This window comes from Rhododendron vialii, chromosome 9a (genome assembly GCF_030253575.1).
Source record: "Rhododendron vialii isolate Sample 1 chromosome 9a, ASM3025357v1".
Classification (NCBI taxonomy): Eukaryota; Viridiplantae; Streptophyta; class Magnoliopsida; order Ericales; family Ericaceae; genus Rhododendron; species Rhododendron vialii.
In genome coordinates, this window is record NC_080565.1 from 71984 (window position 1) to 193879 (window position 121896).

Below are 121896 nucleotides of genomic sequence, written 5' to 3' on the forward strand. Positions count from 1 at the left end.
ACCGTAACCCTTAAGTGAACCAGATAAACCTCAGCTCCACCATATTCAACCCCACCGACCATATTACCTCAACCATCAACCCAAGCCCAGTTGTACCCTTTCCCTCCGAACCAAGCATTAACATGATGGCGGCCGGTTGGGCCATGGAGGACAAAGCCAAGGAGTGGGAAGAGCTTTGCAGTGATTGGACTGAACAGTATAACATGGGATTCCCCGCGCACCCTCAGGTCAATCAAATATGGCTAGACCAGTGGCAGGTAGAATGGAACGCGGCGCAGGCTGACCCTCTGGATGGTCTCTCTTTGTTCGCGCTCTTTTACCAGCCCGAATCAAACCAAATCGAAGTGGAAGCCGAGGAATACGTGTGGGATCCACAGCCTGATGAATGGCAATTGGGTCGGGGTCTCGAGACCGATGTGAACCAAAACGACTTCAGTGAGAAGTACTGGGACCAATTCCAAGAAGGGGAGATTGTGCCCGATATCCGTCGCCCACTAGGCGCCATGTTACCCTTGGTGAATTCAATTGCCGACACGGTCGACCGTCGCATCCATGAGTTTGATCCTACTCTCGACGTTGTCTCTGTGGAACAGCCTCGTCCTATCATTATGGCCCCCGGAGACGACTGCTAAATCATGGTCCTGGAGGCGCCTCCAGCCAATCTTTGGGGATGCGGAAGAAGCCGTTACGACCCCACCGCCTGCTGATATTTGGGACATCAACAACATTGTTGACCTAAACATGGGGAGCGAAGTGTGGACCGTCAATGCTGCTCTCGTCGATGGAGGATTTTGGGACGTTCCGTTCGTCACTAACCCGGGGGAACCATTTGAGGAAGAGGCTGCACAGGATCCTGCCTTTTGGGAAGGTCTAGTGATGGAGGACTTGGAATGGGACACCACTCTGGGGACAGACTCGTCTGCAGCGGTGGCATCAACGGACAAAGGGAAGCGCAAGCTGGAAGAAGTACCGGCCGATCTGTGGGATTCTATTGACTCATCTTCTTAGTGGGATGTGGCCAACGTCACTAGGAGCGGCCGAGTGTTTCAGCCATCCAACCTCTAGGCTGGAAGCTCGTTCAATCCGCCCGGTCAGAAAGCCACTGCTCCCGCTGCTCAAAGGACCGATCCGCTCTTTCCGAATGGGGTTCCGGAAGAAGACGCCATTTTGAAACAACTCGAACGGATTCCGGCCGCTGTCTCTATCTGGGGTTTGATATCGTCATCAAAGGAGCATCGTGAAAAGCTGTCCTCCGCGTTGGCCCGGCTCACAGTACCGATCGACATCACTCCCGAGGCCATGATTGCCCTCATGCTGCCACTTCTCTCTAAGCACTCTGTCACATTCACCGAAAGGGATCTGCCCGTCGAAGGAACCGCTCACAACCGCCCACTACACATCACCGTCAAGTGCCGGGGACATTGGGTGCCAACCGTGCTAATTGACAACGGCTCGGCCATCAACGTTTGCCCAATGAGGGTTGCCTATCGTTTGGGGTTCTCAAAGAGCGACCTAACGCCCTCCAATCTGGCCGTCAAGGCATACGACAGCACTCGCCGCATGGTGGAAGGAACTCTGATGCTGAAACTGGATGCTGAGGGCTTCGAAATGGACGTAGAGTTCCACGTGGTCGACGTCCCTGCCACCTTTAACCTGTTGCTGGGCAGGCCTTGGCTTCATAGGGCCGACATCATGGCCGTACCTTCAACCCTGCACCAGAAAGTCATGCTGGGGTTGCCTACCGGAACTTTAACAATCTGCGCGGACTCTGGGATCCGCCCGCTCACAGATGACGACACACCTGTCTTGGGCATTATGCACGGGGAAGAAGACTCAGACTTCAGAGGATTCTCTTTCGACACATCTGGCTCAGTCCTCGCCATCGCCATGGATGATGACTTCACCATAAGCTCAACTGTCCTCGAAATAATGAGGAAGATGTCATTCATGCCGGGCCTAGGACTCGGGGTCAACCAACAAGGGATCGCTGAGTTCCCTGTCTTTCCTTCCACCAAAGGTCGCTTTGGTCTTGGTTACGCTTCGCCGGCCAAAGACGCCGAAAAGAGGAAAGACACGGGAAAACCTCGGACCCTTTTTGGTAACCCCGACAGCTACTTTGTGCGAGCAGGGGGAGGCTCTGCTTATTCAGGACAGATAGAGCCGTTTTGGGATCCGGAGACTTCCACTTGGCTGCCGGGATTTGAAATCTTTGCTGCGGACACCTGGTCCGATGAGGAGACGGCCGAAGAAAAACTGGCCAAAAGGGAGTTCGAGAAACGGCTGGGTCAGACCAAGGGAGAGTTTGACTGGCTGAAGGCTTTTGATCAAGGGGGTCTGGAGATGCTGTTCTCCCAAGTAGGTTTGGTTGGCAAGGGCGAAGAAGCTGAAGTGCTGATGCTCGGGCCCGACTCCTCAAATGCTCTCGAGGATCCTACCTCTCTCATCGTGAAGGCACAGGGAAGTCTCAATAACTGCATTTTCACTCCACGTCTAACATGCATTGACAATGAGTCTGAATCTGACACAGAGTCTGTCAAGTCTAAGTCTAGCTCAGAGTCGGAGTTTGTGCCTCTTGGCCCTCCACGTCGTAGCTTTTACTTCGAGTTCGAGTCTGTTGTACTTGGCAACCCTGTGGGGTTTTATGAAATGCATGACCCTACTTCTGACTACTTTGCTAGCTTCTATATAAACTGTGTCGACCCTGACGATGAAGGAACAGACTTCGACGGGGACATCCCGGCTGAGTTGCGTTCCCTCATCGAAAAGGAAGACGAAAGGCGTGCTCAACCTCTAAAAGAAGAAGTAATTTTTGTAAATTTGAAAGACGACGATGACCCCCGCATGATGCAAATCGGTGCAAATCTATCCCCGAAAAATCATGCCGGAACAATCAAGCTTCTCAAGGAATTTCCCGAGGTTTTCGCGTGGTCTCACAAGGATATGCCCGGCATCGATCCTGAAATAGTGCAGCATCGGATCCCGTTGGAGCCTGGGGCTGTCCCCGTCAAACAAAAACTCCGCAGGATGAGGCCGGATTGGGTTCAGAAGATCAAGGAGGAAGTTACGAAGCAGATCGATGCGGGATTCATACGGGTTGTAGAATACCCCAAGTGGGTGGCCAACATCGTGCCTGTCCCTAAGAAGGATGGAAAGATCCGAGTCTGCGTCGACTTCAGGGACTTAAACAAGGCAAGCCCCAAAGATAGTTTTCCCTTGCCACACATTGACGTGCTTGTGGACAACACGGCGGGGCATGCCTTGCTCTCTTTTGTCGACGGATTCTCCGGATACAACCGGATCTCTGTGGCACCCGAGGACCAAGAGAAAACGACGTTTGTCACCGAATGGGGCACTTACTGCTATGTGAAGATGCCTTTTGGGTTGAAGAACGCCGGGTGCACTTTCCAACGGGCTCAAACGACTTTGTTTCACGATTTTATCCATAAGACCGTCGAGATCTACGTCGATGACATGATCGTGAAGGCAAAGGAGGAAAAGAACTATCTTCCGTCACTCAGGCAATTTCTCGAAAGGCTCCGCAAGTACAATGTGCGCCTGAACCCACAAAAGTGCACGTTTGGGGTCACGTCAGGCAAAATGTTGGGGTTTCTGATTACTGCGAGGGGAATTGAAGTGGATCCTTCCAAAATCAAAGCGATTCTTGAGATGGAGCCGCCCAAGTCTGAAAAAGGTGTGCAAAGTTTTCTAGGGAAAGTCCAGTTCATCAGCAGGTTCATCTCCAAGTTGACTCTAACCTGCGGGCCGTTATTCCATTTGCTCAAAAAGGGGGTCCCATTCGAATGGACAGAGAAATGCCAGGCCGCTTTCGAGTCTATTCAGAGGTATTTGCAGAACCCACCGGTACTGATGCCGCCAACGCCGGGTCGACCTTTGATTCTCTATCTGTCCGTTTCTTCAACAGCCATGGGATGTCTGCTAGCACAGGAAGGAAGCAATGGGGTCGAGAAGGCTGTGTACTATCTGAGCAAGAAGATGGTGGGATCTGAAGAGCGCTATACCCCTCTGGAAAAGACGTGTTGGGCGCTAGTTTGGGCTACTAGAAAGCTTAGACACTACATGCTAGCCTATTCGGTGAGACTGATTTCTCGGATGGACCCTATCAAGTATCTATTCGAGAAGCCTGCGCTCACCCATAAGCTAGCACGTTGGTTGCTTCTGCTAGCTGAGTTCGAACTCCAACATGTCACGAGGAAGTCTGTAAAAGGGCGAGCTGTGGCCGAATTTCTAGCCGATCACCCGATCGACGGCCCGGAAGACGTGGACTTCACTTTCCCCGACATGGAGGTTCTAACAGTGGTCGAGGAAGTATGGACGCTCTACTTTGATGGGGCTGCTAACCAGAGGGGATTTGGGATTGGAGTATTTCTAATCACGCCCGCCGGCGCTCACATTCCGCTCGCTTTCAAGCTGAATTTCGATGTCACCAACAATCAAGCCGAGTACGAGGCCTGCATCGTCGGAATGGAAGCAGCCATTGCTCTAGGGGTCGAGAAGTTGGAAGTAATTGGCGATTCGAACTTGGTGGTTTCTCAAGCCAATGGAGATTGGAAAGTTCGTGAGGAAAAGCTGAAGCCTTATCACCAAGATTTGGAAGAGCTGATTCCTCGCTTCAATAAGGTGACTTTCACCCATGTCCCCCGCTTGAAGAATCAGTTCACCGATGCCTTGGCGACTTTGGCTTCAATGATCGAACTTCCAATAGGTGTTAAGTTGCGGCCGATCGTGATTGAACAGAGGGACTTGCCTGCTTACGAGTATGTCAACGCCATTGATGATGTCGATGATGGCCTACCCTGGTACCATGACATTTGGAACTTTGTGGAGCGTGGGGAGTTTCCTACTGAGGCCACGAAAAAAGATCGGATTGTTTTGCAAAGGCTAGCTTCTCAGTACATCATCTGTGGGGGGAAGCTGTATCGAAGGTCGCACTGCGGGATGCACAAGCTCTGTGTCAACGGCGTCGAAGCGACAAGGATAATGGAAGAGGTTCATGAGGGAGTCTGCGGGCCTCACATGAGCGACGTCATGCTCGCTAGGAAAATCCTCAGGCAGGGTTATTACTGGTCTACAATGGAGACGCAGTGCATCGACTACGTACGGCGCTGTTACAAGTGTTAAATCCACGCGAACCTGCAACATGTCCCTCCGACTAAGTTGTATGGCATGACTTCACCAGGGCCGTTCTCTGTTTGGGGCATCGACGTTATTCGGATGATCAGACCGTCTGCTTCAAACGGCCATAAGTTCATACTAGTGGCGATAGACTACTTCACCAAGTGGGTCGAAGCCGAGTCCTACAAGACGCTGACAACGGTTCAGGTTGCTCAGTTCATTCGAAAGAACATCATTTACCGGTACGGAGTTCCTCAGGCATTCGTATCCGATAACGGAAGTCATTTCAAAGGAAGGGTTCTGGAGCTCTTCGAGGAATTCGGTATCGAGATCCACCATTCAACGACCTATCGCCCACAGACAAATGGAGCGGTCGAAGCTGCAAACAAGAATGTCGAGATGATCATCAAGAAAACTGCCGAATCTGCAAGGGATTGGCATGAGCAGCTGCCTCTAGCCCTTTGGGGGTACCGAACGTCTATCCGCACTTCAATTGGTGCAACTCCTTTCTCCTTAGTCTATGGGATGGAGGCAGTACTTCCCATCGAGCTTGAGGTACCGTCGCTGAGAATCATGGTCGAAAGCGGTCTCGAAGAAACTGAGTGGTTGAGCGGGAGGTTTGTCGAACTGATGTTGTTTGATGAGAGAAGGCTCCGAGCCTTGTATCACGTTCAGGGGTATCAGCGTCGAATTGCCCGTGCATTCAACAAAAAGGTGAAGTCCAGGGGCATGGTCAAAGGAGACATGGTCACAAAGGAAATTCGCGCCCCAGTGTTTGATCCCCGCGGGAAGTTCAGACCGAGGCGATCCGGGCCGTACATCGTCAAGACCATCCTATCCGGGGGTGCTGCTAAGCTCATCGACCTCGACGGCAACGAATTCAACACCCTAGTTAACCTGGATCAGCTCAAGCGTTACTATCCCTGAGAGATGCTCGTTGGGTCGAAAACCACAAGGGTGGGCGATTCCAAGCAAAAGTTAGAGCAGCCTGCTAGACCGAAAACCTAAGGAGGCAGTTCTAGGCAAAAATAAATAGGCAAAAGTCGAAAGCTCGCTAGGCCGAAAACCTGAAAAGGCGGTGCTAGGCAAAAGTTAGAGCGTAAAAGGAGAGGTAAAATACACGAGCGAACCTTAGCCTGAACTACCTGATTCCCTGAAAAGGGATACGTAGGCAATCTCACCTTGAGATTCGGTCACATTCCATCAAGACTTCGATCCAGGTTCGACATTTTTGGGTCGATATCGCAGTTTGAGGAGGTCGAGCACAAGTCAAAGGCTGCACTGAAGCGAATCAGAAAGGGGAAACCTGTTGTCTTTCAACTTTATTGCAAATTACTACTTCTGATACATAAGCTGAGCATAAAAGCCTTAAAAACAGTTGAAGCATGAAAAACAGAACAAAATGCTTAAGAAGCCTAACGGCTCGCAGTTTATTCTAAGCATAGCAGAGTGGCCCGGAGTCAGTCAATATTTTCCCTTGCATTCACCTCGGCTCTCAGCCGCTGCCTGTAGCGACTCCTTAGCCCTGTTGCAAAATCCGGCATCTCAGCCTGAAGGGCTCTCAGGCCCCAGCGCCTCTGGTAACCGTTGAGTGTTTGAGCGTTGAAATTCGGGACACGGAAGTCCCCAATGCTGATGCGGTGGTTCTCTTGAGAAGCGCCCAGCTGTCGGAGAGCACGGCCAGGAATGTAGAAAGTAAAGCTCGACAGTCCCGCGATCACCACCCTGTCGAACCCATCGGAGTGAATGGCCATGTCCGGGAGGTCCAGCCAAGGGCACCTCCAGGCAATCTCGTCAGGCTGCATTTGCCGCATGAACTCGTACCAGCCTTCTGTGTCCATGTCAAGGTAGCGCATCTCCCTTTGATGAATCCTCTTCGGAAAGAGATTCCAACTCGCCACCGGGGGGTGCAGTAGATTCAATTTGTCCGACAGCCACAACTGCATGAGAGGAAAAGACAAGTAAGAAGTTAGATAAAACCTGAGCGAAAAGACAAGTAAGGAGCTAGGGAGCAGCCTAAGCCGAGCGTCGAGGTAAAATGAGAACGTGTGAAAAACCGGAAAAAGGTGAGCTGAGTGAGATTACTTGAAGCAAAAGCGGGTTGCCACTGAAAACGGCCGACTGGCCCGTATACACCAAATCCAAACCCAGGAAAGTTTCCGCCAGGACCAAAGGAACCACATTCCTCCGTGCCCCCATCTGTGCAGCAACGCTCACAAGAGAAGGGCTGACCTGCCCGTGGGCCGGCACGAGCAGATAGGCGGCAAGCAGGCAAATTACCAAGGCAAAACGGCGGCGCGCTTGGGCTTCGTCGCTGTCTAAATCGCCGTCTGGACTGTACACCTCGATCAGCCGCATGGTATTCATTTGGCCACCTTCAAGGATAGCGTTTGCCAAACCCCGGGAAATGTTGAGCGAGTTAGCCAGCAGTTTACGCATGCTTGCTTGATAAGGCAGGACTACAAGCGTAGGGGACGAGAAGGTCCGAAGGTACGCCTGGAATTCCTCGACAGTCGGGCACATCTCGTCGTCGCCAAAGCGAAAGGCATGGACGTCAGGATCCCAGAATCTGAGGGCAGCCTGCAGGAGCGCTGGGCGGAGTGGCACATGTCGAAGAAAGCGGAACGAGGCAAGGCCGTGATATTGGAAGTTAAGCCAGTCGACACTTAGAAATTGTGCTAGCCAGGGCCGGAGCAAGGTTGGAAGGGGGTTGTCCATAGAGAATGTTGAGATGTACTGGGGAAAAGGGGAAGCAATGCAGTCCTGGAGACTACGATACCTATGCCTCTGCTTTATAGGCCTTGGCCTTTCCATTCCACCACCAATAAGCCATCAAAGCATCATGCTAGCTTCCAAACCTCTCCTCTGCAAAGGACACTGCCCCCTGAGAACTCAGAAACCGCGTGCAAACCGTGTGGGAGTAAAAAACAAAGTGGCCCCTGGAAAAGGACAGTTGGTCAGTCAAGTGGATCTGGCGTTCAGGAACCTGGCGTACGCCAGTTTATAACTGGCGTGTCCGTGTCCCCCACTTACTGGCGTACGGGCCTCAACTTCTGGCGTACGCCAGTAGGTTTCACCAGAAACCAGTTTGCAGCAGCTACTGCCTCCGCATGTTCGTTTTCAATTCCAGGGCTGGCTTTGGCCGTTTTGATGGTTCCTACAAGTCTTAAACATCATTTGAGGCTATGGCAAGGCATCGGATTCCAAAAGCCACGCTCGATGAAGATTTTGGACCCCCGGTGGCCCGTTTCAAGCTAAAATCAAGAATACGGGAGGTCAAAACTCGTTTCAGGGACTTTTGCCAAGTATTGTCATACCGTACATGTTACATAGGCCTTATGTGACTGTGTGGGGGTGTCAGTTTCGGTCCGGGACCACATCAAGTCATCTTTGGCGTCTTATGTCCATTTTGTGACATTTTTAGCTTTTCATCGGTTTTTCCTCGCGCCGGGGCAATTCTGCCGGTTTTGATGGTTTGCGCAGGTCTCTCTAAACCTATGTCGCCTTTTACAAGGGTCAGTTTCTTTCCCCGGGGAGAATCTTGGAGTTCGGCCTACCGGCGCCCAAAACTCCCGTATCCCCCGCGTGTCTGGGATACGTGTCGTATCCTAGGACTTTTCTGTCCATCGTTTCTTCGAGCCAAGTCGATTATGTGCATATACAAGTGTCTATCGTCGATTCAGAGCATTCATCAATGCATGTTGGATATTAGTGGATGTTTTGTTCTTTTCTTTTACTAAGTCTCTTCAAAGTAAAAGGAAAACGACAAAACAGAAAATGCATATGTTATATACTACTGTGTCCAAGTGTAACGGTGGAAATGTGTCAAGTATCCAACGGCACAACGGCCCGGGTAGAACTAAAAGTATCAGGGCACACTCGCCCACGAAATCAGGAGGCACGCAGGCCCCGTCCAAAGCACCAAGTATCAAAGTATCTACTCAAAACGTCGAAGTATCTGGCAAAATAAACTAAGGCTCGGTGATAGCCCTCAGTCATCAAAAAGGTCCTCCTCGTCGTCGTCCTCCTCGCTGTCCTCCACCTCTCGAGGGTCTATTCGGAACTTGGGATCGCTCGCCGAGTCAGAGCCGCTGCTGAGGGACGTCCCCTCCTCTTCTTCTTCCTCCGCTTCTTCCTCTTCTCTCCTTTTCTTCTGCGAGGGTCCCTCGGCAAGCTTCTTCTCTGCAGGCCTCTTCCTCAGCTCCCGACGGAACTGGAGCTCCTCGCTGGCCGGAGCGATTTGCACTCCCCGTTCCACCCTTGCCGCTGGCCGGGAGGAGCTCGAAGCTGCCTTCTTTGCTGGAGGGGGCCGTACGCTTTTCCTCCTAGGAGCCGCCCTAGCATGTCCCTACATAGTCATTCAATTCAGTTAGCATACATTGTGCATATTGTATATATTGAAATGCTGAGTGCAAAAAACGTCGAAAGCAAATTCTAGTCAAAAGTAAAGGGGAAAAGTTATACCTGAGGCTGCTCAACGGGAGCCGGAACTGGAGGTGGGTAGTGCAACTGTAAGGAGGCACCGCCAGCTATCTTATGGAACTCTTTCTCCATGGCTTTTATCAGTCGAGCCGCCTCCCGCACCCATTCCATCGAAGCCTGTGGGACGATTTTGGGGCAAAATCAGAATTCAAGCCAAGTATGCATGCTGAAAGTAAAGTATAGAAGCTACAAAGGAATAAAGGAATGTCTTACCGGCCCTGTGATCTCTGCCGGGTCTGTCCTGGCAGGCTCGAACTGAACTATGGCCTCCTCTCCTTTGGCGTCCCGCACTGCTAGGGTCCAAGAAAGCCGAGGCAGCCCGGTTGCGGTGGCATAGTCACTCCTCTCTCTCGGGCGAGCTGCCCTGCTCTCCCGACTCCGCCTTTCCTCGCCAGCTTCAAGTGCCTCACTTTGCACGGCGACATGTTCCAACACTCCAAGCGGCCTAGCCAAGCGCTGCCTCCGGTAGACGGCGTAGTCACGCCCAGGCCTCAGAAAGACAGCAAGCCCGGCCGGAACAGTGAAACGCCTCAGCTCGGCCAGCGTGTACTTGTCCGTGTGAGAAGCGTGAGAAGGCAGTGGCCCAGGCACCTGGTACTCGAGAGAGCCCAGTGACTGCCGTGTCACCCTATCACCCAGGTACCACCGCCACCCGAAGGCCGACTCCAACAGCACCCGGCTCGCCGTCACCACCCTGCTCCGTGCTAGGTACTCGGGCTCAGGCTCTGCATTGCTCCACGGGTTCCACTCTACCTGCGAAGACAGTTGCACAGATTCAAAGGCATCAGCGACAGCATTAAAGCAATTCTAAAAGGCAGAATGATCAGTTTGACGTGTTACATACCTGAGTACCCGACAGCTCGTCCAGGTATGACCGGAAGGCTAGAAGGCTCCCCCTCGACTTCTTCTTGCCGCTGTACATGGGACCCCAGATCATGGCACGAGGGAGCATCCTCAGGTTCGGGCACTTATTCTCCGGCGGGTACATCTTCAGCACCTCATAGGCCCACAGCTGCAAATGGTCAGGCAATCAAAGCATCAGAATACAGTTCATATGCAAATCAAATACGAGTGCAAGAAATGGAAAAGCAGGAAGTAAATGACAAGCCTTGCTTCTTACCTCCCACACCCTCCAGTAGCCGGCCATCGCCTTCTTTCCGCGTGAGAACGCCCCCATGAAGCCGTAGCAGGTGCCCAGCGCTGCTCCTCCCCAATCAAACTTCGACGCTGTGCTCAAGTCATAGAGGGCCGGCAAGTAAGACAGGTGCACCGTAGATCGCTTGTTCGGATACAGGGTAGCCCCGAACAAGTACAACAAGTAGGCCCTCGCCATCTGTTCCGCCTCCAAGTCTAACTCCGGCTCCCTCCCATGCAAATACCGCTTGAATTGGTCATAATGGACGGTCTCCGCCTCACCCGCCGGCGCCTGCCCCAAAAACCATGCCAGAGCCTCAGGATCCTTGTGAATCTCTGAGTCGAGCGGGATAGGCTCTCCCCCTACCCTCAGGCCAGTGAGCGCTGCAAAGTCAGACGGAGTCACCGTCATCTCCCCAATCGGCAAGTGAAAGGTGTTCGAAGAATCCCACCACCTTTCGGCCAGTGCTGTCAACAGAGCGTGGTCGCTCTTCACGGGCGTCAGCGTGAGGATAAATGGCCGAAACCCTGCGGCGTCAACCAAGGCCCTGACTCGCTCGGGCAAGCTCCGGTACAACTCAAGTGAACTCGCTGGACCTCCATGGCCCCGAGTGCTGGCTGCTCCCCTCTGCATGACAAAGACAGACGACAAAAGGAGTTTCATCAGTAATTGTAACTCAAGCAGTTAGTCGAATTCAGAATCTCGAAAAGTAACTCCACAGTCGAAACAGGTATCATAAAGGTCGAACAAAGCTACCGGGCACTTGTATTATCCTATCCAGTTCTGCTATCAGTCGAATCAATCCAAAGGTATTTTTCAGACAAGTTGTGGGCTCCAAGGCCTTATTTCTCTCGAGGTGCATCTCTCAGTCGATTTCACAAGTGTTCTACTCATCAATATGGTCGATTCAAAACTATTGGACACACTGTCCGGGCGTTCAACGTGTCATGGCAATCTACATAGTCGAATTCAAGTTCAAAGGACAGTCTTATTGATCAAGGCAGCTTATGGTTCATTCAAGTTAGGCACCAACGATTTTGTCGAAATCATGGGCATTCTACGAGTCGATTCAACTATTTCAAGTGTTCTACCATTCAAGTTAAGTTTCAAAAGTCGAGGCACGCTATTCAAAGTTCTACTTTCTCGGTCAAGTTACAGTTCAAGGTTCTGGCCTTCGTACGTTACAAGCTGCGATAGTTTCGAAACTACATATTGATTCAAATAACAAGGCGTGCAAAGGAATACCTGCGCCCAATCCACGGACAGGTGTCTCTGTGGGTCTCTCAGTATAAGTTCCGCGTCGTAGCTCTCCCTCAAAGGTGCAAGGCTCTCGACCCCAGACAGAATGAACAAATGTGGCTCGGGCAAAGCATAGGTGGCCGCATCGAACCTAGCACGGGGGGCCAGCCGTATGGACTCTGCAAGCGTCACTGCCCGCTCGAAAGACCACACCTCCCCCTGAGCCTCCTCGGCTGCCTCGGTCTCACTCGCAAAAGCCTCCTCTTCGGCCCTGGCCCTCTCGGCCTCCTCTCTCAAACGCTCCTCCTCCCGAGCCCTCTCAACCTCCCGAAGCCTGTCCTCTCGCGCTGCCAGTACTGTAGCTACAACCCCCGGATTCTCCCGGAGCAAACGGTCGAGTTCCTCCTCCGACACAAATTCGGCAAAATCCCCCAGAGAGATGGGGACATGCGCCGAAGACCCTACTGCCGGCCTGAACTCAACCTCTCCCACGGGTACCTCTCCAGATACACCCTCCTCAACCACAGGACCTTTGCCCCTTGCCAGATCTCTCTCCGGTGCCTCCGGCTGGCCTCCGTCATCACCACCGTCATCACCACCACCACGGCCATCACCCCTGACCCCAGCCGAGCCCAGGCCTGTCACCACCAAGCCTTCTACACTGATCCTAGCATCCAACCGACGAACCCGTGGGCCCACTATCACAACAGAACTTGGCGTACGCCGTATCCCTCTTGGCGTACGCCCCTCGCCGTCGCCACCCACCTCTGCTGCATGATCATCACCGTCGCCGCCGCTGCTTGCAACCACTGCACTGACACTCGACGAGGGTTCGCCCGTCGTCTGATCGTCGATTCGAGACTCTGAAGTCTCAATACTACCCCGTGGCCGATTTCCCTCTTCGCCGGCATTACCATTGCCGCCTCCACCACTGGGTTCTGCCATAGAAGAGTAAAGAAGCGTGGATTTTGAGAAAGATGAGAGATTGAGAGAGAGTTTAATGAGTTCTGAGAGAGTTTTTGGGATTTGGAGTTCGAAACTGAACAAATGGCGGTTTTTGCACTGGTTCGGCAACTCATACGACGTAAGAGAGCGATTGGGCCGGATCTGGGCCGGGTTTGGGCTTGGATCTGTGTAGAAAGTGGCGCACGCCAGTATTACTCTACCGTACGCCAGTAAGTCCTGGGCCTCAGGCCCAATTCACGCTTTGTACTAGAATTCATCCTCAAATGAAAAGCCCAACTCATTCTGGAGAGTTTTGGACTCATCCCCAAGCAGAGGCCTGTCCAATCTCAAATCAACGACGATCCACTCGCCCAATTTCAAATCAACGGCGATCCACTCGCCCAATTTCAAATCAACGGCGATCCACTCGCTCAGTTTCGAATCAACGGCGATCTATCCGTCCAATATCAAATCAACGGCGATTCGCTCGCTCAGTTTCGAATCAACAGCGATCTATCCGTCCAATATCAAATCAACGGTGATTCGCTCGCTCAGTTTCGAATCAACGGCGATCTATCCGTCCAATATCAAATCAACGGCGATTCGCTCGCCCAGTTTCAAATCAACGGCGATCTATCCGTCCAATATCAAATCAACGGCGATCCCCTCGCCCAATTTCAAATCAATGGCGATCCACTCGCCCAATTTCAACTCAACGGCAATCCACTCGCCCAAATTCCAATCAACGGCGATCTACTCGCCCAGGTTCAAATCAGCGACGGTCCGCCCGTCCAAATTCTAACTCAAACTCGATCTATCCGTCCCACAGTCTTCTTTCCCCAACAGAGTCGATGATGTTGCAAAAAAGGATCATTCCCTAGGAGGGTCCACATTCTGTGATCTGTCCGTCAAAAACAACAAAGCAGCGGTCTGTCCGCCCCAAATCAAACAGGTCTTTTAAAATTCACGTATTCTGAATAGCCTCGAAGAGGGTGTCTAGAAAACCTTTGACGTTACTTGTCTCCAGTCGATGGTGCTTCAAGTGCCGTCAAAGGGGGGCTTCTGTAGACACCCCATTCTGGACTGTCCAGATAACGTAGTTGTCGATCTTTTATTCCCCCAATGATGATTATGGTTGAAAACAGTCTAAGGACGAGGGTGTGTTTGAGCTTTGAGCGTCCCAAACCCCTTTCAAACCCTTCAAACCAGAGCCAAACAGCCCCAACGAAACCCAACTGGCCTACGCCATTGCCTTGGAGGCGTACGCCAGTTATCTGCCACGTGTCAGTCATCGACCGTTGACCCAGTTAACAGTGGCGCACGCCAGTAAATGTGTGGCGCACGCCAGTCAAACCCAGTCAAATCAACTTTATTCAGCCACATGGACGAGACTTTTGTGCCACCCTGACGTCGGCCACAGTAGCCCCTGATGATTATATCGGCCAAGCCCGCTCCCCCTCTCTCCTACACCCCCCATCAACTAGTCCCATGCATTTAATGCATGGGAAGGCTCCCTTCTTGACCCAAGCCAGCCAAACAAGCCTTTAAACCAGACTGATCTCAGTCACTCCCCCTCTATAAATACCCCCCTCGCATTCATTTGCAAGGGGTTAGCCTCATTAAGAAGAAAAAGCTCTCTTCTTCCCTCTTTTTTGCTCTCCATCTCTTTTCTTCCATTGAAAGAGAAAGGAAAACAACCCACTTCCACACACCCTACTGATATCCAGTCACCATCTAAGCTTCCATCTCCAAGTTTTAAGTTCAATACCACCTTTAATCCTCAAACAAAAAGGTATACCACCTTTGTGTCCCTTTCTGTTTTTAGCCCCTGAGGGAAACCAGTAAGGCCAAGGCTAGTAAGTAATACTAGTCCTGGCCTCAAACTGGTAAAATACGACAAACGTATGAGATGGACCTTGGTGCACGCCAGTATATATATGCCGTACGCCAGTCATGGCAGTACGAGCACTGCTGGCGTGGGGATCATGGATCCTCATTTCTGTTATCTCTCATTTCAGTCGATCACCTTAGCATGCTAAATAACCAGTTTACTGCTTTCTGTATATTTAGAACTGTTTAGATGTGGTAGTTATTGCCCACTCTTTGTCTATTCAAAAGGCCTCTGGGATCCTTCTGGTCATGTTCCAGAGCCCAGATGATGCAAAAGCCAAGCACTGGATTAGGGTCAAACGTGCGTACGGCAGTCCATGACTGGCATACGGCAGTTAAAACTAGGATCCAGTGACTGGCCCTTGCATCTTAGCTTAATCTTGGCCCCTTTTATATCCCCACACTGTTTTTGGGGTATTATGCTACTTTTCTTGGCTTGAAGCCATCTCTCTTGTCTGTAAATGTATATGTTATGTTCTATTAAACTGCATGGTTTGTCCTGGGTGTGCGCTGGTCTTTTTCCAGAGCCCAGAGGGCTGCAAACAAAGACTGTGAAACCAGATAAGTGGAGTACGCCAGTCTTGCTGTGGCGTGCGCAAGTCTAACCAACATGCAGTGGCTCGACTAGTGCATGCTGGTAGAACTTGCTCATCCCCCTGCGGGGCAGCGTACTGCAATTTGTCCAGTTTGCTCAGTGCTTGTTCTCAATCTATATTTAGCATTGCAATCAAGTCATCCATAAACATTTTGCCACATAAATCACAACTTGTTATAGTTTTAACCCCCGTTAACTGTTCCCCCGCCGTAACTGGCTAAAAAATGATCAAATGAGAGAAAAATGCAAACGTTTTATAAAATGCCCGAGTAGAGACCGATCTCCGGATTGGGCGAGAGGGGTGCCATAAAATCCTTCCCCTCTCGTAATTTGGCTCCCGAACTTCAGATATCGAAGGTGATGACGGACCAGTCTACAAGCCTTTTTCAAAATCAAACAAACGTGGCAAACGTTCTCGAGTTCGGTTCCTTGGGTGTTTTCACCGCTAAAACCCGAGTGGCGACTCTGAATCGAGGCGTTTCGCCGCGCTTTTTCCAAACACAAAAGGGCCGCACCCAATTTCACAAGCAAAATTTCCGGGGTGGCGTGCCCACAGATATGGCCGCAAACATTGGCATGTCGTGTTCATCATTTTGCTTTTTAACTTAAAACTCCCACTGTAGACTTTTTCATCATGGCCGCATTTTTTTGACACCATGGCCACAAACTTTTGCATCATAGTCGCAAACTTTTGCAAAATCGTGTTCATCATTTACTCTTTTACACTAAAAAAAACTCCCGGCCGCAAACTCTTCCATCCAATTAATAACCTCATGGCCTCAAACTTTGTGATTGTCCTTAGTTGACACTACTGAAAAATACAGACCTAATTGATGCAACTTGGAAACAAATATGACCATTAGTATAATTAAAGACCTATAGACCAAATTTCCCCACGCCTCTCGAGATTTTATCAAAGTAATCCTTTTTTTAGAACTATTGGCCGGAATACTCTCATTTTCAAACTATTTTTAAAACTAATCGGTAGAGTCACTTCAACAAGCGCTACCTGAGTAGCGCCATTACAATTGGCACTCTGCCATGTGCTACGTTGGTTATATGACATGGACTAACGCCATTTGAAGTAGCTCTACCTAATCAGGTAATGCCACTTGAAGTAACTCTACCTAATCAAGTAACACCATCTCAAGTGGCTCTTCCTAATCAAGTAGCGCCATTTCAACTAGCTCTACCTTATAAATAACATCCCCGCTCTCTCATTAATTTGATCACTTGTCTTGTGAATATGGGAATGGAACGTGATTAAAAACAACGAAAGTAAAATCGTTAAAAAAAATTGCGAACCACGTTTGTAATGTAAAATATTTGGCCGTTACAACGTGAATAGCGGAAACTATTGTATTCTGATTAAGAAAATATAGATTGACAATAACTACTTTGCTTAAAATTTAAAAAAAAATGATTGTCCAAAATATAACTAATATATACAAAAATGTTGATGCACTTTAGGAATGGCCTAGGGTTTTATTAACTTCATTGAAAACAATTGTATTTATAATTCATACACTCATTTTCAGCTTTATTAAATTCGTTCATAATTTTTCACCTTTACTCAATTACTTCAGTCTGTTTCAACCTTAGAAGTTGAAAGATAATTTGAAACAGCCTTAGAAGTTGAAAGATAATTTATAGAAGGGTGAAAAAGGCTGCAATATTGAATATGGCTGAAACAAGCTGAAGTAATTGAGTAAAAGTGAAACAACATGAACGAATTTAATAAAGCTGAAAATGGGTGTATGAATTATAAATACAATTTTTTTCAATGAAATTAATAAAACCCTAACGCATTCCTAAAGTGCATCAACATTTTTGTTTATCTATTAGTTATATTTTGGACAATCATTTTTTTTTCAATTTTAAGCAAAGTAGTTATTGTCAATCTATCTTTTTGAAAAAAACCAAGATCGGATCACCTCACGATTTACTATTACGGTGAACAAATTAAATTAATCAACTAATTTAATAAAACTCTAATCACATGCCTGCTAGACCGAAAACCTATAAAGACGGTCTAGGCAAAAATGAATTGGCAAAAAGTCGAAAGCTCGCTCGATCGGTCTAGCGAGCTTTCGACTTTTCGGTCTAGCGAGCTTTCGACTTTTTGCCAATTCATTTTTGCCTAGACCGTCTTTATAGGTTTTCGGTCTAGCAAGCTGCTCTAACTTTTGCTTGGAATCGCCCACCCTTGTGGTTTTCGATCCAACGAACATCTCTCAGGGATAATAACGCTTGAGTTGATCTGGGTTGACCAAGGTATTAAATTTGTTGTCGTCGAGGTCGATGATCTTTGATTGTAGCCCCAGATAGAATGGGTTTGATAGTGAAAAGGGTCCTGACTGCTACAATTGGAAATGCCTCGTTGCAGGCCACTTTTGCATCCTTTTAATGTGTGCTTGATGGAACACTGCTGTTACTGTTTTGAACATGTTACGAGGCCTGGAGCCTTCTAAGCTTCTGCTTTCTGGCTTGGCATCCGGCGGCGGGGGATTTGATACTTCTTTATCCCATGATCAACGCCAAGCGTGTCTTTGTGAGACCATACCAAGATATTGTTGAATTCTATGAACAAGTCTAAACGGGCGCAATACTCTTATGGGGACAGCGCTGAGCCAATTTGAACCATCCGGGGGTCTACCCCATCTTTCAAGTTTATTTGAAATTACTTCTTCTTTTTAGAGGCTGAGCATGCCTTTCGTCTTCCCTTTCGGCGAGGGAACACATTTCCTTGGGGATGATCCCATCGAAATCTATCCCTTCGTCGTCAGGGTCGACACAGTTTATTCAAAAGCAAACAAAGTACTTAAAAGCAGGATAATGCATATCATAAGAACCCTCGGGGTTGCCAAGTACAGCAAAAAGACTCAAATTGAGAACAAAAGCTACGACATGGAGGGCCAAGAGGCACAAACTCCGACTCAGAGCTAGACTTAGACGACTTGATAGACACTGTGTCAGACTCGGACTCGAAAGTGTCAATGCAAAATAGACGCGATTTGAAAATGCAACTTTTATAGTTACCCTTAACTTCCTCGCAGAGAGGTAGGAGCTAGAGGACAACAGGCTCAAGCAATAGCACTTCGACTTCTTCAGCTTCTTCGTCCAAACCCACTTGAGAGAACTCCTTGAACAACAGCCCTAAATTCTCATGATTGAAGGATCTCAGCCAGTCCATTTTCTCCTTTAATTGATTAAGCTTCCTCTTGAATTCTTCCTTTGTAGGCTTCCAGGTATCGGCGGTAAGGACCCTGACTGCACTTATGGCCATCAGGTTAACCTCGGGTTCGGATGGGAGAGACAAAATTGGCTTGGTTTGATTTTCTGGGATGATGAAAAGGGTTGGGTTGAATATGGTGGAGCTAGGTTTGATGTGAATGGAGCTTGAGTTGATTTGAGTGGAGCTGATGGATATCTGGCTAACACATGGGTTGGAACCGTGTTGAGGCATGAAGTTGGATATGACATTAGGCTTTGATGGGAGTGGAGCTTGAATGGTGCCATTATCAATGAGATTTTGAATTTCATGTCGAAGGCGGAAGCAGGCATCGGTGGGATGGCCAGGCATTTGATGGAAAGCACAATAGGCATTTTGACTGCAAGATGCCGGGAATGTTCGAGGCGAAGGAGTTGGAAGGAGTGGCTTGAGGAAACCAGCTTTGAGGAGCTTCTCATAAACCGAGGACAAAGGTGTGGAGAAGCGGGAAAAGGTCCTTGGTGGGTTTCGGCGATTGGATTGGGGGTTCAAGGTGGAACCTTTGCTTGGTTTGTAGCTGCATAACATTGTACCTTCCACTGGATGCACTCTTTTGCCTTTGGGATTAATTTCTTTGTCGTGCATATCCTCCCTTCCAGCGTTGGCTTTGAACAAGGATTCAACATTCTCCTTCGGGTGAGTCCCGGCTTCATGAAACTCAGCCAGGTCTTTGAACATGTCTCTCGAACACAGCTTGGTTCCGACCGCGGGAGTGTGGCGGGTTTGAAGAGGTTCTTTAATTAGCCCCAGATTTGGCTTTGACATGACAGAGGTAAAAAGGTCAACCAGCCCCTGAACCATAACCATTTGTTTGTCCATTTCTGGTTCATTTTTTGTACAGCCCTCTTTGTAGACACCCCATTCTGGACTGTCCAGATAACGTTATTTGCCGATCATTTATTTCTCCAATGATGATTATAGTCGAAAACAGTCTGAGGATAATGTTGTGTTTGAGCTTTGAGCGTCCCTAACTTCTCTCAAACCCCTTTCAAACCCTTCAAACCAGAGCCAAACAGCCCCAGCAAAACCCAACTGGCATACGCAAGTGTATTGGAGGCGTACGCTAGTTAGCTGCCACGTGTCAGTCATCGACCGTTGACTCAGCTATTACTGGCGCACACCGGTCCATATGTGGCGCACGCCAGTCAAACCCAGTCAAATCAACTTTATTCAGCCACATGGACGAGACTTTTGTGCCACCCTGACGTCGGCCACAGTAGCCCCTGATGATTATATCGGCCAGGCCCGCTCCCCCTCTCTCCTACACCCCCCATCAACTAGTCCCATGCATTTAATGCATGGGAAGGCTCTCTTCTTGACCCAAGCCAGCCAAACAGGCCTTAGCACCAGACTGATCTCAGTCTCTCTCCCCTATAAATACCCCCCTTGAATTCATTTGCAAGGGGTTAGCCTCATTAAGAAGCAAAAAGCTTTCTTCTCCTCTCTTCTTGCTCTCTATTCTCTTCTTCCATTGAAAGAGAAAGGAAAGCAGCCCACCTCCATACATCATGCCGACATACAGCCACCTTCTAAGCCTCCATCTTCAACCCATAAGCTCAATACCTCATTCAAACCTCAATACAAAAAGGTATACCACCTTTACGTTCTTTTCTGTTTTCGACCCCTGAGGGGAACCAGTAAAGCCTAGGCTGGTAAACAATACTAGTCCTGGCCTTAAAATGGTAAAATATAACAATCGTATGAGATGGAACATGGCGCACGCCAGTACTCCTATGCCGTACGCCAGTAATGGCAGAACGAGCACTACTGGCGTGGGGATCATGGATCACCATTCCTGTCATTTTATCTTTCTGTCAATCACCCTTGCATGCTAAATAACCAATTTGCTGCTTTTTGTATGTTTAGAACTGTTTAGATATAGTGGTTATTGCTTATTCTTTATCTGTTTAGAGGGCCTCTGGGATCCTTCTGGTCATGTTCCAGAGCCCAGATGAATGCAAAGCCATGCACTGGATAATGGTCACACATGCGTACGGCATCGTCTGACTGGCGTACGGCAGTTGTCCCACGACCCAGTGGCTGGCCCTTGCATCTTAGTGTGATTTTGGCCTGCTTCATGTCCCCACTCTGTTTAGGGGGTTTTCTGTCTATTTTTATGGCTTCAAGCCATTTCATCTGTCTGTAAATATATATATCCTGCTTATTTAACTGCATGGTTTGTCCTGGGTGTGCGCTGGTCCTTTTCCAGAGCCCAGAAGGTTGCAAACAAAGACTGTGAAACCAGATAAGTGGAGTACGCCAGTTTTATTGTGGCGTGCGCAGGTCCAACCAACATGCAGTGGCTCGACCAGTGCATGCTGGTAGAACTTGCTCATGCCCCTGCGGGGCAGCGTACTGCAATTTGTCCAGTTTGCTCAGTGCTTGTTCTCAATCTATGTTTAGCATAGCAATCAAATCATCCATAAACATTTTGTCACATGACTGCAACTTGTCACAGTTTTAATCCCCATTAACTGCTCCCCCGCCCTAACTGGCTAAAAGATGATTAATGAGAGAAAAATGCAAACGTTTTTACAAAATGCCCGAGTAGAGACCGATCTTCGGATTGGTCGAGAGGGGGTGCCATAAAACCCTTCCCTTCTCGTAACCTGGCTCCCGAACCTCAGATATCGAAGGTGACGACGGACCAGTCTACAAGCCTTTTCGAAATCAAACAAACGTGGCAAGCGTTTTCGAGTTCGGTTCCTTGGGTGTTTTCACCGTTAAAACCCGAGTGGCGACTCTAAATCGAGGCGTTTCGCCGTGCCTTTTCGAAAAAAGGCCACACCCGATTTTTACCAAATCGAGCATTTTCGGGTAGCGTGCCCACAGTGGCGACTCTGCTGGGGAACAATTGCGTTGGTTGATATTTGGCGATTAATACATAATTGAACAATTTTCAAAAGCTTGTCAAAACAGTACGCTTCGCGCTGCTGAAGAACGGAATGGTAACGTAACAGGATCTCAGCATCCGACCAATTCGAACTGGGGCTTTTACTATTGTTCTCTTGTGTAGTTTTCTCCAAGTATCAATTAACCAAAAGTGAGTCAAGCTTCAAAAGGCATGTGTTTTCAAAAGCGTTGCATTTTTCTCTCGTTAAATCATTCTTCGGCATTCTCCGTTCGTATTGATGGTTGGTCAGCCCCGTTGAGGTGTTTTGGGTAACCGGCACAGTTTACTGGAGCCCAGGGTCCTCGAACGCCCAACAACCTTGGACGATGATGAGTCGTACTACCGTTCGACCATTGCTTTGCTCCACGCGTTGCAATGGGAGGTATATCGCGGCTCTAGTCAGAGGAACCCCTTTAAGCCAAAACCGGCCTCTACAGCGTTTACAAAGCACTAGAACCTTTCAACCTAAGACAGGAACCCGCAGGGTAGGATTACTTGCTTCTAACCCCATATCCTGTCTATGTGTTACCGCTTTCCATATCGCATGCTTGTACATACATTCATGACCGTTTTTGCGTAGGAGCATGCTAGGGCGGCTTTTAGGATATCTTTCGTCGAGTCTCTCTTGCGCCCGTTCGGCGTTGCCTTGGACCGATGACGAGTCGTGCATCTCGATGTTGCACGTTACCAAAATCTTCAAGTCCTTAATCAATGAGACTTCGGGAAATCGATACTTTCTAAAGTCCTTGTCTAAAACCCCATCGAGGTTTCAAACCAAAAACTAGGAGCAACGAAGAGAACGGCATGATGCAAACACTGCTCCGGTTAAAAGTGCTAATCACTTACACCAGGCTCCGGCACAGTGCTGCTTACGCCATTTCGGTTACGGTATCATGCCATCTACACCGAGTTGTTCCAAAATCAAACTTTGAAACTTCGAGAAGGGAGGAAGTCAAAAACTTAGGCTGTTTTGGCATCTCTTAGTAACATTTGATTCAATCAAGGATGCACCGTCGAAAAGAAAATCCGAGGATTCCATGGCAACTATCCGAGTGTCGTGAAGCAGACTCCCCCTAGTTCTAGAGTCTAAGAGGACACCGACGACGTTGGCATGATCATTTTTTTTTCATTCTTGTCGTTTCTTTCAAATAAAATGATTGCAGGCTGTCACTGAGCTCTTATACCTTGCTGTCTAGCCACGCCAATGCCAAAGCAGAATTCCGAAATCAAGAGCCAAACCTACTTGGGACCGTCCGTCGAGTCTGTTTGAGGATTTGATTTGGGGTTTGTCTCTCAGTCGACCGCAACGGAAGCTCTGGCCTGCACTGTGTCACGGGAGGATTCACCACCGACTACTCCACACGAGTCTCCTCCGTCTACTCTGTCTCCACCAGCATCTCCTAAGCTTGTTAAAACAGAAGTACTAGCCATGGCAGACGTCACACCTCCGAATCTTGCAACCGTGTTAGCTGATCTGTAGCGCAACCTGGCTATCATGCAACAAAGGGCCGACCAGGCCGACGCCTCTATGGCCAACCTTCAAACCCTAATCGAGGAGCGACTTCCCCTTGTAGCAGGAGGGGAAGGCGGTGAGAGGCGTGAACAAGGAGCCGTTGCCGAAGAGGAGCCGCTAGTTGAGAATCCCGCTCCAAGCCCAGAAATGGCAGCCTTAGTCGCCAAAATGGCCAACTTGGAAGAAGCCGTTGCCAAATCCGAAAGAAAAGGGTCGGGAGTACTAGACATGGACCGCCTCTGCCCATTTCCGAATGCCAGGTTGCCCGATCGGTTCAAAATGCCCGACTTTGCAAAGTTCGACGGTACTGGAGACCCAAAAACTCACCTGTTGGCCTATCATGGAGCCATGAAGCTACACGGCGTCGGGGAGGATGCCATGGCTCAGCTGTTTCCGCAAACTCTTGCCGGTCCCGCCTTCCAGTGGTTCCTGTCGCTCGACATCTCCAAGAGGCGGACATGGGAGGACATCGGCACGGCCTTCAATGCTCAGTACAGCTACAACGCCCAACTCAAAATGACCACTCGGGAGTTGGAATCCACCAAGATGACTGCAAAGGAGTCCTTTGCAGACTTTATCCAAAGATGGAGAGCCAAGGCCGCTCTCATGCCGACCGCCCAAGCGAGAAGGATCAGATCCGCATCATCTCCCGTAATCTGCAGCCCGACTTCGCCAAAAACCTCGTGTTGGTTCAGGGCACAAACTTCGAAACCTTCTATGACTTCGAGCTGGCCATCGAAGAAGCCCTTCAAACCGGCGTTCTGCCTAGGAGCGACAATTCCTCCTCCACCTCAGCCTCAAAATCAAAGCCCCGTGCATACACCGGGAACAACACTGCTCTGTTCGGTGGCAATAGCTACGCCAACGCGAACTCTGCCAACAACCCCTCGGCCCAAAGCTCTAACCACATTGCCGACATCAACCAAGTTCAAACCCCTCAAAGACCCCGAAACCGCAACCAACCCCGTAACTTCGCCAACTTCGAGGCACCTCTCTCCTCGGTGTTGGAGAAGCTAATCAAAACCGGACACCTCAGGCCTCTAGCCCCAACTCCGCTTCCTCAAAATCCACCCCCTAGCCATAACCCCGGCGCTTTCTGTGCGTATCACCAAATGCCCGGCCATTACACCGACTCCTGCTATCGCCTCCGCCATGCGATACAGGATTTGGTGGACAATGGCACCCTTCCGACTCCACCCACAAAGCCCAATGTCATCTCCAATTCCTTGCCCAAACATGACCCTAACCCTCAAGTGAACCAGATAAACCTCAGCTCCACCATATTCAACCCCACCGACCATATTACCTCAACCATCAACCCAAGACCAGTTGTACCCTTTCCCTCCGAACCGAGCATTAACATGATGGCGGCCGGTTGGGCCATGGAGGACAAAGCCAAGGAGTGGGAAGAGCTTTGCAAAGATTGGACCGAACAGTATAACATGGGGTTTCCCGCGCACCCTCGGGTCAATCAAATATGGCTAGACCAGTGGGAGGGAGAATGGAACGCGGCGCAGGCTGACCCTCTGGATGGTCTCTCTTTGTTCGCGCTCTTTTACCAGCCCGAATTAAACCAAGTCGAAGTGGAAGCCGAGGAATACGTGTGGGATCCACAACCTGATGAATGGCAATTGGGTCGGGGTCTCGAGACCGATGTGAACCAAAACGACATCAGTGAGGAGTACTGGAACCAATTCCAAGAAGGGGAGATTGTGCCCGATATCCGTCGCCCACTAGGCGCCATGTTACCTGTGGTGAATTCTATTGCTGACATGGTCGACCGTCGCATCCATGAGTTTGATCCTACTCTCGACATTGTCTCTGTGGAACAGCCTCGCCCTGTTGTTTCTGCTCCCGGAGATGACTGCTCAATCATGGTCCTGGATGCGCCTCCGGCCGACCTCTGAGATGCAGAAGAAACCATTAAGACTCCACCGCCTGCTGATATTTGGGACGTCGACAACATTGTTGACCTGAACATGGGGAACGAAGTATGGACCGTCAATGCTGCTCTCGTCGATGGAGGATTTTGGGACGTTCCGTTCGTCACTAACCCAGGGGTGCCATTTGAGGAAGAGGCTGCATAGGATCCTGCCTTTTGGGAAGGTCTAGTGATGGAGGACTTGGAATGAAACACCGCTCTGGGGACAGACTCGTCTGCAACGGTGGCATCAACGGACAAAGGAAAGCGCAAGTTGGAAGAAGTACCGGCCGATCTGTGGGATTCTATTGACTCGTCTTCTGGGTGGGATGTGGCCAACGTCACTAGGAGCGGCCGAGTGTTTCAGCCATCCAACCTCCAAGCTGGAAGCTCGTCCAATCCGCCCGGTCAGAAAGCCACTGCTCCCGCTGCTCAGAGGACTGATCCGCTCTTTCCGAATGGGGTTCCAGAAGAAGACGCCATTTTGAAACAGTTCGAACGGATTTCGGCCACTGTCTCTATCTGGGGTTTGATATCGTCATCAAAGGAGCATCGTGAAAAGCTGTCCTCCGCGTTGGCCCGGCTCACAGTGCCCATTGACATTACTCCCGAGGCCATGATTGCCCTCGTGCTGCCACTTCTCTCTAAGCACTCCGTCACTTTCACCGAGAGGGATCTACCCGTCGAAGGAACTGCTCACAACCGCCCGCTGCACATCACCGTCAAATGCCGAGGTCATTGGGTGCCAACCGTGCTAATTGACAACGGCTCGGCCATCAACGTTTGCCCAATGAGGGTTGCCTATCGTTTGGAGTTGTCAAAGAGCGACCTAACGCCCTCCAATCTGGCCGTCAAGGCATACGACAGCACTCGCCGCATGGTATAAGAAACTCTGATGCTGAAACTGGATGCTGAAGGCTTTGAGATGGACGTAGAATTCCACGTGGTCGATGTCCCTGCCACCTTTAACCTGCTGCTGGGCAGGCCATGGCTTCATAGGGCTGACATCATGGCCGTACCTTCAACCATGCACCAGAAAGTCATGCTGAGGCTGCCTACCGAAACTTTAACAATCTGCGCGGACTCTAGGATCCGCCCGCTCACAGATGACGGTACACCTGTCTTGGGCATAATGCACGGGGAAGAAGACTCGGACTTCGGGGGTTTCTCTTTCGACACATCTGGCTCAGTCCTCGCCATCGCCATGGATGATGACTTCACCATAAGCTCAACTGTCCTCGAAATGATGAGGAAGATGTCATTCATGCCGGGCCTAGGACTCGGGGTCAACCAACAAGGGATCGCTGAGTTCCCTGTCTTTCCTTCCACCGAAGGCCGCTTTGGTCTTGGTTACACTCCGCCGGCCAAAGGCGCCCAAAAGAGGAAAGACACGGGAAAACCTCGAACCCTTTTTGGTAACCCCGACAGCTACTTTGTGCGAGAAAGAGGAGACTCTGCTTATTCAGGACAGATAGAGCCGTTTTGGGATCCGGAGACTTCCACTTGGCTGCCGGGATTCAAAATCTTTGCTGTGGACACCTGGTCCGATGAGGAGACGGCCGAAGAGAAGCTTGCCAAAAGGGAATTCGAGGAACGGCTGGGTCAGACCAAGGAAGAGTTTGATTGGCTGAAGGCTTTTGATCAAGGGGGTCTGGAGATGCTGTTCTCCCAAGTAGGTTTGGTTGGCGAAGGCGAAGAAGCTGAAGTGCTGATGCTCGGGCCCGACTCCTCAGATGCTCTCAAGGATCCTACCTCTCTCATCGTGAAGGCATAGGGAAGTCTCAATAACTGCATTTTCACTCCGCGTCTAACATGCATTGACGATGAGTCTGAATCTGACATAGAGTCTGTCAAGTCTAAGTCTAGCTCAGAGTCGGAGCTTGTGCCTCTTGGCCCTCCTCTCGCAGCTTTTACTTCGAGTTCGAGTCTGTTGTACTTGGCAACCCTTTGGGGTTTTATGAAATGCATGACCCTACTTCTGACTACTTTGCTAGCTTCTATATAAACTGTGTCGACCCTGACGATGAAGGAACAGACTTCGACGGGGACATCCCGGCTGAGTTGCGTTCCCTCATCGAAAAGGAAGACGAAAGGCGTGCTCAGCCTCTAAAAGAAGAAATAATTTTTGTAAATTTGAAAGACGAGGATGACCCCCGCATGATGCAAATTGGTGCAAACCTATCCCCGGAGAACCACGCTGGAACAATCGAGCTCCTCAAAGAATTTCCCGAGGTTTTCGCGTGGTCTCACAAGGATATGCCCGGCATCGATCCTGAAATAGTGCAGCATCGAATTCCGTTGGAGCCTAGGGCTGTCCCCGTCAAACAGAAGCTCCGCAGGATGAGGCCAGATTGAGTTCAGAAGATCAAGGAAGAGGTTACGAAGCAGATCGATGCGGGATTCATAAGGGTTGTAGAATACCCCAAGTGGGTGGCCAACATCGTACCTGTCCCTAAGAAAGATGAACAGATCCGAGTCTGCGTCGACTTCAGGGACTTAAACAAGGCAAGCCCCAAAGATAGTTTTCCTTTGCCGCACATTGACGTGCTTGTGGACAACACGGCGGGGCATGCCTTGCTCTCTTTCGTCGACGGATTCTCCGGATACAACCAGATCTCTGTGGCGCCCGAGGACCAAGAGAAAACGATGTTTGTCACCGAATGGGGCACTTACTACTATGTGAAGATGCCGTTTGGATTAAAGAACGCCGGGTGCACTTTCCAACAGGCTCAAACGACCCTGTTTCATGATTTTATCCATAAGACCGTCGAGATCTACGTCGATGATATGATTGTAAAGGCAAAGGAGGAAAAGGACTATCTTCCCTCGCTCAGGCAGTTTTTTGAAAGGCTTCGCAAATACAACGTGCGTCTGAACCCACAAAAGTGCACATTTGGGGTCACGTCAGGCAAGATGTTGGGATTTCTGATCACCGCGAGGGGAATTGAAGTGGATCCTTCCAAAATCAAAGCGATTCTCGAGATGGAGCCGCCCAAGTCTGAGAAAGGTGTGCAAAGTTTTCTAGGGAAAGTCCAGTTCATCAGCAGGTTCATCTCCAAAATAACTCTAACCTGCGGGCTGTTATTCCATTTGCTCAAAAAGGGGGTCCCATTCGAATGGACAGAGAAATGCCAGGCCGCTTTCGAGTCTATTCAAAGGTACTTGCAGAACCCACCGGTACTGATGCCGCCAACGCCGGGTCGACATTTGATTCTCTATTTATCCGTTTCTTCAATAGCCATGGGATGTCTGCTAGCACAGGAAGGAAGCAATGGGGTCGAGAAGGCTGTTTACTATCTGAGCAAGAAGATGGTGGGATCTGAAGAACGCTATACCCCTCTGGAAAAGACGTGTTGGGCGCTAGTTTGGGCTACCAGAAAGCTTAGACACTACATGCTAGCCTATTCGGTGAGATTGATTTCTCGGATGGACCCTATCAAGTATCTGTTCGAGAAGCCTGCACTCACCCATAAGCTAGCACGTTGGTTGCTTCTGCTAGCTGAGTTCGAACTCCAACATGTCACAAGGAAGTTTGTAAAGGGGCGAGCTGTGGCCGAATTTCTAGCCGATCACCCGATCGACGGCCCGGAAGACATGGATTTCACTTTCCCCGACGAGGAAGTTCTAACAGTGGTCGAGGAAGTATGGACGCTCTACTTTGATGGGGCTGCTAACCAGAAGGGATTTGGGATCGGGGTGTTGTTGATCACACCCGCCGGCACTCACATTCCGCTCGCCTTCAAGCTGAATTTCGATGTTACCAACAATCAAGCCGAGTACGAGGCCTGCATCGTCGGAATGGAAGCTGCTATCGCTTTAGGAGTCGAGAAGCTCGAAGTAATTGGGGATTCAAACTTGGTGGTTTCCCAAGCCAATGGAGATTGGAAGGTGCGTGAAGAAAAGCTGAAGCCTTATCACCAAGACTTGGAAGAACTGATTCCTCGCTTCAATAGGGTGACTTTCACCCATGTCCCACGCTTGAACAATCAGTCCGCCGATGCTTTGGCGACTTTGGCTTCAATGGTCGAACTTCCAATAGGTGTTAAGTTGCGGCCAATTGTGATTGAACAGAGGGACTTGCCTGCTTACGAGTATATCAACGCCATTGATGATGTCGATGATGGCCTACCCTGGTACCATGACATTTGGAACTTTGTGGAGCGTGGGGAGTTTCCTACCGAGGCCACGAAAAAGGATCGGATTGCTTTGCAAAGGCTAGCTTCCCAGTACATCATCTGTGGGGGGAAGCTGTATCGAAGGTCGCACTGCGGGATGCACAAGCTCTGCGTCAACGGCGTCGAAGCAACAAGGATAATGGAAGAGGTTCACAAAGGAGTCTGCGGGCCTCGCATGAGCGGTGTCATGCTCGCTAGGAAAATCCTCAGGCAGGGTTATTACTGGTCTACAATGGAATCTCAATGCATCGACTACGTACGGCGCTGTTACAAGTGTCAAATCCACGCGAACCTGCAACATGTCCCTCCGACTAAGTTGTATGGCATGACTTCACCATGGCCGTTCTCTGTTTGGGGCATCGATGTTATTGGTATGATCAGACCGTCTGCTTCAAATGGCCATAAGTTCATACTAGTGGCGATAGACTACTTCACCAAGTGGGTCGAAGCCGAATCCTACAAGACGCTGACAACGGTTCAGGTTGCTCAGTTCATCCGAAAGAACATCATCTATCGGTACGGGGTTCCTCAGGCGTTTGTGTCCGATAACGGAAGTCATTTCAAGGGAAGGGTTCTGGAACTCTTTGAGGAATTCGGTATCGAGATCCACCGTTCAACGACCTATCGCCCACAGACAAATGGAGCGGTCGAAGCTGCAAACAAGAATGTCGAGATGATCATCAAAAAGACTGCCGAGTCTACAAGGGATTGGCACGAGCAGCTGCCTCTCGCCCTTTAGGGGTACCGGACGTCTATCCGCACTTCAACTGGTGCAACTCCTTTCTCTTTAGTCTATGGGATGGAGGCAGTACTTCCCATCGAGCTTGAGGTACCGTCGCTGAGAATCATGGTCGAAAGCAGTCTTGAGGAATCTGACTGGTTAAGCGGAAGATTTATCGAGCTGATGTCGTTTGATGAGAGAAGGCTCCGGGCTTTGTATCATGTTCAGGGTTATCAGCGTCGAGTTGCTCGAGCATTCAACAAAAAGGTGAAGTCCAGGGGCTTAATCGAAGGAGACATGGTTACAAAGGAGATTCGGGCCCCAGTGTTCGATCCCGGCGGGAAGTTCAGACCAAAGCGATCCGGGCCTTACATCATTAAGACCATCCTATCTGGGGGCGCTGCTAAGCTCATCGACCTCGACGGCAATGAATTCAATACCCTGGTCAACCTGGATCAGCTCAAACGTTATTATCCCTGAGAGATGCTCGTTGGGTCGAAAACCACAAGGGTGGGCGATTCCAAGCAAAAGTTAGAGCAGCCTGCTAGACCGAAAAGCCTAAGGACGCGGTTCTAAGCAAAAATAAATAGGCAAAAGTCGAAAGCTCGCTAGGCCGAAAACTTGAAAAGGCGGTGCTAGGCAAAAGTTAGAGCGTAAAAGGAGAGGTAAAATACACGAGTGAACCTTAGCCTGAACTACGTTCTGACCTGATTCCCTGAAAAGGGATACGTAGGCAATCTCACCTTGAGATTCGGTCACGTTCCATCAAAACTTCGATCCAGGTTCGGCATTTTGGGTACACATCATAGTTTAGGAAGGTCGAGCACAAGTCAAAGGCTGCATTGAAGTGAATCAGAAAGGGGAAATCCGTTGTCGTTCAACTTTAATTGCAAATTACTATTTCTAATATATAAGCTGAGCATAAAAGCCTTAAAAACAGTTGAAGCATGAAAAACAGAACAAAATGCTTAAGAAGCCTAACGGCTCGCAGTTTATTCTAAGCATAGCAGAGTGGCCCGGAGTCAGTCAATATTTTCCCTTGCATTCACCTCTGCTCTCAGCCACTGTCTGTAGCGGCTCCTTAGCCCCGTTGCGAATTCCGCCATCTTTGCCTGGAGGTCTCTAAGGCCCCAGCGCCGCTGATAACCGTTGAGTGTTTGAGCGTTGAAATTCGGGACACGGAAGTCCCCAATGCTGATACGGTGGTTCTCTTGAGAAGCGCCCAGCTGTCGAAGAGCACGGCCGGGAATGTAGAAAGTAAAGCTCGACAGGCCCGCGATCACCACCATGTCGAACCCATCGGAGTGAATGGCCATGTCCGGGAGGTCCAGCCAGGGGCACCTCCAGGCAATCTCGTCAGGCTGCATTTGCCGCATGAACACGTACCAGCCTTCTGTGTCCATGTCAGGGTAGCGCATCTCCCTTTGATGAATCCTCTTCGGAAAGAGATTCCAGCCCGTCACCGGAGGGTGCAATAGATTCAACTTGTCCGACAGCCACAACTGCATGAGAGAAAAAGACAAGTAAGAAGTCAGATAAAACCTGAGCGAAAAGACAAGTAAGGAGCTAGGGAGCAGCCTAAGCCGAGCGTCGAGGTAAAATGAGAACGTGTGAAAAATCGGAAAAAGGTGAGCTGAGTGAGATTGCCTGAAGCAAAAGCGGGCTACCGCTGAAAACGGCCGACTGGCCCGTATACACCAAGTCCAAACCCGAGAGTGTCTCAGCCAGGACCAAAGGGATCACGTTCCTTCGTGCCCCCATCTGTGCAGCTACGCTCACCAGTGAAGGGCTGACCTGCCCATGGGCCGGCACGAGCAAATAAGCGGCAAGCAAGCAGATTACCAAGGCGAAGCGGCGGCGCGCCTGAGCGTCATCATTATCCAAATCGCCGTCCGAGCTGTACATCTCAATCAGCCGCATGATATTCGTTTGGCCACCCTCGAGGATAGTATGCGCCAGGCCCCGGGAAATGTTGAGCGAGCTGGCCAGCAGTTTAGGCATGCTTGCTTGATAAGGCAGAACTACAAGCGTAGGGGACGAGTAGGTCCGAAGGTACGCCTGGAATTCCTCGACAGTGGGGCACATCTCGTCGTCGCCAAACCGAAAGACATGGACGTCAGGATCCCAAAATCTGAGGGCAGCCCGCAGGAGCGTCGGGCGGAGCGGCACATGTCGAAGAAAACGAAACGAAGCCAGGCCGTGATATTGGAAATTGAGCCAGTCGACGCTTAGAAATTGCGCCAACCAAGGCCTAAGCAAAGTTGGGAGGGGGTTGTCCATGGAGAATGTGAAAAATACTGAGGAAAAGAGGAAATGCAGCCGTGAAAGGATCTCAATACCTATGCCTCTGCTTTATAGGCCTTGGCCTTTCCTTTCCATCACCGATGAATCATTCAAGCCTTATGCTAGCTTCCAAACCATGCACCTGCAAAGGACACTGCCTTCTGGGAGCTCAGAAACCGTGTGCAAACCGTGTGGGGGTAAAAACAAAGTGGCCCCTGAAAAAGGACAGTTGGTCAGTCAAGTGGATCTGGCGTTCATAAACCTGGCGTACGCCAGTTTATAACTGGCGTGTCCGTGTCCCCCACTTACTGGCGTACGGGTCTCAACTTCTGGCGTACACCAGTAGGTTTCACCAGAAACCTGTTTACAGCAGCTACTGCCTCCGCATGGTCATTTTCAATTCCGAGGCTGGCTTTGACCATTTGTTAGTTCCTACAAGTCACAAACATCATTTAAGACTATGGCAAGGCGACGGATTCTAAAAGCCATGCCCAATGGAGAATTTGGACCCTCGGTGGCCCATTTCAAGCGAAAATCAAGGATACAGGAGGTCAAAACTCATTTCCGGGGCTTTTGCCAAGTTTTGTCATACCATACATGTTACATAGGCCTTATGTGACTGTATGGGGGTGTCGGTTTCAGTCCGGGACCATATCAAGTCTTCTTTTGCGTCTTATGTCCATTTTTGCGGCATTTTTAGTTTTTTTTGGTATCTTCCTCGCACCGGGGCAATTCTGCAGGTTTTGATGGTTTGTGCAAGTCTCTATACACCTATGTCACCTTTTACAAGGGTCAGTTTCTTTCCCCGGGGAGAATCTCGGAGTTCGGCCTACCGGCGCCCAAAACTCCTGTATCCCCCGCGTGTCTGGGATACGTGTCGTGTCCTAGGACTTTTCTGTCCATCTTTCCTTCGAGCTAAGTCGATTATGTGCATATACAAGTGTCTATTGTCAATTCAGAGCATTCATCAATGCATGTTAGATATTAGCGGATGTTTTGTTCTTTTTCTTTACCAAGTCTCACCAAAGTAATGGGAAAACGATAAAACAGAAAATGCATATGTTATATACTACTGTGTCCAAATGTAAAAGGTGGAAATGTATCAAGTATCAAACGGCACAACGGCCCGGGTAGAACTAAAAGTGTCAGGGCACACTCGCCCACAGAATCAAGAGACACGCAGGCCCCGTCCAAAGTATCCGAAGTATCCAAAGTATCAAAATACCGGCAAAATAGACTAAGGCTCGGTGGTAGCCCTTAGTCGTCAAAAAGGTCCTCGTCGTCGTCGTCCTCCTCGCTCTCCTCCAACTCTCGAGGATCCATCCGGAACCTGGGGTCGCTCGCTGCGTCAGAGCCGCTGCTGAGGGACGTCCCCTCTTCCTCCTCTCTCCTTTTCTTCTGCGAGGGTCCCTCGGCAAGCTTTTTCTCTGCGGGCCTTTTCCTCAGCTCCCGACGGAACTGGAGCTCCTCGCTGGCCGGAGTGATTTGCACTCCCCGTTCCACCCTTGCCGCTGGCCAGGAGGAGCTCGAAGCTGCCTTCTTTGCTGGGGGAGGCCGCACGCTTTTCCTCCTAGGAGCCGCCCTAGCATGTCCCTGCATAGTCATTCAATTCAGTTAGCATACATTGTGCATATTGTATATATTGAAATGCTGAGCGCAGGAAACGTCAAAAGCAAGTTCTAGTCAAAAGTAAAGGGGAAAAGTTATACCTGAGGCTGCTCAACGGAAGCCGGAACTGGAGGTGGGTAGTGCAACTGTAAAGAGGCGCCGCCGGTAATCTTATGAAACTCCTTCTCCATGGCCTTCATCAGGCGAGCTGCCTCCCGTACCCACTCCATCGGGGCCTGTGTTACGATTTTGGGCAAAGTCAGAATGCAAGCCAAGTATACATGCCGAAAGTAAAGTACGGAAACTACAAAGGGAAGAAGGATGTCTTACCGGCCCTGTGATTTCTGCTAGGTCTGTCCTGGCGGGCTCGAACCGAACTATGGCCTCCTCTCCTTCCACGTCCCGCACGGCTAGGGTCCAAGTAAGCCGAGGAAGCCCAGTCGCTGTGGCATAGTCGCTCCTCTCTCTCGGCTGAGCTGCCCTGCTCTCCCGGCTCCGCCTCTCCTCGCCAGCTTCAAGTGCCTCGCTCTGCACAGCAACATGCTCCAACACTCCGAGCGGCCTAGCCAAGCGCTGCCTCCGGTAGACAGCATAGTCACGCCGAGGCCTCAGAAAGGCAGCAAGCCCGGGCGGAACAGTGAAACGCCTCAGCTCGGCCAGCGTGTACTTGTCCGTGTGAGAAGCGTGAGGAGGCAGTGGCCCAGGCACCTGGTACTCGAGAGAGCCCAGTGACTGCCGTGTCACCCGGTCACCCAGGTACCACCGCCACCCGAAGGCAGACTCCAACAGCTCGTCCAGGTACGACCGGAAGGCTAGGAGGCTCCCTCTCGACTTCTTCTTGCCGCTATCCATGGGACCCCAGATCATGGCACGAGGGAGCATCCTCAGGTTCGGGCACTTATTCTCCGGCGGGTACATCTTCAGCACCTCATAGGCCCACAGCTGCAAATGGTTAGGCAATCAAAGCATCAGAATACAGTTCATAGGCAAATTAAAGACAAGTGCAAGAAATGGAAAAGCGGGAAGTAAATGACAGGCTTTATTTCTTACCTCCCACACTCTCCAGTAGCCGGCCGTCGCCTTCTTCCCTCGTGAGAACTCTCCCATAAAGCCATAGCAGGTGCCCAGAGCTGCTCCTCCCCAGTCAAATCTCGAAGCTGTGCTCAAGTCATAGAGGGCCGGCAAGTAGGACAAATGCATCGTGGATCGCTTGTTCGGGTACAAGGTAGCCCCGAACAAGTACAACAAATAGGTCCTCGCCATCTGCTCCGCCTCCAACTCCGAGTCCGGCTCCCTCCCGTGCAAGTACCACTTGAACTGGTCATAATGGACGGTCTCCGCCTTACCTGCTGGCGCCTGCCCCAAAAACCACTCCAAAGCACTGGGATCCCTGTAGACCTCCGAGTCGAACGGGATAGGCTCTCCTCCTACCCTCAGGCCGGTAAGCGCTGCAAAGTCGGACGGAGTCACCGTCAACTCCCCAATTGGCAAGTGGAAGGTGTTCGAGGAATCCCACCACCTCTCGGCCAGCGCTGTCAGCAGAGCGTGGTCGCTCTTCACGGCCGTCAGCATGAGAATAAACGGCCGGAACCCTACAGCGTCAACCAAAGCCCTGACTCGCTCGGGCAGCCCTCGGTACAACTCAAGTGAGCTCGCTGGACCTCCATGGCCCCGAGTGCTGGCTGCTCCTCTCTGCATACAAAGGCAAAACAACAAAAGAGTTTCGTCAGCAGTTGCAATTCAAACAATTGGTAAAATTCAGAATTTCAAAAGTAATTCTACGGTCGAAACAGGCAACCTAAAGGTCGAACACAACTACCGGGCACTCGTATTACTCTATCCAGTTCTGTTACCAGTCGAATCAATTCAAAGGCATTTCTCAGACAAGCTCCGAGCCACAAGGCCTTACTTCTTTCGAGGTACACCTCTCAGTCGATTTCACAAGTGTTCTGCTTATCAATGTGGTCGATTCCAACTACGGGGCACGCCATTCGGGCGTCCAACATGTCATGGCAATCTACTTAGTCGAGTTCAAGTTCAAAAGATAATCTTATCAAGTCGAGGCCATTTATGATTGATTCGAGTTTGGCACTAACGGTCTTGTCGAAGTCATGGGCATTCTACGAAGTCGATTCAGCTACTTCAAGTGTTGCATCATTCAAGTCAAGTTTCAAAGTCGAGGCATGTTATTCAAGTCGAGCTACATTTCAAGGTTCTAGCCTACATGCATTACAAGCCAAGCTACGACGGTTTCAAAGCTACATGTTTATTCAAATGACAAGACATGCATATCAAAGGAAAGGTTCAAAAGGAATACCTGTGCCCAGTCCACGGACAGATGTCTCTGCGGGTCTCTTAGTACAAGCTCCGTGTCATAGCTCTCCCGCAAAGGTGCAAGGCTATCCACCCCAGATGGGATAAACAGGTGCATCTCGGGCAAAACGTATGTGGCCGCGTCAAACCTAGCACGAGGGGCCAGCCGTATGGACTCTGCAAGCGTCACTGCCCGCTCGAAAGACCACACCTCCCCCTGAGCCTCCTCGGCTGCCTCGGTCTCGCTCACAAAGGCCTCTTCCTCGGCCCTGGCCCTCTCGGCCTCCTCCCTCAAGCGCTCCTCCTTCTGCGCTCTCTCAACCTGTCGGGCCCTGTGGGCACGCGCCCCGGAAATTCTATTTGTGAAATCGGGCGCGGCCCCTTTTGGGTTTGGGAAAAGCACGGCGAAACGCCTCGATTCAGAGTCGCCACTCGGGTTTTAGCGGTGAGAGCACCCAAGGAACCGAACTCGAAAACGTTTGCCACGTTCGTTTGATTTTTTGAAAAGGCTTGTAGACTGGACCGTCGTCACCTTCGATATCTGAGGTTCGGGAGCCAGGTTACGAGAGGGGAAGGGTTTTATGGCACCCCTCTCGCCCAATCCGGAGATCGGTCTCTACTCGGGCATTTTTTAAAAGCGCTTGCATTTTTCTCTCATTTGATCATTTTTTTAGCCAGTTAGGGCGGGGGAACAGTTAATAGGGATTGAAGCATTATAACAAGTTGTGATTTATGTGACAAAATGTTTATGAATGGCTTGATCGCAATGCTAAATATAGATTGAGAACAAGCACTGAGCAAACTGGACGAATTGCAGTACGCTGCCCCGCAGGGGCGTGAGCAAGTTCTACCAGCATGCACTGGCCGAGCCACTGCATGTTGATTTGACTTGCGCACGCCACAGGGAGACTGGCGTACTCCACTCATCTAGTTTCACAGTCCTTGTTTGCAACCCTCTGGGCTCTGGAAAAGGACCAGCGCACACCCAGGACAAACCATGCAGTTTAAATAAGCAGGATATATATATTTACAGACAGATGAGATGGCTTGAAGCCATGAAAATAGACAAGGAAACCCCTAAACAGAGTGGGGACAGGAAGGAGGCCAAGACTAAACTAAGATGCAAAGGCCAGCCACTGGATCCTAGCTTTAACTGCCGTACGCCAGTCATAGACTGCCGTACGCACGTTTGACCCTAATCCAGTGCTTGGCTTTTACATCATCTGGGCTCTGGAACATGACCAGAAGGATCCCAGAGGCCTTTTAAGCAGATAAGAAGTGAGCATTAACTACTACATCTAAACAGTTCTAAATATACAGAAAGCGGTAAACTGGTTATTTAGCATGCAGGGGTGATTGACAGGAGGATAAAATGACAGAAATGGTGATCCATGATCCCCACGCCAGTAGTGCTCGTTCTACCATGACTGGCGTACGGCATGCGGTACTGGCGTGCGCCATGTGTCACCTCATACGTTTGTCGTATTTTGCCAGTTTGAGGCCAGGAATAGTATTACTTACTAGCCTGGGCCTCACTGGTTCCCCTCAGGGGCCAAAAACAGAAAGGGACACAAAGGTGGTATACCTTTTTGTTTGAGGAGTGAAGGTGGTGTTGAGCTTAAAGCTTGGAGATGGAAGCTTAGATGGTGACTGGATGTCAGTAGGGTGTGTGGAAGTGGGCTATTTTCCTTTCTCTTTCAATGGGAGAAAAAGAGATGGAGAGCAAGAAAGGAGGAAGAAGAGAGCTTTTTCTTCTTAATGAGGCCAACCCCTTGCAAATGAATGCAAGGGGGGTATTTATGGGGGGGGGGAGACTGAGATCAGTTAGGTGCTAAGGCCTGTTTGGCTGGTTGGAAGAGGAAGGGAGCCTTCCATGCATTAAATGCATGGGACTTGGCTTGATGGGGGGTGTAGGAGAGAGGGAACGTCTCTGCCGAGGGTAATCATCAGGGACGCTGTAGCCGACGTCAGGGTGGCAAAAAAGTCCCGCCCAAGTGGCTGGATAAAGTTGATTTGACTGGATTTGCCTGGTGTGCGCCACTATTAACTGGCGTGCGCCAGTAAAAGATGGGCCACTGGTCGATGACTGACACGTGGCAGATAACTGGCGTACGCCTTCAGGACACTGGCGTATGCCAGTTGGGTTTTGCTGGGGCTGTTTGGCTCTAGTTTGAAGGGTTTGAAAGGGGTTTGAGAGAGGTTCGGGACGCTCAAAGCTCAACCACACTTTTGTCCTTAAACTGTTTTCGACTAAGATCATCATTGGGGAAATAAAAGATCGACAAATAACGCTATCTGGACAGTCCAGAATGGGGTGTCTACAGGCCCTATCCTCCATTGCTGCCAGCACTGCAGCCACCACCCCCGGGTTCTCCCGGAGCAAACGGCCGAGTTCCTCCTCCGATACGAACTCTGCAAAGTCCCCCCGAGTAATGGGTACGTGCACCGAGGACCCCACGTCTGGCCGAAACTCAACCCCTTCCACGGGTGCCTCTCCGGATACACCCTCCTCAACCACGGGACCTTTGCCCCTTGCCGGATCCCTCGGTGGCGTCCCCGGTTGGCCACCATCATCACCACTGCCCCTACTGCTGCCGCCGGCTCCAGCCGAGCCCAAACCGGTAATCACCACACCCTCTACCCCACTGCTTGGATCCAATCGACGAACCTGTGGACCCACTATCACAACAGAACCCGGCGTACGCCGCAGCCCTCCTGGCGTACGCCCCTCATCGCCACCAGTCCCCACTACTGCATGGCCATCGCCGCCTCTGACACTGCCTGAAACGCCTGCACTGATCACCACCGGAGCATCGCCCACTAGCTGATCGTCGATTTGAGGGCCCTCGGCCTCCCCACTCAACCGGACCACGTCACCACCGACTCTACCACCGCCATTGCTGTCGCCTTCGCCGGACTCGGCCATAGGGGAACGTGGGTGAGTGGGTTAGTGAGAATGATGAAGGATTGAGGAGGAGATTTAAGGTTTGAGAGAGATTTGAGAGTCTGGAGTTCAAAACTGAAGCGAATGGCGATTTCCTGCACTGGTTCGGCAAATCATACGACGTATGGAATGTTTGGGCCGGGTCTGGGCTGGATCTGGGCCGGTTCGAGCAGCGTTTCTGGCGTACGCCAGTAGTTGGATGCCGTACGCCACTGTGGTTTGGGCCTTAGGCCCAACTCTCGTGCTAGATCCGGATTTTTCTCCAAACCAAGGCCCAAGGGTGGCCCAGTTTCACAGTGGATCACATAGGCCCATCCCCAAGCGAAGGCTTGTCCACAATCAAATCAACGACAATCTATCCGTCCAAATTCCAAATCAACGACGATCTATCCGTCCAAATTCCAAATCAACGACGATCTATCCGTCCAAATTCCAAATCAACGACGATCTATCCGTCCAGTTTCAAATCAACGACGATCTATCCGTCCAATTCCAAATCAACAACGATCTACCCGTCCAATTCCAAATCAACGACGATCTATCCGTCCAGTTTCAAATCAACGATGATTTATCCGTCCAGTTTCAAATCAACGACGATCCACTCGTCCAATTTCAAATCAACGACGATCTACTCGTCCAATTTCAAATCAACGACGATCCACTCGTCCACAATCAAACCAACGACGATCTATCCGTCCAATTTCAAATCAACGACGATTCACTCGTCCACAATCAAATCAACGACGATCTATCCGTCTAGTTTCAAATCAACGACGGTCCACCCGTCCCTCAGTCTTTTTCCCAAACAAGAGTCGATGCTATTGCAAAAAGGATCATTCCCCAGGAAAGTCCACATTGCGTGATCCGTCTATCAAAGACAACGAAGCGGCGATCTATCCGTCCAAACGTTGAATCAAACAGGTTCTTTAAATTTTTTTACGTATTCTAAATAGCCTCGAAGAGGGTGTCTAGAAAAACCTTTGACGTTACTTGTCTCCGGGAAATGGTGCTTCAAGTGCCGTCAAAGGGGGGCTTCTGTAGACACCCCATTTTGGACTGTCCAGATAACATTATTTGCCGATCATTTATTTCCCCAATGATGATTATAGTCGAAAACAGTCTAAGGATAATGTTGTGTTTGAGCTTTGAGCATCCCTAACTTCTCTCAAACCCCTTTCAAACCCTTCAAACCAGAGCCAAACAGCCCCAGCAAAACCCAACTGGCATACGCAAGTGTATTGGAGGCGTACGCCAGTTAGCTGCCACGTGTCAGTCATCGTCCGTTGACTCAGCTATTACTGGCGCACGCCGGTCCATATGTGGCGCACGCCAGTCAAACCCAGTCAAATCAACTTTATTCAGCCACATGGACGAGACTTTTGTGCCACCCTGACGTCGGCCACAGTAGCCCCTGATGATTATATCGGCCAGGCCCGCTCCCCCTCTCTCCTACACCCCCCATCAACTAGTCCCATGCATTTAATGCATGGGAAGGCTCTCTTCTTGACCCAAGCTAGCCAAACAGGCCTTAGCACCAGACTGATCTCAGTCTCTCTCCCCTATAAATACCCCCCTTGCATTCATTTGCAAGGGGTTAGCCTCATTAAGAAGCAAAAAGCTTTTTTCTCCTCTCTTCTTGCTCTCTATTTCTCTTCTTCCATTGAAAGAGAAAGGAAAGCAGCCCACCTCCATACATCCTGCCGACATACAACCACCTTCTAAGCCTCCATCTTCAACCCATAAGCTCAATACCTCATTCAAACCTCAATACAAAAAGGTATACCACCTTTACGTTCTTTTCTGTTTTCGACCCCTGAGGGGAACCAGTAAAGCCTAGGCTGGTAAACAATACTAGTCCTGGCCTTAAAATGGTAAAATATAACAATCGTATGAGATGGAACATGGCGCACGCCAGTACTCCTATGCCGTACGCCAGTAATGGTAGAACGAGCACTACTGGCGTGGGGATCATGGATCACCATTCCTGTCATTTTATCTTTCTGTCAATCACCCTTGCATGCTAAATAACCAGTTTGCTACTTTCTGTATGTTTAGAACTGTTTAGATATAGTGATTATTGCTTATTCTTTATCTGTTTAGAGGGCCTCTGGGATCCTTCTGGTCATGTTCCAGAGCCCAGATGAATGCAAAGCCATGCACTGGATAATGGTCACACCTGCGTACGGCATCGTATGACTGGCGTACAGCAGTTGTCCCACGACCCAGTGGCTGGCCCTTGCATCTTAGTGTGATTTTGGCCTGCTTCATGTCCCCACTCTGTTTAGGGGGTTTTCTGTCTATTTTTATGGCTTCAAGCCATTTCATCTGTCTGTAAATATATATATCCTGCTTATTTAACTGCATGGTTTGTCCTGAGTGTGCGCTGGTCCTTTTCTAGAGCCCAGAGGGTTGCAAACAAAGACTGTGAAACCAGATAAGTGGAGTACGCCAGTTTTACTGTGGCGTGCGCAGGTCCAACCAACATGCAGTGGCTCGACCAGTGCATAATGGTAGAACTTGCTCATGCCCCTGCGGGGTAGCGTACTGCAATTTGTCCAATTTGCTCAATGCTTGTTCTCAATCTATGTTTAGCATAACAATCAAATCATCCATAAACATTTTGTCACATGACTGCAACTTGTCACAGTTTTAATCCCCATTAACTGCTCCCCTGCCCTAACTGGCTAAAAGATGATTAAATGAGAGAAAAATGCAAACGTTTTTACAAAATACCCGAGTAGAGACCGATCTCCGGATTGGGCGAGAGGGGGTGCCATAAAACCCTTCCCTTCTCGTAACCTGGCTCCCGAACCTCAGATATCGAAGGTGACGACGGACCAGTCTACAAGCCTTTTCGAAATCAAACAAACGTGGCAAACGTTTTCGAGTTCGGTTCCTTGGGTGTTTTCACCACTAAAACCCGAGTGGCGACTCTGAATCGAGGCGTTTCGCCGTGCCTTTCCTAAAAAGGGCCGCACCCGATTTTTACCTAATCGAGCATTTTCAGGTAGCGTGCCCATACTCTTCAGCTCAGCCAGCTCTGTTTGTGCTGCCATTTTGGATTGATGATTGAGGAGGGCGATATGGCTTTGGAAGTGACAGTGAAATAGCCCTGGCAGACGCTCCTAAGTAGGTTTGGTTCTTTCCTTCGGTGAAATAGCCTAGAGCTTTGACAGCAAAGTAAATGAGAACTCAGTGGCATTCCTGCAGCAAACTTTTGAAAGAATTTGAAGAAATGCAATATGCATGTCATTGTCGTCGGTGTCCTTCTAGACTCTAAAACTAGAGAGAGACCGTCTTACGACATTCGGACGCTTGCCATAAAATCCTCGGATTTTCTTTTCGACGGTGTATCCTTGATTGAATCGACTGTCACTAAGAGATGCCAAAACAGCCTAAGCCTTTGACTTTTCCCTTCTCGAAGTTTTAAAGTTTTGAGCTCGAAATGACTCGGTATAGATGGCGTGATACTGTAACCAAAGTGGCATAAGCAGCACTGTGCTGGAGCCTGAGCGGTGTAAGCATCACGACATCCTCTCCGTTGTTCCTAGCTTTTCAGCTTGAAATCTCGACCGGGCGTTGGATAAAGACTTAAAAGGAATTGATTTTTCGAAGTCTCAATGATTTAGGACTTGAAATTTTTTGATAACGTGCAACATCGGGATGAACGACTCGTCATCGGTCCAAGGCAATGTCGAGTAGGCATAAGACGGACTCAACAAAAGCCGCCCTAGCATGCTCCTACGCAAGACGGTTATGAATGTATGTACAGGCATGCGATAGAGAAAACAGTAACACATAGACAGTAAATGGGGTTAGATGCAAATAATCCTACCCTACGGGTCCCTGTCCTATGTTGAAAGGTTCTAGTGCTTTGTACCCATGTAGAGGCCGGTTTTGGTTTAAGGGGTTCCTCTGACTAGAGCCGCGATATACCTTCCATTACAATGCGTAGAGCAAGGCAATGGTCAACCGGTAGTACGACTCATCATCGTCCAAGGTTGTTGGGCGTTCGAGGACCCCGGGCTCGAATAAATTGTGCCGGTTATCCAAAACACCTCAACGGGGCTGACCAACATCGATGCAAATGGAAGAATGCCAAAGGATGATCGAAGGAGAGAGAAACGCAATGTGTTGAAAAATGCCTTTTAAAGCTTGGCTCACTTTTATTGATTAACATTTGGAGAAAAACTACACTAATGAACAATAGTAAAAGCCCCAGTTCGGATTGGTTGGATGTTGAGATCCTGTTACGTTACCATTCCGTTCTTCAGCAGCGCAGAGCGTATTGTTTTCACAGACTTTTGGAAAATTATTCATTTATGTATTAATTGCCAAATGTTAATCGATGCAATGATTTCCCAGCAAAGTCGCCACTGTGGGCACATGCCCCAAAATTTTTGATTTTTGTTATTTTAAAATCGAGTGTGGCCCTCTTTGAAAAGTGCGGCGAAACGCTTCGATTCAGAGTCGCCACTCGGGTTTTAGCGGTGAAATACCCAAGGAACCGAACTTGAAACATTTTGCTACGTTGTTTGATTTTGAAAAGGCATAGACCAGTCCGTCGTCACCTTCGATATTTGAGGTTCGGGAGCCAGGTTACGAGAGGGGAAGGGTTTTATGGCACCCCTCTCACCCAATCCGGAGATTGGTCTTTATTCAGGCATTTTGTAAAAACTTTTGCATTTTTCTCTCATTAATCATTTTTCAGCCAATTAGGGCGGAGGAACAGTTAATGGGGATTAAAACTGTGACAAGTTGCAGTTATGTGACAAAAATGCTTATGGAGAAGATTTACTTGCAATGATGAATATAGATTGAGAACAAGCACTGAGAGCAGTCTGAATAGGTTGGAGTACGCTGCTCTGAAGGGACGTGAGCAGGTATCACACCAGTATGCATTGGTCGAGCCACTGTATGCTGATAAGACCTGCGCACGCCACTACATAACTGGCGTACTTCACTTATCTGGTCTCACAGTCTTTGTTTGCAACCCTCTGGGCTCTAAAAAGGACCAGCGCACACCCAGGATAAAACCACGCAGTTAATATCAGCATATATATACAAACCATAGATAGCAGGAATGGCTTGAAGCCATGAGAAGAAACAGAATACCCCATAAACAGTGTGGGGACATGAAAAGAGGCCAAGACTAAGCTAAATGCAAGGGCCAGCCACTGGATCCTGGTAACACTACCGTACGCCAGTCTTAAGAGACCGTACGCCAGTTTTACCATTTGGTCAGTGCTTGGCTTTGCATTATCTGGGTTCTGGAACATGACTAGAGAGATCCCAGAAGCCCTCCAAAGCAAATAAAAGCAAATATTGAATGCTACACCTAAACAGTTCTAGGATACGGAAAGCTGTAAAACTGGTTATTAGCATGCTAAGGTGATGACAGAAGTATAAGCAAGAAATATGGATGATCAATGATCCCCACGCCAGTAATGCACATACTGCCATGACCGGCGTACGTCATGATGGTACTGGCGTGCGCCATCGTTCATCTCACACAATTGTTATATTTTACCAGTTTAAGACCAGGACTAGTATTGATTACTAGCCTGGACCTTACTGGTTCCCCTCAAGGGTCGAAAACAGAAAAAACCACAAAGGTGGTATACCTTTGGTTGGGATGAATGGATGACTTGAGCTTTGGTTTGGGGAGGTAGAGATTGGATGATGACAATGTGAGGTGTATAGCAGTGGAGGGTGTGAGTGAAAACTCCTTTCCTTCTCTTTCAATGGAGGAGAAGAGAGAGAGAAAGGAGGAAAAGGGCTTTGGGCTCTTAAATGTTGTTAACCCCTTGCAAATGAATGCAAGGGGGGGTATTTATAGAGGGAATGAACTGAGGAGGAGGGGCTGATCAGTTGGGTTAGGAGGTTGGGTTAGGTTAGGAGAGAGCCTACCATGCATTAAATGCATGGGACATCACTTGATGGAAGGTGTAGGAGAAAGAGGGGAACGTCTCTGCCGAGTGTAATCATCAGGGGGAATGTAGCCCACGTCAGGGTGGCACAAAAGTCTCGTCCATGTGACTGAATAAAGTTGATTTGACTGGGCTTGACTGGCGTGCGCCGTGCTTGGGCCTGCGTGCGCCAATGATAACTGAGTCAATGGTCGATGACCGACACGTGGCAGTTCACTGGCGCACGCCAAGAGAACACTGGCGTAAGCAAGTAGGGTTTTGCTGGGGCCATCTGGCTCGAAGGGTTTGAGGATGGAATTCGAAAGGGTTTAAATGAGAAATGTCCAAAGCTCAAAGCTCAAGACCTGCCATCGACCTTGGAATGTTCTCGACCTTTAATCATCATTGGGGCAACAAAAAGACCGTAAGATAGGTTTATCCGGATAGTTCAGAATAGGGTGTCTACACGCAGTTGTTTTGTTCTAACTTTGTTTTGTAGGTTTTCCATTATTCCAGAAAATGATCGATGAAGATGGCGATTTTAATCTGTGATGATCCAGTCCGGTGGTGGTGGGGTGGATGTGGCTCCCATGGTTGCGATGCTTTGGTCGTCTTTTGTGTGCCGAAGTCCGGTCGGTGGTTGTCTGAGCTCTCAATCGGGCGTGGGGCTGGCATCCCGTCGTTCTGGGTGGTGATCTCGCTGATGAAAATTGTTTTGTTGTAGGGGTTTGTTCGATGTTTTGGCTGTTGGTGGTGGTGGTTGGCCCTCAGGCCCTTACTACCTTGGTTTTCACTATTGTAGGCCGGTTCCCGCCACTGGTCTCTACATCTTGGAGAGGCTGGCTCGGCTTAACTGCGAGTGTAGACACCCCAATCTGGTTTCCCAATTGTTTTACTTTATTTTTCGATTTCTTGTTTTCCCGATGATGAATCAGATCAAAAACAGTCTTGAGAGTGAAATGATTTGAGTTTGGAGTGAGTGGAGCCCGTCTTAAACCCAAAAACCCTAAATCAAAACCTTGACCTCAGGTTTGACCATCGCGCAATCTATTGGATTCCTTGCGCGATGATCCATCTGCCAGGTGTTGGTCAAAGTTAAAGCCTTGACTATTGACCATCGCGGGGCTAGTTTAACCATCGCGCCATGAAGTCACTTCATCGCGCAATGGTCAACGCCTGCCACTTTCACCTTTTTCAGCTGGATTTTGTGATCATTAGGGGGCCACTGTCCTGAGGAACCCCGTTTTCGTTGACTAAACAGTGTTTTGCAGGTGCATGGGTTGCACCGCCATCACAACCACTTCCATCACCTTGTTGGCCTCTTCCTCCACTAAGGGAAGATGGCTTGCCTTGTTGGCTGGTTGCTAAGCCAAGTTCTCCACCCACCATACACCTCCTCTTGCCCTATAAGTACCCCCCATGGTTCTTCTCCCAAAAGGTTACCAATTCTTAAAGCAAAAAAGACTCCACAAGCCCAAATACACCTCATATCTTTTCACTCTAACCACCTCCATATACTCATTTTCCAAGTTACACCACTTTGTTCAAACCATTTTCAAAACACCCAAGCAAAGGTATAATTCTTTACTATTTACTGTTTTGATCCTTAAGGGGGGCTGGCAGGGCCAAGGCTGGTAATCTATACCAGTCCTGGTCCTAAAGTCAGCAAGGCTACAAGAAATCGTGCACTGGTACTCCCACGCGCGATGGAACCAGTCACGCGTGGGACGGTTCCCGTCATCGCGCGATGGTCCTCGTGGGGATGGAATGCTAGTTTATTTTCTGTTTTATCAGTATTATGAATAACTGTGAAGCATGACTTAAATTGGTTCATTGCTTTGCATGATAAAATTCGTAATTTAACTTAGAACTCTTAGTCATTAGCTTGGGAATGCCCTTGGGTTGCTTTTGAACATGTCTCAGAGCCCAGGCATGCAAAGCAATTCTTGAAAATCTAGTCATGACCATCGCGCGATTAATTGGTTTCATCGCGCGATGGTCCGCCTGTTTCCAGCAGTTGCCTTTGCATGGGCAACTTGGTCTATGGCCTCTATTTTGTTACCCCCACTGTTTAGGGGTTGTATTTTATTATTGTTATCCCTGTTTGTAATAATTATTTATTTTCAGTATGTATAAACTGCTTGGTTTGATCTTGGGTGTGCACTGGTCCTTTCAGAGCCCAGAAGGAGATAAAACAGAACCTGTTGGAAGGATATAACCATCGCGCGATGGTATGAGTTGGTTGCGCGACGGTTGACTTGCATGCTGGCAGACCCATGCATGCAAGTTGGCCGCTGCTCGTACCAAATTCATATCAGCGCACGGTTTTGATATTCGATCACAGTGTTGGGTTTTATCTCGTTTATTTTCCAAACACGCCTTCCATCCATACTATTTTTTATCACATCCTGCAAGGTGTTACAGTTTTAATCCCCGATTAATTGTTCCCCTGCCCTAACTGGCTAAAAATTATTTAATAAAAGAAGAATCGCAAATATTAGATCTTCGGATTGGGCGACAGGGGTGCCTTAAAACCCCTCCCCTCTCGTAACCTGGCTCCCGAATCTAGATATGGTTATGACGGACTGGTTCCTTAACTTTTTCAAATCAAATAGCGCGGCAGGTATTTAGAAATACGGTTCCTTGGGTGTCGGACCTTCAAAACCCAAGTGGCGACTCTGTATTTTTGCGAGCGCACGCGCTCCCTCGATTCCGGGCTCTCGCGTTCGGAAATCCGGAAGTTTCCGAAGGGCATGCTGCCCACAATGAGACTGGGCTCCGGTGGTTTGTACGGCAGTGGCTGCCGATGTAGTTAGGGTTTGTGGGTTGGTTTGGATGGGCCGATCCAGGCTTGGGCTGGATTTGGGTTTTGGGCTTTCTTTGTTTAATTTGGGTGTTGGGTTGTTCTTTATTGTTTTTTTGCTGTGGACCCTGGTAGACTCTTGGGTGTTTTGGGCTATGCCCTTATGGTGTATTATCCAACTATTTGTTAGATCCCCTTTCTCTTTCCCCGTTTTTTTAATAAAATTCATCTTTTGCCGATCAAAAAAAAAACCCAAAGGGTCTCGGTTTGGTTACGGTTCAGCTGATAACCGATCTGTTTCCCGAACCAAACCGAAACAGTTTATTTACAAAAATACTCCTATATATATCTATTCTTACATATAAAGGGAAAAAAAAACGTAACACAATTATGAGGATATATTGGACATTTTAACACAAAAAACCACCAAACGAAACAGTTTTCTTCTCACTATGTACACAATTCACTCCATATTCAACAAACTGTACCACATCCACAAACGAAACAGTTGTCTTCTCCTTTCCACCATTGACAACACCCGAGTGGGAAAAAAAAACTTCAGATGCTCATGGTTTTGCTTTTAGGATGGACACTGTGATCTACTACAAAAGTTAATTCTATATTTTCGGTATGTTTCTTATCATCTATGTCGTTTTTCTCTAGCCTTTATCAAATTAATAATTTTTAACCCAACTTGAGCGTGTTGTTTGGGGCATCATTTTTAACTCTCTTTTTTGGTTAACACTAATGTAGTTTTCCTAGTTAATTTAACGCCAAACACATGGTTCACTGATGTCGTGACCGTACTCCCTTCGTTGTGGTTGGGCCAATCAAGGTTTTTGGAGGGCCGGGGACACTGTAACCGTACTTTGTCGTTCAAGGTTTTCCAAAGGCCGAAGACACTGTGACCGTACTCTACTGCGGGGAGTGGTGAATTAACTTTAACTTTTTACAAAGTGGTGAAGTCTCTACCCTTCTGCCCGATAGAGTACCACATTTCTACATTTAGAAAAATTAGATCCATGCCCATGCAAAACTGGACACTTTTTGTAATTGTGGGTGTCTGATTTTGAAGACAACTAGAGGCGGGGCACATACTATGCGTGTACAAGTCAAATTTTGACAAAATTTATGAAAAATTCACTAGAGACCAGGCACACATCAACTTGCACACACATCTTATTGAAGAGTATTTAGGTATTAGATCATGGCAAAATCATGTTTAGAAAAAACATGATTTTCGGTGGACAAACAAAAAGAGACATGGAATTCTCATAGTCGATATATTCAAAACACAGGTATTAACCATATTTCATTCTCTTCTATTGGGCCTCTTCTACCACTTCCACTCCCCAAACAATGCAGCCGTTAAAAGCACAAACACCATATTGTTTTACAACAGTAATCAATTATCTAAAAAACAGAGCCGAAAGATACAAATAGTTGATAATCACTTATAACTCCATGGCTCCATTCAGTTGCCAGGAATGTTGTACAGGAAAGTTATTCTCAGGAAAAGTCAAGTAAAGTGAAGTAAAGGAAAAAGAAATCTATTTTCCTGTGAGTGTTCATTTGATAAATTTTTTTTGCAGGAAAACTAAAGTTTTAGTGGTTCATTTGTCGGAAAAAGACACTTATGAAAAACTTTTTTATTTCCCATGGCTAAAAGTAACTTTGAGAACTAACACATACCAGAAAATGTATTTTATCTAATGCAAAGCATTAACATGAAGCTTAAAAAATAAGTAGATGATAACTAAATAAACAAATGTTAAATAACTTTGCTTGATTAGTTGCCGATACAAAAACTCATTGATAAACTGATGATTAGTAAGTACAAAACAAAACTGAAGACTAATGACAAGATAAATAAATACTTCCAAAAAAAAATCAATTACTAATTTTTTCTACAACAATTATCTTAGAAAGCATCACAATAGTCAAAATTGTTATTGCTCAAGTAAATTTCAAAGTGCCTTTCTAAGAACCTAATTCGTATTTTTTTTTGGTATTGGCGTCATTCGTTTTTTTTCTTGCCCTCCAATTATTTTGGCCCCACAATGCAGAAAACTTTCCCGCAAAATCCTATGCTTTTGGCCGGATCACTTTTGCAAGAAAGTAAATCTTGCAAAAATACTTAAGAACATTTTTCCCATTACTTTCCTGGCAACTAAACACTACAAAAGTTATGAGAAAGTTGATTTTCCCATCATTTCCTACACTTTCCTGACAACTGAACGGAGCCTAAGTGATTATCTACGGAATAAAGAAAGTGTTCAAATGTTAAAGAGCAGTAAGCTGAAAGCAACTTTGGCTATTCACTCCCGCTTTCAATCTTCCATATGCGCCGCGCTCTTGATGTTCGCTCTTGCAATTTTAGAAAGAAAATGCACAAACACTTGCATGCTAAAAAATCAATCGAATTATTAGTAACAATTTGATTGATTTTTTTAGAATTAAATTGTTGTTTATCTATCACAATAGGTTAATACTAAAGGCTGGGGCACACGCGATGCATGTTTAAGTCGGATTTTCACAACATTTGTGAAAATTTGATTGAACAAAAAGTGGAAAATATTTTTACAAAAATGTTGTGACAGTCTGACTTGCACACCCCGGTCTCTAGTATATACTTAGGCCCCGTTTGGCTAAGTAAGTCAAGTGGTTTTTTTTTTTTTCTTATTCAAATTTTTTTCATATTTGTTAGTTTTTCGTTAATTTTTTGGAGATTATTGCATCTCTATGACGAGAGGAATCTAAAAAATAAAAAATTATGATCGAAATCTAATTTTTTTGAATAAAAATGAAAAAATTGGCTTATTGACTTATTTTTTTCTTTATTCAAAAAATTTAAGTTTTGATCGTAATTTTTTACTTTTTAAATTTCTTATTATAACGATGCAATAATCTCTTAAAACTTGATGAAAAATTAATAAATATTAAAAAATAATTAAATAAAAAAAAAATAAACCGCTTTACTTATTTAGCCAAACATACCTTACTAACCATTTAGCCGAACGATACCTTACTGGTTAGGGATTTCTCGCAACCTCAAGTCATTTCCCCACTTCTCCACGTCAGGATACACCAGAAGACGAGAGCGGCGATCGTGAGTCCGTGAGATCTCTCTCTCTCTCTCTCTCTCTCTCATCGTTAACTCTGTTTTTGCGCGGTTTCTCTCATGGTCTGTCTCTGTAACTCCGCAGTCGACGCTCTTCGGTGCTCATTTGAACCAGTCAACTGTCATCGTCTCTCTCTCTCTCTCTCTCTCTCTCTCTCTCTCTCTCTCTGTCTGTGAGTGTTTGTGTGTCTCTGGTTCTCTCTCTCCCTCCCTGGCCGATTTATTTGAGATAAATAACTGTATATGTAGATAAATGTGCTCGAAAATGGGTAGAGGGTTTTGAATTTGCCTCATCTGTCTGAGTCTGTAATTGATCAAAAAATGTGTAGATAAATGTGCTCGAAATTTTAGCTTGAATCTGCTGAATCTGTAATTGTAGCTTGAATCTGTAATTGTATATTGCTCTGAAATTTTTTTTTTTGGCGAAGAAATATTATCGCTGTGAATGAGAATGATGTTGCTTTTTTTTCTCTTTTTTTGATCTGGTTCGGTTACCCGTTCGGTTTGGGCATCATCCGAAAAGTGAATGGTCCGGTTATGGTTTCCTTTTCCCCTCTCCATTCGGTTATCGGGGAGGATATGGGTAGTATATCGGTTTCGGGGATCGGAGATGGAAATCCCCATATCCACCCCGATTGCCCCGAATGCCATTCCCATTAAGAAGGGCTTGTATCTGTATTTTTAGGGTGTCTTGATTTCTGTTCATTGGTGGTTATTTGATGCTGTATGTGCATTTTTGTACTCTTTTTATTCTAGTTTGTAAGGCTATCTTGATTTGGATTTGTACCAGTATTGGAACTAATTCATGACATTCTAAACAGGGTCTATTCTAGTGAAGGGGATCGGGAGATGAACTGTATTCGAGCCTGAAAGACGCAGAAGAGTGAAGAAGGCATGCCGCTATTCCTATCCGAGGACGAGTACGAAAGGTGCTCGCATGACGCCTCTCTGGTGGCAGAGAAGGCCGACGCATTCATTAGAGAACTGTACAACCAATTCGAAACCGTCAAAGCACAGGCGGATGCGGCTGCTATCACAGCGGAGCAAACTTGCTCCCTCCTCGAGCAGAAGTACGTCTCACTCACCTCCGAATTTGCCAAGCTTGAATCTCAAAACTCCCAACTCAATTCTACCCTCGAACAACACCTCTCTGAGCTCGCCCAAGTTCAATCCCTCAAGCACCAAATCCATCTCAAATCTGTAATCATTTTTCCCCTTTTTTATTCCTTTTCAAGTCTATCTAGGTTTTTTTTTGGTTTTGCAACCCATATTTGTAGACAAAGCTTGATTTTATTGAGGGTGTGGTTATTTATTATTCCTAGTTTTTTTTGCTTGGCATTTATATATTGACAGATTGAAAAGGATGGAGAGATAGAGCGTTTGTCTACTGAAGCTTCTGAACTTCATAGATCCAAGAGGCAGTTAAATGAATTGTTGGAGCAGAAGGATTTAGAGATTAGCGAGAAAAGTGCAGCGATGAAGAGTTATCTGGACAAGATTGTACGTGGCATCTCCTCTCCCCTTAATTTCTGTTCCGTTTTGTTCTTACCTATTCCTTTTGAGCCTACATGGCATCTCCTCTCCCCTTAATTTCTGTTCTGTTCTTACCTATTCCTTTTGAGTCATTTTGCCCACTAGCTCTTAACTTTATTGCATATTGTTGAAATAACTCGTACTCAGTAGCAGTAAGAACCCCTTTCAACACCAATTATAATCTCCTCCTATTTCTCTACCTTAAATGTTTTTGAAACTTAATATGTTGTGTCCTGACGGGTCAACCAAAAATTGCGCATGAGTCCCGATAACATTGGCCTCACATCTCATATAAGTAGCACACTGCATATAAAATTACAGGTGAAGATTTTAATACAGTTAAGTTACTTCCCGCAAAATTACAGTTAAGATTTTAATACACTGCAAAATTGTGGTTGTCACAGTTTCCTTTTCCTGTTACATAGTTATGTTTGTCACCGTTTTTCAAGCACTTTTCACATCCGTCTAGTTATTTACTCATGAACTTATGTACATTATCTACGCATATATGTTTACTTGCTTTTTCAATTGATATTCAATTATCAGTAGATTGAGGTTAATTCTTTACATCCTTTGCTATCAGTGTTTCTCTAAAGCCGGTATTTCAACTGTAATTTCATTTTTTTAATCTTTGTGTTCTTGAGTATTTTGTCAATTTACCTTCCGTTTAATGTCTGTCTTCACTCTTCATCTCTCCTTGAAAAAAGTTTAACGTACTCAAACAACAGTTTGACACCAAATCAGTGTGAATTTTCATTGCCTCGGTCAAGTCTGTTAGTGTGATTTATCTGATAGTAATTTGACAGGATCCCACACTGACCGCTAAAGTTGTCTGATTTGAAAGGTCCTCGCAATCAACAACAGTTTTACCAAAGTTGATTGGTTATGCTTGTGTTCTTCCTTGTGCAAAGTATTTGAGATAGAGCTAGTACCGAAGCAAGGATTTCTATGTGCTTAACACTATCATTCACGTGTTCTATTATTTTCTAGGTCAACTTGTCCGATAGTGCCGGCTTGAAGGAAGCTCGACTGAACGAAATTGACTCTGAGTTGGCACGCTCCCATGCTGCTTGTACTCGTCTTTCACAGGTAGTCTCCGTACTTTGTTTCATTGCAGTTGCATTTCAGCTAGACCTGTCAATGGAAATCCGATCTGAATTCAATCCTATTCTTTTTGACCCATGTATAATTTAAGCATATTGGCTAAAGTGGGTAAGTGTGATGGTTTAATTAACCGAATGAAACCAACACATTTTTTTTAATAATAATAATAAAGAATCATAATTGCTATAAATAGCACCCCAACAAAATTGCTCAATTCCATCTAGGTATTGCTGCTCAATTGAAATTTTATTACTGCACCAAATGGCCTTGAGTGAAGAGAGAGGATATGGCAGTGGGTTTTGTGACATGGGGATTAGGATCTAGGTTAGAAGTGAAATGTGTGGCTGGGGATGTTATAAATTAGTACAGAACAAAGGAAATTATGAGTAAAATAAATACTAGTTTCGGAATTCTTGGAACAAGGCTCTCGGGGATAATCCAACATAATAGAAACTAGGAAAATAGGGTTTTGTTAACTTGAGTACTGGATGGTATTCTTAGCGGATCGAATCGAATATATACGAATCTGGTCTTATAAGAATGGGATTTATCGGATTCGAATCCAGATCTGGATATTTCTAATCAAATTTGGATTGAACCCGGTCCATTGAGAGGCCTAGTCCAGCCTCCCTTTCCCATGTTAGGTGCCTTCTATGGGTTAAAAGAACTTGTGGTGTTGTGAAGCTTGGGTCTTGAGCATTCTTTGGTAACTTCCTTGTTTTCTACTCTTTCTTTTTCTTTTTTCAAATTTTGGAAAATTGAACACAAACTTTTTGTGATGGTGGTTTCCAAAAGCATGGCAAAAGTTTTCAAAAATTTTAAATGGTGAACACAAAAAAGGTGATTTTGGTTGTTTCGGCCTCCTCAGGGAACCTCTCCCTGGACGACTGATGTGGTCACTCCCCCTCCTATGGCCATTCTTCTCTGTATTAGACAACCTCTTTGGTGAACTGTTTTAGCCATTTGTCTCTCCCTTTCAGGTATATCCTTTCCTCCACAATTCCTTTTGTTGGAGTTTGTCCCACATTGGTTAATTGTAACCTTCTGGGCAGCCTCTCCACTTATTGCTAATTGGTTTTGGAGTTGGATGCATTAACATAGTATCAAAGGTAGGCTTTAGAGGCTTTGGACAAGACTCTTGATTGATTGCCCCGTTGTTTGTGCCATAAGTGCACCTTCTTTTTTTTTTGTTGTGATCTCAATTTTATAGATCCTTTGTTTACCCCTCCACGTGCGGGTTAGGGGTCGCACATGCGGGGAAGTGTTTGAGCTTGTCCCACATGGGTTATTGTAACCTCGAAAACTAGTGTATGAGCCTGGGGGCCTCTCTGCTCATTGCTAATTGGTTTTGAGTTAGATGCTTGAATTCCTTCCATTAAGTCCATCTTGCTCCTTTGGTAACCTCACCCTCCTATGGCAACCCTTCCATTCAGCCTCCACCCCCAACGCCCACACCCACCCACCCACCCACATCCTCACCAAAAACTCACCTTGCGGCTTGCGGTCCATACTTCTTTTCTTGATTTGTTTTTGGTTTTGAACTTCTTCCCACATTGGAAGTTTGCCGGGGGATCTTGAGTTAGCCAAGGAGGGCTGGCCAGGTGTGATCATTGCTCCTACTTATTCATGCTAAAGTACATAATGGCTAAGTTTGGATTTTAGATTTGTGGAGGGATTCAAAGATGGAAAAGATTCGCAGATGGTAAAGAGAGAAATAGGTTTTCTTTTTTGCAAATTACTATCCTTTTCTTTTCCCTCGACCGGGCTAGTCAAGAAAGTGGTCTAGGAAATTCCAAGAAAATTTTAGTGTAGGGAAAAAGATGATACAAACCAAATCAAAGATAGATTTCATAAAAAAGATATTAGCCCAAACTACTCAAAGAACCCTACTAATACTAAAGTCACTTAAATGACAACAATGCCCTCAAACCTACTGCATCAGGACTCGCCCTAAAAAAAACATGTCCTCAAGTTGGACAACATGACACGACACTAAAATAAAGAAAACATTTAGTGTTCATTGTGCAGCTTTGAATTAGACATGTTGCTACATTTCCTTGATTGAAGTCACCCTCGTGCGATAACCCATCTTCAATATGAGCTTCCGTTTTTGTACATCCACCGCTTCTATACTTTTGTGAAATGGAATCACCCATTTACCATGCTTGTTGTGAATCAAAATATCTTCGCAGTAGCTCATCACAAACACTCCCATATCATGCCATGAACTATCCACCTTAGCACGTTGAAAAACCGCCACACTATGCTCTAAACTAGCTTGATCAAAGACCATGACCAATGGATCAACAAGCTGTCCCAAGAAGCATTTATCCCCTTTCGGTAACTCCAAAACTAGATCATACACAATGTTAGGATCGACACACACACTCACACGATTTACGAGTATAAACAATAAAGAATAACACAGAGATATACGTGGTTCCCCAAAACCGGGTACGTCCACGGGAGCGAGAGCGGCTGCTGTTCTTTATTATCACAGTATGAATTAGGGTTTACAACATAGAGTATTTATATTGACTCTATTCTAACCCTAATCTGGTATTTGGTCTGTATCCCAAAAATACCCCTGTACGAACCCTACCATACAACGCCCCCTGCACCCCCCAATAACATATGAGCCATAGTTCTAACAATCTCCACCTTGGCGAATTCACTCTCGCCCCTTCAGAAGATAACCATCACTATCCAATAAGTTGGGGGGATGCCTCCATTTTCCTAGCACCGGGAGACATTAACCAAGTCCAAGCAATGCTTGAACTTGTCTGCAGTAACCGTCTTTGTCAACATATCAGCTGCATTCTCAGAAGTGTGCACCTTTTCCAGTATCAAATCTCCTGCATCAATCAACTCTCTCACCTCGTGAAACCTCACGTCGATATGCTTGGTTCGAGCATGATACACCTGATGCTTTGCCAAATAAATGGCACTCTGACTGTCACAATGCAACTGAACTCCACCTTGATCTATGCCAAGCTCCTTAACAAACCCTTTCAACCACAATGCTTCCTTAGCTGCCTCAGTCACCGCCATATACTCAGACTCAGTAGTGGATAAAGCCACCAGAGGTTGTACCATGAATCTCCAACAAATAGGCCCACCCACAAGTGTAAACACATAACCAGTTGTAGACCTTCTGTCATCCAAACCTCCAGCATAATTCGCATCCACATACCCAACAACTGAAATCTGACCCCGTTGCCTACCAAACATAATCCCGCGATCTGAAGTACCTTTCAAGTATCTGAACATCCACTTGACTGCCTTCCAATGCTCTCTGCCTGGTTTGGCCTTGTACTTACTGACTATGCTAACTGCATGTGCCAAATCAGGCCTCGTACAAACCATTGCATACATTAAGCAACCCACTGCACTTGCATAAGGCACCCTTGACATATCCTCAATTTCTTCATCTGACACCGGACACTGAGTTGAAGATAATCTGAAATGACTTGCCAATGGAGTGCTGACCGGTTTGGCATTATTCATACTAAACCTCTCCAACACTTTCACCACATAATTCTTTTGAGATAACCACAACTTACCAGCTGACCTATCTCTGCGAATCTCCATCCCAAGTATCTTCCTAGCCGCTCCTAAATCCTTCATGTCAAACTCTTTACCCAATAAAGACTTCAACCTGTTTACCTCAACCATACTCTTCGCAGCAATCAACATATCATCCACATAAAGAAGCAAGAAAATATAGGAACCATCATCAAGACTCTTAACATAAACGCAACAATCATACTCAGAGCGTGTGTACCCAATCTGTATCATGAAAGAGTCAAACCTCTTGTACCATTGTCTTGGAGACCCTTTCAGCCCATAAAGGGACTTCTTCAACTTACAAACAAGATGCTCAGTCTCTGGCTGCTTGAACCCCTCAGGCTGTTCCATGTATATGACTTCCTCCAAATCACCATGGAGGAATGCCGTTTTCACATCCATTTGCTCTAACTCCATATCATAGCTAGCCACCAATGCCAAGATAATCCTGATTGACGTATGCCTCACCACTGGAGAAAAGACCTCATCAAAATCAATCTTCTTCCTCTGTGAATACCCCTTTGCCACTAACCGAGCCTTGAACTTTTCCCTCTCCTTTTCTGTTGCTGCCTCTTTCCGCTTGTATACCCACTTACAACCCACTGGCTTTTTTTCCTTGGGCAGTTCTTTCAACTCCCAAGTCTTATTCTTATGCAAAGACTCCATTTCCTCTACCATGGCTTCCATCCATTGGTCCCTTTCAGAACTCGTAATAGCATCCTGAAAAGTAGATGGATCCCTACTAGTAGTAGTCAATGCATAAGAAACCAAGTCATCAAACCCATACCTCACTGGTGGCTTGATAGTGCGCTTGGTTCTCCCAGCGGCCAAGCTTTGCTGCTGCTCCTGCTGCTGCTGTTGATCAAGCTGTTCATCTGGCTGAGTATCACCTATATCAAAACTCTCCAGCTCAATCTGTACGCCCTGTTGTTTGCTGTTCACTTCCTCTGACTCAGAATTTTGAACCCTCTGATGTGCCTTGATCATAGAGTCCTCATCAAATACCACATCCCTACTGATCACCACTTTCTTTGTCTCTGAATCCCAAAGCTTGTACCTTTTGACCCCTTTCTCATAACCAAGATAGATACACTGTCTAGACTTCGCATCAAGCTTTGACCTCTCATCACTGGGAACATGAACATAGGCCGGACACCCAAAAATTCTCAACCCTGAGTAGTCAACCTCTTTCTCTGTCCACATCTCCTCAGCTACCTTCCCATCCAAAGCAGCACTCGGTGACCTGTTTATAACAAAGCATGCCATACTCACTGCTTCTGCCCAAAAAACCTTCGGAAGTCCCGCATTCAATCTCAAACACCGTGCCCTTTCTGCAATGGTTCTGTTCATTCTTTCTACCATCCCATTCTGCTGTGGTGTCTTTCGAACTGTAAAGTGTCGCTGAATCCCATGTTCCTCACAAAACTTCAGAAAAGGCCCATTCTTGAATTCTTTCCCATTATCTGTTCTGAGACACTTAATCTTTTTCCCTATCTGGTTTTCCACTTCAGCTTTCCACACTCTGAACTTAGCAAAGACTTCAGACTTGTGCTTCATGAAGTACACCCAAGCTTTCCTTGAAAAATCATCAATAAAGGTCAAGAAATACAGAGATCCTCCTTTCGAAGCTACCCTCACTGGCCCCCAAACATCTGAATGAACGTACTCAAGAATTCCCTTCGTTCTGTGAGTTGCATTCCTAAACTGCACCTTACACTGTTTTCCCAGAACACAAAACTTGCAGAAATCCAATTTACACGATTTAACCCCTTTCAGCAGATTCCTCTTATGTAGCTCTAACATCCCACGCTCTCCCATATGTCCCAACCGCATATGCCAAAGCATAGTATCATCAGTGTCGTCTGTTGTAGTGGCAGCAGCTCCACCTACAACTGTACTCCCTACCAACTTGTAAATATTTACCAGTAACTTTACAAGCCTTCATCATCACCATAGCACCCTTCGTTACCTTCATGACTCCACTCTCTGTTTTATACCCACAGCCATTGGAGTCTAAGGTTCCCAACGAAATTAAATTCTTTCTCAATTCTGGAACATGTCTAACATCCCCCAAAGTCCTCACAACACCATCATACATTCTGATTTTAATTGTGCCTATTCCTATGACTTTACACGATGCATCGTTACCCATAAGAACATTACCACAATCCATTGACCTGTATGTGTTGAACCATTCCTTGATAGGAGATATGTGAAAAGAACATGCTGAATCCATAATCCACGAATCTGCCATGTGATCTGAACTTGCTGAGACCGAAAGCATATCACCATCATCTGACTCCTGCTCCGCAACGTTTGCAGAAGTTGATCCATCTTTCCTCTCCCCTGCCTTTCCCTTCTTCTTCCAGTCAGTTCCTTTACTCTTCTGCGGACAGTCTTTCTTCATGTGCCCCGGTTCATGACACCTATAACACTTGAACTCAAACGTGCCCTCGGACCTGTTCTTTGACTTTGACTGAGACCTCCCACGCCCCGAAACTGATTTACCCCTCTCATTCTTCCTGCCACGATCCCCGTACCCCTTAACCACCAGACCTTCACCCTGCAGCGATTCTGTTTGTTGCTTGCGTTGATTATACGCCAGAAGGGCTGCAGTGACTTCCTCCAGTTCTAGGGTTTCTTTCCCCCAAAGTAAGGTTGTAACTAGGGTTTCGAGAGAAATCGGTAGTGAACACAGTAACATCAGCGCTTGGTCTTCCTCCTCAAACTTTACGTCAATCCGTTGCAGGTCGCTCACAACCTGATTGAACGTGTTGATATGCTGAATCAGATCAGCACCCTCGGCCATCTTCAACCCAAACAGTTTCTGCTTTAGAAATAGTTTGTTCGTCAACGATTTTGACATATACCTGCCCTCTAGTTTAGTCCAAACCCCAGCCGGCGATTCATCACCCAACACGTGATACATAACTTCGTCTGCAAGACACAGACGAATCGTACTCACCGCCTTCATCTGGAGTTCTTCCCAATCGTCGTTAGACATGGCTTCTGGCTTCGCCTTCAATCCCTTGTACAAGCCCTGCTACACCAACAGATCCTTTACCCGCTGTTGCCACAATCCGAAATTCGAAGTTCCATCGAACTTCATCACATCGAACTTCGAAACAGACGAACTCGATGACATCGTTCTTCTGTGTGATCTAAAACAGCCTGTAGCTTTGATACCACTTGTTAGGATCGACACACACACTCACACGATTTACGAGTATAAACAATAAAGAATCAACACAGAGATATACGTGGTTCCCCAAAACCGGGTACGTCCACGGGAGCGAGAGCGGCTGCTGTTCTTTATTATCACAGTATGAATTAGGGTTTACAACATAGAGTATTTATATTGACTCTATTCTAACCCTAATCTGGTATTTGGTCTGTATCCCAAAAATACCCCTGTACGAACCCTACCATACAACGCCCCCTGCACCCCCCAATACCATATGAGCCATAGTTCTAACACACAAATTCGACACAAAGTTGGCTATCTTGCACCTTGCAGCAAAGATGATTCAAGAGGCATCTCTTGAACCAATCATCAAGTTTTGGCTCTATGAAATCCTCTTGAACCAACGGGCAACCAAAAACATCTTCCGGCTTTGTTGCACACCCAAATCAAGATCTATTTCGTTCCCTTCTTCTACTTCCTCACTTTCTTGCCTAGACATAAGGAACCTCTCTTTGATCAGGTCAAAGTCTTCCATCTTCACTATCAATGTCACTCTTCATTAAGAAACTCATCAAACACGAAACATCTTTAAAATCACCTCCAAATTCTTCATTTGGAGACTCAACAAAGATGGGCAAATCTTCGATCTTATCTTCAATCTCAAAGACACAATCATCTTCAAGAACGCCTTCAAGGTCTTCACTTGGATAGTCATCAAAAATGGGACTACTAGTGTACTCATAATCATCACGTTTACAACTTGGTTCTTTCACCTCAACAAAAAGAGGATTAGGAACATGATCACTAGCCTCTTCACCAACTTCCAACTCAAGAGATGATTCCCCAAACTTGAAGCATTTGAAATTTTGAATGTTCCACAAGGTGATGGATTTCTAACCTCCAAGGTGCCGATTAAAGGTTGATTTTCAGTTGGGACAGCCCCTAAGGACTTACTCTTACCAAAACTAGTCAAGGAATCGGCATTGAGATGTTGATGGATAGGTAAGAATTCCTTCTTGAGCTTCTTCTTACTCTTATCCCATTCCCTAATCTTTTCTCTGTCTATCCTTTGTCGACTAACTTTGAGTTGTGTCCACCAATCGGAAGCTCAAGTAGATGCCAATTTCGCCTTCTTTTGCTCGGTAACATAACAATATCCGAAAACACTCTCAATATTGTTCAACCAAACCAGCCAACTAACTCTAGCGGACTTCCACAAAACTTGGGAAGTTCATGATCAACATTGTTCACCGATGTGGATTCAAATCTAACTAAATTTGCTCTACGCCAATGCGGAGCACCATAACGATTTCCCAATGGAGTGGAATCTGTCCTTTTGGTTGGACGTTGCAAATGCCGCACGTTGTCATCCAATGTAGCAACTTGTTCTCAACTCTTTAAACTCGGTCAACTCAGTAATTTCCAGCCCAAACTCAGTTAACTCAACATAGAGTTACAAATCCAGTCAACTCAGTGGTCTCAACAAGCAAACCCAGATCCAAAATCAACCAACAAGCATCCCCACATTCAAAATAAACCACAAAATAGCACCTAATCCAAGCAAGAAGTGAAAAGACAAGTAGATCAAACCTCTGCAATCTGCATTTAGGGTTCGAAATGCACCAATCGTAGTTGACACTGATCAACTAGCGTCCAAACCCTGTTGAATTAAGTTGCAAATGTTCAAATCTGGTGATATGGCACTCCAATCAACAAGTCAAGGGTCGAAATTGTGAATACATTGACTTTCGAAGTTTAATCAGGTGATGTACAGTGTTCGAATCAGTGGGAGATGGGTTCGAATCAAGTTGATCGGGTGCGATTAGGGTTTTACAGCCTTCAAATCAGCAGAGTATGGTTCGAATCAGCTGCGAAAGGCCTCAAATCCTCTGAAAAAGGTTGAAATCCGGCTGGATTTTTAAGTTTAGGTTCAACATCTTTTATGTAGAGTCGGTTTTAGGGTTTGAAACAGGCTACAGGAGTGATTTCAAAGCTGGGTTAATTGATTTAGGGTTGTTTTTTTTGGTGCTTCGAGTCTGGAAATGGTGCACAAACAGGTAGATCTAACGGTTAGGCTAAAGATAGGGTTCCGGCGCCTTTTTAGGGTCCCAGCAATATATTTTCCGGCGAGGTTTACTTTCCGGCAAGACTCAAAAAACTCCTAAAGACACTCATTGACAACAATGCCCTCAAACCGGGTCCTGAAAATATATTGTGTAGAGATTAGTGTAAACATATGATTCCTGAAAATTCTTGCTTTTTGCAGGACAAGTTTTGGGGAAACAATCATAGTGGGAAAGTTAGAGTCACGGGTCCCACAGCTTTCTTGCTAACTAAACGCATTAAAAAAAATGCAGGAAAGTGAGATGTTCTCTTGCTTCCCTGTCCTTTCCCAAAAACCGAACGTGGCATGAACACAAGAAGTATTTTTATTCGACTTTCCCAAATTATGCATGTTTTCCTTATTTTGTATTCTTTTTTTGTTGGTAGAAAAAATGGAAATGCGCAGCTACTGTTGGAAACATAAATTGAGCTAGATATTTTATGCAGACAGACGTAAACCCAAGTATCCATTCAATACTATAGTTAGACAACTTTTCTGTAGATGCGTGGACAATAGTGTTGAAGCTGGAAGTGAGAGTTATTTTGAACATGAAGAGTTACTAGCACGAGAAGTTGAACAATATGTTTAATTTAGACACTTTTTCGGCATTGCTAACTCTTACGAAATCATCACTGGTAATATGTCATGAGGCAAATGTGAGACTTCCCCGTCTTTATTTGCCTCTGCAAGCTATCGTTCCATGATGCTTCTTTTCATTCTCATTTTGCACTTGTCCAACTGGTATCTGATCGAATATTAATGATGACGCCATCTTTGTTCTCTGTGAGCAGGAGAAAGAACTTATCCAGAGGCATAATATTTGGCTTAATGATGAGTTGGCGACCAAGATGAACAGTCAAATTGAGCTGCGTAGAGCTCATAGTGAGCTTGAGGCAGATATGTCTGCTAAGACCGCAGATGTAAGCACTTAAAAGATGTTTATCTCTGCATCTTTTTTTACATCTTATCGAACTCTCTTTTCCTCGTAATTTTGTTGTATGATTTTCCTCTCACCAGTTGGAGAGAAGATTGAATGAAAGTTTGAGTTCTTTAAAGTGGAACAAGGATAGAGTGACTGAGCTAGAAATGAAGCTTACGTCGCTGCAGGAGGTTTGTCCTGTTCCATATGACTCTCTTTAATTCGTGTTGAATGTCATGCTTTTTGTATCAACTTTATGATCTGTATGACTTTGTGCTATTGCAAAGGACTTGAGTTCTTCTAAAGATGCTGCTGCAGCCAATGAAGAGCGATATTCTGCTGAAATATCGACAGTAAGCCCTCTTGGAAAATCTTTACGTGCTATGATACTACTACCTTTGCATCTGTGGATATCACAATGTTTATATGTTAGACTTGTTACTGAATTCTGTTAGCTCCTTTTAGGAGGTTTCTCTATTTGTTGATGTTAAAGGGGTGTGTGTGTGTCACATTGGGGATTGGGTATCCAAGGGAAGTGCTTCTCTTCTTTTTCCTTTTGCTTCTTTTCCTCTTTTTGGGGATTGTACTTGTATGGGTGGGTTCATGCGCTTGGCTTCAGTTTCAATGGTGGAGTTTGTAAGTAGAGGTAGAGCGTAAGAGGAATATCTACCAATGATGCCATGTGAATGTTGTTGAGGGAGGCCATGTTATTTTAGGGTGCTAATTTTAGGCAACATAGTCATTGGCATATTTGCTACTCTTAGTCCTACTATTCTATTTCACTATTGATACAGATGCTATACCAATCTATAGGTGAATTTATTTGTGGTAATCGGTGATGAGTCTTAGAATTCACGGTTCAAGTCACAACTCGATTCTGGATTGACTACTCATGGATTCTTGAAACATACACACTTGGAAAATACCGAATTGTTTTAACCTTCATGACCTGAAAAGGCAAATAATATGATTTAGTTTTAATGTGGAAAAGCAGTAGTATGAAGGTAAGAAATATCCATGCAAAAATTCATTTAATGGTAATTAGAAATCTTTTTAGGATTTAGACCGACTCGCTAGTTTCTTCACCTTTCCCCCTTATTTTTCTGTCTAAAAGGTCAAACCATCTTCTAAAAGTTAAAGTGCTTGTGCTGTTTTTGCCATATATTTTGGTGGAATAAGCATCGTTTAATTGGGTTTGAGTCTAGTAATAACAGTTTCAGGGGTCAAAAAGCCTTTGTTTAGGATCAAAAGTTTTTTGGTGAATACCTTCTATAGTTGGGACAAGAGAGCAGGTAATATAGTTGGGACAAGAGAGAAGCTAATCCTTCTCTTGACCAAATTTTAGATTGGTTTGAGCTTTTTTATTCTTATGGGAGTGTATAGGCCTTTTTTTGGTTGTCTTTTTGTATATAGGTGGCATTCTCTTAATGCCTTTTTGCTAATATAATTATTTACTTATTAAAAAAGAAGAAGAAGTAATAATAGTCCTTATTAAAGGTGGATGTTCATAACCCACTAAAGTATTGGTAAAGTCAAAACATACTGTAATAGTTTTTTTTTTATTTGAATTTTTGTCTTTTGGTACTTTTTCTGGAACCTTTCCTATAATGTTGTGAAACTTGTCGAGTATAATATCATTGGAATGCTTATTTTTTCTGGTCCGTCTTTTTGAATTTTGAGGTCATAGCATGTAATACAAGAAACCAATGATGGAGGTGTTTACATCTGTTGCCATATAATCAAGGGTCACCTTTTAGGCTGCATGATCAATGAAATGGTTGAATGATTCCTTCATTGTTTTGATTTGAAACTTTCGTTTTTATATTGTACTTTTTTTGGGGGGGTCAAATGGCAAGGTCACAGATAAAAGCATAGGGATTAGATTAGTTATCAACTTATCATTGTCCATTTTGTCACATTTGGTTATGCTATATGACCATGGGATAGTGTGACAGGATAGGATACAGTATACTGTGTATGTGGGATAGCTGAATCATATGGGGGAGGTGGATAGGGTTGGGGTAGAAAGAAAATTTCAGACACAACTACCCCATGTACAATCAGCAAACACGATCTCTCTGTAGCCCTGCTATCCCAAGGATAAGTAGAGAGGTCGATTCACCATTTGACAACTATGGAGGTGGGGATATGCAGATGGTATTCATGTCTGATAGTCAAAAGCATAACTGTGTTGTTATTTACGATTCGTGTACATTTTACTCTTCTATTTGCTTTTTAGTTTTATAGAATTGCATCTGATGGCTAATATTTACTCCCCATCACACTGGCCCATTTCTAACTTTCTAAGTTTATCTATAAGGACTGCTTATGCGGTGAGTGTGGTCTGTTTCTTCTTCTACAAAAGATGAAGCAGATTTGCGTGTGCAAGGTTGTTTGCTAATCACTCTAAAAAGGGTGTTACTGGGGACAGGTGGATTTCTCTTGCACCTTGTTGTAACTCTTCTAAAAAACTGTTTCTATGGTTAGGATGATCAACTCCATCTTTTCTTAGATGCCATGAATTTTAGACTGATAGGGTTGCTACGGATTTTTTTTTTTTCCGGTCAAACGGAAATTTATGGATTTGGTTTGTGAAGTTGTGTGGAGAAAATCATTCCTTCCAAGTTACTTTGTGGATGGAGGTTCCTTGAACAGATCATTTGTTCGTATCTCTTTGCATCGCATATGTTATAGATTCTATTTTCAGCAGGAGATTTTTTCCTATTATCTGAATTGTTCCATCTCATGTTCTCCAACCTTGTAGGTGACTAAGCTTGTTGATCTGTACAAGGAGAGTTCTGAGGAATGGTCCAAAAAGGCAGGAGAGCTCGAGGGTGTGATTAGAGCTTTGGAAGTGAGATTCACCTCTGCAAATTTGTTGCATTGTATCATGTATTTACTTCCTGTTATAATGAAGAGCATTACTAAGTCTGCAGCCTACACTGTTTGCTTTCTTAGATGTTATGCTTTAGATGTAGCAATAATGACTGCAGACTCATTTGTGGTGATGGTTGGTTACTGTTTGATGCGCTCTGCGTCATAAAACAAACACAACAATGATTGTATTTTGTTTATTCCTTTCCAAAGCACAAAAAATAGTAGATTCTCTCTGCTAATGTGGTGTTGACTGTTTGATGTCATCGTTAAGCAGACTCACTTTAGCCAAGTTGAAAATGATTATAAAGAGAGGCTTGAGAAGGAAATATCTGCAACAAAAGAATTTCAAAAGGTATGATGTTTACCTCCTCCTCAATTTGTGGTGGTATGTTTATTGCGAATAAGTTTTGGATCAAATGTTTTCAAGGGTTTTGAACTTTGATTCTTGACGTTCGGAGTCGTTTATTTCGTATACGGAGCCGAAGAGGTTATTCTTTAAAGGTTTATTGTTGAGGTGAAAAAGTAGCACTGGTAGTAATTGTTGCCGGTCTTGATCGGAATCATGGTCGGGTTGCTCCAGGTTGGAAATCTTTGTGCAATACCATAGGTTTGAAGATTACCAGCCAAGAGAAGCTGCTGACAAAGAGGGAAAGAGGGAGAGCTCAGGGTACGATACGAGAATGGGTGGATTGTTTCTTACTAATGCATGTAACTTGCATAACAACCTGGGTAATGATTTCATAGCAAGTCACACCTGTAAAAATATTATGAAGCGATGAGGTCTGTTAGAGATGTCACATCGATTTAGTTGGGGTAGAGCTTGATGCAAGGTTTAGGATGGTGTGACCCATCTCTTAGTCATAGCTTCTTCTTCTTTTTTTTTTTTTTGATAAATAAATAGTTATATTAAGAAGAAGGTATTAAGGGAATGCCACCTGTATACAAGAGAAGGCCACATTACAAAAAGGCCCCATACAATGCCGAGAGAATAGTAAAGCTCAAACCAGTCTAAGAATTGGTCAAGCGATGGAAAACAATCTCCCTTGTCCCAACTGGACAAGCTATTCACCAAAAAAGATTAGACAGGTTTTTCCACCCCTTCAAAAACTCTCGAATTTCTCTCACATCATAAGACCCACATTAAACAAAGCGGAATCATGGCCCACAAACTCTTCCTTCTTTTACCCATTCTAACACCCCTCCAAGCAATAAGAAGTTCCATGACATTTCTAGACACAATCCATTGTATCCCAAACCAGGAAAACACCAATGCCCAAAGATCCCACGCCACCGGACAATGAATGAGCAGATGGACAACCGTCTCCGCATCCCTTTTACACATACAACACCAATTAGTCATAGCTTGCCTAGCAGTCCGAAGTTATATTATCTCAAGATACAACACTAGCCAAACCTTCCTCTATATATCCCAGCCACTGATGAACCAGGGTCCTGCAGTGCTTTTGCAGAACCTACATGCTGCTGCTTTGAGTAAGGGTCTTCCATGATGAGATCTTTGAGCTGTAACTCGGTTGAGCTATGATCAGCACCCCATGGTGCTCACTTGGATTGCATGTGTCTTGTAGACTAGACACACAAGCTGTCTTGGCAATAGGTGGCCAAGCATGCTGTCGTGAGGGTCACTTGTGGAGATGACGTGGCATCGATCATTAAGGTCTACATAGCATATACATACGGTCATTGTTCTTTTCGGAAAATGCTGCATTGACTTAAGTGGTATCACTAACTCGAAGAAAGTTTTGTGTGAAGAATACTCCCATTTGACCAAGGCCTTTCGATATTATGTCTGCTTTATTTTTTGCTGGATCACGTTTTTCTTTCTTGTTTACTATTGTTCTCTTTGTGCATACCGATGCTTTGGACTATCAATGAAGGAAGCATGGTAATGTGCACATAAATTGATTTGGGTCTCTAGGCCTGCCCTCTCTGATGCCATTTGGCTTTGATTTGAGGGCATGGTTTTACAACAAAACGTCCTTGTAGCTCCTTGGCTCTTGGAGGTTTAGGGGGGCCACTGTTTTAGTGGTATTATGAGAGCAGCCACTTTGTGCATATATTGCCAAAGGTTAGGTCTGTCTCCAATCATCCCCCGCCCATACCCCCAATGATTGGGGACTAGATGGGTTATGTTATATTGTTGTTGTTGTGTTTACTATTGTTCTCTGTGTTCTTTAATAAACACAGAGACACCTTTAGATATCAATGTTTTAAGTTTTAATTACATATGCTTTTCTTCTTTATTTTTGGTGTTCATAGGAAGCTGCTGATTTGAAGGAAAGACTTGAAAAGTTTGAAGCTGAAGTTGAGACAAATAGGAAAGCAAGTGAGCTTAATCTTCTTCCTTTGAGCACGTATACTGCACAAGCGTAAGTGATTATTCATTTTGTTGAAATTTTTTCAAGCACCTTTGGACCCTATAGTTTAATGGGAGAAGTCTTCATAGTTTAGCTCTCTTCTTTCCCTGTCTTCAACTTTTTAGGTTGAATTTCTGTTTTTTTTTGCTGCTCCACTTCTGATTGATAATGCCCTGATTGATACTTGAAAGGATTATAAATTTCACTTCTTTCATTGGTTTTTCGTGATATCTGAGCCTAGGCTGCAGCATTTTTTAAATATTTTGTTCTGGTTATTTTATACAGTCCTCAGTTAAGTCCTGGCTAAATGTTGTTTGATTGAATTAGTTTTCCTGTCAGAATTCACTGTTGTTAGTTGGATTTTGTTTTTGTTTTTTTCAATTGCAGATGGGTGGATTCAGGTAAAGGAAATGATATGGTTGATTATAGCCACACAGTTGTCCCAAATATCCCTCTAGGAATCTCAGGAACAGCATTGGCGGCTTCACTCCTACGGGATGGTTGGAGTGTGAGTTATCTTTGCTGGTTTGTTTCTGCTTTCATCAATTTAGTGCCACTTCTTCTTTTTCTGCTTTCTTAGTATTTACTTTTTTGTCTAAAGCTCGCTAAAATGTATGCCAAGTACCAAGAGGCTGTTGATGCGCTGCGGCATGAGCAATTGGGAAGAAAGCATTCCCAAGCTATATTGGAACGGGTACAGTATACACTTTCTAACAAATAGGTTTGTTTATTTGCTTGCTGTTGCTTGCTATCTTATTTCATTTTAATGAAGTGAGGAGTCCATGAGGTGAACTGGCCTTACCGGCTGGCTTTGTAGAACCTTTTGCAGCCAATTTTCGTTCGCTCCTAGAATTATCGGTTGCGAAGTTTTCTGGCGTTGTCTAGAATATGTCGAAAAGTATTTTCTTCTTGTTAATAGTTTCACATTGTGGGGTTAGTTAAACCGCCTTAATCCACCTCGTCCTTGAAGTTTCTGATTTGAGCTTATTTAGTCCAATTGGATATGGCCCATATCAGGAGAAGCCTGTAACATAATCACTCCGCTTGGTTTAACTTTTTGAGAGTAACTTTTAACTCTCGGCACAATTTTCAATAAATCTTTCTCTCTATCTCTCTCCACTCATTACCACTCCAACTTTCAAAAATAACTTTCTAAAATATAAACCAAACAAAGTGATTATCATTTCACCATTTGAAAATTTTATCCCCACACCCAACCCAAGCATTTATACTTGTTATATTTGAGAGAAGTGTTTAGGGTTTGCCTCACCCTTATACACATATGTTATAGCGTGTGAGTACAGGAAGACTAAAATAACCTCACTCACTTGTACATAAAAAAGTATGTATCCTAAAAATCCTTTCAAAATTTTGATTTGCTTGAGACTTTGAAGTGTTGTGCTAAAAAAAGGTGGAGATGGTAGCCTGCGGTACTGAAGGACTTGGCAGCACTGAAGCACAGGTGTGTGGTTCGGGATACGGCAAAAACCTAAAAAATTAGGGTACAGGAACAGCCAGGTTACGTGAGTTTTTTTTTTTGTGTTAATGATTGTAGCATGCTTCATTAGATATACCAAATATAAATATATTGTACCAGCGAAGGCTAAGATAACAGGATGAAAAAATGTTCAGAAACATGGAGCAAAAACCAATGAGAGAAACATGTAGAAATAGGTGGAGAGAAATGTGAAGAAAGAAGAAAAGAGAGGTGACGAAATAGGGAGTGAGATGAGCAGAAACTGAGCCAAAAAACGTAAACGAAAAACACTTAACAGTTGCTGGATTTTTCACCCCAGAAGTTGCCAAAGGAGGAGAGGATCGTCAAATTTTCCTTTGCCGTAGATGAGAGAAATTGCTTGTTTCATCTTCCATCGTATGGAGATGGCAACGACTGAGGCAGGTTATGTCTAAACCTAGATCTGGGTCTGAACATGATTTTCCCTTTTTCAAATGACAAATTACAGTTGAGCCCCAACAAGATACGTAATAACTCTGGAACCCCTGAACTTGCAAAAGAATTAGGAAAAATCCCACATGTACCCAAGAAAGTACCCATTTGCGTACCCAAGCTGTAACAATGTGGTACCCAAAAGGCAAAAACTAGAACGTGTACCCGGTTCATTTCGGAGTAGGCAGTTGTAATTTGCCGTACCGGGGCCACGCTCGGTACTCGTACAACATGATTTTTGGGGTACCCATGCTTCATAGCTTGGCAGGACCAAATTTTTGGGATTACAATGCACTAGCATTTTCTTACGAACATTTCTTTGTTGGGGCATGATGTATATTGTAGTGGCTGTCGGCCCTTCGATATGTATCAAACACACCTTTTTGGCATTTTTCTTTGTTATAGGAAATACCTATGCAAATAAATTGAACCCATCCAAACCCAACCTTTTAGCCATCCAATTGGGAGCAGTTATGAACACTTTTACATCCTTCTACTCATCAAGGGGTATATATTCACCTTAATAAAATACATTTGCACTAATGTAGCACAACAACCTATGTCAATTCATTTCTTCCCTTTATCCCTAGCATGTTGAGTTATTAAATTAGTATCACTCTTTCTTGCTATTGCCTCCACTGTTCTCAGTCCGTAGCGTCGCAAACGCTGATCTTCTTTAACATATGTGAGCAAATCATCTTAGTTTGTTTAATCATAACTTATCTTCAGTTGGTGCTATTTCTACCAATTGGCTAAGGCATGATTTTTTTACTTTATTTGTCTGTTGACTTGACTCTTAATTGCCCAACTTGGTTACAGAAACCTCTATCCTGATTATGTGACCATCGTTGGACTGGGTTTTATAGACCAGGATGCAAAAAGTATTTCAAGAAAAATGAAAACGAAGTAAAGCTGATGCTTTTACTATCTTTAAGCACCATATTATGATGTTATAAATACACGATGTAGATTCTCACATGTTGGTTAATGATTCCTTACCAAACCAAACCAATCCAATCCAAACTAAGCCTCGTGTCCGAATAAATTGGGGTCGGCTACATGAATCCTGTTTTTTCATTGAGCTCTGTCTAGGGCTACCTCTTCCGTTAGATTTAGTAACCCCAAGTCCTTTCGTATCACGGCATCCAAAGTTAGTTTAGGCCGTCCTCTTCCCCTAGCCCGACCATCCACTACTATTGTGTCACTCTTCTTGACTATTGCATTTGTAGGTCTTCAATAAATATGTCCAAACCACCTTAATCTATTTTCTCCCAACTTATCCCGTATAGGTACAACTCCGTTTGTCAAATAGTTTTGTTTCTAATACTATCACTCCTAGTCTTACCTCACATCCACCTCAACATCCTCATTTCTGCTACACTCATCTTACTCACTTGTTGCTTCTTGATAAGCCAACACTCCACCTTTGCATTCCTTATGTTTGTTAATTTGGGATAGGATGTTCTACATGTTACTATGTCATTTCTTTTGAAATTAGTCTAGCTTAACCTGATTAAAATTCTAGCTGCTCCCACCCATCCCTATCTTTGTAAGCTAAGTTTTGTCTGATACGTTACTACGGTTTCTCTATATGTTAATTTATTAATGGTTATCATCTTAGTGTCATGAAGTATGTTCTTGTTATGATAGGCTTATGCCATCACTGTTTCTTTATAGGTGCTATACGAAATAGAGGAGAAAGCTGGCATCATTATGGATGAGCGAGGTATATGCTAATTATCAAATTAATGGTTGGAATCTACTTTATATTTTTGTTTCTTTTGGTGTAAAAACCTTATTGTCTTATGCCTTGTATTTTCTCGTGTGTGCCTAAGTGCCTTGTATTTTGTCTTATGCCTTGTCTAATTGTCCATTAGACACATTTTAGTCAGCTTAATGTATGCATTTATAGCTAGGTCCATTCAATATCTTATTAATGTGTGTGCATTAATTAGAAGAGTCTTTCCCATGGATTATAAACTGGGATTTTGGAGTAGAGTGGATTAATGAATTGAGTTTTACAAGGTTGAGGCCATTGTGATTGGGGTTCGGGCTGCGGTCTTTCCTTGCAGAAACCACCTAACTCTTGCGAGGGTGAATCACCTCTATCTCTTTCTCTCTTCTTCTCATTCTTTCCTTTATTCTTCTTTGTGCACTAATCCAAGTAATATTCTTATTTTCCTACCCAAGACCACCACTATTCCAATTTTAGTCGGCAATATCTAAGTGTCCTTAAACCGTCATCAGTTTGGTATCAGAGCTTAATCCTACAACCTCAAAATTGATCTACCTACAATGGTGACAAATAGAGGACTTAATTCCAAGACTGACGCTCTTTCCAAAGAGCTTCAGGCTATCAGGATGATATTGCAACTTTAAAGAGTGATTCTGCTACATTAAAAAGTAGTGTACTCCGATAAAAGCATTACTAAAGAAATTGACGGTTCCTCTTCTAGGAGGAGCTTATGAAGCTTATAAAGTTGATCATGTACTTGAAGAAGTTACGCAAATCTACTATGAGCATGTTGCCGTTAATGAAGGCATTCAACAAACGTAGGCAGAATTTGATATTGCAGTCAAAGAAGGCATGAGCGAGCATAGTGGTGAAGATTTGCCGCTGAAGAAAGTCACAACAGTCAATAATACTAATGCTGTAGTCTATGCCTTTTCGAGGACAAAATGTTGACATTGAGTTTGATATCCCACATAAGTTCGATGGAGCCAATGGGCGGATGAAAAGTTTGGCTTTTTGTGTCTTCTCTTGGTTGTTTCAGAAGGATCGATTTGAATGGTTGAAACTCAAACACTCCTCGATTTTCATACTGAGACACTACAAAACTCGAGGTCGAGCTTTCTCCAACCAAGGGAGAATGATGAGGACAACAAAAAATGATAAATTGCTATATGAGGCTATTATGGTAGTTGCAGAGATTCTAATCAATAGCAATGTGGTTCGTACAAGGATTGGTAGATCAAGGGTTATCCATGGTAGTTGGTAGTTCAAGGGCCATCCATAATTGTTTGGTAGTTCAAGGGTCATCATGAATTTAGTATTTGCATTAATATTTATGTAGATGCATTAAACACATGTTGGTCAGCTCAATATATGCATTTATATCTAGGTCCCTTCAATATCTTATTAATGTGTTTGCATTAATTAGGTTCATTTCATTTAGAGTTCTAGGAATTAGAAGAGTCTTTCCCATGGATTATAAATTGTGATGTAATCTTTCATTTGGAGTAGAGTTATTAATGAATTGAGTTTTGCAAAGTTGAGGTCATTGTGATTGGGGTTTGGGTTGCGGTCCTTCCTTGCGGAAACCGCCTAACCCTTGCAAGTGTGAAGCTCTTCTATCTCTATTTCTCTCTCTTCTTCTCATTCTTTCCTTTCTTCTTCGTTGCGCACTAATCCAAGTAATATTCTTAGTTTCCCATCCAAAACCATCACGATTCCTATTGTAGGCGGCAATACTCAAGTGCCCTATAACCGTCCTACATCAAACAGTGTTGCAACTACGCAAGTTGCCCAACCTTGTTGTAGAATTGGCCCCTACAAGGTCACATCTCATGTCATTCTCGCCCAAAATAACCATACCCTACAACCCTATACAAGCACCTTCAAGCGCACACCAATGCCACCGCTCATTGCCATTGTACTAGCATAGTGTCCACTGTCCCATACCATGCGGTGTAAGTCAGGAAAACCTAGATTCATAATAGAACACCCAATGTACATGCCAAGTACCCATACCTCTTGGGGGCTGCCACTTACCACTTCATCCATACTTCTATGTAGGCTGATTGAACTTAGTTCTGATAGTTCAGGAGATGAAACCCAAAGTCAAGTTCCCTAATCCTAGCAAAGCGACCCAATATGCTTCGAAGAGCTTCTTAGGTTTCAAGTCTCTCTCTTGTTCTTCATATGTTCTATCCAAAACATAAACATTGCTCTGCAGAACTTTCAACCACAAATTAGTCTGTTCGCTCCCCGGTTAAGTCCTTTAAATCCTACGCACAAAATCTGAAAGCCTAAGTGTAAATATCCTACCATTCTATCCATTAGGTTCTGTTGGATCAACATACTGGTATCGTACCATTACTAGTACAGAAAAAGGGATGCAGAGACGTCAATCATCGTCTCATTTATTGTCTGGTGGCATAGGAGCGTTGGACTTTGGTCTTTTCTTAGTTTGGATTGACAATAATTCTCCTCCTTTGAATCAAATTATCAATAATAAGAATCTTACCTTGGGCTACACACCATCCAAAAAAACTCACCTTCAACGGAGCCATATTTTCCAAATTCTTTCCAAAGGGATTACCGCACATAAAGCTTGGTAGTAAGATTTTACCTGAAAAGATCCTTTCTTACAAAGATTCCAAGTTCCATAGCATCTCATCCCCCCTTCTCCTACCCTTTGCATAGTGTTCTAAAACAAGGTATTCCTCGCTGAGTACTCGCTCCAAGGTGCCTGGCCGAGGGGACTAATCCCTACTCGATGGCCATTACTCGCCGACTAACGCCGAGTACTCCCTCCATGGTGCCTGGTCGAGCGACTACCGAATAGCGAGTTTTAGAACACTGCCTATGCAAACCATATACTCTATAAAGCAAGGCCATCAATGCCTACTCATCCCAATCAAGTACATCCCTATGCAGGTGAATATCCCACACTATAGCGCCATCATGATGTTGAAGATAATCTGACATGGACGCATTCTTATCGGCATCCCTAATATAGATACTCGAGAAAGCATCCCTGAACCTCGCTTCCCTGCACAACACATGGTTCCAAAGCTTAACCCTTCTCCCGTTGCAACCTCCAAATTAGTATTTCTCACAAAAACCACGCACCCATTCATGGTGCCCCTCCAAAGCCCCACTTTGTGTGGCAAACTCACACTAAGGGAAGACCACTCTCCCCACCGACACATATACTTTGCTTCCTCCACCTTCTTCCACCATCTCTTCATTTCACATGCAAATCTCCAAAGCCATTTAGCCAACAAAGCTTGATTAAATAGCTTTAGCCTTCTCACTTCCAATCCTCCCTTTCACAAACTGTATCCCAATCAACTAAATGATATTTAAACTCCTCCCCACAAGAAAATCTCTTTGCATTTTCTCAAGTATCTTTACAACCAAGTTCTCCAATTCCATTTATGAAACTTTAAAACATCAGAAAGTGCTATTAAAAGATGAGGAGAACAGAAATATAGCAGCACCTACGCATGTTCACCCGGGGCGCTAACTACATGGCGCTACTGGAAATTTTTGAAACTACTAAACACCCCCTCAATTCTTCCCCAATCGTGCTTCTATTTTGTGGTCTTGGTGCACAAGTGGGTTTGCTTTCTCATTGGCCCATTCCTAGCTGTTGGATCCGACAATTGGTGATCCAAAATTAAAAGGAGAAATCTAGAACTTGGCTCTAGAAGGCACCGGTTGATATTGGAAGTGTGCATATATCTCCGTTCTCAACTTGAGTGGCTATTTGGATTTGCGTCATAGCAGAAAGAAGGAAATATCCACCTCTCATCTTCTAAATCTTTGTTACAGAGGGCTTTATTTGCATAACTAGTATCTTTGACGATGCCTTGGTGTTGTATTGATTCTTGCTTGTTCTTCATCATGAAATAAGCAATTTCAAGGTTTCAATAGAGAACAACCTTTTTACAGACACCCAAGCAATCTAGTTGAGTCTTCTTTTGCCTTTGTTGGAGTTTGTCTCACATCGGTTAATTAATATGAGCCTAGGCAGCCTCTCCACTCATTGGCAATTGGTTTTGAGTTGGATGCTCCAACATTGTATTAGAGCTAGGGTTTAAGAGAATTTCTTCCCTCTCGTTTGTGCCCTAAGTAAACAGTTGTTTGTTGTGATACATATGTTATGGTTGGTTTGTTTACCTCTCCACGTGCGAGTCGGGGGTCGCACGTGTGGAGGAGAGTTGGAGTTTGTCCCATGGTGGTTAATTTTTTCCTCCAAAAACTAGTGTATGAGCCTGGGCGGCCTCTCCACTCATTGCCAATTGGTTTTGAGTTTGATGCTTTAACAGTCCCATGCCTGACGCATTATGTAACTTCTTGTCTCCTATAGTTGGCTGTATCATTTAGGAAACACTCACTGAAGCAAATGTTTGGTGGTTACCCGCTCTGCAAACACAATATGGTTGAACTTTAATATGCAAAGCAAGCTTTGCCCCCTTGATGTTGTGTTTCTTGTTAGTGTCCTGTCCTTCTGTAAATTGTGTTCTTGTCCCATATGCAGTGGAACATGAGCGATTGGTTGAAGCATACTCTGTTGTTAACCAAAAACTACAGCATTCTCTTTCTGAACAGACCAACTTAGAGAGGAACCTCCAGGAATTCAAGGTTTGTGACAATTTGATCGTGGTCAAGGATTTTGTTCTTTCTTTCTTGCATGGGCACTCATGTTTTTTTGTTGACCAGGCCGACTTGAGGAGGCATGAACGAGATTACTCTGTAGCGCAGAAGGAAATTGTTGATCTCCAGAAACAGGTAACTGGGAGAACTTCACATAAGCTGTCAATCAAATAGTGTGTAGGTAGTTTATACTTTATCCAACTGAATTTTTGTTCTTCTGTTGGGAGGAGTAATAAATTTTCCGCGGACATTTGAAATTTCTGGAGTCCTATGCATATGACATGATTAAATTTTGGAAATGATAGCTTTTTCACTGTGTGTATCTTTCCATATTGAGCCCAGTATGCACCTCTCTTAATATTATGTCTATAATACCTCAGGTGACAATTCTTCTGAAGGAATGCCGAGATGTTCAACTTCGTTGTGGATCAATGGGTCATAATTATGCTGGTGACACTATCTCTTTTCCCATTGTTGAGTTAAATGCTGACTCTGATACGGAAAACGTTATTTCTGAAAGGCTGGTAAATTGTGTTGCATTTGCTTCCTTGTTTTGAATTAGGCTTCTCCTGCAATTTCCTACTTATTGATGAAGATTGATTCCTCTTTGAATATGAAACTTTGACAGCTGACATTTAAGGATATAAATGGATTAGTTGAGCAGAATGTCCAGCTTCGTAGCCTTGTGCGTAGCCTTTCTGACCAGATTGGAAATAGAGATATGGAGCTGAAGGTTCAAAACACACATCTTGTTTGTGAAAATGTCTTTCATTGTACTGCTGCTGGATGTTATAGCATTTCTCTTGGGGATTTGTTGGGTATTTATCATGGTTCTGCTCTTCTGCTGTAATTTCAGGAGAAGTTTGACATAGAACTTCAGAAAAACAAAGATGAGGCTGCTGCCAAAGTTAATGCAGTACTAGCTAGAGCAGAAGAGCAAGGGCTCATGATTGAATCACTTCACACCTCTGTAAGCGTTCCTCTCTGTTTAGATTTGCACACAAAGACTGTTTGAGCTCATTTAATTTCTGTTATCATGCAATATCTTTATCATTTCTGTTCGCATTGGATAGGTCGCTATGTACAAAAAGTTATACGAAGAAGAACAGAAACTTCATTCACCGTATTCTCACATTGCGGAAGCTACTTCAGGTTCTCGGTGTACAATTTTCTATTCTTCTTTTAGTATGTCATGTCTAATGATATTCAGTTATACTGATGTTTAACCAGGTACTAGTTAGTTCATGTCGCTATTAATGAGATTTATGGGCTCTCTTACTAATGTTCCTTCCCCATTACCCCCCGTCCCACCTTTTGTCAAATACGTGTTGGGAGTTGGGTGTGCTTGATAGTAAAGAAGAATGTCATTGTTAAGAATGCATGCTCATGCATATTTCAGGAGTTGATATTGATTGAATTTGAGGTTACAGTCATGCACTTCTCATTTCATATTTTTTCTTTCTTCCTGAGGTTCTTTCCACATTTGATGTGGGAAATGGATAGAAAATTAACATTTACAAACACAGACAACCGTCCCCTTGTTTACCAGCCCACCAGAGAAAGAGAAACAGAAAACCCACAACCAATATTTAGCATTCCTTACTGCAGTAGGATCAGGAATTTCAGCTTGAGGTCTTACTTTGATGTGTTGGCTATTCTCTGCTTTGCTGGTTACAATGTAGGCAAGTATATGAGCTTGCTGAACTCATTAGTTGTTTATGTATTTTTTTAAGATTCTTCGGGTTAAATAAGTTATTATTATGTTGTTTGTTTGCTTTAATCTTTTTTTTTTGTTCTTGCAGGTGATGGAAGAAAAGACCTTATGCTTCTGCTCGAAGGTTCTCAGGTATGTTTGGAACCCAGATTCAGGAAAAAAGGTCATATCTGCTGCTATTTTTTCTTGCTTTTTTTATGATCTCGTTGTAAATATTACATTTCAGGAAGCTACAAAGAAGGCACAGGAACAAGCTTCTGAGCGCGTGAAATGTCTGGAAGAAGACTTAGGAAAACTGAGGTGAATTCGATTGATTTCAATTTCCCGCCTCCTTTTCAAGTTTGACTTTCTCCTTTTCCACTCTTTATATGAAATTCAAACTTGAATGTCCATGCCTTTCTCCACGGGTACTTTTAAACTTTTTCAGAATGTTGTTGTAGATTGACACCATCTAAACCCCCTTTTCTTCTAATCTTCTTTTCCGTTTTGTGTGGGTTATGAAGCTTTGAATCTCTCTTTCGTATATAGTGTGTTTCATGAAGTTCTGAGATCTGTTTGTTCTGAAGTGCTACAAAGCCAGTGAAGGAAGGGTCTGAAAGTGGTTTCAAGGGTTTTGTGATGTATTAGTATTTTGGGTATTTGTGTCATTTTTGTGGTCCTTAGTGTTAGATGGTCTGTAAATAGGTGTTTAGAGTCCCATTAGGTAGTTTTTATCATTTTAAGAAAGAATAATTGAGAGCTTTGCTCCTTGTATCCCATTTTGGGATTTCTCTCTCTTAATCAATCAATCACCTTGATTTGTGATGCAAACCCAAATACCCATAGATAATGTAGAGAAAGAAACTCCCAAAAGGGATACAAAAGAGACTAAGCTCTTCATAGATAATTGTTCAAAATGACAAAAGCTACCAAATAAGAGACTCCAACACATATATATAGACCCCTTACTACTAAGAGCACAAAATGACAAAGATACCCTTACTACATACTACATCATACTCCCCTACTAAAAAGAAACTTGTCCTCAAGTTACGGTTGTAGTGCTTTGACCCAACACGACTCTCATAGCGCATCCAATCTTAAACATGAGCTTGTTTTTGTGCATGTCCACCGCATCCATGCTTGTGTGTGAGTAAGCAATCCACTTGGCATGTTTTGAACAAGGCAAAGCTACATCGAAGTACTTAGAGACATTCTCCCAAAAAGTACCTTGACCAATAGCCATTTGAAGATTCAAAGTCTAGGAACACGCCGTACCCAAGACTTTCTTGTGTGAAGACCATTCCCAAGGGATCTTCAAGTTGTCCCATGAAGCCTAGTTTGGTCACCAATTCTTCACATACTTTTATATCATGCATCGGGGGAAGGCAAAACTTGAAAACAATTCACACCCTTTGGCTCTACAAGGTCTTCAAGGATTGGAGGATCTTCCACATTCTCATACTTTGAATATGAATCCAATGCACTTCGATGGCTTTCTTGTACCACTTGCTCCACATCCTCAAACCCTTTGTCGTCAACAAGATACTCATCATAGATAGGGAAACCTTCAAAGTCATTCCCAAACTCGTCCTTTATTGTCAACTTTTGACCAAACACAATATCATCCTCCTTCAAGAGCTTGTTGGTGGTTTTTGGGACATCCATCATACCCAAATTCATTATAGGAAGTTCCTTAGAAGCAAATAACATAGGGCAATAATGAGATTTTGTAGTTGCCTTCTCCTTCATGGGTAAGACAATGACTTGTTCGTCCTTATGCACGGTGTAGGTATTTATCTTTTCATCATGAAGAGTATCGCGGTCGTATTGCCACGGACAGCCAAGATATGGCAAGCATCCATAGGTATCACGTCACACCAAGTTTCATCAAAGTACTTTTGCCGGATGGAGAAGGACACTGAGCACCTCTTATTCACCTTGATTTCATTTCCCCTTTTGAACCAAGAAAGAACATAAGGGTCGGGATGCTCCTCCATTTTAAGTTGAAGCTTGTCCACTGCCTCTTGAGATACCATATTGTCTCAACTCCCACTATCAATGATCATATTGCAAACATGCCCTCCGATGTTGCAAGTTGTGTAGAATATGTTGCCGCGCAACTGATCTTCATCACTATCTTGCTTAGGTGTTAGGAGAGTCTTTTTTATCATTAGTGAAAGACCCACTTCCTCTTCCAAGTCACCACCAATTTCTTCACATGCGACATCATCATACAAGGGAACATCAGCATAACTTTTCTCCACCTGGACTTTGTTACGACTTCCGGAAGCCTTTCGATAATCCAAAGATTTGTGCCTTGGTTCCCCCACACTTTAAGCATTTGAATCCCCCACTTTGGGGTTGGTTTCGAGTCCCCAAAACACCGGATTGAAGTTGGTTTTGAGCAGGGACGGAAACTTTATCCCCATGATTTTGGTCATCAAACCCAGGAGGACCAACTTGGCCGCCAGTAGAAGAACCACCTTGAAAAGAGGTGTAGAAGGGCTGCCCGGACATGGAACCGCCTTGATATTGCTGCCTGGATCTTGAAAACTTTCTTTTTTCTTGCTTTTCAGCTACAAAGGCCTGATTATAGGCTTCCGAAACCGTCCACAACATGGCATCTTGGATTGTGGTTGTCAACCCACTTATGTACCTTGCAACCATTTGATCTTCACTTTCATTCAAATCAACTCTAGCAACAAGTTGATGGAAAGCCTCTGTGTACTCGTCAACACTTTAAACTTGTTTGAGATTATTCAAATTCTTGTAAAGGTTTTGCATATAGTTGAAAGGCAAGAATTGCTCTGACGTTCTTCTTCATCTTCTCCCATTCTCTAATCTTTCCCTTTCCTCTTCATAGCCTAGTCCCTTGCAATTGCTCCCACCAAGCGGAAGCTCTTCCTTTGAGACGGATAGCCACTAACTTCACCTTCTTCTCCTTGGAGACATCTCCATAATCAAACACTCTTTCAACGGTATTCATCCAATCAACAAATTCATCCGGGTTAAGACTTCCATTGAACTTCCCGGAACTTGGGAAGTTCAATCTTAATGTTCTTCTCCCACCTATAGGGAGAGTGAGTGGGAGGTGGCCTACACCAATTCGGATCTCCAAAAGGATTGTCAAAGTGACTTTGAGAGTCCTCAGACCCTTCACTACCCGCACGCGACAATTGCAAGCCTTGCACTGTAGCCTTTAGGGTAGCAAATTGTTGCCTCAACTCTTGCATCTCATGGTTTTGGTTGCCAAACTCATTCTCTTCACCATTGTTCACCACAAAGTCTCTACCTCTACCTCTTCTCCTACCTCTAGCCCGATAAGCCATTACAATCCCTCAATCAACTTCAAACAAGCTCAACCCCAAATAATGAAAACCCAGTCAACTCAAGGCTCCACACCACCACAAAACACGAGCAATCAACACAAACGATCCCCAAATGCTATCAACCCACAATAAATCGCAGCAAATAACAACAAATGAACAAACCCAGCTGAAATTGAAGCTAGAAAACGCAGATTTGAGTGCCAAAAGAGTAGAAAGGAGGCTCTCACCACTATTTCGAGTACCAAAGAGGGCTAATCGATTGTCTCAAGTCCAACCGAAGGCTGTTCGAGCCTTATCCAAGTGATTCGAACACAGTAGGGGTACGTAGCAGGTACGGGTCACGGTTCCAAGCTCTGAAATGGCTGAATCGAGTTCGAATAAGGCTGAGTTAAGTGCGAAATCACCTATTCGAGGTTCGAAACAAGTAGATCTAACCTCGTTTTGTTGTATTAGGGTTTGAAGATGAGTGGGTTATGCTTGAAATGCAAAATCGAGTGCAGATCTGTGCATTTCGAGGGTTTTGATGTTCGAAAAAGTGCAGGAAATAGACTAAACAGCTCCGAAAATGGTTAATGTATGGTTTTTGAGAGTCGAAATTGAGGTTTGGGCTCTTGGGTTACGTAGATCTGGAGATTTCGAGTGAAATGGTGTCTCCGGCAAGATTTTCTGGCGCCGTTTCAGGGTTCCGGCGAGGGTAGGTTTTCCGGCAAGATGAAGGGTTCGGATCGAGCCTAGATACTTTGATACCAAATGATGCAACCCCAAATACCCATAGATAATGTAGAGAGAGAAACTCCCAAAAGGGATACAAAAGAGACTAAGCTCTTGATAGATAATTGTTCAAAATGATAAAAACTACCAAATAAGAGACTCCAACACACACACACACACACACACACCCCTTACTACTAAGAGCACAAAATTACATAGCTAGATGCTATGTCAATTTGGTTGCATCATTTTGGTACCAGCGGCACTCCATTGGTTCTGAAAATTCATCCATGGAACTATTTTACTCCACAAAATGACAATTGAAAATTACGTGATATGGTAAAAGAACGACCAAGATTGACCTTATAGGCGGTAGTTCGAAAGGACCTAGGTTTCTTGGATATCATGGAACATGATTTCCTCGACGGAGCTAAGTGGAGAAAATCGCTTCATAGACGACCTCACGACCCTAATTTATTAGGAGTCTGGGACTTAAGGCCGGGTTTGGTTTTGTTGGTAATGACCAACCGCTACCATAAATGACAACTATATTGTATGGTATTGATAAGGGGCCACACCGCTTTGAAAATTTGAATTTGACCATTTGCAGACCCCAGGGGTGGCTGAAGCTTTTTTGGGACCAAAGAGAAACTTTTATTCGAGACTTTCTATTAAGTTTTTAATGCTAACACAAATGATAACAACTTGCACTATAAATGAAACATACTGAATTTTAGAATTGTGCAACAATAATATCTGATTTCCTGACCAAATCGTCAACCCAAAAGTATCAAGAAGCTTGTATATTATTGCTCTAGTTTTGGGCTTGCAAAACATTGAAGTGCCCTAATCTCAGCAATCAAGGATGGATTTTATATAAGATGATGATGAAAAGAAGAACTTTGGTCAGGCCCATGCATGTGTCCAAAATGATTACACGCATTGTCAAAGAAGAGCTTTTGATTGGAGGCCTTTCATAGCTAGAGGACTCTGTTCTGCAAAGATATGCACTGAAGCCTTCTATACCTGCAGACTCTGGTTTTGGATGATAAATATGGACTGAGATGTACAAGGCTTGTCAATAATTGAGGCTATAGGCTAGGGCCTTAATGGCCTAACTGCTGGGCTAGGCAGGCCCCACCGCCACTTTGTGGCATGATGAACACCTTTCGGGGGCATGACTTGCATATTCTGCATTTTACACGTGTTTAAGAGCAGGGTGGGGGTGGACTATAGAATTGGTACAGGAAAAGTTTTATGGTAAAACATGGAAGTAAGAATTGGTCTTTGTAGAAGTCCTTTACTGCAATATCAATTTCAACTACACACGTGCGCACGCGCACACACATGGGGCTGTTTCGTAGATTGTTGTCTACAGCTCTTGATCTATGTTACATGGACTCGGGTGCGAGTATTGGGTGCGGGTGGAAGTCCAAGCGTCGGACCTTCCTAAACTTAAATTTTAGGATACGTGGATATGTGTCCCCAACTTGGGTATGGGTATGGGGACACACCCTGAACTCTTGTTTGTATTATATATTGCATAATTTTCTCAGATTATGTACCGTAAACTATGTTTACAAATGTATTTCAACAAGAAAGGGTTAAGAAAATTATGTTTTTGCTATTTCCTGTCTATGTGAAATACTCAGAATATCGCTTTTCTAGCTAATTTGATAATATTTTTCTGGAAGTATCTTAACAATTAAAGGATCCGAGTGTCCAAAAGGATATGGGTGTCGGACACATCGACACGGGTACTTGAGCCAAAATGAAGGATCCATGTAACATAGCTCTTGATTAGTTGCTGCAAACTCTATTATCATGTAGTGTCTCGTTATTTTAGTTTTCATGATATATGTGCAATGTCATTTTTCTACCATCTGACATTAAAAAAAAAAAACTAAAGTAACATGTGATGATTTTCATTTCATTTGTATCACCAGGAGCGAGATGACATCTTTGCGATCAGAACGTGACAAGTTTGCACTAGAAGCAAATTTTGCACGTGAGAAACTTGACCGATTTATGAAAGAGTTTGAGCATCAGGTGATTTTGACCAACCCCCTTCCCTCCCTGATCCTTTTTCCTTCTTCTCACGGATCAATTTATCTTGTTATGTACTTACCATTGTGGCAGATTTGAGTGTTGTTGCTTTTATACGTGCTTTTACTTACTCGGTGGCTAACATGTCAGAGAGATGAAACCAATGGTGTTATATCCAGAAATGTTGAGTTCTCGCAACTAATAATTGACTATCAACGAAAGCTACGTGAAGGTTCCGAGTCTGTGCTTATTGCTGAGGAGCTTTCCCGAAAGTTAACTATGGAGGTGAATACTACTTATGGGATAGAAATAGAATTGTTGACAGAATTCGTGTTGAACTTATTCATCAAACTTTGTACTGCTCCACAGTTATCTGTCTTGAAGCATGAAAAAGAGATGATGGTAAACTCCGAGAAGAGAGCTTGCGATGAAGTTTGTAACTTGTCTGAGAGGGTTCATCGTTTGCAGGTCCCTTTTCTTTCTTTGGAACATGTAGTTGGTTACAGTTCGATATGGGATGGTATGCTAACTTCTTTTTCCTTTGGATGTTGTACACTTGTATCTAGGCCAGTTTGGACACTATCCAGAGTGCAGAGGAAGTTCGTGAGGTATCCTCCATTTTTGTTTTACATACTTGCCGTTGTAATTGCACAACTTCAGAAGTTAACTATCACTTCTTTCCGTAACTGTAGGAGGCCAGAAGGGCAGAAAGGAGAAAACTAGAGGAGTACATTAGACAGATTGAGGTGTGTTATTGGATGTCACACTAAAGGCCTCTCGTTCCCTTTTAAAGCTTTTTTGGGCTTCTACTTTCTCACCTCTTACTTTGTCATGCTTTGTATGGGTGGTGATAGTTGAATCTAAATTGCTTGCAGAAGGAATGGGCTGAGGCTAAGAAGGAGCTTCAAGAACAGCGGGATAATGTCCGACGTCTCACTGTTGACCGGGAAGAGACTATGAAGAACGCCATGAGACAAGTTGAGGAAATGGGGAAAGAATTAGCTAATGCCTTGAGTGCTGTAGCTTCTGCTGAGGCTAGGGCCGTTGTTGCTGAGGTATCTATTTAGAACTTTACCCAAGCATCTTCATTGAGAAAAGAAAACTATTGCAGCTTTCCTTAGTGTTCATGTGGATTGTCTTTCTTGATCCTCATTTTGGTCGGGCTTGACCATGAAAAGAAGTTTGATGGTGCAGTGGTGCCTTCTAATATGGTACTTATTTCTCAGGCCCGATGTTCTGACATGGAGAAGAAGATCAAATCTTCTGAACCTAAGGTATTTCAAATGATTCCCGTAGTTATGTTTTGGAGATTTCTCTGGAATACATCTTGTCATTGTTGGTCAAGCGTCTTCTGTATTAGGTTCATAGTTGTTAGAATTGTAGGATTCACGATTCGTATTGTATGATTCGATACGATTTGTGGGTCATTGATGCGAATAGGTTTCATAGATCGGAAATAGCTGCAAATCACAAGTGAATTGGTGAATTGTTCGATTCACTTTCAATCTGCTGAATTCAATTTTGAATCTTATTTTAGTGGTTGATAATGGTTCAAACTATTTTTTAAGGTCTTTAGTACTGTTTTATGCCATCTTTAGACCCAAAGATAGATTTCTCTCTTGTTAAGTATTATATTGTTAATAAGAAAGGGGAGCTTTATTTGGAGAGTGAAGCGAAAACCAAAGGGAAAATGGTATACAACCACCCTAAAGACCATCAAAGGGCTTGTTTTTTACTTGTAACTATTTTTCACAAAAAAGACAGTAAGTATGATCCACAAATCCTCATCTCATGCAAGTTGTAATAGAAGCAACTTACCTATTATTCTTCATGATTCCCCATTCATTATTACAAGCCTTTTAGTGATTTAGGTCTTAAATTTTCAGTTATAGTAGTAAGTTTTTGTCACCCAAATCCATAAATATACTATTTCGTGTATTTTAGAAACCATGACCACCATTTTGATTCTTGATTGGATTCACGATTTGACAACCTTGATTAGGTGTAGAAAAACATCCTGCTCTTTGTCATTGTCTAAGATGTGTCTTCTTTGTAGCTGAACCGTAAAGGTTTGAGAGCTCTGGTTCTCATTTGAGATTTTGTTTTCCTTTTACTTTGTATCTTTTATGATCTGTATAATGAAAAGGGGAATCGAAGATTCAAAGAAATGAGCAAAATCCTATTCAAAGGGATAAACCCCGAAGGGTAGAGAGAGAAACTGTCTCAATCAAAATATTCAATATTCTTAACAATCAAAAGCTAACAAATGAAAGATCAACTCTCTTATTTACAGACTCAAGGCTCTACTAACCCTAAAGATACTAAAATGACATAAGTACCCTTAATTCTACCGCATCATACACCCCTTCTAAAAAGAAAACAACTTGTCCTCAAGTTGGACAACAAAACACAAAGACACTTAAATAAAGAAAACATAGAAGTGATTATCATGCAGCTCGGAATTAGACACGTGGCTGCATTCCTTGATCAACGCATCACCCTCAACACAACCAATCTTCAATACGAGCTGCTTATTGTATACATCCACCGTGGCCATACTTAGGCGTGAATGAGTAATCCATTTGGCATGTCTTCGGTACAACAAAACACCATCAAAAGATCTCTGAACACGTACTCCCAAAATATACTTTGACCAATCATCATTCGAAGATTTAAGAACGTGCACCACATCATACCCAAGACTCACTCGAGTGAACACCATTCCCAAAGGGTCTTCAAATTGTCCCATGAGTGCTTCCGCTTCTTTTGGTGAAGTCCAAGGGACGGGTGTGGAGAGAAGTGTTGACTTGGGGACCAATGTACCACAAACTTGAACATCTTGCAATTGGGCCCATGAAGCAACACTAGGAAGCAATCCTCGACCTTTGGTTCAACCAACTCTTCATCAAAGAGTGGAGCTTACAAATCATTTCCATACTCTTCAAGTTTAGTGTCTTGTACCAAAGTCAACTTGAAACTCAAGTGTTGAGAGCAATCTTCAATCTCAAGGTCAAAGTTCCCTCTTCTCCATAACACTCCTCCGAAAGTTCCTCACCATCTTGTTGAGGCCAGGTAACTTTCTTTGATCATATCAATAAGCATTCCCTTTTCCTTATCAACACCAAACTCATCAAAGGCGGGCACATCTTCAAATTCAACTCCAAAGTCTTCATTTGGAGATTCAACAAAGATGGGCAAATCTTCAACCTCGTCTTTAACATCAAAGAGACAATCATCTTCAAGAACACCCTCAAGTTCTTCACTTGGATTTTCATCGAAGATTGGAACATTAGTATACCCATAATCATCATCACAACTTGGTTCTTTCACCTCCTTGACAAAGAGAGGATTAAGAACATGCTCACTTGCCTTTTCACCAACTTCCAACTCGAGAGATGATTCCCCAAGCTTGAAGCATTTGAATATTCTGCTAGGTGACGGATTTCTAGCCTCCAAGGTGCCGATTAAAGGTTGATTTTCTGTTGGGACAGCCCCTAAGGACTTGCTCTTACCAAAACTAGTCAAGTAATCGGCATTGGGATGTTGATGGAAAGGTAAGAATTCCTCCTTGAGCTTCTTCTTCATCTTACCCCATTCCCTACTCTATTCTTTGCCTCTCCTTTGTCGACTAACTTTAAGTTGTGTCCACCAATCCGAAGGTCTTCCCTTAAGGCAATTAGATACCAATTTCACCTTCTTTTCTTCGGTAACACAACAATATTTGAAAACACTCTCAATGGTGTTCAACCAACCAATGAATTCTAGTGGGCTTCCACAAAACTTGGGAAGTTCATAATCAATGTCGTTCACCTATGTGTATTCAAATCTAACCAAATTTGCCCTGCTCCAATGTGGAGTACGATAACGATTTTCCAATGGAATCCAGTCTATTCTTTTGGTCGGATGTTGCAAATTCGGCACCCTTTCAATCAAGATGGTTACTTATTTACTCAACTCTTTAATCTCATTCCGATTATCTTTCAAATTGCAATCATTTTGCCTTCCACATTGTGGAATAACATTCAACCTTTCCCTATTCTTCACCATGAATGCTCTACCTCTACCTCCTTGTCCTCCCCTACCTCTTTGAGCCATTACAACACCCAAATTCAACTCTAAACAATCAAATCACCCAACAAAATCAACCAAAAATATTCAGCACAACTGCTACACCAGTGAACCCAGTCCGGTACCCGGTCAATCTAGTGGGTCAACAACGAGCTAACTCAACCACAGAACTTAGAAATCAATAATAAGAGAAAAATCAACCCAGAAATCATCAACCATACAACCAAACTCGGCAGAACAAGTCAAAAATCAAATTGAAATCCCAAAAAACAAGGTTGAAACTCACACATCAAGTCAAAATGGCTGAGGTTACAACTCGAAAACGACCAGAAATCGACAAATGGAGTCTGCTACAGTGATTTTGAGTCTGTTACAGTGATTTCGACGTGTGGCTACAGTGATTTCAAGCCTGCTACAGTGATTTTGAGTCAGATCCGTGGGTTTTCAAGCTTGAACAACTCGCATCGAACTCGTTTTGGGTTGTAAACACAGATTCGACCAGGTACCAGTCGATTAGGGCTTGAATCAACACCTGTTGGTTTTGATTTAGGGTTGTTCGAACAACTTCCGAGCATATCTAAATGGGGTTGGGGTTTGCAATGATGATTGGGCTCGATCGAAGTTTCAACAGCGATAGCTGAAGTTGAATCTGGATTGCCAAAACACAGATCTAGTTTCTGGTGGCTCCGGCGAGATTTTAGGCTACTTTTAGGGTTCTGGCGAGGTGTTTTCCGGCAAGGGTGGGATTCCGGCGAGAGGTTGGGATCGAGCCTAGATGCTCTGATACCAAATGATGCAATCAAAATATCAAAGGGGAATCAAAGATTCAAAGAAATGGGCAAAATCCCATTCAAGGGGATAAACCCCAAAGGGTAGAGAGAGAATTTGTCTCAATCATTATATTCAATATTCTTAATAATCAAAAGCTAACAAATGAAAGATCAACTCACCTATTTATAGACTCAAGACTTTACAAACCCGAAAGACACTAAAATGACATAAGCACCCTTAATTGTACTGCATTATAGAAGGTTGCAAATTATGTTAATTCCCAACTCTGCAATCTCTTTTCTCCTTATGCAGATTGCTGGCAGTGATGTTGAATTTGGAATTTCCTTTTCCTCGACCAATGAGGTGAGTACAAGCACCGAGTGACATTCTACTATGTGCTAAGAGCTCCTGTAATAGCATGTCATTTATGCATTCTGTCACTTTCAATTAGCAGTCCCAGATTCCTTCTTACATTAGTTACGGTCAAATTAGTGACATGTATGGGGTTGCACATTTTTCTGTTAAACAAGAATTCAGCAGGATAATCATTAACAAGGTATGGTACCCAAGTTCGTCAAACAAACTCTTAATGTGCTTCAGCTTGAACATATGCCCAAAGAAGCAGGTACGCTCCTCACATTTTAAAAGACTCCAGATAATTCAAAAAAATGCTTCAGGTTGGGACTAAAAAGTAATCTGGGGGCAGCTCTTTAACCGTGGCAAAAACTTTTCAGGCATCTAAATGTACTATATTTCTCTCTAGCTAAATGTTATGCACAAGGCATAGGAGATCTTAAACCCACCCTTTTCCCTTAGTTCTTTCCACCTACCTTTGGACCAACAATAGAAAACATTTGCAATTTTCTAGGGAAAACCCTAGCCAACGTAGCCTGACCAGGTGCAGGGTCTGTAACTCTCTCACTCTGCTGCAATGTATGAAAGCAGTCCCTATGTTTTCACATGCAACGTCAACTGACCACACGTGTCCTTTTGTAAAAAACAGTAAGAATCTTGTCATGGGATACACATCAACAAAATTGGCCACCTTGGTAGGGTCCATGATGTACTAGTCTCTTTTTCGGGGGGAAAGCAACCAACTCTTCTTTACTTCCTCAAGGCCCTGTAAAAGGCTTCACCAACAACCCTGTTGTAGATTTAGCTCAGTAAGTAGAACCCAGCTTCATTAAAGTGTGGTACCGTCTCTAGCACATCCCCAATACCATGGTGGTGTAAAATTTAATCATTTCCAACCCCTTACATGAGATAGTTGCATCACAAAATTCAGTTGAAACCTCTTGAATGCATTTCCATTCCAAGCTCCTCTTCCATGTGGCATAACAACCTGTAACAGGATAACACACATCAAGAATTGGGGTTAAATTGAAAGTGAAAACAGTGGAGCTAGTTCATGTATGGTCAGTTGGATTTGCTTCTAAACTAAAAGTCTTACATTAAGACTGTATTTGCTTTGAAGATACAAATAATAAAAGTTGCTTCTCTCTCAAACAGCTTAAGCTTTTAGGAGAGTTGGTGGTGAACAATCTAATATGGTAATAGATCCTGTGTTCGAACCTCATTGCCTACATATAGATTAAAATGTTTACACGTGTTTAGCCCACTTATGAAGGAGAGTATGGTTACACGTGAGGGGACGCATTGGAGATATAAGTAATAAAGTTACTCCTCTCTCTAATAGCTTCAGTTTTTAGGTGAGTTGGTGGTTGACAATTTAATATGTAATGCTTCCAACATTCCCTGCCATGAATGAACTCTCAACATTATTTTTGAGGTTATTTTTGGGGCCATTTTATCAGAGTTATGAACTGGAGTCATAGTTTGACCATTTTTGTGTGAACTTTCTATAGGCTATTGCAGACTTGTGTATTGCAAGAGAGGAGATTGAAAAACTAAGAGAGGAAGCACAAGCTAATAAGGACCACATGCTGCAGGTATGTACCTTGTATGAGATTCGATTTGTTTTGTTATGCATTACACAGTTTAGGTGCTGAAACGTTATTCTCCAGTACAAGAGCATAGCCCAAGTAAATGAGGCTGCATTGAAACAGATGGAGCTTGCTCATGAAAACTTCAAAATTGAGGTATTTCTGATCTGACTTTTTTCTTTGTTCTTTAAGACTTCATGTTTTTACAAATGGAATTGTTTACTTTAGAATCTGCATAAAAGTTTGCTTCCTTCAAAATATTTATTAGGCGGACAAAGTGAGGATGTCTCTTGAAGCTGAACTTTTATCCATCAGAGAGCGGGTTAATGAACTTGAAAGTGAACTTAGTTTCAAGTTCAAAGAAGCCGCATCTTCAGCTGCAGAGAAAGAAGCAGCTCTTGCTTCTGCTTTGTCAGAAACTGACAGACTAAAACAAGAAATTTCTGTTAAGATGTGAGTTTTTCTGTTCTTTTGCGACTTGTCATCTGATTGTACATTTTATGTTTGTTCTTAGTTTCTTTCTTCACATGTAGGTCCCAAATTGCAACAATGGATATCCAAATTTGCTGTTTGAAGGAAGATTTAGGGAAGGAGCATCAGAGATGGCGTGATGCTCGCACTAATTATGAAAGACAGGTTTCTTTTGAAGTGTTAACTTATACTGATTCCTAGTGCAGTAATAAATTTGTGATGCTATCGTACACGGTTCGTTATGCCTGATGTGTGTGTGTGTGTGTAGTGTAGTGTAGTTATATAGTTATATTTTTTACTGCCTCTGTCGCTGATTGTGTGCATTGTTCCATTTTTGGATGCCCCTTAATGTTAGTCCATTTTGAAAAGTCTAATATCAGAATTTAGTATGATTCCTCCTTTGCCCCTCTTTTCACACTAGAGTTAAACCGCTTGAAGGAGTTCAATAAATAATTGAAGTTAAGTTTTGAAAAGTTAAAGTTTTTAGCGCTTCCATTTTATTTTCTTAAAAGGTTGGGTTCCCAAAAATGTACCGACAGAAAACGGAAGGAGGAGGAGTATTAGTTATAGAGTTGTGTGTTCTTGTTTATACTTCTGAGTTCAATTCGTTTTCATCTCAGTTCCCGAGATTTCTTGTTCTCTTAAGTGTAAAAAACTAGAGTGCTTATTGGCACTGGAGAGTACTAGAAATTTACCTTCTTCCCATACTTTGTTCTCTTAAGCTCCAGCTCTCTTTCTTTTTTCTCGCCCCAAGGCATGTTCTCTCTTGATAGAAGTATGGCTGGCAGTTCGCAAATGTCTCTTATATGATTTATGATGATGTTTCTTAAGGGACCGAAAAAAATTGAGTGAGCTGGAGCTTCGTCTTGATTTATTCAAGGAAAAACAACGTTGTATCATTGCTTTAGCAATCAAGACACATGGTAATATAATCAAAAGTTCATGTTACCATCTAGTTGCCATGACAACCTAGGGAACGAAGTATAGTTTGATGCACAATAATGGTACTTGTGCTTCATTGCTGTCTATGGGTGCCCTAATTGTTCAGATCTGCCACCATGAGTTTGGTTGCTGGGGGTCTTTCTAAATAGATATTTTATTTTGTATTATTGACTAAAGCATAAATGCTGTTTTGTTTGAGGTTTTTCGTGCTTCTATTTCTTATTGCTGAGTTATAAAGTCTCTGTTTAATGTTCGGTCAACTTTTTCACTTCTTCGGGGATTAGCCAAGTAATGCAGACATCATCAAATGTAAGCTCATTTCTTGTTTCTATATTTTAAACTATTTGCTTTGGGGGCATATGCTTCAGTAGACTCGTAAAGACAAGTGGAAAGAGTAATCAATAAATATTTGCTAGAATTTTTTTTTTGCCCTTTTATTGTTGGGAATCTTTTTAACTTCTTTTTGGCATGATTTACTGAAAGCCTTTAGTGCTCTCTCTCTCTCTCTCCCCCTCCCACACTCTTACTCGCTGAATTGCTGTGCCTTTGTGCGCATCATTGGTTGTAGCCCTACTTCTACTATGATTGCAATATACATTGTGGAAGTTGTATACATTTTTATAGGAATCTTGAGCTGATGGATGGGCCAGATTAGCTGCCCATCAGAGTTGAAAGACTTGATTGACAGTGCTATGGAAAAGGCTAGTTTATCTATCTACCTAGTTAGCCTTGCGTTAGAAGATTCCCAGATCAAGTACATGTGGCAGTGCTCAAGAATGATGCAACTCTTTTCTTCAAAGGCTGGAGAAAATAGTGGGGAAATCAATATTTAGCTTCATTAAGTGTTTGCCAACCTAGATTTTTAATAACATCTCTGCACAAGTATATTGGCCGTGGTGATGTTTATTCCTGCTTTTTCAGTTTTTTTTTTTTTTTTTCAATTTAAACAGGTTATACTACAATCAGAGACAATTCAAGAGCTGACAAAAACATCAGAAGCTTTGGCTTTGTTGCAGGAGGAGGCAGCTGAGTTACGTAAATTGGCCGATGCACTAAAAACGGAAAATGTAAGGCCTTTATTTGCATTCCTTATTTCTAGTTTCATCTTGCTAGCCCAGATGGTTGTTCTATTGGATAAATGTTTTTAATTTGGTTCAAAAGTTTGTGAGTTTGTCCTCTTGGCATTATATTGGTTAAGTGGTTCTGTGATCTTTTGTTTTATTTTCTTTCTAAAGTGGTTTTCTTGGTCTCATGTGTGAATATATCCGTTCATAGATGATATATGGGGATCAAGATAAAACAGAAAGAATTAAGAAATGAAGGATTGTTCGTAAGTTAAATCAACAGTTGAATGATAGCCAAGGCTTGGACATCCATTGGAGGCTGGGCCGATGGCTGCTGTACTTGGGTCTTTTTTTTGCCCGAGCCTACAAGTAACGTGATTCAAGCATCATCTGTGCTTGAACATGCTAAGTTCAATCACCTCAGATAGGTTCATCTCGTCTGCAAACCTAGTCACCCATGGCTGCTTGGAAGAATGTCACCCTAAAAAGCAGTTGTAAGAATCAGTCCCAAGTTTGGTAATTGTGTTCATGATCAGATTTTCCCCTAACCGGACATTGGCAAGGACTGGAGGGAGCCTCGGCATGGGGACCGACTGTCCTTTCACAAGGATCATATTTAGTTGTGGTTCAGAGGGTGGTCTTTCAGGTGAACAGCTTTATCTGATCAAAGCTGAGGACAAGGGTCCTTGTTCTATCCAGAAGTGAAGAACCACAGAGGAGAAATCTGAGTCACATGAACACTAGGGGATGAAAGCAAAGGGTCACCCAATGGATGGACATCATGCAAGAGGAGGGATGATGTGGGGAGAACCATGCGAAGAGCTCTTGAGGTGACACTCAACAGCCCACATAAACATAAACCACTTGAACAGGATGGCAAGGGGAAAGTGAATGGAAATGTTCCAAGGTGGACAATGAAGGGATTGCTCTGTAGCGTTCAGCTAAGAATAACTTATTTTCTTTTTAGTCCCTTGACAGGTATTTTTTTGGAAGTTGGAAATGTTAACACCACCTTCGTTCTTTTATCTCAATTCTTTGCTTGAACTTGTTTGTAGCAAACAGTAAAATTGTTTCTGCACCTAATGATATATTTTTGTTGATTAGTTAGTTGATGAAAAGGATTCATGTAGCTGATCCCAAGTGATTGGGACATAAGACTAGGTTTGGTTTGGTCTGGTTTGGTTTAGTTAGTTGATGAGATAGATAGCCATCAATTAATTATGTTGCATTAGTTTTTATCGCATGTTGTGTTGTTTTCATTCGTGCTGTTGGTGTAGTTTTTTTACTTCTTTGTTCTTTGTGGGTCCAAATCATATACTTATAAAAGTTATATTTTCTTTCAATGGTTCTCAAAATGCTAACTGTGAATGTATGTTCCCTATTCCCTAAAAAAGAATGCTGTTAATTTCATGAGATGACCAATTTTTAAAATCTCATGGCCTTTATGTTCTGATTTAATAGTTTCACCAAATTTTCACAGAACGAAATAAAGAGCAGGTGGGAGGAACAGAAGTCAATGCTAGAAGAATCAAAGAATGAAGCTGAGAAGAAATACATTGAGATTAATGAACAGGTCATTGATTCGTAATTTTAATGAATATATGCTGAAGGTTGTCGATAGATCACATTTTATGCACATTGGAGTATTCATGATATATGTGTATACCAGTGCAGGCGTAAATAGTAAGTAGGACCCTTAAATCACGCAAATGAGCATGAAAATAACATCAATTACCATATTTCTAGTGCTGGAAGTTGTACGAGAGCAATACGTTTGTAAATCAAATAAATTAGGCAGTGGGTGGCTCAGAGACGGAGGGCATGATAATCCCACGTTTTTTTGTTTTGTGGCATGACAACTACTTCTTGTTTGTTTTGTCCTTAGTTGCACGAAGTGAGAGCGGGTATGGGAGCGGATACGGGAGCGGGTATGGGAGCGGGTGCGGGAGCGGTCGAATAGAGAAGCTCCCAAGGTTGGGGGCATGAAAGGAACATGTACATACAATTTTAAATTTATGTAGCTTAGAATATACACTTAAAAGTGCAATCATTTTAGGGAGTAAAAACATGGGATATTGTTACAATATGTGCTTTTCTTTTCAAGATATCATGATTATATGAGTTAAATCGAAGACTAATTTATAAAGCCAAGTGATAAATCCCTCCTTTTTTTACATAAAGATCATACGAAAGCTCCCATCTTCATAAGAAACGTGCACCATCTCAATGGGAGGGGGCTCCTATCAAGCTCCTTAGTCGGGAGCGCATGAGCGCTCTCCGAAGGTGGGAGCAACACCACTTTAGGAGCTCTCTGTTAAGTTACCAGTAGTCCCAAAAGCTTAAGCTGTTAGAAAATGGGCCCAACAATGTATATCAAGCTATCTAACAGTCCCTGCTGCTAAGGTTTTGTCCCTTGCAAGTTGCATCACCCAAAGTTCATTCCTGTCCTTTAAATTGGGTCCATGTTAGACAACCTTTTCCTCAATAATTTTGGTGGTATCTTTCTACCACTATCTTTAATTTTTGTGTGTATTGCACTGATCTAAGATTTGTTGATGTCATGCTACATATTATGAAATGTGTAACTTTGTTAAAAAAGTCTTACTTAAAACCCGGTGCCCATGCTTTTTATGATTTTTTGTCCTTAAGCTAACTGGCTTAAAGGTGGCGACCTGGAATGTCAATAAGCTCTACCAAAGAGTCAATCTTCACTTTTTTAAAATTAATTATTATAAAGAGAGCATTCATTTTGAAGTTGGTACAGACTTGCCCTTATTTGACTTAGAATGAGTCTTCTAGACCCCGAGACATTGGCTTCCGCCAACAGTGAACTTGTCTCTTGACCAAAAAAAACATGCAAACGATCCTTTCAAGCTATTATTGGAATTTCAATCCCTTCAAAAGATCTTCCATTCCCCTAGAATTGAGATGTCCAAAGTTATAATGTTGCTAGCCTCGAAGACCTAGTCAGGCAACAATGAATCAAGCAGTTAAAGATTTCAATGTCTCACTTAAGCGTGACCTACTCCACCCCAAAAACGAAACATAAAGCCTTTGTTAGGTTGTCAGTTTTGAAATAAGTTTTTGAGATAAAAATGCTTTATAGGTTTGCAAATTTTTCCGTCTGTAGTCAATTTCCTTGACATTTTAACAAATTTTTGAATAAAGGTATGTTATATACATCTAAAACATTAAAAAAAAAAATTGATAAAAATGTCGCTAAAGACAAAAAAAAACGAATGACGATGCAATCTTTTGGAGATAAGATTTTTTTAGGGGAGAAAAGAACAAAGTGAATGTTTCATGGTTAAATAGCCACCGAGCAGTGAAGGGGTAGGTGGTTTACAAATTCCTAAGAACCATGGACATGGACAGAGATACAGATTCGGATACGAGACACGGCAGTTCTAAACGAACGGGGATATGAACACAGTTGGGGACACGGTAAAAATGAAATATAAAGGCAATGTACAATATATCAGTGTGTGCGTATCACTTGTTGCGATGTATACATAGAACTCAAAACCTTTGAACATTGGGGAGGGCGGTATTAGTTTGTACCCCTCTCCGGATTATCCCACCCTTACCAAACACTATAACTTATCCCAAGATTCATACAATTGCATCCATGATCCCGTAGAACCCATCTGTATCCCCGTCCTTAATCCCATCTTTTCCAATCCTCCCTAAAAATAAGCCGACAACGTAACATGCCTATTGGGTGCTTGGGGGGATGGGTGGTTGCACGCTCCAGGTGTTGTCATGAGAATGCCGCATGGGGGATGGTGCAAAGGGAAGTCCCTCAATGCCTAGGTACTAATCCCTGTTGGTTTTGCAGCGATGCAACTTTGAACTGGCGTGCGGGGTTGGCAAGAGCTAAAAATGAGTGGAAAGACAAGGAGGTTTTGTTGTAGGGTGATTAGGGCTGGCACGTGTGGTTGGTGCGGTGATAGGGGTGATAAAAGGGCAGAGGGAGCAGGTGATGATGGGGTTGGGAGGTGGTGACGGGAGGTATCGGGGTAGTAGGTGGCATTGGCGTGCTCTTGGTTTTCATGGTGCTTGAGAGAGAGAGAGAGAGAGAGAGAGAGAGATTCATGGTGCTTGGAGAGTCATTCATTCATATTTCCTGTGATGAATATAAAGCAAGTTTTTTTGTTTATGCTACTTACTTTCCTCGATTTGAATAGGTTGTCATGTAAAGCTTTCTTACATACCAAAATTCTGCTGTTGAGCTTGTTACATTCTTTTCTTTGTTGGCATGGACCAGTCTGTGCCTTGGTGCTCTTTGCGTACTACATTAATAATGCTTCTTTGTTGTTACTTATTATTGCCTTTTTCTCTTCTCCCTAAACAACCCTCAGAACAAGATACTCCACAGTAGAGTTGAGGCTTTGCACATTAAATTAGCTGAGAAGGACTGTCATTCTGCTGGGATATCCTCTGGAAGCACCAGTCTAGATCCATTACATGATGCTGGTGCAGGGTTACAAAATGTGGTAAATTATTTGCGGCGGTCAAAGGAAATTGTATGTGTTTCTCACCTTCAAGGTTTTTCTTTCTTTATCTATTCAGTTTTGACTTGTGTAACGTTCTAATTTAACTGCAACTTTTGCAGGCAGAAACAGAGATTTCTTTGTTAAAACAAGAAAAGCTTCGCTTGCAGTCACAGGTAGTTAAACTTGACAAAAGTCTCGAGTAAATTGTTTTGTATAACTTCTTTCTCTCATGATTTTCCTGCTGTGGTGAGGTATTATTTGGCAGATAGTTTAACTTCTTGTAACAGTTAAAGTTTGTCTTTGAATACTAACTTTCTAGTACGGTTAAGATGTATATGCTGCAATTTTTGTGGTGTGGCTGTTTTGATGAAATTTAGAGTACATACTAGCTGATTCCTTCATCTTCACAATTTCAAAATATAATGTTGTTGATTTACCTTTTATATTTTTTCTTTTATATCGTTATTTTTTTAAAAGAAATTCTTTAAACTTTATGCAAGTGGTTTGGGTACCGTAATTATTATCACTCATTATTTAGTGTCGCATAATTCCATTTCCCTAAAGATGCTAATTTGTCTATCACTGTTTTCTGCATTGGCAGACATTTCTCTACATGCGATTCATAATGCTAATTGATTTGTATTATCTATTGGGGGCTTTGCGGCTTGTTCTGCTTGGAACCTTCTCATTAGAATGCCACTTCACAGACTTGACATTGTATTGATCTTCCACGTGGTTGGTCATTTGGTAGGTAATTTTAGCTTTCTTGGTAGGCCATTCAGTTGACACACTCCTTTTATACTAAAGGATATGTGTGTGGGTGTATCTCATAGTTGGGGATAGTTGGTAGTAATTTGGGGAAGCCCAAGAAAGAATTAGTGGCGTCCTATAATACAACAACCTCTTGTTCTAAAAACTTCTGTTCAGGGGTTCTGTGTGATGCATGTGGGTCATGAGAAGTTTTTCATATTTAGTTTCAGTATATCTATGCAATATCTATTAATTTTTATTGCTTTTGGACTTCTGCCAAATTGCAAGTTCCAGACCAGGCCTGATCTTTGTAGTTAGCATCTTCTCTCTCTCTCTCTCTCTCTCTCTCTCTCTCTCTCTCTCTCTCCACACACAAGCATGTTGCCAAGTGGGAATCTCGCATATAACTGGGGATCTTGTGCATGACAGTATTGTCTTCACTATGGATGGTGGTAGAACTCCATGTACTAGTCATCGGATCATTGGGGACTTAACATAGATGCTTTAGTGGGATTGTAAGGTTCATTTCCTGCAACTCTTGTGGTGGAAGTGGCAGGGGTGCATTTGTAGGAATTTGACTTTTCACTTTTGTCAAATGCACATTTGAAATGTTTCCTATTTTGCTTTGAGCTAATTATATGCATTCTTTCCCTCGCTCTACCACTTAGACCAAGTTATTTCTGGGTTATGTTCACTAGCAATTGCTGACCATCCCATTGGTGCTAGCAATTGGGACTTCATGTGTTTGTTTTTAAATTTTCCACTTTATTCCCTCTTGACCTTAGTTCAGAACCAAAGAAATACGGAATGTGGCCAATATGCTTACTGGCTACAGGTATATTACAATGCTCTTTGTTCATGAGGCAACTGATTTTATATTTGCATGTTAAAGCTTGCTATTTGTGTCTCTGTCTTTGTGTATGATACTTGTTAGTAGCAGTTGATATGCTCTGTTCTCTGGCATTTGGACGTGGTTGAGCTATCAGGGGTTGTTTCAAACCTGCTTTTTCGGATTGGATTCTTAGTTATTCAATGTTTTTGTTTTCTTTTTAGCTTGAGAGTTCTTTGAAGGCAGCAGAGGCTGCACAAGCATCACTTCATGCTGAGCGAGTGAATCCAAGAGCAAGGTTATTCACAGAAGAAGAGTTTAAATCTCTGCAACTACAGGTTAATTTTCCTTCTATCAAAAGTTACAGAGAACATCTTTTTTGTGTGCTTTTGGTCCTAGCACAATCTTATAAATGGGTTAACCTCTGCATGTTCTAAACCTCCCAAAGCCCCTAGGCTATAAGGTATGAAAGAGCAAATTGTCTTGGGTGCACAAAGTGGTATATGCCACTTTCCCCATCTATCAAGCGTGTCTCTATTCTATGAGCTTTGTAATGGATTAAGGTGATGGTGAGACAAAAATAATGTGGATAAAGGAGCGCAAAATAAAGCTACCTTTATGTTTAATTCCAGTTAATTATGCAGGAAGCTGTGTTCGAAACTTGATTGCAAATTAACGTGAACAATTGGCGCAAGTAATCAAATAGGACACCAAATATAACCAAACCAATCTTAACCTCAAGTCCTGATGAATTATAGTTGGCTACATGAATCTGTTTGCTCTATCGAGCTCTGTCGAGGGCATCATGTTCCGTAATAGCCAAGAAACCTCGATTTTATGGACTTTCACCTCTAATGGCAATTTTGGTCTCCCCCTTCCCATAATGCTTCTATCTATAGCAACCTTATCACTCCTAAATTCTTCATCTACCGATCTATGAGAGACGTGTCCAAATCACCTTAATCTATTCTCTCTCATCTGATCTTCTATCGATGCTTCCCCTACCAACCTGCGAAGGTTTGTTAATCTAATTCTATTGCACAAAGTCTAACCACGCATCCATCTCAACATTCTTACTTTAGCTACACTCATCTTACTCGCATGTTGTTTCTTAGTAGCCAATACTCCGTGCCATATAACATGGTTGGTCTTATAGATGTATTGTGAAGTTGTAAAGGAAGAGAGAAATGTTGAATTGGAACCCAAGAATTTTTATTTTCTCATTAACGTGAGATGTATACAACACAATAAACTAATTGCACTATGGTTCTAGAAAATGAAACTAGTTACACAATAGAACAAATAATACACTAATTACAAATACACCCGTAATCTAACACTCCCCCTCAAGTTGGTGCGAAGATATCTATTAAGTCCAACTTGAACACAATAGGGTGAAAACTCTTGCTACCAAGCCCTTTTGTAAATATGTCAGGTAACTGATCTTCAGACCTCACAAACAGCATACATATCGAACTCTCGTTCAGCTTCTCCTTGATGAAGTGTCTGTCAATCTCTATATGCATTGTTCTGTCATGTTGAATAGGATTATGAGCAATGTTAATGGCAGCTTTATTATCATAGTAGAGTTTCATAGGACCATTATCAGAAATTCCCAAATCACGTAATAAGGTTTGGAGCCATGAGAGCTCACAAACACCATGTGCCATAGCTCTATATTCAGCTTCTGCACTAGACCTGACGACCACAGATTGCTTCTTACTTTGCCAAGTAACCAAATTGCCCCCAAGGAAAGTACAGTAGTCGGAAGTAGAACGTCTATCATCCACAGAACCAGCTCAGTTGGCATCTGTAAATGCCTCTAACGTAGGTGACCATGATTGGAGGACAGAATTCCTTTCCCTGGAGCTGATTTGAGATACCTCGAGATACGATAAACTGCATCCAGATGTGAAGTACGAGGGTCATGCATAAACTGACTAACAACACCCACTGCATGAGTAACATCCGGTCGGGTGTGAGCTAAGTATATCAGTCGACCTACAAGTTGTTGATACCTCTCCTTATCAGTGCGCTCCGTCGCATCTCCACTAAGATGATGATTCGCCTCAATAGGAGAAATTGCAGGTCTACAACCCAACATACCTGTTTCTTCTAAAAGATCAAGTATATACTTCCGTTGGGAGATAAAAATACATCTATCAGACCTTGCCACTTCCATTCCAAGAAAGCATCTCAGTGGTCCCAAATCCTTAATCTCAAATTCTTGAACCAGACTAAACTTAAGATTGAGAATCTCAGTCACATCATTGCCTGTCATTATTAAATCATCAACATAAACAATAAGGACAGCAATCTTACCAGCACCTCCCTTGATGAACATAGTATGATCTGCATGGCTCTGTTTGTAACCAAACCTCAACATAGCCTTCGAAAATCTGCCAAACCAAGCTCTAGGTGATTGCTTCAACCCTTAAAGAGCCTTCTTCAATCTGCACACCTTTCCCTCAGTCTCAGAGGAAGAAAAAACCGGTGGTACATCCATATATGCCTCCTCCTCTAACTCCCCATGAAGCATATCAAACTGGTGAAGAGGCCAATTCAAATTGGCAGCACAAGAAAGTAGAGTTCGCACACTGTTCATCTTTGCTACTGGAGCAAATGTCTCCTGGTAGTCAATACCATAGGTTTGAGTAAAACCCCTGGCAACAAGTCTTGCTTTGTATCTCTCAACTGTACCATCGCCATTTTGCTTGATAGTGAAAACCCACTTGCATCCCACTGTTTTCTTTTCCCCTAGGAGTGACATCAGCTCCCAAGTGCCATTCTTTTTCAAAGCCGTCATCTCCTCTACCATAGCTCCTTTCCACTCAGATATCATGAATGCATTTTGCCAATTCTTTGGGATAGATATAGAAGAATGAGACGAAACAAAGGCATGGTATGAAGGAGATAAACGATCATAAGAGACATACTGGGAAATGGGATGTTGAGTGCATGACCTAACACCTTTCCAAAGAGCAACATGAAGATTATCAGAATCAATAATAGGAGGTTCAATGGGAGAAGATTCATTACCAGATGGGTTAGTTGAGGAGTCCGGAACTGAAGTAGGGGATGGTGATTGGCAAGGTGGCAGTACACATGAAGATTTGCCTTTGCCTTTTTTTTTGATATGTTGCCAAGGTAGCAGGCCATTCACTAGGTCTATGCCTGTTTCCATCCACTCGACCACCAATGTCCTGTTTTGCACTACCAACAGACACTGGTTCCACTCCAGACTTATCCTTCTCCCCCTCACTACGAAAAAGAAGGGATAAAGACCATGACCCTTGATTCTGAAACATCTCTTCCTGACTAACATGTTGCTCCTCCTGAATAGATGGAGTGGAGGTTGAGTAAAAGGACGTGGTCTCCCAAAAAGTGACATCCATAGAGACAAAATACTTCCTAGAGTGGGGATCATAACATTTATAGCCCTTCCGGGTAGGAGAATACCCAACAAACACACATTTATGAGCTTTAGGACCTAACTTGCCACCCGAAGGGTGAGGAGCATGAACAAAACACATAGCCAAAGACTCTAGGAGGAAAAGTCAGGACACAAGAACTGTTAGGGAGACACTCAATAGGAGTTTTAAAGTGGAGAACACTAGATGGCATATGGTTGATAAGATAAGTTGCAGTCAAAATCGCTTCTCCCCATAAATATTTGGGAACATTCATGGTGAACAAAAGAGAGCGAGCAACTTCAGCAAGATGACGATTTTTGCGTTCAGCAACTCCATTTTGTTGTGGAGTGTCAACACAAGTTGTTTGAAAAAGAATACCATTTTCATCTAGAAAAGCCCTAAAATTCCTATCGATATACTCAGTGCCATTGTCACTCCGGAGAATTTTGATACTCGTGTCAAATTGAGTACGCACCATTGCATGAAAAGATTTAAAACAAGATAACACTTCACTTTTTGACTTAAGTAAATACATCCAAGTAACACGAGAATAACAGTCAATAAAGGTGACAAACCGCCGAAAACCTTTAAGAGAGGTAACAAGGGAAGGACCCCAAACATCAGAATGAATAACCATAAAAGGAGAGGCACTCCGTTTATTAATAGGTGCATAAAATGAATGTTTATATTTTCCAAGCTCACAAACTTCACAAAAAAATTGACTCCTAGAACAATGCTTAATTAAAGTAGGGAAAAGTTTCTCTAAAATCCCAAAAGAGGGATGACCTAATCTACGGTGCCACTGATGTAACATAGAAAGAGCTGAATTCATATCTGCGCTTGCAGAGCATGACTACATAACATAGGTGAACGAGGTGCAGACTCCAAAAAATAGAGGCCATCCTGTGCTTTACCACTGCCAATCACTCTGCCTGTGTCCAGTTCCTGAAAAACACAATGAGTAGGAAAAAGGGTCACTGAACAATTTGCAGAACGAGTAAGACTACTAATGGACAGAAGGTTAGTGGCAAAGTTTGAAATATGTAGAACTGAAGAGAGGGAAATGAAGAGAGAATAGTGAACAAAACCTTTCCCTGAAATAGCAGAGAATGATCCATTTGCTATTCTGACCTTACCCTTACCAGAACAAGTAGAGTAAGAATCAAATACAGAGGAACATCCTGTCATATGATTTGAAGCACCGGAATCTATAATCCAAGGAATAGTAGAAGGGGCAGTAAATGCACCAGCCGGAATATATGTGTGAGCAAAATAGGATGAAGTGGGACCTGCTGTAGAAGTAGGAGTTATAGTAGATGGAGAATCAGCCCGAGCCATTAGGCACCTGAGATCTTACATCTCCCCCTGAGAAAAGTCACTAACATGATCAGAAGACGCCTGAACCCCAGTACTGAACCCAGAATCAGGCAAGCTAGCAACCCATGTAGACTCTGAAACATGGGCCTAGGCCTGAGATCGCATGGGACCACGACCGCGTCCACCCCCTTGCCCACGAGAGGGACGACCATGTAACTTCCAACAAAAATCTCTGGTATGGCCGGTGTTGTGGCAATGATCACACCGGAGTGACTCTTGATCAATAGGCCCACTGCTAGCACCAGACTGTGATTTACCACTCTGTGGAACAAGTTCACCCTGGGGAATGGCAACCAAGGTAGAACGATCAGAAGTAGGAGTATGCACCATAGCACCCCTCCTACTCTTCTCCTGCTGAACAATGGCATAGGCCTCTCCCGAAGACGAAACGGAACATGACCCAACACATGCGCTCTAATCGGATCATATTCCTCTTCAGCCAATTTGCTGCATCAACGGCACAAACATCCTGAAACTCCCGATAATAATCAAATTTCTGCCATGCTCCACTTAAGTCAACAAAGTACACAGCGACGGATCGATGATTTTGTTCCAATGTATGAAGTCTCTTCCTCAACTCAAAACACTGTGCATCATTTACTTGCTGATGTGGAGCATCAAGGAGTAGGAAGGTATGAGAATATTAGCTCTCATAGAGTTGAACAACCAGGTCATGACTAACGATTTCTGAGATTTGAACTTCTTGAATTCAACTGCCTCAACAGGTGGAGAAACAAGACCCTCAATGAACTCTGACATCCCTTTGGCCTCAATATCTAAAGTAAAAGTGCGAGACCAAACTAGGTAGTTGGTACCATCCAACTTAATGTGCCAAATATCCAGAGAATAGTTATCCATAGTCCCTACACGACTCAACTTATCCTTTCCACTAGCGGAAGCCTGTTTTTTTTCCTCCGACATTTCAACACAAAACAAGCGGACTGAAAAAAAAAAAACTAACAAGGGGCTAAAAAATACTAAACAATACCTCGCAGCTCTCCACTGATCGAGCCCAGTTAACTTTGTGCTCACCCAAGTGGATTTCAGAAGTAACAAGTGATGTCCCAGTCGATTTCAAAGACAGCCAAGAGTACCCAGACCCTAAAGTGATCCCAAAGCGAGCCTAGGCGATCTGAAGCAGCACGAAACCCTAAAAAACGCACCTGTACGTGACCAACCAGGAGTCGTACGGCGTTAGGCAGCAGCATACGTGAACGTACAGCGTAGAAAAGGGTTGTACAGCGTCGGAAAAGCGTCTAGCAGCGTTAGAAGTACGGCGTACATGGTCGTATGTCGTCGGAACTCAACAACGATGATCAACAAGGCCGATGAGATGCTGGGTAGTGGCAGATCGATGAAAACAAGGATCAGAAAAAAACCCTAGGTATATTGTATTGCTCTGAGACCTTGTGAAGTTGTAAAGGAAGAGAGATGTGGAATTGGAACCCAAGAATTTTTGTTATTTTCTCATTAACGTGAGATATGTATACAACACAATAAACTAATTGCACTATGGTCCTAGAGAATGAAACTAGTTACACAATAGAACAAATAATACACTAATTACAAATACACCCGTAATCTAACATGTATGCTAAATTTTTCCCTTTCAGCATTGTGGTTATCCTCCGGTCACACAACACTCACAAAGCCTCCGCCACTTTACCCAGCCCACTTGTACCCTATATGTCACGTCCTCGATAATCTCTCCATCCTTGCTAACAATTGAGCTAAATTACTTAAAACGCTCACTTCTTGGCAACTCCTAGTTTTAGAGGGTCACTTTGTTAAAATTAACGCTTTGACTACCAGTAATCTTTCATTCCATGCACTCTGTATAACTCCACTATCCTAAATTGTTTTGTCTCCAAACTTCTCATTTAACATTAATATCTCTAGCAGTTACATCTACCAAGACAATATCATTCTGAAAAGGAATACACCATAGGATAACATCCTGAATGTCTTGTCAATTTATCCACAACTAAGCAAAGAGGCAAGCACTCAAAGCGGAGTCTTGGTGTAATCCTACTGTGATTGGGAATTTGCTTATTTTGTTTACTTAAGATCTAATGGTAGCGTCATCATCTTCATACATATTTTTAGAATCCTAACCACATCACTATACCTTTTTTGTCACACCTTTACTCTCCAGACCCACCATATAACGTCTCTATGCAAAGTCTATGAAAAAGATATGAAGGTTATTGTTTTTATCTCTTTACTTTTTGACTAATTTCCTTAACAAGTAGATTGCTTACATAATCGGATCTACGTGGCATAAACCCGAAATGATTCTTTGCTTCGGTTGTCATCATTCTTAGGCAATGCTCAACAACTCTTTCCAGTTTCATTGTATGACTTGTCTGTTTATAACTCTATAAATATTGCAACATAGAACGCCAAATATGCAGAAAGAAAAGCTAGTATTTAGTGATAAACCCACTGCCCAATTTTTTGAAAGATCCAAAGAAGCGAGCTGGCTAATGGCTTACATCATTAGCTTCCTCCTCGTGCGTCTGTGTTTCACATTAGTTTAGTTTTTATTGATGGGCCCGTTCTATGAAACCTCGAATGGTTCTACCTATTCAACTAATAACTGTTTGTTGGACCTCACATCTTCTCAATCTAGTACAACCATCATGGGAAAGTGAAACTCACTCCATAAAGCAAATACTTTATTGGTAGGTGAAACTCACTCTCCACTTGGCAACTAGTTGTGCATTTAACAAATGCTCTCCACTTTCACTTATTTTACTAGAATGCCATTCAATGTAGATTGTTAGATTGAGAAAAAAAACTGACCATTAGATTTGAATTTTTGCCAACTCATTTTGATTATGGGCAAAAAATAAACAATGTGGGACTTGATATTGCTAACTTTAACAACCTCTAAGTGGATAATCAAAATCTGATGTGACAAGCTTTGATTATTGATTTTTGATTATTACATTGAGGATGCTCTAAAACAACAATCCAGTCAATGGGCATTGGTAAAAGCATGACCCAAGGGTAATCTAACCTAGAGCCCGACAGCTTTGGCTATTTATAGTTTGGTCACCAAATAAGTTACCCAGCCTGATAACTTAAACAAAGATGTCTTGTGGATGCTTTTTTTTAACTCTTTTGGAATGGAATTGGCAACCTATGATAAAATCCAGAATGACAGCTCAAGTTGCTGAAGGAGGGAGTCCTAAAGATTTTCTTCTCACATATGGTACTTGCAAGATACCCAGCCCACTTGTAGTGGTTGGACTTCGATCCAAAATGCTTTTATGTGGTTATTAGAAAAGCAATTTTTCTTGTCAAAAGTTGTTAGATAAAGATTTCTGCACATAGGCTTATCGATGAAACCTGCTGGAAGTTCAAAAATTGTAAAATCGTAAATTTTGACTATTGACCTTTGAAAATTGACAACTATTTCAGACATCCTAAAAAGGAATGACAGACAAATAATATGGGATTCATAGAGTAGTTTTTGCAATTTTCTGGTTTGTATAGGTAATACTATTCGTCATCCCAAAATATGTATGCATTCATACTCTTAATATTTCGGTTGTTGTCCTTTGCAGGTTAGAGAAGTAAATTTGCTTCGTGAAAGTAATATACAGCTAAGGGAGGAAAACAAGCACAATTTTGAGGAATGCCAGGTTTGTTGGTTGCATAATGCATTGTTTTCATCTGCTATGAGAAATTGTACCAGTTACTAACTAGAAAATTTTGGAATTTCTCGTAGAAATTGCGTGAAGTTGCCCAAAGAGAGAGGATGGAAGTCGAGCAGCTGGAAACTTTGCTGAGAGAGAGAGAAACTGAGGTGGAAGCTTGTCGGAAAGAAATCGAAAAGCAAAAAATGGAGAAAGAACACTTGGAAAAGAGGGTTTATGAGGTGTTGCATGTTTAACCTTCTTTCTGGATATTTTCCCCTCTTTTTATCATTCTGACATCTATTTACTGTTTGAAGTTGCTTGAGAGGTGCAAGAATATTGATGTGAAAGATAAAGATTATGTTCGCACTAGAGAGGATGCTAAACAGATGCAGGTGATATATGTTTTCATGTTTGTGAATTTTGTTTGAAAATGGTTTTTTCACCTATAGGTTTATTGCTTGTATCTAGCATGTTTTTGGCTTGTATCTTTCGATGCTTTCCTTGCTAACTCAAAGAAAATCATTTGGGTGTCAAGACTCAAGCTTATTATTGTTTGCGCTTTAGGCCCTTAGAATTTTTTTTTTTTTTTTGCCAACATTCTATACACCATTAAGGAGTTGGGAGTTAGTATTAGAGGAAGGGGGGGGGGGGGGGGGGGGGGGGGGGGGGGTGTGGCGGCGTGGCAAGGAGCCTGTGCCAACTGTGATGCACGGGATTGAAATAAGGCTAAGTATAATCAAACACGAGATGGGGCTGTTTATGGTGCTGTGAACAATAGACGTGAATAGTAAGTTGTATGAAGAAGGAGATGAAGGGTTAGAGACGGATAGGTCTAGGCATCACACCTAGAAAACCCAAGGCATCACACCTAGGGGCTCTTTAGCATCACGCCAAATAAATGATTGCATCACACAATCAAAGAGCTTGAAAGCTACTCAAATTTTATTCTCACTCATCATGATTTGCCAAAAGACTTACAACCTTATTTATACCACTTTCAACTTGACTCTAGAACTCCCCAAAATAAATAACCTTTAACCAACTTTAGACTCCCAAAATACACATTGAACATAGACTCTTTGACTGCATTAATGACATGGAAAAACTTAATGACTCTTTTGATCAACTAATTGACTCTTCGACTACAACCACATGACTCTTTGATCAACTAATTGACCGTAAAGACTTTGATTAGAATTTAAAGAGACATTTTGACTTGACTGGAACCAAACGACACTTCTAAGAATCCAACCCCCATGTCTGGCCAATATCCCAAGTTGGCCCTATTCAACCCACATGTACCAAATTAAGGCTTGGGCCTTAGAGCCATCCAGTCCGTAAGGCCATAACTTCCAACCATGTAAAATTACCAAATTTCCGTGACCTCTTTGTATGGACCGTATCAAACGGCACTGGCACCCCACTTGCAGGCCCTTTAGAATTAGGAGACACAAGATTATCGCGACTGCCACTTATATCTGATGTTTAGTGTTAGACGGTTTAAAATGAAGACCTGACTGCCATTAACATCTATTCTTAGTGTTGATGGAATGCCAATGATATGCGAGATTTTAGGTTTTAGCCATAGTTGTCAAATCCAGATCGAGTTACCTTATTTTGAATCATCAGTCCAATCAGTCATGAACTGTAGGATTTGCCCACAATTGTTTTGCAAAAAGCATAAAAACATATCTAACCTATATGAGATTGAAGATATATTATCATAGGATGATTTTATTTGATGCAAAGACCAATGGGATAATGTTTTGAAACATGAGGACATGGCGTCTCCGCATGATCTCTAACCTATATCCTATCCAGGATTATGCTATGATTTATGACAATGGGAAGCGAACCCACATTGCATGGGTACCAAAGTATTATGAAGTATATGAATGTAAGGGCAACCTCACTTCAACAGCTAGCTTTTGGGATTGAGTTCTGCCCAAGACTGTGTAACATGGTATCAAAGCTAGGTACCAGAGATGAGAAGGGTGTACGTCTTTGGCCTGCATATGGCAAGTGCTACCGAGTGAGCACCCTGCGTGTGAGGGACGGTGTGAAGTGAAGTCCCGCATTGCCTTGGTACCAAAGTAATAGGAAGGCATGAAGGCAATCTCACTTCAACAACTAGCTTTGGGAGTTGCGTTCTACCCCAAGACCGTGTAACATAAAAGACAAACCTATATGGATTTATTAGGAATTCAAAGAGGCAAAATACAAGATCCGTTGTACAAGATGTTACAAAGTACAGAATTTACATCGCCAAAGTTATTTACATTTAGACAAATTTGAATCCATTACTTGGTGTATTGAATGGAATCGCTTGACACGTTGTGAATTGGGATAGCAGTGGTACATTTTGTTGATAAGTGCAGGGTTTTATTAAGAACTCAGAAATATCAGCAACGAGTATATCTAAAGATTGAATAAACGTACATTCTTAGCCAAATGGTATGCTGCCACAATTGATTGTTCATCTACAGAGCTAAACTCAGTCCTTCTGGGGAAAAAAATGATGCCTTTCTAATGTACTCCAAAAGCACCTGAATAAGGGCCAGCAAGAGGCCCAGAATAACTCATGCCTTTGATGTCTTTAGTGAAGTCTCTATCAAACACTACTAGAAAACACTGCAGTTTACGTTGCAATGTAGATAGCTTCTTTAGGGCCTCTTTTTGTAAATGACGTATGACGTATCCCTATTGGCTGAAAGTTATTGGTGCATCTCAATTTACCTTAAGCTTCCCAGCCATGCGGGGCATGCACTTTTTTCAACTAGCCCCACCAACCGTATATGATTGCTCCACTGCATTTGCTTGCCTGAAGGAGGCCAGAATCTCCTCGGCGCTACTCACAACCTTCTTTTCTTTTTAAGGGGGGTGTGTTGCTTGTTAAGTTACAAGTAGTCTCAAAAGCTTCAATTTAGGAAATGGACCCAACAATTTATATCAAGCTATTCTACATCCCGTCTTACGTGTGGAGGTGCAAATTTCCGTAGGTATAGCGAAACGGAAAACGATGAGGAGAAGCAGAATCCAAACGAGGAACAAATGCAAACAGAGAGTTTAACCCAAGACCTCTCTCAACCTGAGCTTTGATTCCATGTTAAGTTACCAATTTTCCCAAAAGCTTATGCTGTTAGGAAATGGGCCCAATGCTGAATATCAAGCTATTCAACATTGCCATGTTTTGTTGTGCCATGCGGCCACGCCTCATTCCCATGACTCTGTTAGTGCCAAAGAATCATGAATGTTGCAGCTAACTCATCATACAAATGGGAATATGTATTGGAGCCATTTCAACACATTACCCTTGGCCCTTGAGAATTATTCCACATAAATTTTTCCTTGGCAAACCCGCAATCTCTTGAATAATAAGAAGAGCAGTTTCTGACCTTTGCTTTGCAAACACAACACTTATCTTCAAGAGTCTTTCTAGCCCATTGGCATTTGTAGGCAAGGCATTACACATGCTATCCATGGAAGACAAAATCTTTCCCAGGATGTGATGTCCTCACAAAAATTCCCACTTCAAGGGTCAATTACGTGAAGATGCCACACTATTTTCTCACCCCCAAATTGAGCAGCCCATATTCTAGAATTAATTGAAAAGAACTATGAATGGTATAGTCACCATGTCTAGTAAAGTGCCATATAAGTTTGTCCTCTGTTGTCCTAAGGGATACTAAGGATTTTCTCAGCATATAATGCGAAGGTAACCTTACTCATCTTCGAAACTTTCTAGCCCTGGGGTCTCAGAACAGAAGTCCTTGGCCTTTGCCTCAATACTAGATGGTTTGCTTGGAGTAACAGGCCTAAATGAGAAGAGTGTTAAGATAATCTTGTGAGCAGGAACCTTCTGCACAGGGAATATTGGATGTCTAGAAAACTCATCAAGATATGGTGTTTAGTTACATCTTGTAATTCAAATGCAGATTATAATTCTAGGGACAGAAATATTTACCATTGACGTGATATTCAACGTGGTTTGCAATCCATTTAAATAACGTGGATTAACTATGTCGTAGGTTCATCCCGTTAGAGATGGCATTATTCATTGCGTGGCCCACACTTCGATGGTAATGGATTGTGCATCTTATTTTAGGGTGTATTTCGGATCCCTATGTGATAATCGCCCATGAATACCTCAATTTTTGCCCAATTTTGCTTTTAAACCGTGTTCAACCTCTGTCTGCTGAATTTGAAATACTGCTTTGGCACTAAAACTGCTAAGTGGTATTTATAGAGTGTATTAATTTTGGGCCTCTTATCGAGGGAGATAGTTTCACTACCTCTACAGGAGTATATTTTGTCCCTGACACTGTTCTCTCATTCCAGGAATGCCAACTATTTCCTGTGGCATTCCCACCTGTGTTGCATATCTTCTTCTCTTGTGAATTTTCAACATGAAGATTATATCTCAAGTTAAGAGAAAAGTATTGTTTGAAGTTTTCTTGCGAGATTTACATCGGAAAAATGTAGTGGGCTATTGTATTCAGTATGAGAAGTATCTTGTGCCAGTTTAATACTTCTTCCTTCTCTGCAAAGTACCTTCCTGGCTGTAATTCCTTGCGGCTATTAGTACTATTTCATGCTAAATCAAGCACTAGAAAAGTGTCATTTTTCTTGCATTGCTATCATTTTCACTCTAATCAAACACCCTTGGTGTTAGTACAGAGTTCATCTAGTATGCTTTTATATGACAATGAGTATTTTCTCAGCTTCTTCAAATTAATTTTCTATTCCTGGATTTAATCCTTGACTTCACTTTTGTGTCCTGTTATTGGTTTATCCAGACAAAAATACTTGAGAAGGATGCGCAGTTAGAGGAACTCAATAAGCTTCTTTCCGATAGACAGCTTGTAATATCAGAATTGGAGCGGGACCTTGTGAAGAGCAAAATGGAACTAAATGAGAAGGAGGGCAGGGTAAATGAAAGTTTCCAAGTTGAGGTACTCTTGCCCAGTTGTTTCTGCAGTAGACAAGTTATTGCCGCTTCCACATTTTGATAATTATTGCCGACCGTGAAATTCAAATGGCTCATCATTGTGGTCGTTTTTCCAGGTTTCTTTGAAATCTGATGTTGAGAAGCAAAAGAAGTTGGTAGCTCAATTGAAGGTTGTTCAGATACTTGAATTGTTTTCCAGTAAAATTAGTTTTTAATACTATGGAATACTCTGGTTCTCCTAAATCCTCATTTCTTGTGCTCATTGGGAAATTGCCTTCTTTATGCAGAAGAAGCTTGAAAACTTGTCAAAGGAAAAGGAGGAACTAAGTAAGGAAAATCAAGCTCTTTCCAAACAGTTGGAGGACTATCGACAAGGTACTCATTTCTTTTCATCTATAAATGAATGGCAAGCCTTGCATTCAAAATATCGGTTTCATTTGTAAGAAACAATGTAGGAGCATGGAGAGGTGTTGGGGATGCTGCGGGTGAACATGCGCTGAAGGAAAAAGAAAAGGAGAAAGATACGAGGATACAGGTTTGTGTGACGCTAATCTACTATTTGATGATTGTTTCCCGAATTTTTTTTCAAATTCTGCTCACCTCTTGCTTATCTCATGTATACAAAGATTCTAGAGAAAACTGTGGAGAGGCAGAGAGAAGAGTTGAAGACAGAGCGAGCGAAACGTCTGAAGACTGAGAAGGCAATATATGATACTGGCAAGTCTGTCAGTCAGGTGTTTGTCCTTGTCCTTGATTGAGTTCCTATTTCGTTTTACTAGAGCTACTGATTTGACGATGACAAGAATGTATTTGTTGCCCTTGTCTGTTGTTTTTATGCTTGTATTCTGCTATGAAGCGTGGAACTTCTAAAACCAACCCCCATACCTTTACATAGCATGAAAATAGAGTATGCATACCACGTATGATAGACAGAGAGGCATAATGTGACATTTTTTTCTTCCATTTTTTGTTGTACCGAAGGGGTACCCAATATATTTTCAAGATGTACCCCAGCCAGAAATAGTCTTTGCATACTTTATTAAAATTGAGCTTTTATTTATCGGTATTTAATGTAAGGAAATCTATTGTTACTTACTTTTAGGGTCGGCGTTGATTAGCCTTTTTGCACATTAGTCTTGAGCTATGCAAGGATTTGTTGGATACGGCGGGTATCTTTTGTAGTTGTAGAAGTTTTAGGGTTATGTGTAATGTTTAAAAATACAAGGGGGTTAAGTGTTGTTTTGAGGAAAACATAATTTATAATGTACCTATATACGTAATTAGTTTGCCTCTCGAGTTTACATATTGAACGATTCAACCCTAGTCCCTAAACCTGTAAACTCTCTGTGTGTAAACTCTCTCTCTCTCTCTCTCTCTCTCTCACACACACACACACACACACACACACACACACACTTTGATATACTTAGATTTATTTTGTTTTGAATTGTGAACATTGAACTTTGCATTTGACTAATTTTTTTTGTTACAAGTTACTACTAACTTTTAGTTGTTACTTTAGTCTTAATGCTTTTCTTCCTAGTCTTATGTTATTTCTTACTTGAACTTTGGGGGAGGTGGAGAGATATTTTTCAAAAAAAATTATGAAAACTGACTTGTCTCTAGGCCCCTAGTCGCCGTCAACTAGTCAGCTTAGGCGCTAGGCGCCTCTCTTCCACCCGACTCTTGCCTAGCGATTTTTAGAACACTGCATTTGTATGTTCGATCCCTAAGAGCTAAGCAATTTAACTAGTTCTTCTGTTTGTATTTAATGAATGCAGTATGTTATTTTATTTTATAGATGTATCTTTGCCTTACCCGTACCAGGACCCTACTTCTAGGTTTTGTCTTATCAAATTCTTATCTCGTACCGGTACCTGTACTTGTACCAATGCACGTGCTTGATCGGTAATTTGTTAAAATCAAGTATCAACTGTACAAACACATGATAAAAGTAAAATTGGGTACTGTAGTACTGTGGTAGTTTGAAGTGATATTTTTTTGGGAGTCGAGTTTCCCAAAAGGCATATCGTTTTCTTTTCCTTCTGGTCTGGTAAAAATTGCACATCAAACTAATGTTGTTCTTTCAATTACATAGAGTAATTTCTATCTGCATTCTCCTAATTTTGGCTTCCACGCCTCAGTAGTTATAGCATACAAAGTCTTCTGTTGAACAGTGGTAATTATGCATTATCACATTCTTTTCTCTTGGTTGACCATTGTGCTTGCTCTTTTCTCCCAGTCCCAATACAACTTTTTGTTAGCATTTAGCTAAATTTACTGCTTGTAGTATCCTTAATTGCTTCTGTTAATGTAGGAGAAGACCAAGCTGGTAGATGAGCTTGAGAAGCATAAACAATCCCTGAGGAGGCTTTCAGATGAAGTTGAGAAGCTTAAGCATGCCAAAAGCAGTCTTCCAGAGGTAATCTATTTTGTTAAACTACACTTCTGTTGGCTGCCTTCCTGCTTTTATTGGAGTACTTTAGATAAATTTTGACTAGTAGAGCATTGTGGGTCTTACACTAATTGCTCTTCGATTTTCCTCTTTCATGGAATCTCTCTCTACCAGCATCTTTGCCTCTGAAGTTTCTGATGCTGCTGGTTTTCTCTGATATTATTTAGTGTGTTTTCCCTTAAACCCCCCAACTGATACCTCTAATCTTGGCCGTTCCTAGTAATGAGATGAAATGAAATGACTTCAAAGGTAGTACATTCCTATTCTATTGTCCCCATAATTCCTGTGATTCTTAAAACAGCAAGTAGGAGGATTTTGCATTCAGTGGTCCTATTTTCCTGTGTTCGTGTATTTGAGGGCAAACCTCTCAAAAAAAACACATCAATGCCTGTACAGCATGAGTACCATCTTGTTACCTTTGCTGTTTGTGAACATTTTTGGTTGTAACTGCATCTTGATCTTCAAACTGTTGATTATATATAGGGTACATCAGCTGTTCAGAGCCTTTCTGGGACCGATGACCTTTCTGCTGCTTATTTTCTGGCTATAGAAAATTTTGAGCATGCTGCCCGTTTAGTTTCCACCGAACTGGGAACTCCTGTGGCAGACATTTCTCCCTTTGTGGAGGCGTCATCATCAGAAGTCACTTCAGGTCAAATACTGACTACTATATCTTTTTTTCCCCTTCCTTTTTTTTTTTTTTTGTGAAATCGTAACATGAGTACCCTTTATTCATATGCAGATCAAGCAGTTCCTTCCCAGGGCCCAAGTATCTTATCTGCAGTGGTCTGCACATCAAGTCTGCCATCAGTTAAACCAACCGAAGATAGAGAGAGGAGATCTACATTACCCAAATTAAATGTTGATAGCCGTAAACTGAGGAGGTTGATCCGGCCTCGTATTGGAAAGCCTGAAGAGCCCCTGGGAGACAGAGAAATGCCAGAAGTTGAGGGGTCAAATAATGATGGGAAGCCTGCATCCTCTCATAATTTAGAAACTCAAGGAAGCCTCATGCTAGTGACAAATGCTACTGTCCGTAAACGCCTTGCTTCTTCCACCTCTTCTGAGTTACAAGGAGAGACACTCGTTCAACACAGCACCACATCTGATGTGGCAGCGCCTGCACTGAAGAAGTCCAAAGCCTCAGATTTTCCACAAGAGGGTGCTGAAGGACAAACTGCTGCTGCTTTTGAAAACGTGGAAACTTGCCCTGTCGTGGAAGAACCTTCAGATGCAATTGGCGATATACCGCAAGGTTCCAATGAAGAGATGATTGATGCTGCTGAGAAGGACAACGTGGAGACGGTTGGGGAGCAGGATGAGGAGCCAAAGATAGGTGGCACAAATCAAATCGAGTTGCAGAATGAGAGCAATGATTTTTTGGAGGATATAGGTTATAGGCAGAATGAATCAGAGGGGATCTTTGATGATGAGACCAAAGAAGTTGCTGCTGAGCAGGACATATCAGGAAGTGAGCGAGAAGAGGGAGAGCTGGTTCCCGACTTCGCAGATGTTGAAAGTGGGGGTAATATGTCTGGCCTAATGGAGAGCCAAGAAATTGGAGAAAACCAGACTGAGCCTACTGTGAGTTCACCTCCTGTGGTTGCTGATGAGGAAGGTCTAGTTTCTGCTACCATGGACTCTGGAGACACTAGTTCTCCCTATGTTCTGGTTGATGAAGCTGATATGATGCCTATCAAAAAAAATGAAGCTGATATGATGGGAGCAAATGCTGAGGAGGGTGCAGCAGACGATTCCAATGAAGGTAACAGCTCGGTTGCAATGGAAGCTGATCAGAACCTTGAAGCTGTAACTCTTCTAGATCCTACTAGTGAGAGAAGATCAACAGGTACTGGTGCAGAAGGTGGTGTCTCGAAACAAAGTAGTCCCCCAAGTGTCACAGCAGAAACTCAAGAAGCTAACCAGTTATCCCCAGTAGGTAAGATCTCAACTACAATTAACTTGCAGGAGAGGGCAAAGCAAAAGTCTGCACTGCGGCAGGCTGGAGTTGTTCCTTCTTCGCTGGTTAGAGGTCGTGGAAGAGCAGCTCGTGGTCGTGGTGGGCGGGGTGGTGGTCGTGGACAGAGCTCTGGTTGACATCGATAACCTTTGGCAACAGACTGGAATTTGAACACTTCATAATGCGTAAATTAGTTTTGAAGTATCAAGAGTTCTTGGAGTAGTATAAAGTAGGGCTGGGAAAAGGATTTTTATAGAAGTTTCCATTACATTTTTGCCTGTTAGATTTACCTGGGAATATCAACAACTGCCTTAAAGTGAACTCATTGAGTCCCAAACGAACTTAGGAAACAAAGTTATGGCGTCTGATATTTGTAGTTTAAACTTACCATGGTTGCATAACTGGATAGAAGATCGTGAATGTGATACGTTGGTGACCCATTGTTTTTGCGTATTGATAGTCATTGTGCAGCACTTTCATATGTGGAACATCGAGTGCTTCTGTGAAATTTTGGTGGTTGGCATCCTTTTTTTGTTTGTGAAACATTGTTTATCAATAGAGAAGTGCCAACCAACCTCCTTAGGAGGTGGATAAGGTGTGAAACATTGTTTATCAATATATACTCAAAATATTTGACAGAAGTTTTTTGTGGGATCCATTTTAGAGTCCCACGCAAATGATCGGAGCCGTTCAATTTGTTTAAAACGTATTTTTAAGGGTTTTTGTAAAAATCAACTCATTTGGATATCGGTAAGTGTTTGATCGGTTCATTCAGCTGGTTTCAGTCAACTTTGACAGCATAAAATTGAATGAGCTAATCAAGCCCTTGTTGATATCCGAATGAGTCAATTTATGGGACCCCTTAAAAATATATTTTAAACAAATTGAACTGCTCCGATTATTTGCTTGGGGCTCCGATTAGTGATGTGTCAAATGTCGTGTCAAATATTTTGTGAATGAAACCGGTCCCTATATATATAACTATTCACTGCCTAGTGGGTGATGGCTGGCAAAATATTTTATTTAAGAAAATATTGTCAAATGTTTGCGAGACAATAGTATTTTTTGAAATTCTCTTTTTGTTGTGATTTGAAGTAAGTTCATCACTATACTGAAAATATCCCCTAACATAGTGTTATGAACTTATTTTCTCAAATAAAATGTCATGCTTCTTTTAATAAGAGATACCATCGCCCTTGGCAAACTATACCCAACGGATGATCCGAAGGGCCTGCTTTTGAACTATTGAGTGACCTGAAAAGTGAGAAGATCTAGTAACAATTTCTCAACCAAAAACTATGTTGTTCGGCAACTATTTCTCATAAGGGATACAAACAAAAGAAAACAATAACAAGAAACTAGTAACATCTGTTTGAGCCGAATACCAATAACTTGGCAGACACTTTTTTGGAGATACATCTGTTTGAGCCAAATACCAATAACTTGACAAACGACACTTTTTTGGAGATACATCTGTTTGAGCCAAATACCAATAACTTTTGAGCCAAATACCAATAACTTGACAAACACCTTTTTTGGCATCAAAGAAGAACATCATCATATATATAAATGAGAAGAAATATTACAAGGGTTTAACAATTATAAAACATAACACAACTATGTTATCGCCTAAGATAGAGGACGCCAACAACATGCGAAGGCATGGAAGCCTAAGGAGTGTCTGCCAAGTTATTGGTATTCGGCAGACACTCTGCATATATCCTTTTTCAGGTACAAATTCGTTCATGATGGACAACATACTTGATCATGCTAATAATTACAGAAAATAAAAAATAAATTATGAAGCAAGGATAATGGATCCCAAAAATATATATCAGGATTTGTATGACTGCACAATTCCCTTGGATGAAGACAATGTTTTTTTCCTGTGTCAATCTAACAATTGAGTTTTCTTGGTCGAACTGTTTTCCTAGCGCCAAAATACTGAAGGCCACCAAACCGGTCATCATAGTGAAAGAAATGTGCACTGCTGTCGTTTCATCTCAATCAACCCAAGCTAAATCTGCCTGCGAAGTGTTCATGACAGTTACATTGAATTCCCAATGCAAAGAACAAGAAGCAACATCCTTGTCTAATCAGTATATTTAAAAGTAGAACCAACAAAGCTTGTGCAAGTTGCAATGTCCAATTATCATAAATCTATGATTCTCTGTTCAAGAGTACCCATTATGCTGCATCAATACAAGCAATGAAGCAAACAAACACGGACGCACGGAAGCATGAAAAGATTTTAAGTTATTAATTTTACCATGCCTACACCTTTTAATTTTATTTTTTTCAGTCATGAAAAATAACGAGAGAAGTGATGGGCAGTAAATAAGTGACTCGGGAAATGGAAGTAGAAGAAGAAAGAATGTGAAATGAGAGAAGTGAAGAGGGCGATGTGGAATTGTGTGAATTTTTTTTATTTTGTAGAAAAAATGGTACGGCCAACACTTCTTTAGTATATATTTTGTATGTGCGCAAAGATTTGTAGTTTTTTATTTTCCTCTTTGAATAAAACCAAACGGCACAATTTATAACTACGATACAAAAACGAGTTAATAAGGTAGGCGACATTTGTTCATCTACATGCACGAGAATAAGAGAGTATCAAACCTTGATGTACGGGCTCAACTGCAGCATTTGGGATAAGAAGCCCAACAATGCGCTGATTTTCAGTTGTAGTCTCTATGCGCACAACTCGAAGTCGTTTATGACTTTGGCGGGCCTGAAAAGGATGTTATATGATAGTTGACCGTTATAGTTAGCTAGGATGAATACAGCTTTTTCCAATGACCTATTAAGCTTATCTTATTAAAGTTCAAGGCGATATCCGAACTAGAATGATATCAACAGAAACAATAGGTGGATAATTTCCGTAGTTTTTATATGTAACGATCACTAACAAGCACCAATGGGGCACCCATGTATAATATACCCAATGTCGTAAAAAGGAGAAATATCAGTATGCATGATTTGATCTACATATTGTAAATAAAATCCAAAAGAGTTTCAACGGAGAGATTTACTACCTGTAGGGGATGGGACTGGACTCACAATCATGTGAGCCCTCAAATATTATGTTCGGAGCAGCAAAATTATGGGGGTTATTGGACTATATTAGTCCCCTAATCACAGATGGCTCAAAAACCCCAAATACAGGGAGATTGTAGATCACAATAAAAACCAGATTGACCTAAAGGACACGAATTCATGGACAATTACTTTGCCAGGTTCTATGAGGCTACTCTTTCTTTTTTCCAATCGAGCAGCACTCCCTCATGAACGACAATTGTTGTAGAGGTTTCCACAGAAAGAGCCCTTGGTTCTGACAAATGGATTCCAATTACAGTTACCTAGGGGCTAGAAGCATATACTGGTTAGGTTCTCCCTCCCTTATTTCCCTCCTCCCAATGTAAAATAACTAACACAATAACAAAATAAAAACTGTACTAGAAGCCTTGTTAACTTTGAGGTAGTTTCGTAAGTAGGAATACATACTGTTTGTTAATAAGATGGTAATCATAAACACAAGGGCTTAAGTTACACTTTAGGGAATATGATAGAGTCAGTATTAGGTTATCTTGGACTAAAGAAGTAAAGAACAATATATATACTGCAGTATGAGCAAAACTAGAAACATGATGACCCGGTAACCCCTCAGGTTGCCCGACGTCATCTTGGCTCAACAATAAATAAGACTGAAGAGGTTATTACAGAAAGACAGATGAGAAGAAAAGTTCTTCAAAATGCTGCAAACGATTGGCGAAATGTTGTGCATGTTGAATGGACAAAGAATAAGCCAAAAAGAAGAAGTACACTTCAAAAAATGTGAAGACAAACTAAGAAATGAAAGTATTCACAAGGCATTAGAAGTGGAACCACGGGACAAGAAATGAGGACAAGTCAATGGAGATGTTTAGACCAAATGAAATCAACTCATACACTAGAAAAAAACGAGTGATCCAATCCAAGTTTAGGGTGCTATAAGAGGTAAGTCAGAAAGGCATGAGTTGAAGCTATGGGATAGAACACGGTTGCCTTGAATATAACTGAGCATATAGAAGTTGATAGTAGAAAATACTAG

At 43.4% G+C, this 121896-nt stretch overlaps 1 protein-coding gene, 1 long non-coding RNA gene and 1 other non-coding gene across 9 annotated transcripts; 2 read left to right on the forward strand and 1 right to left on the reverse strand.

Annotated features, from left to right (window-relative positions):
- The first annotated feature begins 50780 nt into the window (after nucleotides 1-50780).
- LOC131301778 (nuclear-pore anchor) lies at nucleotides 50781-118287 on the forward strand. 7 transcript variants are annotated; one of them, XM_058328201.1, is made up of 49 exons: nucleotides 50781-50890; nucleotides 51716-52094; nucleotides 52248-52394; nucleotides 53418-53516; nucleotides 63178-63306; nucleotides 63404-63496; nucleotides 63593-63658; nucleotides 66070-66159; nucleotides 66457-66534; nucleotides 68460-68569; nucleotides 68945-69065; nucleotides 69159-69251; nucleotides 72183-72231; nucleotides 76775-76878; nucleotides 76957-77025; nucleotides 77271-77414; nucleotides 77519-77623; nucleotides 77747-77860; nucleotides 77964-78051; nucleotides 78693-78736; nucleotides 78831-78904; nucleotides 84573-84675; nucleotides 84823-84957; nucleotides 85042-85140; nucleotides 85239-85280; nucleotides 85365-85418; nucleotides 85548-85727; nucleotides 85899-85946; nucleotides 89824-89874; nucleotides 91377-91460; nucleotides 91536-91610; nucleotides 91723-91907; nucleotides 91988-92090; nucleotides 93818-93934; nucleotides 95412-95504; nucleotides 98293-98457; nucleotides 98547-98600; nucleotides 100231-100344; nucleotides 108369-108446; nucleotides 108533-108682; nucleotides 108758-108835; nucleotides 113240-113428; nucleotides 113508-113561; nucleotides 113679-113766; nucleotides 113847-113926; nucleotides 114018-114125; nucleotides 115709-115813; nucleotides 116330-116498; nucleotides 116589-118287. In XM_058328201.1, the coding sequence occupies exons 2-49, from the start codon at nucleotides 51789-51791 to the stop codon at nucleotides 117941-117943; spliced, it is 6279 nt and encodes a 2092-aa protein (XP_058184184.1). In that variant the 5' UTR covers nucleotides 50781-50890; nucleotides 51716-51788; the 3' UTR covers nucleotides 117944-118287. The 7 variants fall into 7 exon arrangements, with proteins under 7 accessions (XP_058184184.1, XP_058184188.1, XP_058184187.1 ...); XM_058328205.1 differs by having other exon boundaries at nucleotides 113240-113395; XM_058328204.1 differs by having other exon boundaries at nucleotides 77964-78042.
- Nucleotides 68070-68177, forward strand: LOC131302136 (small nucleolar RNA snoR100). The gene has a single exon (XR_009191611.1). It is a non-coding gene; the product is annotated as a small nucleolar RNA snoR100 (small nucleolar RNA).
- An 872-nt stretch (nucleotides 118288-119159) lies between the features above and the next one.
- Nucleotides 119160-119817, reverse strand: LOC131301780 (uncharacterized). The gene is made up of 2 exons (XR_009191427.1): nucleotides 119337-119817; nucleotides 119160-119262 (listed from the first exon to the last, which is right to left on the reverse strand). It is a non-coding gene; the product is annotated as an uncharacterized LOC131301780 (long non-coding RNA).
- Between the last annotated feature and the right edge of the window lie 2079 nt (nucleotides 119818-121896).

Excerpts from the sequence above, each read along its gene's own strand:
- LOC131301778 (XM_058328201.1), top strand. The coding sequence starts at position 51,789 with ATGCCGCTATTCCTATCCGAGGACGAGTACGAAAGGTGCTCGCATGAC. Across the intron at positions 52,095-52,247 it reads ACCAAATCCATCTCAAATCT|ATTGAAAAGGATGGAGAGAT; the intron begins GTAATCATTTTT and ends ATATATTGACAG. Across the intron at positions 95,505-98,292 it reads ACATTGAGATTAATGAACAG|AACAAGATACTCCACAGTAG; the intron begins GTCATTGATTCG and ends AACAACCCTCAG.